General features: G+C 39.8%; 11 protein-coding genes and 1 long non-coding RNA gene across 19 annotated transcripts; 5 read left to right on the forward strand and 7 right to left on the reverse strand.

Moving 5' to 3' along the window:
• The first annotated feature begins 24,003 nt into the window (after nt 1-24,003).
• On the forward strand, nt 24,004-26,640 carry LOC120291254 (CXXC motif containing zinc binding protein-like). The gene is made up of 4 exons (XM_039308377.1): nt 24,004-24,214; nt 24,943-25,050; nt 25,295-25,462; nt 26,252-26,640. The coding sequence occupies exons 1-4, from the start codon at nt 24,113-24,115 to the stop codon at nt 26,333-26,335; spliced, it is 462 nt and encodes a 153-aa protein (XP_039164311.1). The 5' UTR covers nt 24,004-24,112; the 3' UTR covers nt 26,336-26,640.
• A 1,129-nt stretch (nt 26,641-27,769) lies between these two features.
• On the reverse strand, nt 27,770-39,846 carry LOC104436283 (peptidyl-prolyl cis-trans isomerase PASTICCINO1). The gene is given in 22 exon segments (XM_039310187.1): nt 27,770-28,301; nt 28,395-28,466; nt 28,548-28,649; nt 30,070-30,147; nt 30,368-30,436; nt 30,919-30,974; nt 32,248; nt 32,671-32,730; nt 33,461-33,532; nt 33,682-33,710; nt 33,713-33,776; nt 33,918-34,066; nt 34,364-34,421; nt 35,014-35,172; nt 35,441-35,525; nt 35,602-35,660; nt 36,478-36,510; nt 37,136-37,258; nt 37,615-37,712; nt 38,111-38,180; nt 39,220-39,304; nt 39,432-39,846. Coding segments are annotated over 22 exon segments (1,881 nt in total). The 5' UTR covers nt 39,506-39,846; the 3' UTR covers nt 27,770-28,016.
• Nucleotides 39,847-41,258: 1,412 nt separating this feature from the next.
• Nucleotides 41,259-44,349, forward strand: LOC104436285. The gene is made up of 4 exons (XM_010049012.3): nt 41,259-41,789; nt 42,147-42,252; nt 42,830-42,973; nt 43,730-44,349. The coding sequence occupies exons 1-4, from the start codon at nt 41,506-41,508 to the stop codon at nt 43,973-43,975; spliced, it is 780 nt and encodes a 259-aa protein (XP_010047314.2). The 5' UTR covers nt 41,259-41,505; the 3' UTR covers nt 43,976-44,349.
• A 380-nt stretch (nt 44,350-44,729) lies between these two features.
• On the reverse strand, nt 44,730-46,847 carry LOC104436286 (probable protein phosphatase 2C 72). Its single transcript, XM_010049013.3, is given in 6 exon segments — nt 44,730-45,219; nt 45,397-45,620; nt 45,795-45,909; nt 46,028-46,140; nt 46,143-46,335; nt 46,640-46,847. Coding segments are annotated over 6 exon segments (999 nt in total). The 5' UTR covers nt 46,808-46,847; the 3' UTR covers nt 44,730-45,033.
• Nucleotides 46,848-53,192: 6,345 nt separating this feature from the next.
• LOC104436287 lies at nt 53,193-57,745 on the forward strand. Its single transcript, XR_005549254.1, has 3 exons — nt 53,193-53,734; nt 54,393-56,154; nt 56,262-57,745. It is a non-coding gene; the product is annotated as an uncharacterized LOC104436287 (long non-coding RNA).
• A 4,304-nt stretch (nt 57,746-62,049) lies between these two features.
• Nucleotides 62,050-66,067, forward strand: LOC104436288 (ferrochelatase-2, chloroplastic). The gene is made up of 9 exons (XM_010049018.3): nt 62,050-62,403; nt 63,105-63,423; nt 63,507-63,650; nt 63,802-63,903; nt 64,131-64,234; nt 64,321-64,447; nt 64,570-64,722; nt 64,945-65,045; nt 65,417-66,067. Exons 1-9 carry the CDS (start codon nt 62,318-62,320, stop codon nt 65,730-65,732), a joined length of 1,452 nt encoding a protein of 483 aa, XP_010047320.2. The 5' UTR covers nt 62,050-62,317; the 3' UTR covers nt 65,733-66,067.
• Nucleotides 66,068-66,574: 507 nt separating this feature from the next.
• LOC104436289 (NADH-quinone oxidoreductase subunit B 1) lies at nt 66,575-70,136 on the reverse strand. Its single transcript, XM_010049019.3, has 2 exons — nt 69,645-70,136; nt 66,575-67,152 (listed from the first exon to the last, which is right to left on the reverse strand). The coding sequence occupies exons 1-2, from the start codon at nt 70,061-70,063 to the stop codon at nt 66,918-66,920; spliced, it is 654 nt and encodes a 217-aa protein (XP_010047321.2). The 5' UTR covers nt 70,064-70,136; the 3' UTR covers nt 66,575-66,917.
• A 957-nt stretch (nt 70,137-71,093) lies between these two features.
• Nucleotides 71,094-78,157, reverse strand: LOC104436290 (serine/threonine protein phosphatase 2A 55 kDa regulatory subunit B beta isoform). 2 transcript variants are annotated; one of them, XM_010049021.3, is made up of 14 exons: nt 77,565-78,157; nt 76,101-76,204; nt 75,890-75,988; nt 75,646-75,765; nt 74,850-75,056; nt 74,577-74,668; nt 74,120-74,238; nt 73,843-73,966; nt 73,511-73,634; nt 72,906-72,974; nt 72,729-72,820; nt 72,547-72,624; nt 72,272-72,336; nt 71,094-71,905 (listed from the first exon to the last, which is right to left on the reverse strand). In XM_010049021.3, the coding sequence occupies exons 1-14, from the start codon at nt 77,677-77,679 to the stop codon at nt 71,769-71,771; spliced, it is 1,545 nt and encodes a 514-aa protein (XP_010047323.2). In that variant the 5' UTR covers nt 77,680-78,157; the 3' UTR covers nt 71,094-71,768. The 2 variants fall into 2 exon arrangements, with proteins under 2 accessions (XP_010047323.2, XP_010047322.2); XM_010049020.3 differs by having other exon boundaries at nt 74,847-75,056; nt 77,565-78,156.
• A 2,920-nt stretch (nt 78,158-81,077) lies between these two features.
• Nucleotides 81,078-82,906, reverse strand: LOC104436291 (inorganic pyrophosphatase 2). Of its 2 annotated transcripts, XM_010049023.3 has the most exons (5): nt 82,784-82,906; nt 82,531-82,682; nt 82,152-82,273; nt 81,743-81,944; nt 81,078-81,617 (listed from the first exon to the last, which is right to left on the reverse strand). In XM_010049023.3, the coding sequence occupies exons 1-5, from the start codon at nt 82,863-82,865 to the stop codon at nt 81,222-81,224; spliced, it is 954 nt and encodes a 317-aa protein (XP_010047325.2). In that variant the 5' UTR covers nt 82,866-82,906; the 3' UTR covers nt 81,078-81,221. The 2 variants fall into 2 exon arrangements, with proteins under 2 accessions (XP_010047325.2, XP_039164320.1); XM_039308386.1 differs by lacking the exons at nt 82,531-82,682; nt 82,784-82,906 and adding an exon at nt 82,349-82,463.
• Nucleotides 82,907-84,696: 1,790 nt separating this feature from the next.
• Nucleotides 84,697-89,851, reverse strand: LOC104436293 (histone deacetylase 2). Of its 3 annotated transcripts, none has more exons than XM_039310117.1 (13): nt 89,516-89,851; nt 89,375-89,430; nt 88,253-88,370; nt 87,577-87,639; nt 87,257-87,325; nt 87,021-87,187; nt 86,836-86,900; nt 86,713-86,759; nt 86,570-86,614; nt 86,419-86,469; nt 85,805-85,891; nt 85,502-85,679; nt 84,697-85,314 (listed from the first exon to the last, which is right to left on the reverse strand). In XM_039310117.1, the coding sequence occupies exons 1-12, from the start codon at nt 89,642-89,644 to the stop codon at nt 85,536-85,538; spliced, it is 1,041 nt and encodes a 346-aa protein (XP_039166051.1). In that variant the 5' UTR covers nt 89,645-89,851; the 3' UTR covers nt 84,697-85,314; nt 85,502-85,535. The 3 variants fall into 3 exon arrangements, with proteins under 3 accessions (XP_039166051.1, XP_039166050.1, XP_010047327.2); XM_039310116.1 differs by having other exon boundaries at nt 85,498-85,679; XM_010049025.3 differs by having other exon boundaries at nt 85,592-85,679; nt 89,516-89,846.
• Nucleotides 89,852-105,487: 15,636 nt separating this feature from the next.
• On the forward strand, nt 105,488-110,728 carry LOC104436294 (calcineurin B-like protein 9). Of its 3 annotated transcripts, XR_005549780.1 has the most exons (10): nt 105,488-105,757; nt 106,019-106,196; nt 106,494-106,576; nt 107,084-107,143; nt 107,442-107,550; nt 107,632-107,684; nt 107,764-107,844; nt 107,947-108,059; nt 108,217-108,561; nt 109,344-110,728. XR_005549780.1 is itself a non-coding variant. In XM_010049026.3 (9 exons), exons 1-9 carry the CDS (start codon nt 105,737-105,739, stop codon nt 108,269-108,271), a joined length of 753 nt encoding a protein of 250 aa, XP_010047328.2. In that variant the 5' UTR covers nt 105,488-105,736; the 3' UTR covers nt 108,272-108,908. The 3 variants fall into 3 exon arrangements, 2 of the variants coding, with proteins under 2 accessions (XP_010047328.2, XP_010047329.2); XM_010049026.3 differs by lacking the exon at nt 109,344-110,728 and having other exon boundaries at nt 108,217-108,908; XM_010049027.3 differs by lacking the exons at nt 105,488-105,757; nt 109,344-110,728 and having other exon boundaries at nt 106,034-106,221; nt 108,217-108,908.
• A 151-nt stretch (nt 110,729-110,879) lies between these two features.
• On the reverse strand, nt 110,880-119,220 carry LOC104436295 (probable serine/threonine-protein kinase SIS8). 2 transcript variants are annotated; one of them, XM_039310060.1, is made up of 14 exons: nt 118,535-119,220; nt 117,100-117,540; nt 116,794-116,903; nt 115,309-116,126; nt 115,010-115,171; nt 113,474-113,514; nt 113,106-113,174; nt 112,923-113,023; nt 112,679-112,757; nt 112,345-112,443; nt 112,180-112,248; nt 112,008-112,057; nt 111,740-111,916; nt 110,880-111,452 (listed from the first exon to the last, which is right to left on the reverse strand). In XM_039310060.1, the coding sequence occupies exons 1-14, from the start codon at nt 118,976-118,978 to the stop codon at nt 111,359-111,361; spliced, it is 2,754 nt and encodes a 917-aa protein (XP_039165994.1). In that variant the 5' UTR covers nt 118,979-119,220; the 3' UTR covers nt 110,880-111,358. The 2 variants fall into 2 exon arrangements, with proteins under 2 accessions (XP_039165994.1, XP_010047331.1); XM_010049029.3 differs by having other exon boundaries at nt 115,010-115,234.
• Nucleotides 119,221-131,214: the final 11,994 nt, after the last annotated feature.

Below are 131,214 nucleotides of genomic sequence, written 5' to 3' on the forward strand. Positions count from 1 at the left end.
TTTGCAAAGACCTGGAATCTAAACAACCCCGAAGAACTCAATGTAATGAAGGATAAGGATTACATATCATAAGAACTAAACGCTAACCAGCACTCATTTCTAATGCAAACACTAACCAGCACTGCCCACTATCCAGGAATACTAGAAAATTAATCTCATTCTCAGCCTTCCTCACACAAGGGAGAGTCCAACTTAGCCCTTAGTCAAGCAAAATCAAAGCTAAAGCAACAACGAAGTCCCCACGCCAAAAGCAACAACCCCCTAAATTCTTACCCACCCCAGACTTTAATTTGACATCCTTGTTCTTCTTGCCGGTGTTCTTAGCAGCCTGATCATTGAGAGTCACATTAGCACCCACCACTATTACCTTATACCTCTTGGTCTTCCAAACCATGATCTTGAACCTCACCGCAAAGGGCCAAATCCACCCTAAAGACCAAAGACTCGTTCTTGGCCACATGGGATCTTCAAGTGAAAAGATAACCTTTTATGTCCAAAGCTTCCAATAATAAATTCAAGAAGGGCAGCATTGTTAGGAGCGCAAAAAGAGAAGGAGGACTTACACAAGTTGCATATTATAAAATACTAACCTTTAATACGTCAATCATCGAGAGAAGACAACATCGAGCTTGACTCCGTGGTCGTATTTGGCAATTCTACAATAAATTCACGACGAAAATGAGAACACTAACATATAGATTAAAATAAAGAAATGTATAAATATTCTACAATCATATTTTCTCACCCGACTCAAAGATTTCAAGATCTTCCAAGTCCTTCTCAATTGAACGTAAAAGTGGCGCGGAGCGTAACCAATCTTGAGCACTTATAAGAGCTTCCGCCATGGTTGGGGTTAAGGAACTACGAAACACATCGAGTACACGACCTCCCGTGCTAAATGCCGCCTCCGATGCTACAGTCGAGATGGGTATAGCCAAAATATCTCGAGCAACAGTAGAAAGTATAGGATATCTCGATGAATTTCCTTTCCACCAACTTAATATATCAAATTCAGAGTTATAACGTTCACATGCCTCCTCCAAGTACTTATCCAATTCTGATTTTTCATCCAAATATTGTTGTCCAGTTTGACTAAAATACATTTCAGTCATAATATCAGCACCAACTACTAGGGATCTTGACATGCTTACCATCCTTGTGCTCTTTAGCCTCAAGTTGCTTTGAGGGCATACACCCGTGCGATATTGTTCAAATAATAATGTCAAAGATGTCATCACTTTCTCTTGTAAAGTTTCTGCCTCCCGGCTTTCATAAACATGACCAATCATCCACTTCACATAGTCCCACTTATGTCGTGGGTCAAGTATGCAAGCAATGAATAAAGTGAGATTAATGTTGTTTACATTGCCAAAATACTTATGGAATTTCGTTTTCATTCTTTGAGCTATTTCTCGCAAGCTTTGCTCCTCATTTCCACAATATCTCTCAATCATCATATAAATCCCATACACGTCCTTCGCCATATTATTGCTAGTGACATAAGAAGAACCTGAAACTTTTATAGTTGTATCAAAAAACAACTTCAGAAAAGGAAGAAAGTGACGTGCATAATTCCAATCTTCACTAGTGGGCAACCCTTTCCCTTGGAAAGCTCTTGAGCATATTTGCTATCCCGAAATTCCATATTGCTAAAAGCTCTTTCAAACTTTAAAGCTGATTCCAACATCAAATATGTTGAGTTCCAACGAGTTTCCACATCCAAACATACAAGACTCTTCGACTCAATATTCTCTAACTCAACACAAGCCTTGAACTTTCTTAGCCACGCTGGGAAGATCTCACGTAACGTACGGCTGAACGTATCCTAGCAATTGAATCGTTTATGTCTTTTAACCCATCTCTAACAATCAAACTTAATATATGGGCATAACACCTCATATGGAGTAACTCACCTCTTAACAACATAGAGTTCCAAGAGTTAAGTATCTTTTTCAGGTATTGAACTCCCAAGTCATTTGAGCTAGCATTATCTACAATGATAGAAAAAACACTATGGATCCCCCAATCAGTCAAACATTTCTCAATTGCTTTTCCTATTATCTCAGCAGAATGGCCCGAGATCGACAAAATTTAATATCTTCTTCTGCAATTTCCAATCAGCATCAACAAAATGAGCAGTCAGACACATGTAACTTAAGTTTTGACAAGATGTCCATGTGTCAGTTGTTAGACATACTCTAGGAGATGTCTCGGAGAAATATTTCTTCAATTTACTTCTTTCCTCCATGTATAAGTCATAACAATCATGCCTCAATGTATTGAGTGACGGGATTAAGAATTTTGGCTGAATTCTATTCACAAATCGATGAAATCCCTCATGCTCTACCAACTTAAAAGGCAATTCACTAAGAATAAACATGATTGCTAGTTCTTTTCTGCTAGCATCCTAATCAAATTTCCAAGGACCCGATGAACTACTACCCCCAACAACTTGACTAGAGGCACTTCTTTGCCTTTTTCCGGCGTCTGCATATGGATATTCCTTACATCTAGCTAGATGATGATGCATTGAGCTAGTCCCTTGACCACTAGCACAACCAATAAGGGCACCACAATATAAACACTCAACCTTTTCTTGATTAGGAATCTCTTTAAAATGCTCCCACATTGTAGATCTCCTCCTTCTATTTGTGACATTAGAATCCCCTGATGAAGACATCTAGCAATCCTAGAAGATGATATTTAAGGGCTGAGAGAAAAATCACCGGCACTACCGTTGAATATCTCCGAAGTGTCGGTTTCACCTTACTTTTTCCCTGTTGAACAAGGATATGAGAGATTCCGGCTCGACTAAGACTCAAATCCAGACCGGGACTCTTAACAAACGAATCAGGGCACATAGCAACTCAAAAGGGAACCGACGGTCAGAGCTCGCGTGAGCCGGATGATCGCAAGATCCAACCCGGCGTGCTCAAAACAGGGTCCGAAAAAGGGGAATAAAGGGGCTTACCTGTTCGGCTTGAGGACGTCGACCGGAGGAGATCGTCGGACGGAGTTCACGCGCAGCCAAGGCCCCCCCCTCTCTCTCTTGAACATCTCTTTCACTTGGATCTCTCTCGGTCTCACCTTCCAGCCCCTTCTCGTCGCTCCCGAACGGCTGCGTCCTTGGGCAGCTCCCCCCGTCAGTCCAGTCCTCGTATTCAAAGGGTGCTGGCGAGAGCGTCCTCAGGATGCGGAGTTGCTGTTGTTGCCATTGCGTCCGCCGAAGGCGCCAAAGGGAGCAACAGCGCTCAGAACCTCGCGAGAGCCAAAGTGAGGCTGGGGCTGTGGATGTGGTCGGCGTAGTGTGGTGGAGTGTGGCTGAGTCATTAGATAAGGCTCTCTTATTCTCGGCCCTCTAAACTCTCTCTACTCTTCGATCTCTCCTCGTGCTAGCTCTCCATCCTCTGTTCTTCTCCCGCCTCCCCTCGCTCTTGTTTTGTTTTTCTCCTTTTCTTCTGCAGGTCCAGGCGAAGACCTCTGCCGTGCCGGCTGTCGGCCGGACTGCCCCTGACCCATGGATCACGCCGCCCGCCTGCCACACCGATCACATGTTGCTCCTGCTCTATGCTGCCCTGTTCTCTCTTTTTCTTGCAATATCTGCAGGTTGCGCGAAGACCGAAGGAGGGAGAAGGATGAGGCGTATGTTGGGTCGACGGGGGGAAGGAGACTGGGCCGCGGGGGGAAAGAGAGGTGGGCGATGAGCCGGACTAAGGTCGGATCTAGCCCGACCCGCCCCCTAGGCATATTTTCATATTTTTCTGTCTTTTGTTGTTTTTGTTTTTTTAGTGACTAATTCCTAATTTTATATGCGATTATGTCCTAAATAAATTGATAAATTTAGGTGTCAACAACACTATTCTTTAATAACTTAGATTTTTAATGTTTTTTATAGCATCGACGGCCATAATTTATAAGGAGGAAAATGTTTTTGTGAGGAATCCCCACGATGTTCAAAAGGGTATAAATAGCTTTTCATGGCATCTTTCTTTAGTACTCATTCTCTTATGTCTTAGTTGTCCTCTTAGTCTTCAATTTGCCAAAATCGAAAGAAACAATTTCTTCACTTGCCACTTGACATTCGCCTCGCTCGCTTTGGGTCACTCGTGCTGCTCGCCTGGCTTGTTGCTCTCCACTCAATGCTTGTGCTCACTTTACTTGATGCTCATATCACTTGACGCTCGCTACTCGCCTCTTTTAGCTAACCTTGCTCGTCAGCGAACCCATTAAGTCGGTCTAATCCTTGATCACATTTTCATGGAGGACAAAAAATGAAATAAAAAATTATCGATTGAATTGGACCGAACCCATTAGGTCAGTTTGGTCCTCGCTTGCCTTTTCAAGGAATACAAAAAATGAAATAAATAAAAAATTATCAATTGGTCCCTAGTTGATCTTGGAATCGGACCAAATCCACTGGGTTGGTCCAATCCTTGATCCCAAGCCTAATAGGATCAGTCATTGGTTCCAAAAATTGAGGACCAACACTGTGCAAATTACTCCTAAGGTTAAAGGGTGGACTAACCCAACTCGGACCATGCTCACCGCTAGAGACAATGGTATATATGTTTTCATAATACCATAATGGCATATGATTTTACAATGATTGATGAAGATCATTGTATATATATCAAAAGATCCAAAGATTAATTTATGATCATATCATTATATGTTGATGATATACTAATTGCCGGAAGCAAAATGAAGTTTGTTAATACTGTCAAGAGTTTGTTGTCTTCCAATTTTGAAATGAAAGACATTGGTGAGGTTACATACGTTCTTAGAGTTAAGATTTCAGGGGCTCGTTCGAAGAGATCGTTGTCTATTTTGCAATAAACATATATAAACAAGATTCTTGAACAATTTCCTATGCAAGATTGTAAACCCATACATACTCCTATTGCAAAGGGTGAAAGATTGAGTTATAAAATGTGTCCAAAGATTCCACAAGAAAAGGAAAAATGCAATGTGTTCTTTATGCTAGTATTATTATAAGCTTAATGTATGTTATGATGTGTAAAAAACCTAACATATATTTTGTAGTTGTAATTATAGGTAGATACCAATCCAATCCAGATCAAGTACGTTGGAAAATCGTCAAAAGAATACTGAGGAAACTGCTGATTGATTTTATGCTGAGTTATCAAGGAAAAGACCTGTGACTTGAAAGTTACTCAAATGTTGATTGGGGAGGAGATTTAGATGAATTGAAATCTACCTCTGAAATTGTTTTCTTACTGAATAATAGTAACATGTCTTGAAGTAATAAGAAACAAACGTGTATAACCTTGTCCACGATGGAAGCTGAGTTAATACAATAAGCTGTTTGGCTTAAGAGATTTTTAGATCATTAAGAACAAATGTTGCAAATTTATTGTCAGTTAACTGTGATAGCCAAACAATAATATTGTACACTAATGATCCAAAATATCATGTTAAGACCAAATATATAGATATCAAGTATAATTTTATCAAATATATGATTGCACGAAGAGATGTAAATTTATAGTACATATATACTCATAGAATGATAGTAAATCCTACGATGAAGTCAATATCTAGAAATGTGTTCCGTGACCATGTAAAATATCTAAAATTGCGTAGAGGCTGATATACTGAATATTGTAATTTCCCTTTAATGTTCACATTTAATTAATATGTGTTTCATTATTAATGTCTATAAGTCTTTGTTTGATGTTTATGCATCTTAATGCTTAGTGTATTATATAAAATTGAGAAAGCATATTGGACAGATAAGAGATTAGTTCACTCACATCGGTAATCATCTATATTTACTATGTGATAAATAGAAATGAAACGGTTTTTGAGTATATTATCTAGATTATAATCGAGAGCTCAAGTTTAAAATATATATCACTTTAACTGAGTGTTAAGATGATGTCATAATATTTACTTTATCTGAAAGTAGAATAACCTACATATTTTATTTTATCTGTCTTTGATACCATATGTGATTTATGATGAATTTTTTGAAAGAGTAAATAGGTGAACTCAAGTTAAACACTAGGTTTGTTTGAACTATCATCTGTATAGTATTGAAAATGAATATATATGCTCTATGGGAAATTAGTTAATACCATAATACGCATTTCATACGACGTATGCAAGAGACGATCAATAAAAATGGCAAAAATTTTGATTTCAACTTTTATGCCGTGTGAGAAACTTAATTTTGAATTCAACTTTTAGAGTTCCTCATAACTCTTACTTGTTCTTGAGATTTCTATTCAATATTTGCTATCTTATACTGTTACTAATGATCGTGAATTGATTTGATTTAATTGAACATTTTTAGAAAAGTAAGTTGAACTAAAATTGAAAGTTTAGAGAAAAAAGAAAGATCGAGTTTGGGATATCACATTCTAGCTTTGTATTAACTAGTCGACCAATTATGATTATTTTTTAAATAATCATAATTGTGAATACAATATATCATTATTAAAAAGAAATCAATAGAGATATAAATGTAATCGATCGATTTAGAGTACTGCATACTATATCTACTAAAAAATGTGATGTCCATTTTAAGCTGCTATACATTCCTAACATATGTATGACAACGAGCTCTTGAAATATGCCAGTTGCACTGATTATTACTGGGATGAATGTTGTAGAGAGGATAAAAAAGAGTTATGTTCGGCCCATTATGTACGAGTGAGAGATAATGGGTTTTTTATTTGATGGGTCAAGTCAAACCCGTCCGCCCATGTTGGGTCAAACCCAGCCCATAAGGGAAGGGTGCATATGAGGAAGAGGCCAATTATTTTTTAAATAAAAATAAATAGTGTATAAATATGAAAACGAGGAACATTGAGAGATAGAATGAAACAGTACGTTATTTTCCTTCCCTTGAGACAACGGTGTACTCCTTCTTAAAGAACGAAACTTTAGGGTTTCAATCAATTCCTCTGAGACTACAACGAGTACTTAATCTATGGCCAAAAGGTATATCTGTTTTCGTAATATACCTTTGATCGGTGTTACATGTTTTCTAGGCACATTTCCGCACTTGTTATCGGAATTCAATCTTTCGAGTATTGGTCTATTTTTCAGGAGTCTGTTTTCGACATGACTAATGAAAACTCATAAGTACAAAAGTGCATCTATAGATTACCGTCCCAAGTGCAACAAACCGCGTAGTGCTGTTGCCAAACACGGTCAGGTTCACCTGCCGACATGAAAGATTTAAGCTTTCAAATTCTTTGGATTTGCTGATAAAATGCTGTAGAATTAATGGGAGAATAAGGGAATTTCTCACCGTCCATCCTGCCCCAGCAACATTGAGGTTTTTGTCGCCGGAAAGACCAAGTTAAACCCAAATCTAAGCTCCGCTCGCCTCAGTCGGGGATCTCAACCATAGGGTTCCCCACATTCGCCCACCCTAATATGCCTGTGTAATCACCTTTCTCGCCCATTATAGTAGCATAGGCATCCTGCACACGTGCGCGCATGCATATTTATATATGAACAAAGTTATCTTAATGCAAAAAGGAAGCGCAATTAGCCGAATAAAGGAGATCCCGTTGCAATGTAATGCAAATAATATGTTAATTCGCCTCATTAAAATGCCAATTTAGAAAGTATCAACTTGTCATCTTCTGTCAAAATAATTGCTTCTCCTCTCGAATTTTCCAAATGAATACATTAGCATAGTTGCCTTCACCTCTACTAGAGAGGATCCGAATCCAAACCCATAACCCCTACAGTTAACCGTTGCGTTGCCTTTGGTCGTGATATTAGTCCTCAAGATTGGAACCGTTCCTCGTGACAATTTGCGCTTTTTAGCTCAATCTTTGCTTGTCTGCTCCAATCATCCTTGGCCTTGATCCTCTCGGGCAACGAACTGTGCTCCATCTGTATCAAAAGGGACAACATCAAGATCAACTTACATAATATCTCTTGTAACATTAGAAACTTTCAACTATTCTTCAGCATCCAATCGACTCTAATTGATACAAAGTTTTTCCGGCATCAGGTGAAAGGGCTCGATAATGCGAATCAGACTCGGTTTCTAAACTATCATGCTGATCAATGTGGATATAATATGTGCAATGTGCTGTGCATTGTTGGAAAGCAAAACCTGTCTCTTGTGACCCTTTAGAAGGGGATGATCCAAAGCAGGCTGTTTCTCTATGTCAACACAATCAATCACATCTCCATTTTCTGTCTGCCAAAACATCAAGCCAAACTCATATGGCATCCTTCATGTCACTGATATTCATAGAAAGTATATCAGCATGAGACTGGATAAACCAAGAACCGCAATTGTCTTCGCGGCATTCCTGCTTTCTCATGGGACAACTCTTCGACCATGAACAAATAGCACGACCGGCGGATGATTGACTAGGAATAACACGAGGAACAAAATGGCGAGTTTGCTCAGAGAAGCCATGGGAATTTGCTCTTGTTCCAAGCAAATCCTTGGACCAAAATGAGTAAACCCTCTTGTAACTCTAGCTTCATGGATTACCACCTATGAGAGGCCCCTCTTATAATTTGTTAGATGTATGCCCTAAAGCTATTATGTAATAGTTACATGTTAAAGATTTCAGTTGTACTATCATTTTTATTATTTAATCAATGACAATGACGTATTCATTCATTCGTCCAATTATTTTATATTTATGAATGATTTCATAAGATCAGTTGCAATTAGACCTCTTGAGACGTCAAGAATATATGTGACAGGTTCATAGTTAAGTTGAATCTTTAAATCGTTCCCGGTCGATGGATTATTGAGTGGATTTTAATAATCCTGTTAAGATCGGTGTGTTCATAACTTCATCATTAAGTATTGAATATTTAAGGGAATGATGAGTCACAAGTCATTAGGTATTGTGATGCATAAGTTAAGGGCACAAGTGTTTGTATTAGACAAGTTCACTGAAACTGACGCATATGGAACGATTAGTGACATGGAAGCTTTTAGCGTGGTTAATGTCTAATTGTCCATGCTTTGGTCTTGTGTAAATAATCCTTAGACTTGAGGCACAATGTTAACTTGTGTGTCGAACAACTATGGTTCACAAGTGCATATAATGCCGAGTCATTAATCCATCTTTATACCTGATGGTCATAATTTGTTCATATACGAAGTTGCACGTGTGCGCAATATGGAATATGTCTTCTTGTTACATGCAATGTATAATAATGATGTCCTATGTGATCTAATTATAACACTGCATTGAAATCCTTGGCCGAGGTTGTAACCGAGAATAAATTGTTTATGTCTCAAATAAAATGCATGTCAATTATATTTGTGTATATGATCGAATATGTGACTTGACAAAATTCCATGGTCTTTTGTTCAATTGGGACATAGTAAGACAAAAGGATTAAATTATACTATAGTCAAAACTGACAAGTTCATTATGTTCTTAAAACATTCACACTATCTGAGTAGCCATGACATATTGCTATATGACAATCATAGCTTGTAGGATCCAAAGATTAATCGTGACAATTAATTCCTTTGGGAGTACTAATGTGTTAGTACAAGTCTTACTACTAGCTTAGTGATGAACCTAGGGATGTCACACACCATAAACAATTAAGATAACGTGGAACAAGAGAGAAATAATGTTGCAAATGTGTTTTCAATTACTGTAATCGAATTATGTTGACTTGAAATTAAATTAAATGGGATTTAATTTAATTTATATTATAGTCACGAGCCTATCTGCATATGATGCACATACATGCCCAAAGTGAATATATGTTAATGTATTCCAAATGTACATATAAAGATTATGTTCTTTTTATTTTTAAGGGGATTGATTGATTATTTATTTATTCATTTAATTAATTAATCAATGATATGTGCGTTTCATTTTTAATAATAATAACTAATAAAAAAATAATTTGAAGCTTCGTGCACATGCACAAAATCGTGCATGAGAGTGAGGATCGGCAACGATTGCTTGATCCCACGATCAGCAACCGATCAGCAACCGTTGCTGATTTGTGAAGAAATTTTAAAAAGAAATGCCGCAAAAGGTTGCTACGAATAGAGAGAAGGTGGGCGTTTGTTTTGTGTCTTAGAGACGCAAGAAAGAAAAAGAATTCTCTCTAGTTCGGGCCGTGACTAAAACATCAAGGATACGGCCGATTGTCTCCATGAGATTGCTAGCACAATCATAGTGGTGATTATGCGAAAGTTCTCTCTTCCATTTGACGTCTATTGTTAGTGTGTTTGAACTAGAGGTCCGACGTTTGTGGGGTTCGAACTGTAAAACATCCGAACCAATTCATTTAAAGCGCACTTCGAGAGGTAATTCGTTTAACTCCCCTTTTATATTCAGATTTTTTATTAAAATGCACGAACAACGCATTCGGAGAATCATGTATAGAAATATATCATTTTTGTTTCCGCTGTGTTTTTGTTAATTTTACATATACATGATTCATGAAACCCCAAAAGTGGTATTAGAGCCAACCTTAGGCGTTTTTCGTGTGTTTCATTGATTTATAGTTCAAATATCTTTTTGCATTCTTATGACCAATTTATTTTTTGTTAAGAGAATCTCTTGCTCTTATCTGGCCTATAGAAGTTGATTAATTTATGTGATAAATTTAATCAACTATGCAAAAAATTAGAACTAAATTAATTTTTAATCAGAAATCCGTAACTTGTTATACTTTGTGTTTATATTCTGCGAATGATTCGCGATTGTGAATTTAAAGTTGACAACGCAACTTCCGTTCGAAATCACGCTCGTGAAATTTGTTTCATCGATTTGATTTCTTGATGTGGTTTGCGTTGTTCGGCTTTAAATTTAATTAAATGCATAATTTTATTTATGCCTTCCGGAGCTTTAAATTTTGAATTTATGGCTCGCAAGGAAGGGTGGTGATCATGGAAAAATCCCTAATTATTATGATTGTTGTATGGATGAATGTGTGATGATTACAAGTATTCTTTTTGGGGTTGTAATTATTAAATGGAGGCTGCGTCCTTCCTTTTATATTTATTTTTTATGAAATGTAATTTTAGCATAGTTTAGTATATTAATTGTTGATGTAAATGCTACGAGAGAGGATGAGACATTGGAGGAGCCATTAAGCCGATAAGCTCTATGGGCCCGGTCTTTGAAGAGTTCAAAGATTCAAGAAGAAATGAAGGGCGTGTCTCTATTATTAAAACATTAAAATGGCTAAATGGTTCTCTTTGGCTCGAGACCCATTGAACCATAATTCCATGATCACCACGTTAGATGTTTATGTGATATCTATTTATTTATTGTGTTTATGTTATCAAGCATGTTAAACCGATTAATGTGCAAAGTGAGACCGTTAATAACGACCAAAATCTTCTTATTAATAATATTAAGTTGAAACGGGTTTCGGACTCGTGGCCTTCCTTGTCGTGGTTTGATCTAATATTATAGTGGTTAACTGACCAGCTATAGATAAATAGGGGTTAATTACCATTCATAATATTGTACCACTCCATTATGCGTGTGATGATGTGGGGTTGGAACTAAATGATTTCTAATAACTATCAGGTGAGGGAATCGTTTGTGCTTTCAATACTTACATGAGACGATGGGCTGGACTTAACTATGATCAAGATGCCAATAACTGTTAGGTGAGGCTTTCATAGTCTAGAGGCCAAAGTTATGATTGGGACTCGCATATGATGCATTGAACAAGTTGGTTTACTCACAAAGTTCATAGAACACCAATAACTGCTAGGTGAGGTGAACTTTGGGCTAGTGGGACTTCAATCCCCACTAGTAATCTTTACCCAACAACGATTACCGCTTCCCATCTTAAAGAGTATGGGATTCGAATATAAATTTAGTGGAGGGATCTATTTCATTTAAAGGCCAAAATGAAATAGTTATTTTGAAAGATACAATGGCTAACAATTTATTTTTTGCAACAGATATATTATTACTCTAAAAATGGTGATCACAAACCCACTCACTTCTATACTTGACAAGAATTGTTTGACTGGACTCAATTTCACTGATTGGGTGAGGAATTTGAGAATTGTTCTCAATTTAGAAAAAATGAGGTATGTGCTTGATGAAAAGATGCAAACTTCCTTTCCTAAGGGTGGGACCCAATAGGAGCGTGTCACTTATGATAAGTGGCATGACGATGACTTAAAAGTTAGGTCATATATGCTTGCTTCGATGAACAATGAATTATAGAAGAAGTATGAATCTATGGAAGATGCTAGGTCAATCATTTTGCGATTAAAAGAATACTTTGATGAGAATGGTCGAACCTCTAGATATGAGATATCTAAGGTATTGTACTGTATGAGGATGGCTGAAGGATCATCAGTTAATGATCATGCTTTGAAAATGATCTGGCACATTGAAGAATTGGCTAGGCTGAATCTCGTTATGGACAACGAGTTAGCTGTGGATTTGATCCTCCAATATTTACCCGATTCCTTCTTTGGTTTTGTCCAAAACTTTCACATGCATAAGATGGAGAAAACTCTCGTTGAGTTACATAGTATGCCGATCATTTATAAGAATGAAATACACAACACGAGACCAAATGTAGTGGCTATGGCTAAGGCTTCTTCTTCAAGGGGTAAGACTGTTTTAAAGAAAAAGAAATGAAAGAGGTCTGTTAAACCTGTTGTGCAACCAAAACCCAAGATTGATAAAGGGAAATGTCATTACTGTGGTGTCAAGGGGCACTGAATGAGGAACTGTAAGAAGTACCTTGCGAGCTTGAAGGTCAAGCTCAAGGACCAACCTTATGAAGGTATGGTATCTATGCTTATTGAAACTAATCTTATGGTTAGTGTTAAATCCAGCTCATGGATTCTAGATTCTACTGCAACTTCACATATTTGTATGTCTTTACAGAATCTGGAAACAAGCAGGATTCAAGGGCGAAATGAGATTTTCTTGATATTTGCCAATGGAGTAAGAGTTGCTGCGTTAGCTATAGGGACTTTTCGTTTATGTTTGCCTTCTGGACATGTATTGGTTTTAAAGAATTGTTTGCATTATAAGAATGATGTTAGGAACATCATCTCTATACCTCGTTTGGGTAAAGAGAATTATGAATTTTCTTTTGCCGATGATGTATGTTCTATTTATCATAATAGAAGATGTGCTGGTTCTAGCTTATTAACCAATAATCTTTTCTCTTTTTTTTTTGGTAAAGTTAACCAATAATCTATACCATTACAATGTCCGGTAATGCAATTACCGATGTCAATAAGCAAAATAGAATTAATATAAATGCCATAACTAATAAACGCCTTGGAGATAGTCCAAATAAAAAGTATGTTTGGCATCTCCGATTAGGTCATATTGGAGAAGACGGAATTAACAAGTTGAATAATGATGGGTACATTGATCCATCAAATTTTGAGTCATACTTGACTTGTGAGGCATGTCTTCTAGAAAAAATGACCAAAGCGCCTTTTGTGGGACATAGTATGCGAGCTACTGACATATTATGATTAATACATACAAATGTATGTGGACCAATTAATGAAACTGCTAGAGGTGATTATAATTACTTCATTACCTTCACTGATGATCAGTCACGGAATGGTTATTTATATCTCATGAAGTATAAATCTGAATCCTTTGAAAAGTTCAAGGAATACAAGGCCGAACTTGAGAAATAAACAGGAAAATGTATTAAGCCTCTTCAATCGGATCGAGGAGGTGAATACCATAGTACTGAATTCATGGACTACTTAAAGAGAATGACATTTTATCACAATGGACAACTCCTAGAAGTCCAGAACATAATGGTGTATTTGAATGAAGAAATTGTACTTTATTAGATATGGTGCGATCTATGATGAGTTACATTGATTTGCCAATATCCCTTTGGGGATATGCCCTTGAGATAGCTGTATATATACTGAATAGAGTGCCATTCAAATATGTTCTAACTACGCCCTATGAGATATGGCATAGTAGGAAACCTAGTCTTAATCATATTAAGATTTGGGGTTATCCAGCTTTCGTAAAAAAACTGAAAATGGAAAAATTGGAGGCAAGATCTGAACAATGTTGCTTCATTGGATATCCACAGGAAACTCTTGGATATTATCTCTATTTTCATTCAAACCAATTAGTGAGAAAGCATGCTTCTTTTCTGGAGAATCAGTTCATCCAAGAAGGTGGTACTGGGCGGAAAATAGTCTTACAAGAAGAAAATAATGAAGTACCAAACAACCGAGTTCAGATACCAATCTCTGATTCAGTGGGAGCTTCTGATATACAACCTCTTAGGAGAAATGTGAGATCGTCTCGCGCACCTGCTTGTTATAGACACTCGGTTGATCATATTGAACCATTATTCATTGTGAATAATAGTGATCAATCTAGTGATCCTAAAACCTATAAGGAGGCGATGTCGGACATCGATTCTGGTAAATGGCTAGAAGCCATGAAATTAGAAATGGATTCAATGTATTCCAATGAAGTTTGGACCTTAATTGACCTGCCTGATGGTATTATACCAATTGACTGTAAATGGATCTTCAAGAGGAAGATGAATGCTAAAGGTCAAATTGGAAATTACAAAGCACGGCTGGTGGCAAAAGGATATCGTCAAAAAGAAGGAATTAATTATGACGAAACTTTCTCACTTTTGACCTTGCTAAAATCCATTCGGATTATGTTCGCTATAACTGACCTAGATTATGAGAAATTCCAGATGGATGTCAAAACGGCTTTCCTAAATGGTTTTCTCGAGAATGACATCTATATGGAACAATCACGGAGTTTTGAATCCAATAGTGAAAAACGAAAGGTGTGTAAGCTTAAGAGATCCATTTATGGACTCAAACAAGTCTCCAGAAGTTGGAATATCCGTTTTGATGAGGTAACCTTGTGTATACAAGAAGATCAGTGGGAGTGCAATTGCATCTCTAGTTTTGTATGTTGATGATATACTTTTGATTGGAAATGATGTACCGATGATATCATCAATAAAACTATTCTTATCACAGAAATTCTCCATGAAAGATTTAGGAGAGGCAACGTACATTTTAGGTATCAAGATCTATAGAGATAGATCAAGACGATTGATTGACCTCTCACAGTCTACGTACATAGATAAAGTGTTAACACGGTTTAACATGTAATGTTCCAAGAGAGGATTATTGCATTTTAGGCAAGAGATCCGTCTTTCTAAGGAGATGTGTCCCAACACTCTTGAAGAAAGAGAATGGATGGCGAAGATACCATATGCATCCGCTATTGGAAGCATAATGTATGCTATGCTATGTACTAGACCTAATATTGTACATGTTGTAAGTATTACTAGCAGATATCAGTCTGATCTAGGAGAAGAGCACTGGATAGCAATCAAGAATATTCTTAAGTATTTGCGAAGGACGAAGGATCTATTCTTGATATATGGAGAAGGAGAATTTAAAGTTGTAGCTTATACTGATTCTAATTTTCAATTGAATCCTAATGATTATAATTTACGTCTGGATTTGTTTTTACATTCAATGGTGGTGCAGTTAGTTGGAAAAGTTCCAAACAAAGCATAACTACTGATTCCACCACTGAGGCAGAGCATGTAGCCGCTTCTGAAGCAGCAAAGGAAGCCGTTTAGATGAAAAAGTTTATTTCTGAACTTGGAGTCGTTCCTTCAATTGAGCAACCGATTATATTGTTTTGTGACAACAATGGGGCGATAGCTCAAGCCAAGGAACCAAGGTCTCACCAGAAGTCCAAGCACATTGAGAGACCCTTCTATCTCATCAGAGAAATTGTTGGGAGAGGTGATATTGCCTTGCAGAAAATTGCCTCAGCAAAAAACGTGGCAGATCCCTTCATTAAGGCCTTACCTCAGTCATCTTTTAAAAGGCATATTGACAAAATTGGTTTGAGGTACTAGACAAGTTGGCTTTAGTGCAAGTGGGAGACTGTTGGATGTATGCCCTAAAGCTACTATGTAATAGGTACATATTAGGGATTTTAGTTGTACTATCATTATTATTCTTTAATTAATGGCAATGACGTATTTATTCATTTGTCCAATTATTTTATATTTATGAATGATTCCATAAGATTAGTTGCAACTAGACCTATTCTTGAGACGTCGAGAATATGTGTGACAAGTTCATAGTTAGGTTGAATCTTTAAATCGTTCCTGGTCAATGGATTATTAATAATCCTATTGAGACCGGTGTGTTCATAACTTCACCATTAAGTATTGGATACTTAAGGGAATGATGAGTCACAAGTCATTAGGTATTGTGATGTCTGAGTTAAGAACATAAGTGTTTGTATTAGATAAGTTCACTGAACATGACGCATATGGAACGATTAGCAACATGGAAGCTTTTAGCGTGGTCAATGTCTAATTGTCCATGCTTTGATCTTGTATAAATAATCCTTAGACCTGAGGCACAGTGTTAACTTGTGTGTCGAACAACTATGGTTCACAAGTGCACGTAATGCCAGGTCGTTGATCCGTCTTTATACTCGATGGTCATAGTTTGTTCATATATGAAGTTGCACGTGTGCGCAATATGAAATATGTCTCCTTGTTACATGCAATGTATAATAATGATGTCCTATACGATCTAATTATAACACTACATTGAAATCTTCGGCCAGGGTTGTAACTGAGAATAAATTATTTATGTCTCAAATAAAATGCATGTCAATTAGATTTATGCATATGATCGAATTGGTGATTTGACAAATATTCTATGGTCTTTTGTTCGATTAGGACATAGTAAGACAGAAGGATTAAATTATACTGTAGTCAAAACTAACAGGTTCATTATGTTCTTTAAACATTCACACTATCTAGGTAGCCATGACATATTGTTAGATGTCAATCATGGCTTGTAGGACCCAAAGATTAATCGTGACAATTAATTCATTTGGGAATACTAATGTGTTAGTACAAGTCTTACTACCAACTTAGTGATGAACCTAGGGATATCACACACCATAAACAATTAGGATAACGTGTAACAAGAAAGAAATAATGTTGTAAATGTGTTTTCAATTACTGTAATTGAATTGTGTCAACTTGAAATTAAATTAAATGAGATTTAATTTAATTTATATTATAGTCACGAGCCTATCTGCATATGATGCACATACATGCCCAAAGTGAATATATGTTAATGTATTCCAAATATACATATAAAGATTATGTTCTTTTTATTTTTTAAGGGGATTGATTAATTATTTATTTATTCATTTAATTAATTAATTAATCAATGATATGTGCATTTCATACTAATAAAAAAAATTGAAGCTTCGTGCACATGCACGATCGTGCATGAGAGTGAGGATCAGCAACGATTGCTGATCCCACGATCAGCAACCGTTGCTGATTCATGAAGAAATTTTAAAAAGAAATGCCGCAAAAGGTTGCTACGAATAGAGAGAAAGTGGGTGTTTGTTTTGTGTCTTAGAGACGTGAGAAAGAAAAAGAATTCTCTCTAGTTCGGGCCGTGACTAAAACATCAAGGATACGGCGGATTGTCTTCACGAGATAGATAGCACGATCATAGTGGTGATTATGCGAAAATTCTCTCTTCCATTCGACGTCCATTGTTGGTGTGTCTGAACTAGAGGTCCGACGTTTGTGGGGCTTGAACTGTAGAACATTCGAACCAATTTGTTTTAAGCGCGTTTTGAGAAGTAATTCGTTTAACTCCCATTTTATATTCAAATTTTTGATTAAAACGCACGAACAACGCCTTCGGAAAATCATGTATAGAAATATATCATCTTTGTTTCCGCTGTGTTTTTGTTAATTTTACATATACATGATTCATGAAACCCCAACGTAATATACATGGGGATTCATTCCTTTTTTGGTCCTCTCTTGGATTCTCAAATTTGGACATGATTGAGCATTGATTCTCAACTTTTGTAGAAGGGAAAGATGTGCTGCAAATGCGGTAATTTTCTAGCACTGTGCTGACAACATATTGATTGGAGGTGTACTGTGCCAGTGAGAATGCAGAATTGGTATATTGGGGGCAGGCCTTACCTTGTTCCATGGATCCTGGGTTAGCAATTTTTCCTTTGTTTTTTTTTTTTCAATGGTGAGATGTCATAATAATCTTGGTTGATGATTTTATGATTAAAAAAAAAAAACAGTTTAAGTGCCAAAACTTGACACAATGTAATATTTAAAAGGGTTAATATCTTGAAAAACCCCAAACCGGTACACTTACGACAAATTTATCCCAAACTATTTTTTGATCATGAAAAACCCCAAACTGGTACACCTGTGACATATTTACCCCGACTAACTATAAAATATCCTAAACTGGTACATTCCAAACTAATTTATTCAACCACAGAAAACCTCAAACTGGTAAATTTGTGACTAATATACCCTCCGCTAAATTAAATTAATACAAAAAAAATCACAAAAATTGTAAACTGTGACAAACAGAGTGTAAAATCCCAAATTGGTATACTGGTCAATTGTCACATGTCATTTAACTTTATAATTTAACAAGAAAATTTAACTAAAACTAACGGAGGGTAAATTTGTCACAAGTGTACTAGTTTAGGGTAAATTTGTCAAAGGTATACCAGTTTGGAGTTTTTGGTGGTCAAAAAAATAATTTGGGATAGATTTGTCACAGGTGTACCAGTTTGGGATTTTTCAGCAGTATTAACCCTATTTAAAATATTAAAAATTAAGAAAATGATACTTAATTGTCACTTTTTTTTTTTTTAATAGAATACCCGAGTAACGAGTCTCACGAACCCCACTTGAAATTTTATATGACAATTTTTTTATTAATATTGCTTGTCTACATGGGTCGCAAGCCATCGTAGCTGGTCAACTAAGGTCGGCCGGCCCCTAGCTTGGTGACAACAGGGAGGTGGCGGAGAGGGCTGAGCCCTCAGCCACTTGCAATCTTCATCTTCTTCCTTATTTTATTTTATTTTAATAATTTTATTTATATAAATAAATTTATTTATTTTAATTAATATTTATATTAATTATCTAGCCATGTTGGCAAAACGACATCATTTTTGCACAAATCTAAACACGTTGGTGTGCAAAACATTTCATTTTGCACTTACTTCATCGAAAAAATGCCACATATGTATTTTGGTTGGATTTTCTTGTCGTGGCACTTAATTAATCCATTTTATTCCAATTTTGGTATTTAAATGTTACATTTCTAGCTTTTGGCATTTAAATGTCCCCCAACTTTTGGCATTTAAGTGTCCCCATGCCAGGTTTTGACACTCTAGATATCCGGGATTCATTCAATTTGAATGAAGTCAAGAAGTTTTCCATCATATTACGATTGAACTAAATGAAGTTCCGTGCCATGCACAAACAAGTTGAATTTCTTATGTTGTTAATTTTGTGATATCTAGAATTAACCTTTCTGGAGTGGGCATATTGGACTCTAATGCGTGAACCACTATAGTTTTTCTCTTGATAAGCCCACTCCTTTTCTCTTCATTCTATCTTCCTTTTTCTCCTCTTTATTTCCTTCTCCTTTCCTTTTATTAAACCGAATTCTTACTAAATTTTTTGCAAAGTACCCGTGATAAATGTTCATTACTCACTTAATAAAGACGTCAATGTTGTAATTTTAACGTTTCATTACCCAAGCAAGACCTTATCAGATATGAGTGATCTGTCTCTAAAGAAACTCTTAGTTTGAAGTAGTCTTTTACGATTGTAATTTGAGTTTGGTTAAAAGAATGCAAATGCAGCGTGGTGCCAATTGGATAACAACCTATTTTTGACAAAAGATCGGGCAGTTTTACCTATTAGAACATCGCCAACGTCAACATGAGCGTCCCAGAAGGCTGAAGTAGCCCCATTCTTACAGAAAAGATTATACCAGGAAAGTAATTGGAAAGATGTATTGAACTCGATTAACTATGCTTGTTAATCTTAGATGAGGCCCTCCAAAATCCACGGTCAACTCCCTCCAAAGTAGAGGGTCAACACCGTAGCACCCTCGCAGGCCTCAACCTCACGTCATAGCGCTCCCTCGAGGTGGTCATGAAGGTGAGGGATTTCGGCTCTGATTTTTCAAGTGTCTGGTTCACCAAACCAAGGCTGTTGACGTAACATGTTCTCGAGAAGCCTTCCACCAGGTGCCCGCTTCCCATCTTAGGCTTCGAAGTATTCCCTTTTGTTAGCTGGGTTCACTCCTATGTGGAGGAAGCCCAATGAGTTGCAAGCTCAAAAAGAGCTTGGGCCCATATGATAAGTCATATGGAGAAATATGGTTTCTCACTATTTTTAAAAGTGTAGCCACAAAAAAGATGTAGTAACAATTAACCACCGCCTGCGGTGGCCCAGTTGGATAAGGCTCCCATGATCCTTTGCGAGGAGGAGAGGAGTTCGAATCCCACTGGCTGCACTGGATCTTAAGCGCGACGTCGGGATGGTGGGTCCTCCGCTAGCGTCGCTCTAGGGTTTGTCTGCCGGCTGTCGGCTTACGGGGTTCCCAAGGTCATAAAAAAAAAAAAAAAAAAAAAAAAGATGTAGTAACAAAAAAAAAAAAAAATCTGGAGGTTGGGGCAAAGTCGATTTACATCAAGCTGGCATCGAAGTTCGATTCCTAATCCGATTGAGCTAAAATTTGTCAGCATGTTCGTAGCGCAATCTTCTCGAATCTGAACAGTTTGATTTTCGTTTGAAACTCTCTATATCAGGTTTTTCATAAATTGATCAAAACCTGCGTTTTATATTCTTGAAGGCTTTGCTGCTATGTACCTCTAGTATTTGCTAGAGAAAACATTATTCATCCAATTTTTTTGATAATGAAGATTTTCGGGTGGACTCCAGTCCCGTGGTTTTTGATCTCCTCACATCAAGGAGGTTTTCCACGTAAAAATCGTCATGTTCGCATGTTTGTATTTATTTTATTCTACTATATCGATTTCTATTAAGTTTATACAAAATGAGAGATTTTTTTTTTTTTTTGGTACCTAGAAAATCCCGTCTGCAGCCTAGTGGTAAACCCCGGAGCGACATTAGAGGAGGACCCACCAACTCAGTGATAGGGGAGATTTTTTTATTCCATTGCGTTAATTCGATATTATTCGAATTGTTATCGTTCTCCCATCACCTTTGTGATCTTGGCTTTGACTCCTGCTGCCCAAGATTTTGCCGCCCCAGATGTCGCTCGGCCAAGTACCCGAAGGTCTCACCTTGGAACAAGTGCTTTGTCGTCCTGCCGTGCAATGAAACTGAGACGCGTTATAGTGGGACGGGGAAGGAATGGTAATACGCGTTATAGAAAGAAGGAACTTACTGAGCTCTCACTTCGCAGTGTTTGCACCCGTTAGGAGACCAACATATTAGAGATGAGATTATAGTTTCATTACTAATAGTTGAGGCGAAAACTCCCTTATTAAATAAACTTGCAGCATGCATTTCTGCACGGACATGTGCTGCTCGCGCACGCATGCATGACTATATATATGCTGATGAAGAGACCAATATCGAAGGGGATTAGAATGCGAATTTACCTGTAAAATCAGGAGTGGGGTCTGGTACTGTCGAACAGGATCGCCGTATACCGAGAGAGGGCCTATGACAACCCCTAAGTACTGGTGTCGGCTCAGTTGCACGAACCCAGGACGCTTATGATTGAAGCAGCCTGTTTTGAAGTTGTCTCTCTGGAAAAACAGACATGAAATATCTCAGTAGAGACAGGCTTCACCAGAAAAAAGATTGAAGAAACGAAGAAAAACAGCTTTTCCAAAGACTCTGTCGAAGTTTCGAGCGATGAAAATTCATGAGTACAAAGAACAAAAATCGCAATATATACTTCATTAGATAGAGCGATCGAAGCTGGATTACCATCCAGAATATTACAAAACCTGTATATTGTGACCCTTGAGTAGGGGATGATCCAAAGCAGGCTGTTTCTCTATGTCAACACAATCAATCACATCTCCATCTTCTGTCTACAAAAACACCAAGCCAAAGCTTTATATACGGCATCCTTCATATCACAGTATCTTCACAGAAAGTATATCAACATGAGAATGGATAAACCAATAACCTCAGTCATCTTTGATGTGCCATTGCTTTCTCCCGGAACAACCCTTCGTCCATGTACAAACGGCACGACCGACGCACCATCGACTAGGAATAACACAAGGAACAAGATGGCGGGTTTGCTCAAGGAAGCCATGGGAATTTGCTCTTGTTCCAAGCAAGTCCCTGGAGCAAAATGAGCAAGCCCTCTTGGAACCCTGGCTTCATTGATTACCCTCTATGAGATACCCCTCTTATAATTTACATGTGGATTCGTTCCGTCTCTGGGACCTGTCTTGGGTTCTCATATTTGGACATGATTTGCTGCGATATGGTAATTTTCTGGCAGTGCGTCGATTGCAGATTGGCGTATCAGTGAGGATGCATAATTGGTGTATTGGGTGTTAAAATGTGTAATATATTTTATTATTCTAAATATGATTCCAATATTAATTCCTAATAACTACCCAATGATTTCCCTATATAAATTCCCATTATTGCCCAATTTTATTACCCACGTGTATTAAGTGATATTTGTCCGTTATTACATTGCCATAATGGTCTTGATGGGAGATACCGTAACGTAACCAACAGAATAAAAACGTCGGGTCGTGCTGGTTCAAACCCTAACGATACGAAAAACACACCATCAAGTTTTGTGAAGGGGATTGACCAGTAGAACAGGACGTGTGTTTTCTATATTGCAGATCCCTCGTTCTGTGTGGATCCATCAAAGATTTTGAGGTTTCCCACTTTTAGATTTCATCAATGGCCGGAGATAAGTTGATATTTATGTTTCCGCTATTCGATCCCGGATTTGTATGAATTTACCTGTTATGGACAAATCGGGATCTCCAAGTTTTGTTTATATGCAATCTCTAACATTGGGGGCAGTCCTTGCCTTACCTTATCCCAAGGATCTTGGGTTGGCATTATATTTTTTGGCGAGATATCATGAGAGAATCTTCTTGAAAATTTGTTGGATCTGAATGAAGTCGAGAAAATTACTATCGCAGTCCGATTGAACCGAATAGAGTTTCTTATCGTGCATATATAAGTTAAATATCTTACGTCGTTAGTTTCGTGATCTCTAAAACTAACCTTATTAGAACAGGTGTATTGGATTCTATCGCTTAGATCATTATAGTTCTTCCTTAATAAGCCTACTTCTTCTTTTCTCTTTACACTATTTCCCCCCCTGTGTACTTCCTTCTCCTATCCTTTTATTAAATAGATTCGTAATGAATTTCCGTAAAATACCCTCGATAATTTTTTTTTATTTACTTAATAAAGAGGTCGATGTTGTAATTTAAAGATTTCTTCTAGCTTCATTTCTTTCCCCTGATCACTCTCCCACCTTCATCTCCATGATCTCTATTCTACCTCTTTTTCTTCCTTACTTCTTCCACACATCGAAGGGTGGGCATCATTTACTGTATCTATTTTTATATCCATACGATAATTAGAAAAATAACATTTACCCCCTCCCCCACAATTTAGTTATTCAGTATAATTTTTTTAAATCGAGAAGGCATGTATACACGTATGTAACAAATATCTTTTATAACTAACTATTTTATATAATAAAATAAATCCCCATACGCCTTACTCTTTTCTCTCCGTAAAGAAAAAGAACCATTCAAAGAACCTCTTCTTGTCAAAAAGCCCGCTTTATGAACACGACCTATTTTGTTTAAGCTTTATAAAAGCGAAATATACTTTTTACTATGTCCTGAAGATTTGATGCTATTTAAATTTTAAATAATTAAGAAATATTATGTGCAAATCTACATTTCATCAATTATATAGCAGCAATAATGTATTTTTGAAAAATTATAAGTTCTATTGAACAAAGTTTTGGTGACGTAAGTAAGCCTTTTTTTTTTTTTTTTTTTTTGCCTTTTCCTTTTCCTTTTTTTTTTTTTTTTTTTTGGGCTAGTGATATAAGCGAAATTTACCCACAAAGAGAGAACAATTAGAATTTGACAGAAAGCCCCAGAACAATTCGAATTCAACAGAAAGCCCCGACGCTTCGCCCGCTTCATTTCCAAGCACATATATTCATATCTCTAGAGAGAGAGAGAGCTCGGTTCTTGAAGCTCGAGAGGAAAGAGAGAAGAAGCGAGCGAAAATGGTGAACTACATGCTGAAGATCACCGCCGACCTCGAGAACCTCACCAACCTCCAGCCTCAGAACGGTTGCGACGATCCCGATTTCTCCTACTTCTTCAAGGTCAGTCTCCGTCCTCCGGTTCGATTCCGCCGCTCTTCTCGCGTGAAATTTTTCCCCCGCCGATGCGTCGCCGGAGCTCCCGATTCTCGTTCCGGTCGAGTCCTGCCGGTCATCCTCCTCCTTGCGATGATTCCGTGGCCGCTCCGAGCTGATGATTGCTCCGGTTCCGGCTGGTCATTTTCCGGATCGTTGTCGTCGAGCTTGCTTGCTTGCTCGCTCGCCTTACTCTGTGCGCATTTCGTTCTCGTCTCCGTCCGTACCTGTCTCGATGATTCTCTTGACAAGTAGTTCCTGCAGAGGTGTGCGTGTGTGCCTGAGTTAGGTTAGTCTGGCGATCACGCTTGTTGACTCTTATTAGAATCTGTGGCGAACTGAGTTATGTACCTGATTCGCCGACGTTTGGAGCTGTTGTTGTGAAATTCCGTGTCGTCTGAGGAGCTCCTGCCGTGTTTAGCTATATACGCCCTCCTAATCGAGCACCGACAATGATGATCCTTGCCATTGTAGAAATCTTTATGCCTTTCGCCGAATGAATGCGTTGGATATCTTATATTTCATTAGCGTGGAGGATAATATTTTATGGCATGAGCATGGACGAAGGGAGATGGGGTTAACTCAATCAAATCAACACATTGTCTGCATTGTAAACCGGATTTGCTCCTTCACAGCGGTTTCAATTTTAGAACTGGAATTGTGTTTGCCTTGTTTGCTAATGATCCTGTTTTCAGTTGAGATGCGGGAGGTGTGGCGAGGTAACTCAGAAGGAAACGTGTTTGACACTGGGTGAAAGCCTTCCGATTCCTAATAGCAAGGGAACCACTCATCTTGTTCAAAAGGTAATTCCCATGTCATCCCTACACCGTGCAGAGGCCATCGTTTGTTAAATAGATTAGGGTTCTTGGCGGTTGCTTGCTCAAAGCCTCAAATGTAGTAATGCATCTATCAATTAGTTCCTACTATCAATCTAGATAGTTTGACTACTTGACTGTCCTTGAATTAATTATAAGTGGATCTTTTAGCATTTGGCTGATTCATCTGATTTTGCTGATAATCCTCTGAATGTATTCCTTTCCTTCACAGTGCAAGTTCTGTGAGAGGGATGGAACAGTGACAATGATCCCTGGGCAAGGTCGGCCATTGACACAGGAAGACAGCGAATCGGGGAAATATGCACCATTAATGTTATTTGACTGCAGAGGCTATGAACCTGTTGAATATTCTTTTCTTGGTCTTTGGAAGGCTGAATCTGTAAGTTCTCTTAACCGATGATTAATTGGATATGATTTTTTCTCTGTGCATTGCGTTGCTGAAGAGGTGTTTTTTCACCGTGGTCAGAGGTTATGAATGATTTATGACATCATCTATGTGCATGTATATGTTCTTATGTTCCTATAATATGGTCTTCGAGAGCAATGTGAGAAGCACAGCTGTCTATTTCTCTTGTTCTTGGGTACATATCGTTTGCTACGACCATGTACAGTTTTGTTACAGATACCTAATTGATGTTTTTTTAATCATTTTGGAGTGTTATTCTCCATGCTTTTATCTGCAGAATTATCAGTATCGTATCGATCTCCTTATTTGTGCTAAGCCTCATGCTTTATATGCCCAATCAGTTTTTTAACTCTGAATTGAATCAACAAATCCTGTGTCTGTCAGGTTTTAGACCATGCCGAGAGTACAATAGTTTGAATTGTATTGAGGGTGTTCCACTTTGTTTGTTCTGTTATCAATTGTGCCGGTTCTTTTACCTATGAATCCAGATATGTTTTGAGTTTGCTTTATTCTGCGTGCATACTCTTAGGCCAATTAACAATCATATCCATTGAATCAACACGTGCCTCCCTGCCATCTGTTTTGATCTGTGGTCTCAGACTCAGTATGAGTAAAGAGCATTTGCTTATTTTCTCTCTTCCCCGGATGACATTTGAGTAGTTCTACGAATTGCTTTCAAAACATGTTTAGACGAGGGGAAAAAAATGCTTCCATCAACAGTCTGACTCATATTTTTCGCCTTTTAAATTTTCCTTTGTGCAGTTGGAGGGAACGTTATTTGAGAATATTGACTTATCAGGGGTGAGATTGCTGAGTACGACGAGAAAGGAGAATGTCCAGTCATGATATCCAATCTCCGTGCCACTTTTGATGTGACGAAATAGCGAGGTGCTCTCACTTTCCAATCTTGGCATCGAAGACCGCCTATTTTCTCGGAGAGGAGCAAAGAACATGCTTGTCATTAACAGGACAATGACAAAAACATCAGTGTGAATCATGTCAACTTCGCAGACACTCTGATGACAGTCTTTATGCATATAATGGTTTCCATTTGTTTGGTTTAGGATGGTGTGAATTATGAGCCCTTTGATGCTGACGTTGGATGCCATGCCTTGCATATAAAAAAAAATTACAACTTGTGCTTGCAAAAATTTGTGCCCATTATTTCCTGAAATATTGCTCGAGGATGAAAAAATTCGGTCCTGCCATCTCCCGCGCTACACTGTCAACTTTCGTCGGTTTATTGTCATCGTTTCACGTACGTCAGATTGGGGCGTTCTTTGCAAGTGGGAGATAAAACGAGGATGAAAGAGGTCTTTTAGTGATGTCTTGCCTGATGGAGTACGGGATTACTTCCCTTGGGTCCAAATGCTAAGGGAACTAGCAATATATCAAATTCCGATAAGTGAAACTTCGACTTTCACCAAACTTTGCGTCGAGCTTTGACTTGAACTGTGTTTCAAGCTTGGTTTTGGTTTTCTTTTTGTTGTAATTTTGCAAGTGATTTGCTTTTTTCAGCTACAGGTCTATCTTAGTTTTGGGTTTTAGCTTCAAGTCATTTATCATATATTTATATAATGATGCTTTTACTTCTAGTTTAGATTAGGGCTAATAATTGTGGCTAATGTTGTGATTGTGAAATCGTTTCCCATCCTCAATTAATTTTGAATTCCTTCCTGAATGATAATTCATGATCACCCTTTGTAGTTCTACTCTTTTTCTGTCATCCAACCAATGCGACGACATTTTCTACATTCTAAATTTTTAACCAAGTCAGACATGCTCAACCAAAAGCAATGGTTTCCCGTAATAACCTCGTATCAAAAATCGCATCCACAAGGCTTGCTCATCTAAAAGTTGAATGACTTTGCACTGCCGAATGCACACACTTGCATGCTAGTACTTAAAGTTGAGTGGTTGACCAATTAGGTTGGTAACCACCCGTTTTAACCTTTTTCCTGAGCATGAATTATTATGAAACTTCAGTGATGTAAATCCGCCATTAAAAAGCATTAATGTAAAAGTAAAAAAATTTCTTCCAACCACGTCTCTCCCTTCCGTTGGCTAGCCTCTGAATTCTTGAGAATATGAGGACAGCCCAAGTTTTTGTATGGACGAAACTCTACTTGGAATCCAACAAATCGCAAGTTATTAAATTTAGGGAAAAAAAAAAGGGACTGATGCGGAGCGGAGCTATACGAGTGCTCATCACGAATACAGAGCATGACCAAGACATCTAACTCCCTCCGGAAGGGAAACTAGCGGAACAAATTGTAAGGATGTGAGAAAGCTGAAATTTTCATTTTTAAAACGAATAAAACTGTAAAGGAAAATAATTTGCTCATTTTCCTGGTCGGTCACAGATTAGAGCGACAATTCAAGAAAATATGCAGTAGCGTGATTATAAGCACCGTTCACTCCGGCACTACTAATCTGACGAGAGAAATTCCCTTGAGGCTGATTCAAAATCGGAACTCGTCCCCGCATTCGTGGGGAGGGGAGTGACACACTAGGGTTCTGAAGGAACTTACAGTATGGAGCATCTTTCTAAGCCGAGAGCAGTAAATAACCTTCTACCGGTGGGCCAGAAGTGAGAAAACCAGCTCGTTCGAGGGGATGCATCTTCAGATTCATCTTCAGATTCAGGCATTTCCCGTGCATTATCTGCACCCGGTTCCACTTTGCCATCACCCGTCGGAGCTTCAACAATACCGTCGTGTTCTTCCTTACCTTCAATTGCGGCATCAGCAATCTCTCCTGGCTTCTTATCAAAGAGCCCTTTGAATTGTTTCCGGGCCTTCCTCTCCACTTCCTGCTTGTTATAGTGCAGGGTTCATTCATCACCCTCGAAAAGAATTTCACTTGATGAAAGATACAAGAACAAAGTAAAAAGAGCTACTCTGACCTGCTCCTTTTGTTTCAGCTTCAGGAGAGCTGCAGTTGCATCGGGTTCGGAGGACTTGTCGAAAGTTATCATCTGACCACATCCAAAAGAACTCATCAAAAAGAAAAAGACACACACACACACAAAAACCTGCTGATTGAAGAGATTGCTTACCGCTTTAAAATCAGCTCTAGCTTCCTCGAAATCTCCAGCTGACATATAGGCCATTCCACGGCGGTATAAAGCCTTGACATGTGCTGGACTTGCATCCAAGACCTACAGGGAGCAAGTACTAAGCTCAACTCAAACAAATAAACCTTAAAAAAATATCTATACAAATGTCTGTAAGAATTGCAGACTGAGGAGTGAGATTTTTGCCGAGCAAACACCAAAATTTTTCCGACTAATCAAACCTGATTAAGCTGGTTCATAAACTTTGTAAAATGCAAGACATGCCCTAAAAAATTATGGCACCCACAACTTTAATGAGTAGATTTGGCATGGCCACATTATCACGGAAGCGTAGAATTGTTTGTGGTATCGATTTCACTTCACAGACCAAGAGACAGATAACCTTAGAGTACTTTCAAAACTAAGTGACAACCTAATGCAATGAAGATAACAATCAGTTAGGCTAGATTAGCCATAGACATTTTGAAACATGAGCAACCAACCCTAATCCTCCCCAAACCACCCCCCCAAAAAAAAAAAAAAAGCAGCAGCGTCACCCGGTTCTGCATCTTTGATAAGCTTTATACCCTCAATCCTTCTTCACCTACAATTCCATGGTAACAGCAGCAAAGTTTTGACGATGGCATTTCATTTCCTCAGCAACAAAACTCAGGGAACTAACCCAGGCATGTAAACATACTTCCTTGAAGGGCAGGGCAAATATCCAAAGATTTCAGGATGCAAAACAGTAACCACTCAGCAAAGGTAAGCCAAAAGTCATACTATGAGATGCTCTGTATCTGACACTGATCCATTCACAGCTTCCAAGATACTGATGTAGTTTCACATATGCACTTGACCTCAATGATGTCCAAAACCATTGAATCAAGGCCAGACAAGGTGGGGAGTCCAAAGAGTGCATACAAGCCAACTTGAGCACGAAATTGAGTAAAGCTACCTTCTTAATGCTTTCTTAAGCCAACAGTGGCTTTATGTTCATACATGTGCTTCTGCACTATGGATCTTAAAGGTCAAAGCTGCCAAATATTTTTACAAAGTGGGTTCAATTACGATTATTTCAAAATCCTAAATGAAAACTGGCAAAGTAGGGACCACAAACAACTATAGCCTTATAAGTTTCTTTCTATTGACTGAATCTATAACCTTCATTAGCATATGTATTTTCTATGAATCTTCGTTGCCGAATATGGAGCAGCAGAATATACACCAGCTATGCTTAACTTGTGAAAAGAATAAAACACTCTCCTACAACAAACAATACAGTAAAAGATTCTTTATGTCAATACAGGTACTAAAAAAGATTAGAAGCAGAAAAAAAGATTTACCAGGTAAAATTTAAACGCAGTTAGCACGCAAAGCATGGAAGCTTGAGGGTTAAACTGTAGGAAATAAAGTTTTGACGAGCCCAACTATGCCAGGAAATGATCAAATAGAAAATAGAAGAACATCTCTTCATTTCCTATAGAGCACGTGAAGTGTATAGGACACATGAATTAACAGTCACCTTGTTGCACGCCTCGATAGACTTTTTGGCCTCACCCATTTTCAGATAACAAGCAGCAACATTGAGATGCAGGAGATTCTGTGTTGTCAAAAAAAAAAAAAAAAAAAAAAAAAAACATCAGTCCAGAGTTTGCTTAGCTTATGTTATCATATCTTATTCAAGAACAGGTGGTTAATAAATGTATCATAGAGAGATCTATCAACAGAGAGAGGGAGAGAGAATGTCGATGGAATGCAAACTAAGAAAGTTCCATTAAAATTCGACCATTGTCAGACAGGGAACTATTTCTAATACTCACCCTTGTGTTCAGAAACTCTTTCCCTTCCTCATCATCTTGGGGGTTGACATGATTAAATTCACGAAGCACCTGCAACAAAGTCCGTCTCAAATATAGTGAATAGTGATCAGAATCCTATTTAAAAGGTCTTTCCCTCTCCGACCTATTTTAAAGATTTCCAGAATTCTAATCTCCTAAAATTTCTCAATATGGATGGGGTCCCAATTTATTACACCAGTGCCACAATCTGATGATCAGAAGGCTTCCAAATACATGTCATATGCTTTTCACATAGGACAGTAAAATTTGCGAGGAAAGCTTTCCCATGTTTCAGGGAAACGTGATTTCTAATTACACAAAACAAGACACTGAGTCATGGGGTTGTCAGTGTGAGAGAAACTTCTGACAGTGCTATAGTGATACGTTTTTCAGCACGAGTATCTACTACAGCATTCATTTTCTTCCAAATGAAGGAGACAATCGGAAATATGCCCAAGGATTCATGCAAATTTTCCTTTCATGTTAAAGTCAAACAATCAATGCAAAAGGTAATGCAAGTAATGGACAGGCACCTTCTCATACTTGGCCTTAGCGAGCTCAAATTTTCCTTCTTTAAAGAGCCTATTCCCTGAAAAGTTTAACCAACAAAAGTAGAAGGAACATATCAGAATTGAGAAGTTTAAGCCTAAGTCCCCATCAAAGAAAAGACATGCAATAAGGAATAGTATGAAGGAAAGCAGCCGCCCATTTATGTTAAAGAGTAATATGTACTTGTTCACATACTCCCTTAAGTCCTCATCAAAGAGAAAACATGCAATAAGGAATAGCATGAAGGAAAGCAGCCACACTCTATGCATCAAAGGGCAGTTTTCCACACTCTATTCATGTACGTTCACATACTCTCTTGGACAAAAGAGCGGGCTCGAATGCATGCGGGGAGTTTTATGACTATAACAAAACGAATCCAACAGAAAGAAGTTGAAGAAAGTGCACTGGAAATCCTAAATCTAGTGTACGGAATGCAATCAAGTCCTAACCCTTTCAGTAGGACCAATTAAGTCCTAAACCTAGTTTAAAAAGTGCAATCAAGTCCTCTTGATAAACATTTCCTAAAATTGCCAACATATAACTTGAAAATTGCCCACATGACCTCCTTCATGGCACTTTCTAATACAAGTTGTAAGACAGCATTGCATTCTACGTATAAGGTTTAGGACTTGTGGCGCAATTTTTTTAAGACAAGTTTCATACCAGTTGAAATAAATACTTATGCACAAAATGTTTTGAATGAAAGAACCATCTCAAAGCCATGAACGCTAAGGGCGCGCATGATAAAATTTCTATTTCTTTGTTTCTCTATTCCCCGAAACAAGTTTGGAACATAAATCCGTTTGGTAACGCAATTTGATTTTTCTATTTCTGGAATAGATTTCTATTCCAGAAATAGATTTGAAAAAGAAATCAGAAGCTAAAATTTTTAACTTCTCAATTTCTAAAATAGAAATTGAGAAGTTTTGAGAAATCAATTTTTAGCTTTCAGAAATTTTGTCATGCACACCCTAAGGTGTCCAAACTATTCCCAAACAGTGACCCATTATGGCTCCTGTGTTGCATACTTTCCTAAATTTCAACTGCCTGTTTTAATTAAATTTCCATAGCTTTTAAATTCTATGACCACGCATCAGACTGCTGAAGACAACTGGTGGACAGTTAAGAATAAGGATTTAAAAACTCCAGTAAACGTTTTCTAGAATATCTTTTTGTTATATGTCAAAAAATAGATAGAGTGGGTTAATAATGTATGCACTCTAAATTATACAGCAGATCTAGCATAGAAAGCTGTAAAACATTCTGTAAGAAAATGCATAAGTACATGGGCAGCGACTAATTCCAACTTCTACCCTGTTAGGGACCTTACCCATCCATTCCTGATGGGCATCTTCCCGACAAGAATGCATGCACCTATGAAAGCATACTAACTTATATATAAATAAAAATACAGGACTTTCCATGTGCATAGGGATAATATATCTTTGTAGATTTACATCAACATCTAAGTGCATTTGTGTCGTCCTGTCTTTTCAATGCAGAAAGTAACAGCAGATCAGCTTATGAATAATCAAGTCAATAGTGATGTATTCTTCCTGCCCATTACAAACTTGAAAACTTAAACGTTTACTTGAGAATGCACAAAGTCTTGATGACACAATGGGATGTAAAGACTTAAAGTTCTTATGTATTCTTGCTGAACTCCATTGAGCTTCTTTGACCTCCAAACGTATGCAAAAGACGAAGCAGCACTTGTCAATAAGAAAATGCCATACCGTGCTTCTGATCTTCTCTGCTTCATCCATTATACTTCTAAAGTTCAAACCTGTCCAGTCCTGCAATAAAGTCAACAGCACAATATAAGTAAAACTGTTCATAGCAAGAAGAGGGCCTCCACTGGTACTCAGGACTCCATGTTTATATGTTTATACTGATTTGGGGTTGGTAAAGGGGTTCTCATTTAGCAACTTTTTCCACAACATCATTATCAGATGGAAATAACTCAAATGGAACTCTAATCATGTTAAAAAAACTCTGACATAACCCCTTTTCCTTTGATGAGGGATGTGAACCCCTATTGCCCATGCACATACCTTTGAAAAGTCATGTCCACAATAGCAACCTAGATGCTTCCAAGTTTGTTGACGGTAAGCATTTGCATTTTTATTTTTTTTTTCCGAATATGCTAGAAGATCACATTAATATCTCACAATAACGTTTAAGGAATTAGAAGAACATATGCAAATTCCTGATAATCATGAGATTCATGCATCACAGGCAGATATACAATTTGCTCGCATTTTTTTAACATTCAATCTTCTCTCTAACAGGAAGGTTCCCAGCACAACTAGTAGCCAGCACCCTTTTTGAGTTCTTAGTTGATCTGTTAATAGTTTTCTAACAAATCCAGTGATGACATAAACAGCTGTACAGTCCAACATTTAACAGCCAGAAAAAATAATTTTACAAAAATACTTGTATCTTTTTATAGGGAAGTTAGATTGCCGAATCTCATAACAGATCTACAATCAACCAATATGATTCCAAAGATTATATGCAAATTACCTGTGGCATTTCAAAACCGAGAAGCTCAATTTCCCATATGACATGAGCACCTTCAGGAACATTAGCTGGCCTAATCAGATGGAAAACAAAGGCCAGTTATCAGTAGCAGTCGAGGAGAATACTGAGACGAATAGAGTCAAGAAATTGCCCACTAGTAGTACCAGTCAGATATCTGACATAAAGCAAGTTGAGATTGGTTTACTTAAGTTGGAAAGTGAACCTTGGAAATTTTCATAGGCATAATCAGGGGACATGTGACCAGAGCAACTTCTCCAGGCAGCATCAAGCGGACACACATCTCAAATCCTTCAGGCACCTATCAAATATTAAAATCACTGCAATTTTAGAATAAGTAAGCCTGCCACCCACATTATGGTGACACAGTGAGATCTTATTCCAGACTTAAGCCCTATTCGTTTAACCAATAATCAATTTTTGAATACAACAAATGACTCACAAGGCCTTCTCCAGAGCCGAACTCCAAAGGCTGACCATCATTATCAACTCTAGTATCATAAAAAACTGTTTTCTCTTCATTAAGCAGCATCCCTTTGTAATGGACTTGCAGTTGGCTGTCATGGAGAGGGCAATCCATAGGAAATTCACCTAAATGTATATGCCAAATTAGATAGGAATGTTTCAGGTGGCAAATATAGGTCACGATTAGCAAGACATATGAAAGTAAGTAGAAGGGCATAAAAATAGAGGAGACAAAGTAAAACTCAAAAGAGACAAGATAGAACTAGTATTTGCCCAAGAGAACCTGATGAAACCTGAATAGCTTTCTTACTTTCATTATCTTTTTAATTATCTTTCTTGACATGTCCATCATAATTTTAAACAGTGTAGCAATTCTATCAGTCTATAAATTTAGTTGTAGAGGAAACATCTTTAAAAACAGACCTCTTCCATCACGAATCCGGCGTTTTATTAGCCGTCCATCTCCAAGCATGTCCCTTACCTGTCAATGGAGCTAGAGAATTACATATAAGCATATCCTTGCCTGTCTATTGGAAAAATCCCATAACATCAACAAATTGGCCACGATAAATCATGACACTATTGGCACAGCTTCTCTGCTGAACTATCCGTTCAATCAGACACGATAGCAGAGTTTCCAAGTTATGCTGCAAATGACATATCGATGATGCAAGATATATCGGCAGACAGGTGCCCGAGCAACCAGAGTATTAAGGAGTGACAACATGGATTAAATCTAAGAGTGAATGCTGATTTTTAGGGGGAAAAATGAGAAGTAATCTTAACAACACCAAAGGAGCAATATGGATAGCATAACTTAGATGAAAACAGAAGAAACAATGCATGCATGCAGACGGTGTGGACAGATATATTCCAAGTACCAGAATTGCTGACTAATTTAGAAACCCTCCCTTTGCATTAAGGGCAACATATGAGCAAAGCAACGCACATATACTAGTAACACTAGAGGAGAATCACCACCTAAGAATCTTCTTATCACCAGTCCAAGAGCTTATACATTTAGCAACACGGAAGCATGAACAAAATATGACTCGCACAAGAGGAAAAATTACCTGGATGAAGTGGACAAGTTCTACTTCAAAATGAACTTCTTCAGTACCTTCTTCTAGATGCAAGAGTGGAGAGTCAGACAGGTACTGAGAGGTGACATATATTACTGCCTTCTCTCCCCTTGCCATTGTTCCTATACCCATCTCAAGGCCTTTTGGTACCTGCATATATAGTAAACAGAATAGTGACTATACAAAGCATGTGAAGATGAAGCTATGAAAAACATACTTTGAAACCTAAAAGGAGCGGAAAATTAGTGCATGACTAGTGATATCTTTGCTCTATTGCATGAGGTAACCAGTCCTGTTCGAAATATATATGATGGCTAAGGTAGGAATCTTTATAACAAATCTGTAAGGAATGTATTACAACAGCAACCAACCAAAACATGCCAAAGTATAGAATTTAATTTAATTGCATAAAACCAACCTCAGACTTTCCAAAAGTGAAGAAGTATGGTTCTTTTTGCTCATGTGAAAGGATCAATTTTCCATCACCTGTTTTTGCAGATATCCTGGATTCAATTGTGTCATCAAAATACCACCCCAATCGATCTGAAATTTAGCATACTAAAAATGTAAAAATATTACCGAGCTTTTACTTCATATGGTTCTCTTGGTGATTCCCAACCTTGCCCTTCCTCAATCACCTGTGAAGACAATGAATGATCATCACTTTGTACATAGTTTCACTCATATACTTCTATAGTAAAGAAATTGATAACTGCAGTATTGATCCTGGTTGTCCATCTTTGGTGAGATGCTAATACTGCAATGCAGTCATGGATCATGTATGTCATTCCTGGCTCTGTACTACCTTCTTAAGTAAACTTTGTTAATTCCCCCACTTTAGTTAAATTTCTTGCATACACATGTCCAGAGTCTCTTAACATTTTAAGTGCGCCATTGCTTTGCAGATGAAGATGCAACATCTAGTCCATAAACTTTTAATCGACAACTAAGCCAAGTACCTGTCAATCAATCATACATCTTGACTAGATGGCATGGTATTAATAACAAAACCACATTGGTCACGTTTTGAGTCCCACTTTTACAGGAGAGTGAAAATAGGAGAAGGATCTGAAATAACTGATATGCCTATCTGCAGTTTATCCTCATACACATTTGAAAGATAAAACGAGGTTACTCGGTAGGATACCCTTCCTGAGAAACAAGGAGAGATGTTTCTACAACATGGAGAGAACAGCAAAATGCAAATGTATAGCTGGATATCAGTATGTGTTGTTTAACCTCAGTTTTATATACATTTGAAAGAGAAAACGAAATTACTCTGCATGATAGACTAAAACAATCAAAAACATCAAATTCCCCCTGGAATGCCAGTAAATTAAATGCTTGTCTTCATATAAAGCTCTACAAGACTTTTAGCATCCAAATAGTTTTTTTTTTCATCTTAACTTCGCTTATTTGAAAAAACAAAATGGACATTCTCATGGTTCTTCGTACCTTCTTCACAACCCCCAAATCATCAGTTATGACCTGAAAATAAAACAAGACAATTCTGACGATCAATAATTTAGTAGTGCCATTGAAATAGCTTAAGAAAGGCTATATTTCGCTAAGATTAATACATAAATACATGCACGTGCAAGCAAACCACCCCCAGACCCAAACACGCAAGTGTGCAAGCGCAAGTGCCCACTCAACTAATTTAAATATTTATTTATCCATCCACACAAGCATGCACAGATACTGATAGCAAAGAAAGGAGGATGGAGGTCCAGAATCAACATGAGGCAAGCAGAAAGAATATTTTTACTAAATGGCGGAGATTATTTGCACTGTCGAAAAATGAACCCAAGATAAAGGTTCTCTTGTCATATTTCTCTAATATCTATATAATCTGAGAAACCAACAAGCAATGCCAAACTTTCTTTGTTTTTCTTATCTTCCTTCATCTGAGCTCTCCCTACAATGAAGTTACCTATCACTTTAGAACACTTATTAGTAAAGCCATATATAAGTTTCCACTGAAAACTGAAAGCCTTAAGAATTGGATCTGTTTCACACTAATATTTTGAAGCTACTTCTTGTCACCATACCTATATGTAAAATAAATACTAAACATCTGAGATCCTAGCAAACATAAAGCAGATTTGCTTGCCTTGGCCTTGAAGAAATCCATCATTTCAATCTCAAAATGAAGCTCATCATCCTTTGGGAAACTGCTAGAAACTTGTATGGGACAATCGTCTTCACCATAGTGCAGCTGTGGCTTAATTTTGAACTGCCAAAAAAAAGCATAGCATCAAAACCATTCTGATAGCAATATCTCAAAGAACCACCTGCACAGCCACTTTCCTTTCAAACCATCTCCAACCTAATTAGCAAAATAGGAAAATTCCAAGCCAACAATTGTCTCAATTGCTTCTTCCCAATAGAGAAAGTATCCGAGACTTTGGCAGCCAATTAATCTATAGTCTCTATTGATTACAACACTAATAGTCCTGTTTTCAATTTCTGCCTTCTTGCATCTTTTGCCTCATAATGTTTGGGGAAGGGATAGGAAATGAAAAAAATCCAGCAAAATTCAACTTGATGTAAGATGAAAACAGAACCTTATAGAAAAAGGAAGCATTGTACCATTGCCACTTCACCCTTCAACATTGTAGGGATTCCTTCTAGCAATCCCAATATTATCTTGCTTTTTCCGAGAACCTGTCTCACCGGGATACCCTTCCCTGAAAGCAAATAAATTTTCAGCTAAATGCCCATCACATGAAACTTTAAAAGGGCAGCTTTAACTCAATGGTCAACCTAGGAGTCACTGATATAAATTGTAAGCCACGAAGATAACCTCGTTACTTTCAATCACATGAGCTATCATTGAAGGACTCGATGGAAGTAGGTATGGTCAGGTGTTTTTAGAAGCTAGAGACATTAACTGTGGATTTCCTGATAAATCCAGAGCAGCCATTTGAAACAAATCAACCTATGTGCATAGGATAAATAATGTGAAAGGCATCGTGTTAGCACCCTATCTTTTATAAGTACCAAGTTATTGCCCAATAGGAGGAGAAATCATGGGAAAAAAAAAAAAAAGATACTATTGTCCAATTGAAGTATACAATCAACAAACCTCCAAATTCTGATCTGCTAGATTGAACAACCACTCCTTCAAGTGTTCGAATGGTGCAATGATAGATGACCTGAAAAACATTTGACACCACTCAATGACTCCCACTAATAATATAATGAGAAAAGTACTACAAAGCAACAGCGATATTTGGCATGTGTTCTGAAAGCAACCATGCTAAAAGCCTCAAATACAACATAGCGTCAGCTGTCGCAAGTATCGTAGCAGGATGCTTGAATCAGATCAACATGCCTCGGTTCGTAACTCCACCATATTCCATTCAGTAATCTCTACTGCTGGAAAAGCAATGATTCCTATTGACTACTGCCTGCATCACTTGTATAGTTTCGACTTACTTTGTCAGAGATATTTTCTCTGGAAACAACACGAGGTTACGTACTTCAAACTACTGGGTGTACCTAAATTATTTTCTAAATTTTCTTTGAAAGAGAGAGTCAAGTGCAACCTTTAGTAACTTTTTTCTTTATGGATGAGCTGATCATCAACAAATATGTTAAATAGAAATTAATAGTGCCTTTGACCAACTAATGATAACAGTACATGTTAGTGGCTGCAGGTATTGTATTAATGTGCTCTAATCGACTTTCAGGAAGCAGTGCCATTTCCATAATCATCTTTGTTTTGTAATCGAGTTTTGAAAAGCAGTTATACATCCGCCTTTGTTTTGTAAAACAAGAGAATCAACAAGCGCCCCTCGCTATCTGTTCTCTCGACAAGAGGACATACTGTTTACTACAATTATTCGTACGTAAGTGTGTATCACTTGGTATCCGCAAACCTAAATCAAGTCCAAATCGTCATTTTATCATGTAAATCGAATGTAGGCTTCATCCAACCTCAGCCGACCACAAACGCACATACACCAGAATCTAACATCAGGATCAGCAGCACAGCGTCTTGCTTGGGAGTTCCATTTCTACTTTGTAATTCCTATTCTAAAGCAGCCGCGCACACCGCAATTGCCAAAGCCGTATTCATCCAGTTTCAGCTACGCTCACCACACCAACAAAGGCAATTCAATGCCAGGCCGGAAAAGGAACCAATGCAACAGAAACACATGCAATCAAACACCAGCTCGTGCGTTAGCTAACCTGATCGCCATCGGAGGGCGTGGATTCACCCCCTCCAGGTCTCACCACGGCTTTCATCAGGCCTCCAGGCACCATCTTCTTCCTCCTGGAATCCGAAAACAGAGCCCGGCTCAATCACAGTCAACGGTAACCGACTCCTCACTCCAGAAAATCCACAACAACAAAAAAAAAAGGAAAAAGGAAAAATGAAAAAACAGCACAAACAAGGCCACCTCTTGTCATCCTCGGAGGGGGCCTTCTTCTTCTCCGGCGCGTAATCCTCCGGCGCGTCTCCGTTCGCGGCCATTTCCCGGCGATCGGCTCGGGACTGCAGAAAACCTCCGGCCGGAGCTTCTAGATTCGACGAAGACGGGAGTCGCGAAGCCGGCCGACGGAACGAGAATTCTCGATCCTTCGCGAAGAGCTCTCTCGGTTAGGCAGTGCAGTTGGAGCCGGGGAAGTTCAACCACTTTTCTGGCGGTATTTATACGCGCTGCCTCGACAGCGAAGCAGGCTTCCGGACTCGGAGCGAGCGAGAGTCCAGCGGGTTGACCAACCGTCGTCGGGATCCCGAGGCCGCCTTTCCCGACGGCGGAAATCACAAGAGGCTGAGTGGTTCGGTCGCGATGGAGACGAATCGCGACCGTTGAATTCCGCAGCGATGTTCTCGAGTCCCACGTGATTCGACGGTGGCGTAGCGGGCATATGGGATTATGGCCCCCTCGTTTTCGCGCAGAATTTTAATTTTTTTCCCGGTAAAAATTGGAAAACGCAGGGTTAAGGCTAACGGCTTCACTTGGATTAGTACCATGGGATGCGAAATTATAGGATATGGATTGGACGTTTACATGTCAATCTTAAGAACACATGAAAATTCAACGTTAATATAATAAAACCGATAAATTAGTATATTATTAATTGACATGATTTCTATTGTGAGCGAAAATTTATGTCGTGTGGTATACACAAAAGTAGACATTTTAGTAATGCCCATCACGAGTCAAATAGATAACCAATGAAAGAACTATTGCCATCTTAGGTCTCAAAACAAAATCATGGCCCTTGTGAAATGGTAATTGTAAGACCTATCTAAATGGATCTAAAATGCATTTAATAATTCAAAATTATTTAAATTTATCATAAATGAGCCACACCAAATCTCATGGGCCCATTTTAATGGATGTACAGAATGAAATGGCCTAAACAAATTACTTAAATGGGTATATCATTGATCCATTTACAACTCATTATAAATGGGTTTATATCAGATCATTTTTTGACATTATCCAAACCCAACCTAACTCGAACCATTTGATGGGTTTAGTTAGATTTTTCCTGATATTAAGTCAATTTAATGGAAATTAAATGAGGTAAAATTTTCAAATGTATTAGTTTGAGATTTTTTATGGTTTAAAAATTATTTTGAAATAAAATTTATTATAAATGTACAAGTTTTATGATTTTTTATGATAAAAAATAATTTTGGGTAAATTTGTTATATATGCATTAGTTTAGGATTTTTTGTTGTACTAGCCATTCCCTTATTTTAAATAGAAGACATTTTCCCCATGCAATTAATGTCAATTTGCTAAAAACGTCATGATCTTTAAAAATTTATCATGATTATGTCCTTTTTTAAAGAATTTTAATACTATGAAAAACATAAAATTGATATATCAATCATTATTTCAAACAAAGTTAACAAAAACTCAAATTAGTACTTTCCGACTTTTTAATCTTTATTAGTTTTCATCAAACTTTACTAGTAAAATTAAATTAAATACGTAATAATAATACAATTAACATTGTTATTTTATTTGAAAATTCAAATCAATTTGGAATAAATTTATCACATATATTAAAATTTGCTATATGTATACATTGTAATTCAAATAAATTTATTTTATATCAATTTAAGGGTTTTTTGTAATATTAACCTTTAAAAGAATAAATAAACTTTTAACCTTATATATTTCTCCTTGTCCAAAAAAAAAAAAAACTTATATATTTCTCTTTTTGGGATTAGAGAACTTCTAAAAGGCGAACCTTCGTAAACAAGCCGATTTTCGAAAGACCTAGAGAGAGAGGGAGAGAGAGAGATTACAGGAATTCCCCAACAACAGCCGCTCGTCCCCCCGACCTCACTCTCGATACTGATCTCGTCGGACCTCCAGTAAAACGGCGGAGCTAAAATAGAACCGCCGCCGGCGCGCACCGAAACCGCCGCTCCTTCCGGCAGGCGCGGGCATCGGTGAGCGAGCGAGAGAGAGAGAGAGGCAGGAGCCCGTCGAGTTCCGCCTTTCGCCGATGGAGGGGGAGAGCGTGCTGGACGCCATCTACGAAGAGGACGACGACTTCGACAACGGCGGCGATGTCGAGATGGTCGACGTGGAGGAGGGCGAGCTCGTCGACGGCCAGGACGCGAGAAGCGATCCGGCGCGGCCCGGAGGGGATGGAGGCGGCGCCGCCGAGGACTCGAAGGGGGACGAGCAGAGCAGGAATCGCAGGCGCAGGGCGAACAAGAAGAAGAACAGGAAGAGGAAGAGGGGCGCTCCTGCCGGGGACGGCTCTAACTTCACCGACATCAACAGGTCGCGTTCCGATTCTCTGCCCTTGGACCTCGCGGCTTTCGCGTTCGATGAAAAAAAGATTTCATTTTTCGCTCGGATTCGTCTTCTTGGCTTGACTATTTGATTCGTAATGCAGTGAAGGGTTTTTGAGCATTTGGGTGTCCCTTTTAAGTATCTGGGTCTTAGCTTCACCGTGTTATTTACGGAGCTGTGCTTTGGTCTTCAATTACATGGATGATAAACCGTGGAGTGGTGGGAAAATATGATTTTTTTTTTCCAATTTGGTTGATGCAGACGTGCACGACAAATTTGTGCTTGAGATCTGTTGCAGCTGTCACTCATGGCAATGCCCTCATTTCTGCTCTCTAATCTTTCCAGGTTCGTGCTCGATACCTGTAGGAGACTGAGGGAGAAGAAATCATACATGGTGTATACTGCCGTCGGCTGTCTGGGAGTGGCCGCTTTGAGTGATCTCGTCAAAGAGGTTAGAAGCCTTTGTGCTGTTTTTATTCTTTGTCCACCGAAGTAGCAATGGGATTTTTAGGCACGGTAGGTAATTTTGGTTGTGTGTAAGTGAACGATTGCACACAACAGGTGTAAGGTAGCAATGTATTCTGGGGCTTTGTCAATAAAGATCCAGAATGCAATATGATTGCAGGAAAGCTGTTCTATGCATGTACATATAGCCAGAATAAAATGATTGCTATCTGCTCCCAGGAGACTGGATTTTGAGTGGTGGAAGTATCTGAAGTTTGCAGGATGGAGAGAATCACTGGAAGTAGGATAAGAAAACGGTATCATGTCAGGAAGTTGGATTGATTTTCAATGCTTTTTCATATTGGCGTCGGATCTTAGGCATTTGAGTACAGTTAAAATGGACATTTTCTTCATTAGGCTGGCATATTTTGTTTTTGGCAGTGTAGATGGCACCTTGTTTAGAAAATCTCCAACTCTTTGGCCAGTAGTTTCTCATAGCTTTCTCTTAGAACGTTCGAATTTAACATCTTGTGATTTTGTAAGTACCTTATCCTGCCTTAGCACTCATAATTTCTGTATTTCAGGTAGACGCTATTCAGGCTTGTGGAGGTCAGATGACTGCTGATGGTAAACGGCAACGAACAGGTGGGGGGGTACTATGGAGTATCATTAAAGCACGAGAACCAAATGCTTACAGAGAGATAATGAAAAGAGCAAGAGAATTTGAGGTGCGTAGTTGATTCCTCTTTAAGTCATTTAATGTTATGTGCAAGCAACTTAAATAATTTAGTCCTCTGTCAATTGGATGCAACCTCATTTGCACCACTCATATTGTTAAGCATATCTGGACAGGAATTTAGGCCTCTGATTTCCTCCCATTAAATTGGTGGCCCTGTGATATCACCTTAGTTCGTCCGTGGTTTCTTGTTGAGTGTTCAGTGGCTTGGCTAGTAATCTGAGGGTTTGTTGGTGATGTCTTATCCTGAAGGCTTGAATAACTTTAACATTGCTTTATTGCACAAAGCAGATTGATTTTTTGCAATATGATTCAATCTTCATGAACCTCTTCTTCTTTTCCTGGAGCTTCTGATGGAAAATATTGCTCGACAACTGAATGGAGCATAGGTTTTCCTATGTCAGATTTCTTCTTTTTTCTTTTTCTGTTTTCCTATTTCCTTTATAGGTTCTGACATGGAACAAATACGTGATTGGTTGGCCCCAAGCACAAACTATTTTAGGAGAATTTCTTAGAGTAAGCTGACAAGCACTGACTTTAGCAGCATTAATGATATTATGGGCCAGTTAGTGAAGGTCTTCCAGAGCTTTGGATCCGCAACATTTTGATCTATGTTGCCCGATTACCATCTATTGAGTTGCATTTTTTTCCTTATTCTGCACTGATGATCTTTAGGCTAATGTTAATTCGGGAGTCTTTTCTTTCCTAATAGGGAGTAAGTTTGGTCTATGTTATTTATTATATGCAGAAGCAATTCAAGCCACACAATATTCAACAAGGACGACAGGAAGAGGCACCTCCTGATGGACCTACAAAAGTATCCCCTGAAAGGAGTTCTGTGTCCACTCCAGATGGTTTCCCGACGATGCCTGAATTACAAAATGCTGATCAGCAATCAGCTGGTGAGGAGAAAAGACAATCCGTGAAAGAACGAATTAGAGTACCTGTTTCTTACGAAGACATTCTAGATGACCCAGATGATGGAAGTGGCTAATGTTTCCAAACAATGTTGTTATTTTCCCGTGGTTGTTTCAATTTGTGCATAGCAAACATTCTAACAAGTTTTGCAATCATGCTTCAGGCGAAAAAAAATATTACATAGGGTTGGAGAGGTTTGGAGTTATACTTATTTACTGAAGGGGAACACGGCATCCCGGCTTCAGTGGGTGGTTCTGCAGTAATTATAGCACAAGTCCGTGGTGACCCTTTTTTGGTCATAAAATGGACATATTGATTCATTTGTGAAATTCTATTATTGGCCATCTCTTTGGTTTGTGAAAATGCATAGAAAGGACAGAGAGCACATCGATCGAGTATTATTTTTTGTTCCAGATTTGCCTCATCAGCAAACCTTTGAAGCTTAACTACTGTGCAATGTGTCTCCTCACGTCTTTGATCGTGCACACTTTAGTATATCTGACGATTAGCAGCATCTTGGTTTCGGTGGCTCCCAGCATATAAAGGCCAGCGGTTTCTTTTACGTTTTAGTCCGGTGAAGATATACTGCAAGATCACTTCAATTCAAGTTCTCTTGTTTCGTTTAGTTTTGTTGATCAGTTCCTCTAGAGATACGGTTCCGAAAGTCGATTAACCTTCAGTTGCAATTTGGCTTGCTAGGTAACCGGCTATTCTCCTGGAAAATCTGTCTTTATATTCTTGGTCATCCCGATTGGTATTTGAAAGCGTCGAGAACAATTTATTCGTCAGGGACCATGTTCAAGATTAAAAGCAAAAGTTGCCGCCGCAAGAACGCTGAAGACTTTTAATGTAGCATAACTGAAACATGAGTTGTACAGGTGAGACAGTCCCCATCAATGGACTCCAATTGGCAAATCCATAACCTCAGAGCATGTTTTAAAGTTGTTCAACAAGCTAACTCTGAGCTTTCATTTTGCTTTCGAATTCTCGATACCAAATTCTCGGCACGTTGCCTTTGTAGGGGCAACGCACGTGGGGCTAGAATGGTTGAAGCAGCCGGTGCATCAATAGCATGATATGTATAGACTATAAGGATTAAGCTTAGAAAACCCAATTGGCGGCAGTGCAGAAGTGCTAATCTGTCTTTCGCCTTTTATGCAAGAAGAGGCAGGAAGCACTGCAATCATCAACTTTTGCAGAAGGGAATTTCTTCTTCCATGAAGCAATAGCTGCTTCAACCAACGCTTTGGCTGCTTCTTCCTCATCTTTCGCTGACCTGACCACCGCCGCAACCTCATCGTTATTGAGCACATCCCACACCTGCATGAGAGCGTCTGGAGATAATTAGAACATTGGCCAACAAAAGTTTCCATGAGTGAGACTATCCCGCTTCGGTAGTGCATGTGCTAATCACCAGATCTGACAGTGTCTCTGACTATTGCTTTTGGATTTTCACTGAACTTCATACATAGCTTTATCGAGACCGAATTTTCTTACCCCATCTGTTGCAAGGACGATGAATTGGTCTTTTGGAGTTATGCGGTGATAAGAGATGTCAGGAATGGCGATTACGCCGTGGTCTTTGAGCAAGTAGTCACCAAAAGCACGGGACATGGCAAGGCCAGGCATGTCCTGATGGGGTAGCCACACGCGCTGGATGTGCGGTTCTTCCTTCAGAGCTAAAACCCGGCCTTTGTACTTCCTTATTCGGTCGGCTTCACCTGCAGATACAACCCCAACCAAACATAAGTGCCCAAACCATCAAGATGCATGAATAATGTGGGGCTCAAAAATGGAAGAGCTCAATTCAAGATGTCCTCAGTAAAGAGCTTAAGAACATACCATCAAAAGATGGTTAGATCCAAATAGGAATAGGATGATTATGCAAGGCTTACTTGGAACATTAGGCTTCAAGTCAGTAGTCAATTGGACAGTTCGAAGTCCATCCTCAGTGAGAGTCCCTAACACTGCTCTCGAGTCACCGAGGTTGGCTATGACAAGATCCTCACCCTGTGATTAATTTTCCCACTATTAGCGTAACATCAACGGGCGGTCCTTTACAAGGATTTTAGCGTGGACTGATCAATATAAATTTTTGCGGTTCCTAACAATTTGAGGAGCAAAATACCTGTCTTATGACAACAACAGCTGTGCTTCCACTGGTGGAGCAGTCCAATCCCTCCTGAAGCTTGATCTCCTTGTCCATCACCTTGAAGGCACTGATAAATGCATCTCTCCATTCCAGTAAGTCCTGCTCGGCACTGATCCTTGGTCGCAGTCATCTTGCACCGCCGTGACTTTGACCTTTGCCAGAGAGTTTCTCTGGTTTAGCACGAGCAGTGGCAAATGGTTCCGCACTAGCTTGCTCACCAGGTGACCATTCTTCCCATGACCGTCAAAAACTCCGCAAAAGACTCCATCATCTTTTCCATATCCCTAAAGAGAGAACAGCGTACATCAGTCAAAGAAAAAAACATGGACTGGTTGCTTATATAATATTCACCATACTGAAAAAAGTTAACCGTGTAAGTTGGACCTGAAATTTGCATCAAAGTCATCCTTAACGAACACGAAGAAAGGATATCACACACACCACCATTTTCCGTTTCAATTCTGATGAATTAGACTAAACAAGAATGAGAAATTCATCAAAAGCAAATTGGCTAAATGCTAGTTTCATCAGACCTGCCTGACAAAAACGACCTTAAGCTGATTCAATAATGTTCAGATCTCGACAAACCTGATAGAGTATAGCAGCATCTTGGTTCAACCCTTTGCTTCCGGTTCTTGAATGAACAGATCCATTTCTCTTGGTTTTGCCATTGGTCTCGTCGATGAACACTGCATTTTCTTGGACATCTTCTGTATCATGAATTTCAGAAGGTACAGAGGACATGCAGATTCCCATCTTGAAAATGAATACTTGCTTCTTTTTCTTATGCTACCTGCCTTTTTATAGTCCAGCAACCAACTTAATCATGCATTTTTAAATACCCAACACATGTCGACACATATATTTATCTTATAAAAATGTGGCTCCAAAAGAGCTGAAAGCATGACCTATGTTCAATAATTCACTGTTTTTTTAGAGGTGCTTATTTTATGAGTACCCCAAGATTCAATTGAAGGGGCACATGAGGAGGACTTCAGCGGGATCTTGGCAAGCAAAGTCAAACAATACGGTACCCATCGTTCTTTCTGTATATTCGCCACTGAAAAGTTATTATAGATAAATTCACGGGCCGTGTCTCAAAATTACTTACATTGTAAATTCGTAGCTGACCCCTTATGAAAGGCAAGTCTACTTAAGACATACGCAACCCTTTCGTGGACAATTTATTATTCAATCAGTTCCTTTTTTTTCCCCTACAAACTCCATGAAAGTTAATTACATGATACTCCTTGTAGAAAAAGATAAGGTTATGATTGCAAGTGCATGAGTTTCAAAAGGTTAACTCGATGTAGCAACTAGGAACAATGATGTTTACACAGGCACGGTTGTGTCTTTGCTTGGCTTTTGTGAGCATGGTGTCATCTGTTGTCAGTGCGGATGCACACTTTGCTTGGTTGGTACGTTCAACGTAAAAGTTGGGTTTGTCGGTTGGTCCCTCTCCCCAGTGACATAAAGGAACAGAACATCGATTTTGTAGGGAATTAGTCAAGATCGAGGACCCAGAATCAAAATCTAATCTTTGGTTGGAGATTGACAGGGCATTTTACCAAGGAAACGATTGCATGGACAATAAAGATATTTCCAATATGGTTGGATTTTGCAGTTTTCCAGATCACATTGCGTCCGGTAGACCGGAATGACCCAAATGACGACCTTCGAAGCAATAGAGACAACCTCCTAGAGGGATGCAAAATCTGGTCAAACATGCGAATCCTTATGGAAATCTTGAGGTATTGCAGTATAGGCTCCTAGTGGCCATTGGCCAATGCACTCTAAAAACGCCAATGAGCTTATGCGCCAGCAAAGATGGGTCCTGCACTCGATGCATCACCCAATGCTTTGACCATTTTTTTCTTTTGATGTTCTAATAACCAATATATTGAGCCCTTAAAGTAATCGATCAAGTTGACTATTGCACCAATAGAAAGAAACGGTGTTGTTTAATCTAGGGTCGGTATCCAATTTCTATGGATCTTGTACTCTTGGTTCTTTTAACAAACCAATGAAATGGCTTGTACATTATTGGAGGAAGAGAATAGAAAAACAACGTCGGCCCTAAATAATTAAAAGAGAAGATCGCTTCACCACAAGACTTGCCTCAAATTCGTTGACTTTTCCCTTACAAAATATGGACCCAGAAGACCGAGGGAAGTCGACCGATTCCTTAAGCAAGGAGATCAGCTTTAGCTAGACGTGAAAGGGCAAAAAATGAGCATTATCTACGGCCTCTAATGTCCATAAATCTCGTAAGGAGAAAAGTAATGAGGCCCCTATTCAAACGGTGCTTTCGCAATTCTGAGATTATGACGCAATAAATCTGTATGATGATGCTGGGCCCTGTCTCATGGAGGGAAAGAGTTGTTGGCTTCAACTTAAGGAAAGCCCTGATTTTCCTCATTATTTCCAGTTTCCTTAATCATTCATCCCGTTTCTTATTATTCTCAATCAATAATTGACCCTTATCATACGGTTTCAAGAGGATGTAGATTGCCACATCTGCTACGCATGATGAAGGGATAAATCATTGGATATCTTAAGAGAGGGTGGACAATCTTGCAAGGAACATCCGAATCAGCCGTTGGTGAATGATAGGATGGTAGTTGTTATACTTTGGTCCCCATGGGGCATTTGGTAAGTGTTTTTGAACTTCAATGGCCAAATGCCAACATTGGAAAAATTGTGGGAAAGCTGAAAGTTTAAGACAGATAAAGATTTATTTTGGACTTTCAGTATTTTTAAAATGCTATCAGAGGATTTAATAACTTACTATTTTCAATATTACCCTCTTTAATAATTATGGGTTCCACTTTTGCCTTAAGAAAATACTATTCATCTTCTTCCTTTACTTGTTGGTTCGTCATTGAGGGTCCAGGTCGAGCTCCTCGTCATCAAGGCCGAGATCAAGGGTTGCGCATGTCATTGAGCCACTCGCCAGATTTGTTGTGAGTCAAGGTTAAGATTGAGGGTCAAGCGACCTAGATCGGCCTTTCTGCCAGAGCTGTTGTGGGTCAAGGTTAAGGTTGAGGGTCAAGCGACCTAGATCTGGCCTTTCAACTACGGTCATGCGACCTCAGGAATCGTCGACTAGGTTGCAAACAGTTAAAGATGGTCCTGTTGATGAAGTTCCAAAGTTGCAAATCTCCAAATCAAAAAACCTTATAATCAATGTTGCAAATCACCTGTTAAGTCTCTTCACCTTGCTGAGGTGGCGCAACTCTAGGATCGTCTCGCCCAAGTTCACACAACCTAGGCCGACGCTTGCCTTTGGTCACCATCTATAATCCCTGCCTCTGCACATGCTCACCCTCTCTATCATTTCTTTTCTTTTTCTTTTCACTTCGAAGTTACTTTATAAAATATTCTTTTTCTTTTCACTTCGAAGTTGCTTTATAAAATATACACCAAAATGAGCATCCAACTATTATTACTTCCACCAAATGCCCCTTCATTAAAAAATACCAAGAAAATGTCAAGCCATTAGCTATTCATCCAGTATTAGGTCACCGTGTTCAGAATCGGATGGACAATTTGTAGGGTGTCGTCCCTGCTACGTTTCATTTACAAGGCGTTAAGCCAACTTGGGTATCTGCTTTCCATTAAGCTTGAGAAGTCCCAGCCCACATCATTTTAATGGGTCTTATCTGTTGATGTTGAGTTCTTTCATGTGTTCGTGCTCTTACTATTCCCAGCTCCCATTTGATGCACGCAAGCTTGGGCGCTTCCGTGTGGCAAGAAAAGAACTTCAGAAAACGAGAAAACATCAAAGCTGTGAATTTTGGATGGTTATTCAAGAACACCAAGTACAAATCCATTCATCTTGAACAAAGATCAGATAGTGCCGAACACAATTTCAGTTCCAAAACGAAGATTATAAAATTAGGCGAAGAAAGAAGAACTTGACAAAAAGAAAGAACATCGAAGCGGTGAATTTTGAAAGGTCATTCAAGAAAACCAAGTACAAATCCATTCATCCTGAACAAAGATCAGATAGTGGGAAACACAATTTCAATTCCAAAACGAAGATGAAAAGATCAGGCGAAGAAAGAAGTGCGTTTGTGCAGAAAATGATGATCAAGAAGTGTATTCACACAGCGAATGTACTAAAAGAAAGAAGAAAAAGAGAAGTATGCACGACAATATAGCTACTTCGAATTTGGAGGAAGCCATGGCTGAGATGAGAATCATCTCGAGGCTTGCCCTCCCATCATGTCAAAGCAGCTCTTTCTCTCGGCACCACGCAAAAGGTGTGTCGTCGTTTCATCTCGGATATCGAGATTCACCACACACCCGTGTCTGAGAGTGCCCTCCATTATCCCATTTCCAGGATCAAGAAATCAAGAAGGAACGCAAAGGAACGGCGCAGAAAGTTTTCAGCGAAAATGTCGCCGGCTAATTGTGTCATGAAACGACTAGGAGATCTCGAGTTTCAGGGATCTTCGACCGGCGAGAACCGTGTCGGCTCCACGCGGCAGACCGGTCGCCATCGATCGGCGCCGACTGTTGACTCGATTCTTGGAGCCACACCACCCCCGACATCTCCGATTCAAGAACTCAATCCGCATCCACATTCAATTCAAAAAAGAACAAAAACCCAAGAAGAACAGAAGCGGAGCAAACCACAACGATCGCGCGCAGTTCGTGATCTCCGAAACCTCGAGCTCAACGCGAAGCGCCGCTGTCGTCGACGGTTCCAGCGATGAGAGGTAAGGACCAAAGCAGGAAGAAAAAGAAAACCCTATCGTCCATGTTTGTATTTATATGGGTCGAGAATCGACGATCGTTCAAAAATAAAAATAAAAAATCGACGATGCCTGAGTTTGGGGCGTGGAGAATGAGATGGGCCCGAACGAGAAGACGGGATGGGCTCGTCCTTCGTAGGCCCAAGAGGAATGAGCCTTTCTCTTATGGGCCCAAAAGTGAAATTCACGTTTTAGTGACAAAAAGGGAGAAAAGGCCCAAAAAAGCCCAAATTATATTCACGGTGACGTACCCTATATTTTTACTATGCTCATCGTGATTTATTTACCATAATTTTTTTCTTATGACATAAAAAAGAATGTAAAGCTATGCTACATTTTGTTGCTCAAGGGAAATAAAAATGATGTTGTTTTGGTGTTATGGTTAAAAAAAAAAATGGACAAATGGATCACAATGAGTTCTATTTACAATTTTTTTTTTTTTGTGGCTTTCACCATTATATATATAAACACAAAAAAAGTGAATTTTGTGAGGTGGTCATAAGAATACGATAATTTCATATTTTTTTATCAATTACATCATCGTATTAAATTTAGAAAAATACTCACTTAAGTATCATAATTTAAAAGGAAAACATTCGCTTAAAGTAAGCGTGGCCACCGTGCCAAAATCACTGCACATGGATTTACCCGACCAATGCTAGGGGCCTGTTTGGTAACCATCCTAACAAGTGCCAAATTCCGATTCTTTGTTCCCGGAATCGTTCGCCTAGAATCGCGTTTGGTAATAAATTTTCGGATTGGGAATAGAATCAAGAAAAAAAGTTGATTCTTGTTCGGGAACGAATTTGAGAATCAAAATCAATAAATTTTCTTCTTCCTTCGGCCATCTCGCGACCGCCATCCACCATCGCACGCCACCGCCCGCCACCGTCCGCCACCTCCAGGCCGCCGCCGCGGCCGCCGCCACCTCCGGCCGCCGCCATCACGGCCCGGCGGCTGAGCTCGCGGAGGCTCGCGGACCGGGCGAGGTCAGCGAGCTAGCCGGAGGCAAGCCCACCCACCGGCGAGCTCGCTCGAAGGCTTGACCACCGGCGAGGCTCGGCCTCCCAGACGGGCGAGGCCGAGCCTCGCCGGTGGCCAGCGGCCTCGCGGGCCGGGGCGAGGCCTCGCCGGGGGCCGAGCGAGGCCCGCTCGCCACCGGCGAGGCTCGGCCTCGCCAGATCTGGGCGAGGTCGAGCCTCGCCGGGATCGGGCGGCTGGGCGGGCGAGCCTCGCGACGCCTGCCCCCCACCGATGGCCGGGCGAGGCTCGCCCACCTACCGGTGGCCGGGCGAGGCTCGCCCGGCCCGCCGTGGTGGCCAGCGGGCCTCGCCCGCCCCTACAAAATCACCGCACATGGCTTACCCGACCAATGCTAGACATACTCTCAATAAGAAGATACGCCATTTGCCAGACCCAGCAAACCTATACCTTTTTCCCCTCTCCCTTTCCATGAGAAAAAGAAAAGAAAAAGAAAAGAAAAAAAAAAAATTTGAAAAGAAAAAAATGAAAAAAATGAAAAGAAAACCCCAAATTAATCCTCCGGACCGGAAATAGGCAAAATGCTTAAATGGGGGGCCCTCAGAATAAAAAAGAATGGTCGGGGTTGTGATTTTTTCTAAATAAGAAGATACGCCATTTACCAGACCCAACAAACCCAAACCTTTTTCCCCTCTCCCTTTCCTTTTTTCAATTTTTCCCCCAAAACCGGAAATAGGCAACATTTTTTTTTTTAACCAAAACTCATCAAAAGGTCCTAATACATCCACGTCGCTGACCTCCAATTTTGATAGCCGGGGTCAAACCCTCCGGATTCCGGCACTCGATTTTCCCGAGAAAATATTTGTCACAGAGCATTAGTTTTGTACACTGCTCCAAAAATGGCTGCACTGGAACAAACCTTGGAGGATTGTGAAAAAGCGCTACTTCTTTCGATGCTTTGGCTTGGGTAGGTGTTGTTTTTCCAAGTCAGAGGAAGTGCTTTCGCTTGACAAGTTCTAATATATTTGAAGACCTTTTCTCTTTGCGTGAAACAAAGACCGAATTGCTTCCGTTTTACCACAAATCATCTCAGGTACCTTCCTAGAAAACACAGCGAAAACGATGGCTTTCTATGGAAACGGAGGCAGGTTCAACACCAAATGAAGAACGTCATGGACGCGTGCGGAGTTATCATTATTTGCATCTCCTGTCGCTCTCAGCGAGCCTGTTCAACCAAAGAGGGCCGTTGGATCGAATGAGGACCCATCCAGCGGATGGGAGCTGCCTGAATCACTCAACGGTTCTTGTTTTGGGACAAAAAAGTCAGTCAGACCGTTTCTCTTATAAATTGTCAACAGGCATGAGGTAACTCGAAAGTCGCAAATTTGAACAAGCAAAAAAGTTTGATACCACTTCCATAGCCAAAGATTGCAGGAAATGGAACACTTTGGAGGAAAGTCTCTCTCCCTCGATGGTGAATCATCATCGTTGTCTAGGAGGGACTATGAAGTGTTCTTGAGTTTCAGAGGACCCGACACTCGCTTAACCATCACCGACTCTCTCTATGCAGCCATGATCCAGGCTGGGATACATGTATTTAAAGATGATGAAGAGCTCCGTGTCGGCAAAGAGATTGGAGGTGAGCTTCTAAGAGCAATCTCCCATTCGAAAATCTACATACCCATCTTCTCTAGAGACTATGCTTCGAGTAAATGGTGCCTACGCGAACTTGCCTACATGGTGGAGCGTAGGAAGAGAGACGAGAAAGCAATCCTACCCATCTTCTACGAGGTGGATGCATCCGATGTTAAGCTTAAAACTGGATCGTACAGTATGGCCTTACAAAAACATGAGAGAGAGTCTAGTGCAAATGTGGTGAAACAGTGGGAGGAGGCCCTAAGAGAGGTCGCCGGAATCAAGGATGGAACTTAAAAGATCACGGGTAATTACTTGCGACTTTTATACTTTCATTTCTAAAATTAGATCTCTATTTTCTAATCATGGAAACTCAATATAATCAAAATAGATAAATTGTGCAAATGATCATGTTCGATTTTGAAAGTACTTCATCATGACGACATATAATTTTTTAGAACTCTTAATTAATCCATTTATTGCACTTTCAAATTGACGTATGATTCTTAGAGTAATCATTTGGGGAAGAATCCTACCCTTGAATCATTCAAGTAGATCTGTCCCATTTGATCGAGGACCTGGACAGTCAAAACTCCCCATCGATAGTATCAACGTCTTGGCACAAACCATTTTCACCCTTTGCCATCGCTTAGCAAACCAAAACTATTGGGCTGGTTCGGGCTCGTAGGCTAGCACTCTAGTTTGCCTGACCGCATCACCTGTTAGAATTATGTTGATTTGACCAATTAAAAACTCTTCAAAATTGCCCGTTCCACCTCAATCTCCAATCATTATTTTAAGTAAGATTAATCATCCCGGCTTGGGATGGACCGGTATGAAATAAACCGATACGTCATGCTTGATTTTAGCAATTTAACTTTCTAGTATTATGCATTTATGCTTCTGTGCGACATACTTTGTTTGTGGTTTCTCAAATTCATACAGTTACATTATGTAAATGGCAGCCAAAGTAAACTTATAGCACTTGTTGTGGAAGAAGTTTTCAATAAGCTGACGTCTACACAGAGAAATTGGCATGATGGCTTGGTGGGAACTCACGATCAAATGGAAGTCGTCATGGACTTGTTAGGCCTAGGCACTTCCGGTGTTCGATTTGTTGTGATTCATGGTATGGGTGGCATCGGGAAAACAACTCTTGCTAAGGCAATCCTCAAGCGTATCTCTTCTCAATTTCATCATTCTAGCTTTCTTTCAGATATCCGTGCAGAAAATATTGTTGGTCTACAAAAGAAATTATTATATGACATTCTTGATATTAAACATCTTAAAGTTGATGATGCTAATGATGGGATGGCCATGATTAAAGGAAAACTCTGTGACAAGAAAGTCATCATTGTTCTTGATGATATGGACAAGAGAGATCAGCTCATGAAATTAGCTGGTAAGTCTAGTTGGTTTGGTTCAGGAAGCCGAATTATTATCACAACTAGGAACACCTATTTTTTGGCTCTCGAAACCAATCTCTTAGATGACAATACTGTCCCGATGCATCACCAAGACTTCTTTTTTTATGAGATGAAGGAAATGCAGTTTGATCATGCTCTTCAACTTTTCAGCTTGCACTCCTTTGAAAGAGACTCACCTCCCCATGATTACAGTAGTATTTCAAGTGAAATGGTCAGAATTACTGGAGGACTACCTTTGGCACTTGAGATAATAGGTTCATTACTCCATTCAAAAAGCAAGATAACATGGAAAGACACATTGAAGAAGTTGAAGAAAGTGCCCAACCAGGATGTCCAAAAAAGTTGTTGATAAGTTACGAAGAATTAGAGTACGAGCAACAACAAATTTTTCTTGATATCGCATGTCATTGCATTGGTGAAGAAAGAATCCCTGCATATTACATGTGGAAAGCTTGTGATTTTTTTCCAAAAACTGGACTTCATGTCCTTATTCATTCATCTTTGATAAAACTCATCGAGGATGATAGACTATGGATGCACGACCAACTCAGAGATCTTGGAAGAGAGATAGTCCGACAAGAATGCCTTCTAGTTTCTGGAAAGCGCAGCAGGTTGTGGTGTTCGAAGGTTGCCTTAGATGTCATTCAAAATAATCCGGTATGTCTTACTAAAAGTTATAAAAAATTGAACATGCAATTGCTAGTTTTAGAGTTCAGTTTCACCCAAAATATTTGCTTCATTTGTATACACAGGATATTAATGATTTTGCATAATTTGAGAGAAATGAATGAATTTCCAAAATAGATAATTATTGCCATTACAGCTCCCATGTAAGTTGGAGAGATAACAATTCATGGTATCCGCCCTATTTTAGATAGGCTAAGATCTATATGCCCTTTTTTTGTCAATTGACTTGTGCTTACTATTGGTGGAATCAAGACATATGCTCCCTATTTTGATATTTAATATTTACACTAAATCGTTCACTCATATTGCTATTTATTGCCTTGAGTTATCAGGGAACAAACAACATTGTAGCACTTAAGCTCACAGAACTTGCAAATGTGCACAATTTTTCAAGTGGCGAACTCTCAAGGCTGCCTAGTTTAAGGTTCCTTGAATTAGATGGAGGAAACTTTATAGGGGACTTTGAAAATCTTCTCTCAAATTTAACATGGCTCTCTTGGCATCATTGCCCTCAAACCTACAAGCCAACGGTTTATGTCTAAGGAACTTGGCCGTTCTCAAGATTTCAGAGAGCAATATTACTGAAAATTGGAATGGATGGGGACCGTGCATGGTACATTTTCATAAAATGCATTCCTTTTTTCCTTTATGAGTGTATGCATTTGTCACGTTGACCTTCACCAATGCCATTATTTTCCTCACTTATTGGTTGTTTTGCAGGTGAATGATAACCTAAAAGTCATTTATCTGACAAGCTGCAATTGCTTAAAAAGGACACCTAACTTCTCCAAGTGCATGAAATTGAAAAGATTGGTCCTCAAAGATTGTAGCATGTTGGAAGAAATCGATAGTTCTATCGATCAATCGGGGCGCCTCAAGTACATGGAAATCAGTAAAGAGGTTCGTGTGACATAGTGCGGAGTGTGGTTTTGCTGGTTTGGATGATTTTGCTGTTCCTCTAATACCAAACTCAATTGGCGGTCTGAAATCTTTGTCGATGCTTAAGTTGGTAAATCAAGATGATGTTAAAGAACTTCCACACTCAATTGGGGAGCTGCTTGATTTAAAGTATCTATCTCTACATAGTTGCACCAATCTTAGTAAGCTTCCGGATTCCATTGGAGAGTTAAGATCACTCCTTTGTTTGGACTTATCTTGCACTTGGATATGTGACTTACCAGATTCCATTGGAAGACTAGAATCACTGCTGAAAATGGATCTATCTCAAACACTTATTACAGAGTTACCTGATTCTATCGGCAATCTTAGACAATTGAAGTTCTTGTATTTGAGTGGGACTAGGATAAGAAAGCTATCAAAGAACATACGGACTTTGAAGAATCTTGAGGAGTTGATTGCTAGAGCTTGTGAGAATCTCGAGGGTGAAATTCCAAGTGAAATTGTGGAACTATCCAGATTGAAGATTCTAGACTTGTCTCGGAGCAAGGTTAGTAGAGTGCCAATAACAATCAATCAGCTCTCTAATCTCCGGAAACTTGTTTTATTGAATTGTAATGGGCTTCAATCGCTACCAAATCTCCCAACAAGTTTAACAGAGCTAGAGTTATCCTCTTCATCGTTGGAGACAATACCCAACCTTTCAAACCTTACTATTTTACATCATCTGGACATAAGTGACTACACTTTTGACTTTAAGTTCTTCAAAACTACACAAGGACGGGTTTCAAATCCAAAGCTAGGGTGGCTTGGAAGGCTCCATAAATTGCAAAAGTTGAGACTAGTTCTTTCCGATTGCAACTTGCCTCCGACTGACTTGAGTTCCCTTTCTCAACTCCGGTCACTTGAAATAACTTGTCCAAACCCATGGTCTCTGACATGACTTCCATCCAGTTTAGAAGACTTGAGTCTAGAAGATGTCAAGACACCAATAGAGTGGCCATTGTTCTCCAACTTGGGAAATTTGTCTGAATTAAAGCTCTTTGGTTGCCTATTAAGAGAGATTGAGTTTGATAATGTGCTTGGACAGCTAGAGAATCTCCAGCATTTGCAAGTGCGCAAGTGTGAGTCGCTTGTGAGGCTTAATCTATCAAGCTTGAAGGAGCTTCGTGTGCTAAGCGTGGAGTACTGCCCCCAACTAACTGAGATTGACTTCCAACCAGCTTCACTACGGTCTTTGAGAGTCTACTTTTGTAAATCAGTGCAAAAGTTGCCTGATATATCAAATAAATGTCATGTCTCTGTTATTGGGTGCCTCGGGTTACGTGGTTTTGATTATTTGACCACTCTAGACCTTAAGCTGCTCGAGTAGTCATTGTCCGGGCTAAGATACAGCCTATAGCGCAAGTCAAAGGTTGCGTAAGAGCATAATATTGCTTTCGCTCGCTGTCATTTGCTTCAGCTTTTGTTCTTCCCCTATATGCCCTAAACTTACATTTGATTTTCTGTTGCAGTACTTTGAACACCCAAAACAAAAAAATAAAAAATGTAAATTTGAAAGGCATTTTCGTTTAATGTTTTTTTTCCTTAGCTTTTGAGAATGTATATGATGTGGAATGTAACTTGAATTGTCCATCCCTTTACAAGTTAAATTGGGGCATGTTAAATTGGGGCATAACTTTCGTATAGCTGGTAGAAAGTAAAAATGTTCTATTCTTATGTATGATTCACTTCGGTATCAAAGTTGATTTGCTAAAGAGAAGGAGAAAATGAAAATGATCTTCATAGTGACTTTTGTTTTCCAAAGGAAAACTAGCCCACCTTCAAAAGCATGGTGTAGTACCAGACAATTCATTTCCAGATGCAACCCGCATTAAAATCCAATATATACATATATATTGTCACTTTATTTGTATGACCATTGTGTATTAGGTTTATATAGCTTTAATCAAATTTAGGCATCAACAGCTTTAGAGGTTTTATGTGCTTCAATAATAAGCACAGAATAGAAATTGATTGCGTGTACCTTGAACCCACTCTCTCTGCATTTCGCTTAGCTTGCCACTTCTTTTGACCCCAAATCTTTATAATGCTCGCAAAACTTCCTGTCTTGAATAGCTGATATTTAATCCTACATCTTACGTATTCATTCTAAAGGGATGGAGAAGTATTTCTAGATCTAACTTTGCTCGACAAGTATCATCCATGTCTAATCAATTCGTCCACGGCCCTAGAGCGATGTTGCGCCGCAAGGACTCTTACGTGTTTTTCTTCATTGACTTGAAGTAAGAAGTAAGATCTCTTCTTGCAATTCATCTATTTGCAATTTGGTCTTTCAATGTTCATGACAAATTGTCCAGGATTCAAATCGAGAATCTCATGCACAGTGCTTAAAGCTACTCAGTTTGCCGACGGCTGAAAGTTCCTTCAAAACTCTGTTGCACTAGGGATAGAGCGAGGATACAGACTTAGTCAGTTTCCAACGTTAAAGCAACAAGATTCGATCCAGAAAAGGCAAATGCGTGCAGCTGTTCAAATGGAAACATAGAGAGAAAAAGAGGGGTATTGTTGAAAGTGGATAAGGCAATTGGAAGGAGAGGGAGAGAGATTGGGCCGAGCTTCATGGGTTCAGGTCATATGTTGGTTTGGTTACAGAAAACCGTGATCAGTTGATATTTGAGAAGGGCAGCTATTTCTTATACGAAAAAAGTCCCTAATTTCTGAAGGCGAGAAAATACAGCAACAAATGTTTTTGACGTTATCGACAGATTTGATCCGTAATTTTCATGAAAAGCCAGCGAGACATTCAAGGCGAAAAACGAAGGTGTCAATACGAAAATGACTTTTATGTCCAGATAGACCCTGTGATGAAAAACATCCTTTAGCCAACTTGGGTATCTTCTTTCCGTTAAGCTTGTGAAAAATTCTTCCAGCCCACATCATTTTAATGGGTTCCTTGTCTGTTGATGCTAAGTTCTTTCATGTGTTCGTGCTCTTACGATTCCCAACTCACATTTGACGCACGCAAGATTGGGCGCCTACGTGAGGCAAGAAAAGAACATTGACAAAAAGAGAGTAGCATCAAAGCTGTGAATTTTGAAAGGTCAGTCGAGGAAACCAAGTACAAATCCATTCGTCTTAATCAAAAATCAGATAGTACGAAACGCAATTTCAGTTCCAAAACGAAGATGAAAAGATCAGGCGAAAAAAGAAATGGGTTTGTGCGAAATATGATCAAGAAGTGTATTCACACAGCGAATGTACCAAAAGAAAGAAGAAAAGGAGACGTATGCATGACATATAGCTACTTCGAATTTGGAGGAAGCCATGGCTGAGATGAGAATCATCTCCAGGCTTGCCCTCACATCATGTCAAAGCAGCTCTTTCTCTCGGCACCACGCAAAAGGTGTGTCGTCGTTTCATCTCGGATATCGAGATTCACCACACACCCGTGTCTGAGAGTGCCCTCCATTAAACTATTTCCAAGATCAAGAAATCAAGAAGGAACAAAAGGAACGGCGCAGAAAGTTTTCAGTGAAAATGTCGCCGGCTAATTGTGTCATGAAACGACTAGGAGTTCTCGCGTTTCAGGGATCTTCGACCGGCGAGAACCGTGTCGGCTCCACGCGGCAGACCGGTCGCCATCGATCGGCGCCGACTGTTGACTCGATTCTTGGAGCCACACCACCCCCACATCTCCGATTCAAGAACTCAATCCGCAATCAAATTCGATTCAAAATGGCCAAAAACCAAAAAAGAACAAAAACCCAAGGAAAACAAGACGCGGAGCAAACCAGAACGATCGCGCGCAGTTCATGATCTATGACACCTCGAGCTCAAACGCGAAGCGCCGCTGTCGTCGACGGTTCAGGCGATGAGAGGTAAGGACTAAAGACCACAGGAGGAAGAAAACCCTATCGTGTATGTATGTATTTATATATAGGTCGATCGAATCGACGATGCCTGAGTTTGGGGCGCGGAGAATGAGATGGGCCCGAACGAGAAGACGGGCTGGGCTCGTCCTTCGTAGGCCCAAGGCCGGCCACGTGTTCCCTAGTCCCTTGGGAGGGGAACACCCCTTCATTTCCTTGTACCACACCCGGGCAGACCCCGGGGAAGGCATCGTGAGGATTAGGGTGGGATCCGAACCCCCCTTTCGGGGGGTTTGTGGCCGGAGAGCCCTGTGGGGGTTCTTATTCCTGTATTTTACGTCCCGAGAAACCCATGAGGAACGAGCGGTTTAAAGATCTTCGTGTCCCTAATGTATGTATTTATATATAGGTCGATCAAATTGACGATGCCTAAGTTTGGGGCGCGGAGAATGAGATGGGCCCAAACGAGAAGACGGGCTGGGCTCGTCCTTCGTAGGCCTAAGAGGAAAGAGCCTTTTTCTCATGGGCCCAAGAGTGAAATTCACGTTTTAGGCTGCGTTTGTTTGTATTTCTTTTTTGTTTTTAAACACTTTTTCTGTTTTTTTGTTCTTTTGTTCCTGGAGGCAAAAAAAGAAAACGAGAAAAAAGAACACAAATTTTGTGTTTTTATTTCGAAAACACAAATCGAAACACTTTTGAAATTTTTCTTCTTTTTCTTCTTATTTTCTTTCTTTTTTTTTCTTTCGTCGATCGTAGGCCTCGGCCATGGCGCGACCGGCCAAAAAGAAGAAAAAGAAAAAAGGAAAAAGAAAAAAGAAAAAAAGGAAAAATAAGAAAAAAATAGAAAAAATAAAATAAATAAAAAAATTATACAAATTTACCAAACGTGTTTTATTTATTTTTTGTCCCTAGAACAAGTTTACCAAACGCGTTTTTGTTCATAAATTGTTCCCAGAACAGAAACATTTTCGATTTCGTTCGGAACGATTTTTAAACAAAAACAAAAACAAACGCACCCTTAGTGACAAAAAAGGGAGAAAATGCCCAAATTATATTCACGGCGACAAACCGTATGCCATCATGATTTAATTACCTTAAATTTTTCTTATGACATAAAAAAAAAGTAAAGCTATGCCCCATTTTGTTGCTTAACTAAAATAAAGACGACATTGTTTTGGTGTTATGGTAAAAAAAAAATTAGAGCAAATGGATTGTGATGAGTTTTGTTTAGGATTTTTTTGTGTTGCTTTTATAGTTATAAAAAAACACAAAAAGGTGTCGTGACTTTCCTAAGGTGGTCATAAGAATAAAATAATTCCATTTTTTAATCAATTATATCATCATAAATTTAGAAAAATATTCACTTAAGTGTCATAATTTAAAAGAAAAACATTCGCTCGAAGTAAGCGTGGCCACCATGCCAAAATTACCGCACATGGACTTACCCAACCAATGCTAGACATAATCTAATTAAGAAGATACGCCATTTACCAGACCTAGCAAACCTAAAATAAACCTTTTTTCCCTCTCCCTTTCCCTTTTTCAATATTTCCCCCTAATTCTCCCCGGACCGGAAATAGGCAAAATGGGGGCCCTCATGGTCGGGGTTGTGATTTTTTCTTCTTTTTTTCTAACCAAAACTCAACAGAAGGTCCTCATCCGTCCACGTCGCTGACCTCCAATTTTAATAGCCGGAGTCAAACCCCCACGGATTCCGGCACTCAATTTTCCCGAGAAAATATTTATGAAAGAGAAAAAAAAGAATTAGTCCCTCTCTCTCTCTCTCTCCCCGACCCAACGACCGACCCACTTTCCTGGAAAAAGTCATCTTAGAGAGGGAGAGAGAGAGAGAGAGGGAAGGTTGGTATTTTGTTGACTGGATTCCACCCAACTCGTTCGGTTTCAGCGGAAGCCCTATAAAGTTGGCGGTGCTTTGGGAACCCCTCCGTCTCCCTCACGAATTTTCCCTCTTTCCGAGAAAATATCTCCGGGAAAAAGTGGACGGCCATGGACGCCGCGGCGAGCTCGAGCGCTCTCAATTCGGTCAGGATCACTCGTGCTACGCAACGTAATGGCGGTCCCAGCTCGTCAAGGTCGGTTTTTTTTTTAAATTTTTCTGTCATTTTTTTTTTTTTCATTTTGCGTTCGTTTTACGTTGTATTTGTTGTTTGGCGAAATGTTGTGGGGGAAGACCGATCCGCCGAATGAAAGACGGAAGAGATCAAGCGTTTTCCTGGGAATTTGTGATGGTGGATGTCGTAAATGTCTGGCTGATTGTTGAGTTCGTGCGTGCGTGCGTGCGTGTTTGATTCGTTGCCCGTTGTGGATCGTGATGGGAGGATTCGGGTGAATCGTTCGTGAGGTGGAATGTCGCCGCCTGTGTCCTCGTCTTTGGTTGTGACTGGGATTGATCATATAATCGAGTTTGTGATGGGGGGTTTAGAGAGGTCAATTTGAGGAAAGCACGATGCGAGTCGGAAGAATTTGGATCTTATGCTTCAATTGGACGGTAATTGGGCTGATCAGGTCGATGGGGCAGTTGACAAAATTGGTGCTTAGTCATGGGGAATCCAATTTGCGCTCTGTTGGGGGGGTTAGAGGGCAAAAGGCATCTCGGGCTTGTCAAGACGGCGAATTATCGCTTAGCTGAGATAGACTAGCTCATTGCACAGCAGTAGACACTAGCAATAAAAGGCGATAAAAGCAATGCGTGTTTGACTTGTTGGTGATTTCTTTTGTAGACATTTGGTTCTTGAGTTGGGCTTGACATTTTGCATGATCTATACTGCGTCAGGTTTCACATGTCCATACGCTTCCAGTTTGCAAATGGGCAGAGGGAGTATGAATCATCCCAAGCCTTAAAGGTTTCTACGGGTTCGAATGACAAGAGAAGTGGAGCACTTTCGAGATCAAGTTTTGGTGGCCCCTGTGAAAAGAGAAACCAGCTTAGACAGACATTTTGCTCCGCTGGAGTGTGCACATACAATGGGACTGCTACGGAGTCCGACTCACATGCTGCAGAAGAAAAAGTTGGAGTGCTCCTTCTGAATCTCGGTGGTCCAGACACTCTTAACGACGTGCAACCCTTTCTGTTCAATTTATTTGCAGATCCCGTATGCTATCTATCCTTTTATGCGTATATGTATATTTTTCCACTGTGTGTATTTGGCTGAATGTTTATCTTCTCCATTCTCAGGATATCATACGTCTTCCCAGGCTGTTCCGCTTCTTACAGAGACCCCTTGCACAGCTAATATCTGTATTTCGGGCTCCCAAAAGTAGAGAAGGATATGCTGCCATAGGAGGCGGCTCACCTTTACGTAAAATAACTGATGAGCAGGTGGAATAGTGTGCTGCCTTTTTCAGTCTTGTTATGTGCCTAATATCTTTTTTGAAGCTTATCTCTACTTCTTCTTTCAACATATTCTGCATTAAAATGATATCTTAAGTTTACATAGCTAAGTGTGAATATTATGTTGCACTTTTTGCAGGCGGATGCACTCAAAATGGCTTTGGAAGAGAAGAATGTGTCTGCAAACATCTATATTGGCATGCGCTACTGGTATCCCTTCACTGAGGAGGCAGTTCAGCAGGTTGTTACAAATTCTTAAGAGGATATTCAAACATTTTTATTGCACTGCTTGAATTGATGTTATATATATTGTTGAATAGTTAGACAACCCAAGTCTTTCCATAATTTGTTTGTGATCTTTCAGTTGACCATTTGTATGAATTTTCTCTGCTCAAGTCATTTTACTGCTACTCCTCTTCTCAAGATAGCCAAGGCCATATGGCTGAAATCTTGTCTACTTCTGAACAGATCAAGAGGGACAAGATTACAAGGCTTGTCATACTTCCGCTCTATCCACAATATTCTATTTCTACGACTGGATCAAGCATTCGTGTCATTCAAAATATATGCAAGTACGTTCTTTGTCTTTGTTCCGTCTTTGCTTGCACAAGTTGAGTGTCTTGTTCTTCCTAACTTAGTATCAATGGATCATTTTCAGGGAAGATGCTTATCTGTCAACAATGCCCGTTTCTATAATACAATCTTGGTATCAAAGAGAGGGTTACATAAAGTCTATGGCAGACCTGATTCAGAAGGAACTGGAGAGTTTCTCCAACCCTGAAGAAGTGAGTTGGTATTTGTCAAAGCTTACATCAGATGCAAGGCCTGAAAAATTGGAAAAATTAATCAAGCTGGCCTTTTCCATGGGAAATAGTTGATTTAATTATATGTTTTTATTCAATTTTAGGTCGTAATATTCTTCAGTGCTCATGGAGTACCAGTTAGTTACATTGTGGATGCTGGAGATCCATACAAGGACCAGATGGAAGAGTGCATTTACTTGATTATGCAGGAACTGAAGTCTAGAGGAGTTACCAATCAGCACCAACTTGCTTACCAGGTTGGTTGTTATATATTGGTTGTTGACCTTCTTACGGACCACATCTTTTGGTTGTTAATTGTGTTCAGAGACTGGTGTATGCAACTTCCCCTAGCCTCTTTGCTCACTAACCAATAGCTGAGCTATATCAATGCTCTCTCTCTCCCCCCCCCCCTCTCTCCCCCTCTCCCTCCCCCTCTCTCCCTCCCCCTCTCTCTCATTTTCATTTCACTTTCTTCATAGAGCCGAGTTGGACCTGTGGAATGGCTGAGGCCCTACACTGATGATGTACTCGTTGAGCTCGGCCAGAAAGGGGTGAAGAGTCTCCTAGCAGTTCCAGTGAGGTGAGGTATCTTTAAATGAAGTTGAGTCTGTTGTATCTTTGCCCAGCGTTGAGTGGTAAAGGAGAGCATATTGACATGACCCTTTTTTGGCTTTAACTTGCCAGCTCCCGAGTCTTTTGTATCTAGTATTTTGTATACTTTGTAGGTATATCAGGTCATCGATTGCCTGGATATTACATTTCACGTAGGCATGTTGAATGCAAATATAGACATTGCTTGCTGTGATCTGGACATCTTTTGTTGTTTCTTCAAACTCTTCTCTTTACTTGACTGATTTTTTATTTTTTGGTGTCATTCACGGTGAAAGTCATTTATATCAAAAGTTTTATTTAGTTTATGTTGAACTGATTTTGCCTAGTTTCTACTTCCAGCTTTGTGAGTGAGCATATTGAAACTCTTGAAGAAATTGACATGGAGTACAGAGAGCTGGCACTTGAATCTGGTGTTGAGAATTGGGGCCGTGTTCCTGCTCTGGGTTGCACCTCTTCGTTCATCACGGATCTGGCTGATGCAGTGATTGAAGCCCTCCCTTCAGCAACAGCCATGTCGAGTCCCACAACTTCTTCTAAAGCTCTTGATCTAGATCCGGTTAGCTATGCAATCAAGATGTTTTTTGGTTCAATTTTGGCATTTCTCTTGCTTTTATTCCCAAAATTGGTAACAGCTTTCAAGAATCATCTCCCCTGAGGAAGATATATTGCACTTGCTGTTGAACGTCAATAAGATTGACAGAGACCAAGAGTAGAGACCAGGACTCCATATGCACTTACAGAATTGCTCCTTTTTTCTACCTTGAAATGTCGATATTTGCTCACACGGGAGTGCTGAATTAGATTTTATTTTTTCGGGCCTGTTCAGATATCTTGCGAGTCTGTAACCTCAGTCCTTATACAGTGTAACTATGCCATTTGGGACCTTCTCATATATACATTTTTGAATAGTGAGCATTATGCGACCTTGCTGTCCTTACAGTGTAACTATGCCATTTGGTTACTTCTTATATATACAGTTTTGAATAGTGAGCATTATGCATCCACCTTAAACCCTGCTATGTGCCAAATCATTGTAGCATCAAGTGTTGCATATGTCATGTCTATCAAGGATTTGTTGATCACAGAGACTTGCAGAGTCGGAATTCCTTTCGCGGTTAGTACGATACAGGAGAGCTACCTTTTCAACCAACCACAGCCCGCTCGCGGTAAACCAGAAGCTGGGAAGAAAGCCATTTGACCAGAAATAAGACCAAAAGACATATATATGATAGATATTTGACCAACAATGACTCAAGGGTAATCTTCCAAAATAAGTTATGAAAATCAGATTTAAGCGTTGGTCAGAAGCTGAAATTCTCCATGCCTCAAATCCCACGACGGAAAATTTTTCGCAAGCAATGACTTCCGATTTGATTAGCAATAAGCTTTATCAAGGCAGACAAGGCACCTATCTGGATCCTTGACTTGTGGTATAGATTCCAAAACTCGAGACGATTGCAAGAACGAACCCAAACATGATGTTCAGACAAGCATTCATGAACCAAATAACAAAGGACTTTATTTAGTTCAAAATCTCAACATACATATGCGTTAAACACATACATCAAATGAAAGTTTGCCCACATCAAAGCTAAATGAAGGAAAGACAAGTAAAGTTGCAGGATCTGCCTTCACTGTAGAAGCTTCAGAAAAGTGGAGATTCTATTTGTAATGCATCGGTAATTTGCCATAAAGACCCCAAAACCATAGTCACGGTGAATCCCAAGTCTTTCGCTTTTACATACCATTTACCAGGGTAGGAAAAGCCACCATGAGTCTTATTTGATATCCAATAAGGACACAACCAAAGCTTCCAGGAACAAAAACAACTACAAAAGCCTCATTTGCTCCACCAGACAAGGAAATCCTTGCGTCTATTGATCTTCTTCTGCAGCTGGAGTAGACCATAAAGCAAGGCCTCAGCAGTTGGAGGGCAACCAGGAACATATATGTCGACCGGAACAATCCTGTCACAACCACGAACAACGGAGTAGGAATAGTGGTAGTAACCACCACCATTAGCACAGCTTCCCATAGAGATGACCCACCTCGGTTCAGGCATTTGATCATAAACCCTGCAACAATTTTAGAAGGGTGTAATTTCACAACCACTCTTTGATCATCAATCATCACTAAAAAGCAAAGAACGATGCGTAAAAGAGGTGTTTAATCTGAAACGAGTTCCATGCAACAGAACAGCCGAAAATGGATAAGACACCCATTTCTTGATCCACCACAGAACCATACTGTGCGTCAGGAATGCACTGACAACGGTATGCTCAGGACGGAACAGAGAGGCAATGTGCAGAACATTAGTTGCAGTAATCACAAGTTCAGCAACCAGGGTGAAGAAGAAGTCACCAAAACCATATACATAACCAAGCAGTACATACAGAAGCTATTGAATGCCAGTTGCAAAAATTTCTTATCCCTCCAGTAAGTGACATAGGGAGACTTCTTCCTGAAAATACACTAAACACACTTTCGAAACCGAGCCAAAGATGGCAGAGAATCACATAGATTGCTTTCCACATGACTTGGCTCTGGTGCCATTAAATTGCAAAGGTTCATCAAACCTTGGTGAAATGCATATAAGTCAAAATACATTATAAATGTTCAGACATACACACTATCCACTGCAAAAGCAGAAGATAATTAAGCAAGGTTGCTTTAGAAACCAGAAAGATAATAGAAATGACAAAACTAAGACTAGTCATTATTTTGCCTTAAAGTTTTAGATCAATTTGACAAGACAAGTAGCAGCCAATAAAGCCAGATCATCAGACCTAAGATATATATATATATATATATAATTTTTTTTTTTGGGGGGGGTGTTAAAGGGGGAGTACAACACAAGGCACTGCTAATCATCTTCCTACTCTGAACCCAGTAACTAAAATCGCCCTTTTTTAATGGTTAAAACTGCACTATTTCTCCAAATAGGGTCTCCTCATTTTGCAAATATTTCACTGTTGGCCTAGCCGTCATTCAAAAATAAAACAACCTGGGAGTGGGTTTGCACAGACAGAATGGCACAATGTTGCATAAAACCAACTTTGCAGGCCAACCACCCAAGAATTCTAAGTCCACAATGCCCTACATTATTCTGTTTTTATTTGCTCTGAAGGCCTGACCTCAGACTGCAAAATCCCTTCGGCTGCCTGCTGCCTAGGCACTAGCTTCTCCTTGCTTCTCATTCTCATGCTTGAATTGCTCGCCATTATCTTCGACATCAGAGTGCAGGCAGCCAGCCAAGCCCATTCAAAAACAGGTCAAGCACCATCCACCCAGACCCTTCCCTTTACTAGTGGATGAGTAGCTGTTCAGACTTAACAAGACTCCCAGGCTCAATGCGAAAGCTAAATTTGCTGATCAAATTGGATCTATTGTTCACATCAATTAAACCACTACCTTATTCTGTTGGCTATCTTGTAAATCTCAAGTCATTATCTCTTAACAGATGCAGAGAAATAAGGGAGCTTCAGAATTTGATTGGAACCCCAAAGTCTCTAATTAAATAAGATCTGTCGCTCACACGCATCAAAGTGTTTCCTTCAGCCATTGGATTGGCAAGAGCTATTACCAACAGATGATTAGCTTCAGATGGCACAATTTGACAGCATTCACCGTAAGAGTTTCCATAGTTGCCATACGAGTTAATGCTTAGGTTTTCACTGATATTCTACTTGCGAACTTACTATTTCATTCTCTTCTATTTCCTGATTGTGGCAATGAAGCTTTGTTCCTAACAAAATGATCTCTTAATTGACACGTCCAATTTCTCTACCAATCTCTTGTCAAGTTCCAGGATTTTGTATATTAAGTGATTTGCTATTGGTGGCTTGCTGCTCTTTATCTTCTCAGACATGATTTAGGGCTACTGCTCCTGTTCTATCTCTCTCCTTTTTTCACCTAACTTGAACAGCTGTTATGTCTGGCCATGTAAAAAGTATGAAGAACCCGTTCCTTGCAGTGCATTTACAAACCCCATTTTAAGGTCATCTAAGAACCAGTGCACTCAATTTTCAACCATTTTCACCCAATCTCCATTCTGATGAATATCAACTTCCGACTGTAACAAACCCATGAATTCCTCCAGATTAGGCGACATATTTCATCGCCACTGTCATTCCTGATTTTCTCGCAAATGCTGCGGCTACAAAAATCATGTAAGTACCAAGGCGAAAAACACGATGCAGCTGGTGGGGCATCAACATAAAACAACGAGCTAAGTCAAACATCCGTCACCACACCAAATATTCAAAACCTCAACGAAGAACGGAAACTCCTACTGCCCAATAGAAACCCAGATCCCTCGCAAACCAAATGTAAAAACAACATCGTGCGAGACTCCCGACTGCTCCAATACGATTTCTCTCCACGCAATTCTCAGAAACTAAGCGGCAATCGAAAAAATCCTCCCAAAATCACAACAAATCGCAATGCCAAACGTAATTACCCTCACTCATCCCTCGCCAAACCATACCGCGATCGACCGAATAAAATTTCGGGAAGGAAGAAAAAAAAAGAGAGAGAGAGAGAGAGAGGAAAGCAGAGGGAAACCTACTTGCGAAGAGCAGGAGCCATCTTGTTGGTGAGCGTGCCGGCGACGATCATGCAATCGGACTGGCGAGGGCTGGGCCTGAAGATGATGCCGAAGCGATCGAGATCGTAGCGGGCGGCGCCGGTGTGCATCATCTCGACGGCGCAGCAGGCGAGGCCGAAGGTCATGGGCCAGATGGAGCCGCGGCGGGCCCAGTTCATGAGGTCATCGACCTTGGAGATCACGTACTCCGCCGTCTTCGAGAGCCCCGGGGGCGAGATGGTGGAGGGAGGGCCCGCGCGGCCGTACGGGGCCGGGGCGGACGCCGGCGCCCCTCCTCCGGCGGCGGCGGCGGAGAGGGAGGGGGCGGTGGTGTGGAGGGAGAGGAGGCGGAGGTGCGGCGAGAGGCGCGACGCGGCGGTGGTCTTCGCGAGGAGAGCCATGGTCGCACGCAGAGGAGGAGAGAGAGAGAGAGAGAGAAGGTGCGATTTAAGGCCGCTGCTTAGGAAGGCGAAAGAGGTTCCGAGGTGAGGTGGCTTCTTGTGGTTCTTTTGTTTTTGGTTCTTTTCCAAAAATTTGGGGCGGTTTGATGCAAAGGCCTTTTTCCATTTTTTTCCCTACCCTCCATTTTAATCTAGGGTGATTTCGAGTTAGCATAGGGAAAATTTTCAAATTGATATATCCACGTCATATTACATTTATTTCGCGAAATATAAATCATTTCAAATATGCATTCCTAAAAGTTATAATTTGAGCCAACGAAAATGTTAAAGTGTATATTAGTTATTGATAATGAAAATATTCTACATTAACTTATTATTTCAATTGATACAAACAATTATTATTAAGAAAATATTTTTCAAATTATTTATTTTTTTGCGAAATAAATAAACAACTAATTTCAGCACTACCAAAATTATGCATCCTTGTTATATTCAATACACTCACACCACATTATTAAACTAATTTTTTTTTGGTTAAGCTAATTTTCATCTTGAAAGAAATCCAAAATCACTAAAACCTTGGATTGAGAAATCTTCTGAATCTCAACCACACACGTGTGTCATTAAATGGTTATATGAGACATAAGCTATGGATTTTTTTTGTGACAAGACAATTAATTTAAATGTAACATAAACGCAACGGTTGGGATTTTTTTTATTGTATCGACCTGATAATCTTCAATTTGATTGTTTACAAAACATGGAATTACCAAGAAGCATAATAAGCAATGCGATTCACCACAGGTATGGCACGGGACTACTTCATGTACACCCTCTTCCATAGGAGTTCTAGTTTCCAATGGCAAGTTTATGCATTTCGATTTCGAAGGAACAAATCTTACTAATGCACCAACTTATCAATTCTGCATCTAAGTATCCGATCTGCTCGCGATGCTTGCGGTTGTGCATCGTCCTGGAACAGCAAGTTCTCGTCAAGGATAATAGTAAAACAAATTCAGCTAATCTATTCTGTATCCCAATCAGTCATCCATAACAGTAACATGAAACAAATTCAGCAAAATACAATAGGCAAAGCTAAACTCAGCTTCAAGGGACGCAAATACAGAGATAGTCTACTGTGCGGGTGCTGGACAAAAAGGACCTGCGTGGGGTTTTTCTACTTCAAAAAGCCCACATCGTCCCTTTTATTCAAGAGGGAAGATCACAAAAGGCAAGCTTCTTTTTAAATAAAGAAGGAATTGTTAGAGTGGGAGGAGAAAACTATAATTTAACATTACATAGCATTTGCCAAATCTTTGGACTTCTTCTAACTACAAATTATACAGAGTTTTTGCCCTGCGTATCGATTAGAACCGATGCACCAGAAAACAGCTTCCTCAGATGTGGGTGAGAAAGTAACACACCATTTCACTTCCATGTTTCGCTTCTCTGTTCTTGGTGTCGGGAGAAACATATCTCCGATCTGATGAATGCCACCAATTTGTCTCTTTTTTACCTTACAAAAGAATTATAATGGGAAAGCAAAACAGAAAGTCTGTTCCTTTGAGAAGTAACCGTCGGACCGTAGGACCGTATTGTTGGATCGCTGTTAGTTGTCGATGTCCGGAGGGAACTTACAGAACGATCGGCAAAGATCTGCTGTATCCTTCATGCTAAGGTTTCCTATCATCATCTCGTACCGCCACTACGCATAGTACATGTAGAGGCTGTTTGAAGCCGCAATTGCTAGCGAATTTTCGGTTGGATGCCACGCCAGGTGCAGCAGTTTCATTGTGAAATCATATGGGTTTCCATTGGCATCAACTCCAGAGTTTTCTGGTCCTTTTGAAGTCAAATGCAAGATATTAGCAGGAACTCAGTTTGTAAAAGAGACATAAACATACTAAGTAACGCCAACAAAGCAACCGCTAGCCAGCCAAGCACTTTCGAAAATGACCTTCATTAGTAGAGTTCACATAATTCATTTTCCAAAAGGAACAAACTTTCAACATGTTGCCATTGTGATGGTGAAAACTGATAAAATAGCGAACTTAACACTAGCTGGGACTTCAACTACCAAGTGACAAGGCAATATGTTACAACCTAGGCTATAGAATTTTTGCCATCAACTACAAATGGACATGCTCCAACAATCAGAACAAAATGGACAAATAAAACATAAGATTGATAGCACTAGCAAGACAATACCTCTTCTGACAACGCGAGTTAGACCAAGAGATCTAGAGGGCTTAGATGGCGCTGGGGCTTGTTTCCTGGGGGCATATGAAATTGGAGATTAAAAATGGCAATTCATATAGAGCATCTACATCTGGCTAAGAATATATATGGCATATCAGCATCCTCTATAATAATGAGATATTCCAGTTAACTCATGTGAAGGCAATTAATACACTTTAAGATTCCTCATTCAACTTTTATATCTTTAACCGCTTCTCAACATTCACTAGCTCTCTCTGACTTACTTCATTGGGTTTTTGGTAGCTTCCAGCATTGTTGCTTCACCACTGTCTTGAGAACAACCAAATACACGAAACACATTGCTGAAAAGACAGTAAACATGGTGTCAAGCAGCAATAATATACTATGGGCAACAAACTTCAGCTTCAAAATCATCATTATCATAAGTAGAATATGCAAAGTGAACCTGTATGAACCGGTCGCCACTCGGAGCCCATCTCCACTTAAACAGCACTCGAATTTGTCAAAGATGGAATCATTCTCGTACAAATCACATAGCTGACCAATGGGCAAAGAAAGAGAATAAGTTCCACCAACCTCTTATGTAAGAGCAAAAGAGGATGTTTTTAGGGAAATATATCACCTTTGGCCTCAAATGTTCATGCACCTGGAAAGTTGCAACTGGTCCAGAATCCATATTTATGTCCCAGAGCTGAGGAAGTAAAGGAAAAAAGTGACATTGAGAAGAACGGAAGGAAAAAAAAAAAAACGCACACTAGGAAGAAACCACATTTCAAAATGAAGACACTACCAGAGTGATTGTCCAAAATAAAAAATTTCAGTTCTTTTTCTAAATATGGTGAGAGAACATGACAAGGAATGGGAATGAACTTAGGGTAGCAACATTCTAAAATAATTGATATTTTCATTACTTCTGAGAAGATGGGAAAAGCATGATAGAATCCAAACACATATACCCTCAAGCTATACACCCTTCAATTCACAATAATCTATATCAAGATTATATTGGGAAAAGAGTAAAGTTCCACAATATGACTTTGATGCTTTGCACATGCAAAGTGGATGGTAGGAAGCTCTTGAATTGTGTAATGTTTATCCTTTATTTCTCAAAATGTACAGCACTCTAAAGCTAGAAAATGACATCAGAATTTTTTTTTTTGGTCAAAGACATCACAAATTTTTTTACTTGCCACAGGATGCCAAAAAGGTCATTGCAAGAGCATAAACCTTGAGAGTCATGTAATCACGGCTGAGTATGTGTCTTCCATCTTTAGCAAATTTAATATCTGATACTGAGGCAATTATTTCAGTGAAGAAGGACTTTGACCCAGATGCTTCCTGTACCTCGAATCTGTCCAAGAAGGCACAGAAAGATAGCTCGAATTAAGTTTAATTCGGAGTCAAGTCTGTCAAGGCCAACAGTCTTGATTCATTGTCACACCGAACACATTTCTTATAAAGATAAAGCATCATAAGTGACCTAGAATCTTCTTTAAGAATAGTTTTGACAATAAATTTTCCAAGAAATGGTCAATGTAAGAATATAACAGTTTGCTTACAATTTGCTATGCCTATCACATAAAGCTGACTGCCGCATATCAATAAGACGGATTGAGCCCCTTGAGCTACTATATGCCAACGTGTTACAGTGGGTTGGATGAAATTCTGCTGAAGTTATCACCTCTGCAAGAGTAGTTAAAAGAAGTAAATGAGAAGGTGAACATTCAGCCATCTTGTCTGATGTCTTAATCAACATGTGACCATGTGAACATCAGTGCAGTGTATATAGCAGTAAATGAGAAAAACAATACTCAGATCCAGACTGTTAAGTTTTACCAGTTAGATCCTCCATGTTTGCTGGCTTCACATCGACAATGTTAAAACTTTGATTGCTGATCTCCAAATTCCAGAGATTGATTCTCAGATCATCAGCTGATATGAAAGTTTCACCATCACTGCAAAACAAAAACAAAAAAAATGGAAATTTCATGAAGCCACACAGAAACTGCATTTCAAGGTTGGACAGCTGGGGCTTCACATTATTAACATAATTTTCTCTCCGTTGAAAGATGCCCCATAACCTATTAATTATTTAACATCACATTTCTGTTTAGGAAATGGGATCAATATAAAGGCAGTATTAGTGAAAACATCGATCAGTCAAGCAATCCCCTATTCTACAATATCCAATCTGAAGCAGGAAACAGAGCAAACAATATGCAAGCATATGAAAGAGAAATCTGGATTAAAGGGGAAAAAAGAATATCAATGCGATCACATGCAGTTAATGCACCTGTTGTTGGATATCGAGTTAATATGGTAGTCGTGGGCATGAGCATAGATTCTTCGACATCTAGCCATAAGGCTTGTCTCGTGACTGGTTACCTGGACATCACACAAACATCAGGTGTTACTACTGCAGATCTAAAATGAACTCACCAAACTACAGTAATTGCTAAAACTATCCAGCAAGTAAAATATACATTAAAACTTCACTGTCTCCAGGTTTTTTCTTAAACTCCAAAAAAGAAAGGTTACTGCAAGTAAATTAAACAAGTACAACTACCACGGGCAAATGTAGGGATGGAACTCCATCAGACGGGATTGAAAAGTCATTGCTTGAACACCCAAAGGACTTTTCGCCACATCGTCCATTAGCCATATGAGATTTGGGGGAGATCGACATGCTTGGAGAAACAACTGGACCATTTCCCATGGCTTTTGAAGGGTCTAAATTCATGCTGCACACTTTTTTCACCTTTTTCTCTTGGACCTGTAATTTTTTAGAAAATAACAACAATATCAATATCCTTTGTCCTGAAAGTTGTGGCACTGTCAAGCTTTTAAAGAAGATTATGCTTATGAAAAGAAGAACATCTGAGTTGGCAAGCATTGAGGGCCTATTTTCCACAAATTCAGACAACCAGAAACAAACAGGATGGAATGGGCTTTGGAGATTCACGTTAGATCTAGTTCAGCTTTTCATCATAGAATTACATTCATATTCTTTAGATTGGTCACTTAAATTGCTTATTTTAGACTTGAGATGATTTCGTCTGAGGAAAATTTAATAAATTACTTAATAAAAAATCCAGAAAGAAGTCCTTTAACGATGTTATAGGACAATTTACGGCACATGTTAAACATGAGCATACAAGAAAAGAACTATACCACTTAAAGTAATAGATGCATAATTATGAGGAATGGCAGAGAAAACAATACATGGCTGCACATGACGAAGCCCAACACAATCATACCTCTGCCTTATCACAATAATTTTTCTGAAGAATCTGTCATGTCCTAATAAGGCCACGAACATGCATGCATAACACACATCCATACAGGCATAACGATCAAAATACCTTCCAATATTTAATTGTCTTGTCATTTGTAGAGAGAAGAAACAAGGCGCCATTTGCCGTCTGGCACCATCTAATCTTGTTAATTTTCTCCTCAATTTCCAAGCTTTTGAGGTAATCAAACTGCAACAGCACATGTAATCATGTCAGGTTCATTTAAGTCCACAATCATGAATGCTGAACTGCAAAATTATCCAGAAAGAAGGAAAAGAAAGTGTCAATTTGCATAACAGCCATGGACAATTACCTCAGGTTCATGGCTTTGAAACTCTGTTTTATAGCGGAACTCGGGATGCTTACTCAGTTGATAATCAGTCCTTTCAAGATCTCTTCTGTGCCCTCCATGCTACGTGTTATACATTTTTGTTATGATACTAGAGATTCTACAAGCAAATAGAACAGGAAATAACTTGCACATGAGGAAATTTAGCTAATGCAAAGGGTAAACAGTCACTCACATCCCTATTGTCAGTTCTTTCAAATAAAACAACTCGACCCCCACGATCTCCAGTAGCAAGGTAGTCCCCAGTTCTATCGAACTCAATAGCAGAAATTATGTCAACTGCACAAAGAAAGAAAAAGAGAAACTTAGAATTCATTCGCATTTAGTAATGTCCTGAGTACATATACTTCCATTGCAAGAAAAATAGAAGCCAATGACAACTCATTCAGTAGCATAATGCTTCTCACATAAGTAGAAATCAAGCAAGGCTTTTGATGAGCAGTGTTTGAGTACTTCCATATTCTCTAAAAGTTAGCTCCATTTCAAGCAAATGATAAATTAGCACTATGCCCTGAGAAGAAAATCATGTGGCATTTCATAGTTTCATCCATCCATCAAAGATCACCGACTCCACCAGGCTAGCAACGCAACCTTCAAATAAGTTACTACTTTGTAACTTCATTCATCAACATGGCTGGTAATCAAATCGAACTTCATTCATCAACATGGCTGGTAATCAAATCGACAATCAGTTGTTTGGGCACATGACAGGCTTTTAGATCAAATCGACAATCAGACATGTAGTGATAATCACCGTCCTAGTGAGATATATGTCCATTTTCCCTCTTCGATAGTTTCCAGGTGCGACAAAGACACCTTGTTCAACCTGTAGCGGCAAGTCTTATCAATGCTAATAGGCAGATTATGCAGATGGAGACATAGTACTTCTGCATACACCATCGTCAATGACATAGCTGGCCATGCGTGCCTCAACCTAGGATGGAAGCAATAACTCTGAAAGTAACCAAGTCTCATTTGCAGCTAACCATGCCAACACTCTTAGTGTGGAGATTTTCCTGGTAGTGAATTCTAATCATCTAGAATCATAAACTTTGCAAACTTCTCTAGGCAAAACCAAGTGTCGCTTTAATCATCAACCAACAACTTGCCCCATCATCAACCAACAACTTGCCCATCAATGAATTGTTCATGCACTAGAAACAGAAACTATAACAGTCAACTCGGGTCTTATTTGATTGAAGCCTACATTCCTAAGCTGCCAATATGTTATAAATGAGGTTCAGCACAAGTGTAAGAGGAACTTCGAACTATTAGTCGCTGTCAATACACGAAGTCAAGAACTCGACCCAAGCAACCTAAATCGATATTCACACTAACCAATCAAGCGCAAAACCAAAATCTAACCAAATCCCCCCTGCATTCATCTTTCCAAAATTAACAACTACCGTACTGCGCACACTCCAACAAATGAGACTGAGACCAACTTCCCAAACCCAGCCAGAAGCCGACACAGCTCGATATTCTACCCACACTCATACAATCGCAGGCAATGGCAAAATACCCAACATCCCAATTGGCACCGATAATCACACGGAACCGATTGCAAGTCCAAAATCCCTATCGACGTAAAAATCGAAAAGCGGGCAGGAAAAAATACAGAAAAAGAAAAAGCTTTCACCTTCCTGAACCTCCTCGCCGGCTGTGCGCTCCCCGAAGACCTGCGCGAATTTCCAGTCGAGGGCATGCGGCGACTCCGCCGACGGAGCGACCTCATCCTCGCCACCCCCGTTCATCTATCTCCGCCGAGCAGAAAACCCGAACTCCGAACCCGAACCCCACTCAATTCACAATCCAATCGGAGCAACGGACAAAAGGGGGGAAAAGGCCAACCACCAAGGTCGCGACGCCGGCGAGCGTGGGAATGAATGCGCGGGGCGAATCGATCCGGGAACTATCCGAGCTTTTCCGCATCAATCGCGCGGGGATTCCTCGTCCATTGCTCGATCGCAACGGCGGAGTAGGAGGCGGAGCTGCTGCTGCTGCTGCTGCTACGGCGGCGGCGCGGATGCGGATGCCGACGGCGGATGGCGGACGGCGGACGGCGGCGGCGGCGCGCGGTGGCGATTTCACTCCCGCCGCTCACTCTCTAGCGATGCGGTGGTGGGGAGGAGGAGGAGGAGGAGAATAGGCATGTCAATCAGATCTCTCCTTCGGTGCTGAGGGGGAGGGGAAATCAACGAGCACAGGGAAAAAAAAAAAAAAATTCCGCTCTCTTCTTTCTCTCTCCTCTTTCTCTCTCTTCTTTGCCTCTCTCTCTCTCTCTCTCTCTGAGTTTCTCTCTCTATCTTTTTTGCATTTTTCTCCCTTTTTTTTTTTCCTTGTCTATTTTCTTGCTTTTATCTTATTGCTTTCTGTACGTTCCTTCCGAGGTGAGAGATTAGTACAGTCGAAATTTTATCGCAAGGTGGTTTTTTTTTTCTCCAACCATCCGTAATGGAATTTTGGGTATCACATGGATCGAGAAAAAAAAATTAGATTTTTCGTATGTTCTGTTAAATGAGTACGATCTTTATAGGTGGTATCCATGAAAAAATTCTCCTTTCTACCCCAGATCGGAACATCCTTGATTATTTATCAAATACCAATGATTTTAAATATATCATATTACCTCACGAGATGTTACTTTCGTTCACTTACACAGTAATTTTCGACATTTTATATATCAAGAAAAAAATTAGAAATTCCGTTTATTTCTCAAAAATAGTCATAATTTGTTGTTAGGTATGCATGGAAATTCATTTTCCTTAATTTCCCTATGCAGAGTGGGGGGAATCAAAGGCTTCTGCAGTATTATATCCAATAAAGTTCCAATTTTTCCTTCAATTCCATCTCCCATATTTACTTAATTGATAATTGGGGGAAAAGGGAGAGGGCCCTGTCAAGTGGGAGAGGAAAATGGGAGCAAGAGAGATGATGGGCAAAGGCCCCTGATTGTCTTTTTCCCCTTCTTAAGCTTTCTTTTTCTTTTTAGATGAAAAGTAGAGAGAGGGGGGGATGTGATGTTAATTTTAGTGATAATGACAGGAAACATTATTCAATCGAAATCCCCAGAATTAAAATAATAGCTGAGGCGTAGATATCAAGGATGCTGTCTAAAGAGCAGTTAAAAAGTAAACATGGGGGAGGGGTTTTTGCATCAAAACCAGAGCAGTTGGATTGTCCTGGCATGGGGCATCAATCTGAGTTTGAAGATTTGCAGATGTCCCCCATCATCTTTTTTTCCCCTTTATTTTCCTGCCTCCCATCTCTCTCCCTTTCTCTCTCTCTCCTCTTCTCCAATTAATATGAGGAAAAATCTTGAATTGATATCGATGTGTCATATCTATTTCGAACGAATTTTTATGTCAAACGAGAAAAAAATCTCAAATCAATACCTGTGATATATTTATCCTAAAACTAATTTCATGTCTAAAAAAAAAATCAAATTGGTCTTTCTCTCCTTCTTCTTACCAAATTAATATTATAAAGAATCTCAAACCGACATTATTATGCCACATTTACTTGGAATAGATTTTCTTGTCACAAAAAAAAAAAAAAATCTAAACCAATACATGCACGATGCATTTGCCTCAAATTAATTTTCGTGTTGTAAAAAAAATTAAAATCGGTATAGTTGTGATAAATTTGGAGTACATCCTTGGTTCATCATCTCTAAGTGATAATGAATATGTTCTTGATTGTGATAATGAGAAGCTTTTTCATGCTATTGGGAATGAGAAGCCAATTAGGGATTTTTGGTGACATGAAAATTAAATTTTGACACCCGTGGACAACGTAGTTGGTTAAGATCTCTCCTCCAACGAAAGAGATGTTGTTTTGAAATAAGATATAATCATTGTTGGGCCTCCACCGCAAAAGCTCGTGAGACTTCAAATTGGCTTAAGCCGACGCCGACAAGAGCAGGCTCTAGTGAGTCAAAAAAAAAAAAAAAAAAAAAGATTTTGGAATAAATATATCCTGGGAAACCAATCTGATTTTTTTTTTTTTTGACTTGTATATGACTCCAAGTTAATGTAGTATGAATACCTATTCAAGATTTTTTGCGAAATTAACGCTTTTTTTCCCAATTCCGGGAAAAATAAGAACACCAAAAGTGGAAAGCCGCCGTTTAATTCTGCAGATTAGCTCTGTGTCTTCTGGAGCGAGATTTCTTTTAGACGCCACACGAAATGGGTTCGAATCTGCCTTTCTCTTTTTGGTTCTTCTTGAAGGGAAAAATTCGCGCTATAGATTTTAGTAGTGTCCAAGCTATATAAGTCATGCTATATTATAGATGGGCCTTTGGACTATAGATTAGGAGGGGAGAAAAATGCGTGTAAAAGTTGCTTTCAGCGTTGACATTTTTAGCAAATGGACTGCCCCAATATCGAAGAAGCCCCCCTTCAATTGTGTCCCGGTCCGCACTAATTCCGGGCCCTTTTGGTCTATGTTTTGTGACGTCATAAACAGGACACATTTTGATTTATTTAAGAGCCCATTCGTTTAGCAAAAATTGGTCATTTCCAAAAATATTTTTCCAGAAGTCATTTTTTCAAAAAAACGATAATATTTTCTAGTGTTCGACTAAAACCTAAAAATGTTTCGGAAGATATTTTTTTGTTTCGGAAGATATTTTTTTGGTGTTCAATAAGGAAAATATTTTCCGCGCACCATATTGGTGAGCACAAGCGTCAAGCTCAAGGCTCGCCAGATTGACGAATGTGAGCTTGAGATCAACGAGCTTAAAGTTCACCTGGTGACGGTTGATGACAAGTCAAAAAAAGAAAAATATGGGAAATAAAAAAAGTAAAAAAATTAAAAAGAAAATTAAAAATAATTCAAATAGAAAAAGAAAAAAAAAGAAGAAAGGAAAGGAGGAACTAAGGATTTGTAGAGCTATGAGATAAGAGAGATCAAGTGAAGAAAATGTTTTCCACTTTTCAAAAGTAGAAAACATTTTCCCCCAATTTAGAAAAAAAAAATTATTTCATGAAAAACATTTTGCCCAATGAATTTATTTTTCATTAAACGAATGTAGGAAAATCCAAAAAACATTTTTTCGGAAATTATTTTCCGCGAAACGAACAAAACATAAGTCAATATTTGAAAAATATATCAATTTTCCTGACTTGGGTAATTCGATTTATCTGGATTAGTCCCAAATTAAATGACACAAGCCATCGACTTTGGCTAGCTGATTATTGCTATGAACGAAACTCAAACGTGCATTAGGACTTTACATCGTGTTTGCCATTAGGCAACACTTATTATCTTATACTCTAGGCAATCTTTTCAATCAACCGACGGAAGAGCAGCAAGGCTCGAGGTCCCGACGCGCCGCCGGAGATTCGGGGGCCGCGTCGAGGAGGCTCGTCTGGAACTTGCAGGCGGCAGGGACCACGCGAGCGGCCTTCACGTTGCTGCCATTCCCCGTGTGGCCCAATGTGTCGACCGAGCTCAGCAGGACGGTCTCGAGCTCGGCCGCGTCGGTCCATTCCAGGACCCTCGCCTTTATAAGGGTCGGGCTGCGGCAGATCAGATCCCACACGGGGAAGTCCTTCCTGGGGAGCAGGACGTCTTCTTCCTCGAGCTTCATGCCCGCGCAGAAGTCGGCGGCCCCATCTCCGACGTAGACGAAACGTCTTTTTCCCTTGGCGAAGGCCGGCGATCTGATCTTGTCCATCACTATGCCCTATCAAGAGAGCAAGAAGAGATGCATCAGAACATGTTACAGGCCAAGAACAGGAGCTTGAGACAAACTTCATCACCATCATCACCAAGAAAATCAATGAATCCCCAAGAGAAATTGGAGCTTGCCTTGCACATGTTTGGGGGGCAGATCTTGCAGCCATGAAGCAGACGGGAGAAATCATGGTAAGGCGAGATGTTGAGCCTGCCTTCTGCATCGACTGAGCCGGGGTTCGTGTTGATCTGGGAGAAACACTCCATGAGTCCGTGATGTCGCAGGATCGTCTCGATGAAGAACACATTCGAGTCGCTCAGGATCCTCAGATCGCACCTGGGTTCATCAGTTAGCATTTCAACAAATAGACCGACCGGTCGATATCGGAGTGACGGAGTTGCAGAGAACATGTTTAGACATAGCAGTTCTACCCTGCATATAACTATAACCAGTTCCACATCCATCTGGTCATCTTCCAATCCAATTTACTTTTCGAAAATATCCATACAAATTGATCACTATGGAAAAGACAGAAGGAAGTACCCAGAAGCGTTGGCCGATTTAATCGCGGAGACGATCTTTGGATGCAGCGGAGCTTCTTTCAGACAATCAGCAATCTCCTCCATGGTTTTCCCTCTAGAATGAAGCTCCATCATCATCCGATCCTGCCACCGAGGACGAAAAAAAACGCTATAAGGGAAGTCACAAGCACCATCGCCAGAACAAGAAAATTACTGAACTTGCAAGCCAATGACGATCGCCATCCAAAGCGACAACCAACCCAGGCGGGCCGGCGGCGCCTCCGTGGCCGTCAGTTCGCACCGCAATTTCGAGAGAATTTTATATGTACATACACAGCATAACAAGTCCCATCTAATATGCCTTCATGTGGCGTCCTGAACAGCACGTAATGGCAACTAACCATGAGAGAGTTGTACGGCAAGGTGGGTCGGAGCCGGTCGAACGCCTCGCTCAGGCCTAGCTTGTCGACCACCCAGTCGTCGCTATCGCAGTCGAGGATCGTCTTGTCGAAGTCGAAAACCAGCACGATCTCCGCCATCCTTTCGCCGAGCCCTTCAAGGTGAGGAATACCAGTTAGACAGAGCTCCCTCCGGCGACTCGGTACATACATATATAATCGAATCCTGGGGATCGTCAAGCGATCCTTCTTTTACTATGCGGTAGTGAAAGATGAGGCGAGCAAGCACTGGACATGGAGGTGCGTGAGTTGGCTAGTGGGAAGTGCGCATTGTCCATGGAAAAAGGCTTTCTTCTTCAGTTCCCTACCAGGCGGGAGTTACGTGAATGTTGTGCTTTTAGGCTTCTCTCCCGCGAAACTCAACTTTTCTTTATGAAAAAAGGCAAAAGTGGTGGCCGAGACAAGTCGTTGAACAATAAAATAAATGGTGGTCCGACGTGAGATTTCACTATAAATCGAGTAATAAAATAAAGTTTGCAACCACATTCGAATCGCTCAAGCACTCGACTCAAGCATTCTCAAATTCAAAATCAATGAATTTTCAATAAATCCACAAATTTACAAAACTTACCGGTGACTCTTTGAAGGCGTAATTCACGAAGAAATTGTTGTTGGATGCTCTTCATAAAGGAAACCCACATTTTATATATAAAAGATTCGGATCCAAAACCTACTCAAATTAGGAAAAACTTCAGAAACTAGGTGTCTTAGATCAAGTCTTACTTGCCTGCTCAAATTCGAGATATATCTTCAACCAATTTAATTTTTTTTTGAAAGAGATAATAATGCTTAAGCTTTCTCTTTTATCGGATTGTGACCCCGACTTTCGTCTGCACCGAGTGCGTATTATAGTATAGTTCCCGCACGACATGAACTCGAAGAATGATAAACGTGACCCTTTTGGGTTGTCCATGTCCTGTCCGCTAGTTCTAGCTAATAATCATTCAAAGTCCGCTTCATCGTCCATTATGTTCAAAAAACACCCCAGAATGTCTACATACGAAGTTTCAACGGCCCTTGCAGCCGCACATTCTTGGGGATAATTTTAAAAGTCTCAAATTTATTACACTTTGTGTCAACTTAATCATAAGCTTTTTTTTTTTATTTGGCTAATTTAATCATAAATCTTTTGATAATTTATCAATATAATCCATCTAGTCAATTTTGATCGAAAATAATTGATGTAGATGTTGATTATCATATGCAACACGGCCGATGTTACCGTAAATAATTTTTAATTTTTTTTTTCTCTTTTCATTTGTCTTTTTTTTTTTTCCACTTTGGCTAACAAGTGTTGCTAGAGCTCACCAACCATCACGGACCACTAGGCGAGGGCCAAGACCCTCACTCGATGGCGGTGAGTTTTGTCGATCTTCACTCATAGTAAAATAAAAAAAAAGAAAAAGAAGGAAAAAGAAATAAATGAGCAAGAAAAGAAATAAATAAATAAATCGAAAAAGTTAAATATTTAAAAAGAATTGTCACATTAGTAATCGGCGGTACCATATAAAATAACTAATGTCCATCTCGCATCGACGATTTCTAACTAAAATTGACCAAACGGACGATATTATCTAAATATTTAGGACTAAATTGATTAAATTAAAAAATTTATAACTGAATAGGCACAAATACAATAGATTTCAAATTTTTTTGGTAATTTTTCCCACAATTTCTTTCCACCGGTAAATTTAAAGTTCTCATATTGGACTTTCTAAAAAGATACACAGTTGGGCGCCACCCCAAATTCGCATCGCACCCGAGGCTCTCCGTTTTTTTAATTCTAGAGGTGTTAACATGTATATCATATCGCTTTTTCACAGGATTTCAGCGGGGTTTAAACTCGTGATTTTAAGTTCTTTAAGTGGACTCTCCACCGAACTGCCAGCGTAATCAACAAGGTGAAGGAGTAAAACAAAAGAAAAATAGTCGAATATGAACTCTTAAGTAGCGAAAATTTGGCGAAATGTCTAGTGACACGAATACTCACCAAGAATAGTTCTTTTGATTATATCTAGTATCTACAGTGAAGAAGAGATACCGCCTTTATTTTCATTCTCGTGTCTTGCAGCAACTATTCTGGCATTTCACATTTTGATTCTCTGCTCGAAACCAACTACAATATTAAGCTTTATACATAAACATCAGGAATTTACAAAACATGTATAGTTCGTATACATATATATGTATCTTTACTCAAAATGTTCCGAGTAAGCACTTCTTTTTGTCGCTGCAAACCACATAATCATGAATCCAGCCATGTTCTTAATGGCAAGTCAACAGCGACATCTTAACTCAATTCCAGAATTCCAGGCACAACAAACACTGGATACCCGATATCAGAGATACAGAACCAGTAAATGTACGTTTAATTTAGAGATTCCGGTGAAGGGGTTATTCTTCTACATACACATATACATAGTTACAAAGTCGTCAACATGGATCGAGCTCACTTTTCATGCAGCAGACTTGAAAGTAGCAATGGCTTCCTTAGAATAAGCACCGGTAGTGAAAGAAACAGGACCTGGTATTCGTATGCCTCTCTTGTGTCGGGGGCCGACTAAACTTAGCTTACCTTCTTCTCAAGTAACTTCTGAGTGGCAGCAACTGAACTTGCATCTCAAGATCATGCTCTTGCTGAGGGAGTCTCCATATCTATTAAGCATTTCTTTGACAGATTAACTATGGAATCTGCAACAACTCTAGCGCTGGACTTCATATAGCCACCTGAAACAGAAAAACAGAAATTGACTTAAATTGATTTGCACTAGTCAAAGCTCCAGAAGGAATTCCACAAGTTTAACCACTCCTCGAGTCATCAAGATCATCCCCTGTCCAAGACAAAAACTGGCCTAGGTTGGGCTTACGGAGATATTATGTATATGATAGAAATAGTTTAAGATGCACGACCCACTATTACAAGCATCTTTCTCAAAATTCTCCACCAGCTACCAGATGGTGGCACTCGGAAAAGTCGATGCAGAAGCATAGAGGGGGAGCACACCTGATGTAACCATCACAATGGGAATGCTTCTCTCACGAGCAAACTGAAAAACTTTCTCATCTCTGCTGGTTATTCCGTCTGGAGTGATCTGGACAGCCCATCAAGCATGAATAGATAGGTTAAGAAAGTGACATCAGATCCAACACCAAGACCAGAAAGAGAAAATCGCTAAGTTCAAGAATTTTATATGAAAAACAAATGCAAGATAAATACCTTTAACCTGCCCAATGGATCACCTTCAAGAATATCGGTTCCAGCATTGTAAACCACCAGTTCAGGATCAAATGCACGTGCAGCAACCTAAAATGATGTGATACACATCAGAATCATATTGAATGAAGTTACCATCATGTAGACTTTCAGTTTTAATTGTGAAGATGGCAACCTGAAATATTTCCTCAGATGATAAGCTCTTTATAAAAGAAAGTAAATGTGAAACGAACAAGAATTAGGTCTTTGGTACTAATAGCGTTGCTCTAGGCAATTTACAGAATCATTAACTAAAGCTGCAGTACATTCAAAGCAACTTGTGCAGGAGGACTTTGACATAATGTAGTCAAATCAAAATCAGGGAGATGATGTTAATTAACTAGACAAGAAAGAAAACGGAATAATGAACAAACAAGCTTGACCTTGTTTCATTTAAGTTCAAGATAAGGCACTGAGATTGACATTTAAATAAAAACAGAAATTTGTACTTTCAAATAGAGAGTTCGCAATTACTGAGTTAAGTGCAAGTAAGTGGGTAGCATGACCAAAAGAAAATCTTGCAAAAGTCAATGAAGGAATGAGAAGAAAGCGTAAGGTAAACGTACAAATACACTTACCTCAAGCGCTTCATCTAATTTCTTTAAGTATGCAGTTGTAGAGGTCCCAGACTGTATAAATTTATCCCACAGGGAAGGAAAACTATCACAACCACAAAAATAATTAAGTAGTAGGAACTAAAACTGAAGATGAACTTGCACTTCCCCTCACCATCACTTCGACTTTCTGATCAATGTATTTCCTGGCCTCATAATCCTGGTCACGTGGAGGGGAAAATCAATGAATGTGATATATATGTATGTATCACATCTAAACCTAAGAAAATGATTTCAAGCTGATAGCTTTGGACTTACAAATGGATAAATCTGAGGATTAAACATATCCAGTATATAAACTCGTCCTGTTTGTAGAAAAACAATGAAGGTACTCTGACAAAGTTGAATAAAACAAGAACTGCAACGAAAATATAAGCATACTATCATGAGAAAAATCTATTTCATGTCCATTTCCTTGATGCGCGTCGAGATCAATTATCATCACCCTGCACACAATGCCAATACTGAGATCAAAAACCACTCTGGAACTTGGGAGACATGTAACCAAGACTAAAGACGCTTGTGGAAGATAGTCTGTCATCCATCTCAAATGCATCCACATGTACCTTGATATATTTAGGCGAGCAAACGCAAAGTGTATGCAAAGAGATATGTCAGCATAAGCGCAAAATCCACCTCCTTGATCCGCAGAACAATGGTGGAACCCTCCTCCCACATTGATGGCCCATCCTCGCTCCTTCGCGAGCTTTGCTGCCAAAATAGTTCCCCCCACCTGGAAAGAAACCAGACAATGAAGAAAATAGGAGAATAGACCCAAAATTAAGATTAATCACAGACAAACCTGCTTGAGGAATGGTCGAAGAACTTTCTGATCAACAAGGCAATTGGGCAATAATGCAACAGGAGGTACCTGGCAAACACGATGCTCCAAATTCACAAAGTATTGACAAGTAGTAGAAGCACATGAATGTCCTACAAAGCTCATATGCTTTCACTTATGTGTTCCAGTTATTTCTCTAACTATATGTGAATCCTCTCAATATAATGTCCTTCAGATCATGTTGGAATGTGGAGAAGCCATCATGAGCAAAAGTAGATGACACCTCAAAAGTCAAAATGAATAGAAGCAGTTAGTGCACATACGGAAGACATTCAACTTACCTCAACTATCATGGCAACTCTAGCACTGCTCTTCAAACTATTCAAGTATGACTCAGAATGAACCTGCATTAGTATATTGAGCTTTCATCAGTCCATTTATTTGATAAAGGGATAAGTCAACCTCAACACACAATTCAAACTTTGATGAAGCTACATCATATCTGCGTACCATATCAGAGCAGAATGAAATAGTTTTTTTTTTTTTTTTTTGGAGGGGGGGTGTTGGGTTTGTGTGTGTGTGGCAGAGAACTAATAAATATTGACAGTGGCATCTTCCCATCAGGCTTGATAAGAAAGTTCATCTCTGTGGCACCTCAACATTGTAATCAAGGATGATGTTAAGAATTGGATACTCGATGATGTAGATTTAACAAGCAAATTGAAGACAACCTCTTTCGAACTTGTTCTCTGCTCAAGCCTCCCATGCCATATGGCCTTCTAAAGAACTAGCAAACACATTGCCTTCTAACTAACGTCTATAGACATAACTCGTCAGGCTTAAACTGGGCTGGTCTTAAGATGCACTAATAACTGCATTTATCAGAGAAAATATTTTCCACTGATTACACTGTAAAAGTAATAGCAAAAGTAGGCCAGAACACAATGAGTAAATGACCATAAAAATAAACGGAGAGGAGAATTACAAGGTTGCTTAATTATGTAATACAGAGCATACCACAAGGAGATCCTCCTTTGAAGCTTCCAAAGGCTCGACGATGCGGCTTTTTACTAAAGCACCTTCTGAAATAAGGAACTGGCATATCCTTCCCCATTTGGAAGAGTCAAATGGGTGCCTACAAGGATTACAGATAAACCTTTGTAGCGGGTAATCATGAAGAGCTTCTTCTGACTCTTGTTTAGAGATGCATGCGATAATGGGACAAGATCAAATCCTCATTGGTGGGATGCTAAGTTAGATCAATCCCCCAGCTTCATGTACAAAATCATTCCAACATTCCGATATTCGTGTAAGATGTAAAGCAAATTCATCATCTTTTTCCTTGGCACGGCATCTAGAAAAAGGTCTAATCTTATTGCTAATGGTTTAAAGAGAACCTTTTGGAGAGATTTACATGTTTACCGAGGGGGTAAGGATGGGAACAGCAAACTGTGGGAGTCAAAATCGACAAGATGATGATGAAGCCAACAAGTCAAAATGCAATCCCCGCTTTCATAGTTGATTTTTTTTTTTAATATCAAGTCGATAGAAGTGACATGTGAAGGAAAGACTTTCTTAAATCCTCTAACAGTGCATGATCTTGTGCCGAGCATGCAATAGTTCTATATCATGAAAAAGTAAGGCCCCAGAATACTTAACCACCTGACAAAACTCGTAGTTCTTGATGTTCACATCAGAAGGTGAAGGAGGAACACATATCAAAGCTCCCAACTCTCTCAAAAGGATAAATCTACCGAGAAATTTACCAGCACGGGTAGAAACAAAGCATCCCTATGCGAGATTGTGCAGCCAACCTTCTTCCCATTGGTGACTCGAACTTGGTTTTTCATGGTACAACAGGACGCCTCAAACCAAACCGAAAATCTTTCTTACTTTCTACGCGCTTTTCTAAGTGAAATTTCCAGCTTCAAAGACCTCTCTATTACGAATTCGAAGATCACGGACAGCGGAAAGACGCTCGGAGAGAGCTCATACGCAAACTAATCCATATCAAAATACCGGCGAAACAGATTAAACCGTCGCTACGCACGAAGCTCGATTTCCCTCGTCATCGACGAGTCTCGTCCTGGAAGCAGCACGAACTAAATGAAGCATGAACATCCGATTCCAATCACTTACAGCTTCTCGATCCCGAGGAAAGCGATGTCGTAGGAAGGGGAGTAAACCAGCGGCACCTGCGCGATTCCGAGGACTCGCTCAGCCTTCGGTCGGGAGCAACGGCGAGCACGCGCGACGCGCGAGAGGATTAGGCGATTTTACCTTGGATGGAGGGACGTCGGAGTAGAGCTTGCTGGAGAGGATCCGCCGCGCCCGGGCACCGTCGGCGCCTGTCGCCGGCGGCGAGGAGGAGGAGGAGGCCTTGGGATTCGCCGGCGGCAGCGTCGACATCTCTGCGCGCGCGCGCGCGCGAGCGAGGGAGATGAAGGAGAGTGCCTGACCGGTGAAAGAATCGAAGGGAAGGCGAGTCGACCGATCGAACGGAATCTGAGTCGGCGCGGGAATTTCACCGAGTCGGGGCCGAGTCCACCCGGAAGCTGGAAGAGCTCGCTTGGTTGGGAAGCAGAAGGACCACGAAGAAAGCGGCGCGAACGATGTTACACGTGGCAGTACGACGATGCCGTTGGTTTTATCGCTAAGATAAAAGGAAAATTACTCCAAACTAGTAATTTACGAATCAAAGTTTTATTCGCCGTTCGTTTTATCGCTAAAATAAAAGGAAAATTCCTCCGAACTAATAATTTACGAATCGAAGTTTTATTTTATTCATAGTTCATCGCGGAAAGAGAATAAAGTTCACGTTATCCCAAAGTTTTATTTTATTCATAGTTCATCATGGAAATAGAATAAAGTTCACGTTATCCTCTCTTCCCCCTACAGTCCCAAGTGGTTTGCCACCTAGAGGGCTGATGCAATAGTCCACTAGTGAGAAGTTTATTTAGATTGCGTTCTTTATTTTAATATATCGATACTCATATCCCATACACTCCTTATTGATAGGTGTGCATTTTTCTTCCCCACTAAACAAGGAATACAAGAGGGCAAGTGGGGTCTCTCAACCCAAGGCGAATCTTCCATCATTTTCTCACCTAGGCTTTTTAAAAACCCACTCAAATACAATTGTCTTACGAGTGTTAACCCCACCACTATATTTTTCTAGACGTGAGAGCTACGTCTATCCCCTCAATTCTATGCTAGACGACACCCTAAATAGGGTCATCGCCTATCAACTACGCATCCCACCATTAGAATGCAACTGCATCCCTTAGGAACAAAAGCACGAGGAGTCACCTTCTCCGGGAGGGTTCTCCCCTTTGTTTTCCTATAGGTCTTTTAAGGACCTGCCAAGGTTCGATCTTACGAATATTAACCCTACTATTATATTTATCAAGCATAGAAGCTACCTATATCCCTTGAATTTTACACTAGGGGACCCAAATAAGGGCTCGTGCCTATTAGCTGACTACATCCCACCATAGGATGCAATCCCATCCCTTAGGAACGGAAGCATAAGGGGTCGCCCTCCCCAGGAGGGTTTTGCCCTTTGTTCTATTGTAGGCCCTTTAAGGACTTGTTTAGGTTCAGAAAGTGAGAAGTTAAAAAATTTAATTTATGGAATATAAAATTACATAAATTGAAAAACTAATAATTTGTCAATGGAAGTTTTATTTTAAAGGAAAATTATCCAAACTAATAAAAAATGAAGTTTTATTTTATTTACCGTAAAAAAATGCGTTCATTCAAATTATATTATGACCACACAAGAAAGATAGATGAACAAATTTTCAATGAATCTATTGCTTTCTAAAGTGGAATTAATTATCAAGTATTCAATGCATGATTCATCTTTTTGTTTATCATAATTTTTATTATACCTAAAAAAAAGGGTTTAAAATCTTCACATTTTATTTTATTCTTTGCTAAATCTAGTTTTTGTTGTGTTATTTTGTAGCTCATGTGTCAATCATTAAAGTCATCGAGATTCGTCTAGAGTCGACAATGATTAAATGTGAATCATAGAAAGAAAACTTGAACATAACTCGATATGACATGACATGACAACTTTATATGTTGACACGCATACATTCCCATCTCAATTAGATAATTTGGCGTGCGGAATCAAAATCAAGATATTTCGGACCAACAAGAATCGACATGGATTGCACATGATTGTGACACGTCAACATGAATTACTAGCCCTAGGCTGGTCACTCTGATTCCATGGGCTTTGGAGATTGGTAGAATCATTGTGATCCAACCCACCATCCACGTGGTCTTTTGTACTACGCCATGCTAAAGCCAATTTTACGTGAGGATGGACTAATGAAACAGTGGATTTGGGACCAAATGGCTCTCGAATTTGGACCATTGGCTCTACAGAGAATATGGGCCTTGGGTCCGAATTGCTCCATCAAGGGTTTTTTCGAGACCCCCTGGCCCAATTTTGAAAAAGCAAAAAAACCCAAAAGAGAGAGGGTGAACTCTTCCAAAATATACCAACATTTCATTTAATTATTAACTGCGTGAAAAAAAACAAAAAGGTTTGAAATTGAAGCTGAGCAACAATTTAAGGTTTCACCTTCTAATTACTATGACTAGCACGTCGGAGCGCGTTGTCAGCCTCCCCATCCATCCTAGGCACGCGGGCTTACCAAATGGGCCTGCACTCATCACAAGGAACCAAAAATTCTTTTGCCAAATTAGTCGTTCATCGCGCACAATTGTCATACATTTCGGCCTTCAACCGCGATAATGCCATTCAGCACCAGGCAACACGCATTTTCCTCAAAACCCTGAAGTATGAAATATGCACGTGCTCGCCGGTCCTCTCTCTCTCCAGCAAGAACGCGTCCAAATAGCATCGACCCCCCTATCCTTTTCCCGCCATGACTAAAATCAATCGGTGCACGTGAAAAGGGAATATAGGACCCAACATTGCAGCTTGGATTCTGTTCCGTTGCAAAAGAGAAATCCGATGGAATGGAAGGACCGGGCATCACGCCATGTGACGGGAGACGGAACGGCAAAAGGACAAACGAAGGGAAGGAGGGAACGGGAACATCATCATTGCTACGCTTTTTACCAGTGGCCGAACGTGCAATCTCGTGTTTGGACGAGCGGCTCGTTGTTGCGTCTTTGGCTTTGTCCCGGTCGGGTAATCCTCGGAGGCGACACGTCATACTACGACGAGCATGCTAATCCGAAAGGGCTCGTATAATGCATCCGAAAGCTGATGACGCATGATCGGATAGGAGCTTATCCCTGCATGATTGGGGACGACATTATCCTAATCGATAACGAAGATCGCTTGCAAAAGTGACGTGGATGGATGCAGGGGACGGACGCGATCCTCATCCAATGTCCCGTCCCTAATATTCCTAGTACTCGAAGTTTGGCAGGGCAAAAGTTTAAGAGTAGGTGTTAGAATAGAATTAGAGTAGGACCGAAAAAAAAAAAAAAAAAAAAAAATCTGGCGCGTTCTGGCGGTCAAATTACCAAGCTTTGATTTCAGTATCCTAATGCCCCTGAATTTTCCAGTTTTTTTTTTTTTTTTGACTGCCCTGAATTTTCCAGTTGCTTGTGGTTAATACATCTCAAGTGGATCTCCCGATCAATTCTTGGTCAATCGAGCATAGGGAAGACGTCACTGGTTAATTTTATGGGACGGCACATCGTTAGCACGTAAATATTAACGTCTTGTTGACTGATTGTTCAGATTTTCACTCAAAGTGCATCATCGACCGAGGAAAATAAAGAGAAAAGAACATACAGCGCATTGGCTTGTTGAAGTAAAAGCTTTTGACATCGACCTGTTGGAGTTCTCGAATAATTTAGTCTGTCTTTAGAATGTTTAGTTACCAGCAAATCTCTTTTGGACCCAGCACTTCATGAGATTCGAGTTCTTCCGGCATCGTTTCAAACTTGATGTAGAAGTTTGAGCCCCAAAAAAATAAAAGAAAAGGTGTAGAAGGGATCTTCTCGCCCTTGTTTCGTCCTGATTTTCACTTATTTATTTTATATCATATTTTTGGCGCAAGTGTCCTATTGGTCGATTAGAAGTCTCTCGTTAGCGTGTAATGCTCAAACTCCTTGACTCTCTCGACTTGGGCTTACCTGAAATTCGGAGGACTTGTCCAATCAAATCCTAAATGGACTGTACGAATATCAATTCGGTATCATACTTTCCAACTTAATTGATCTACTCCTAACTATTCATGCGAAATGCCAATATAGTCATTGTCATCAAATTTTCGTCAGATATCGCTGATATAAGAGTTCAGTTGTCCTTGCCGCTGATTGTCTTATATGATACTCGGTCACGTCAATGATTTTCAAGTAAAAACTGGCTCGTCAGAAGATTTATATTGGAATTTTGTGCAAAAAATTATAAATAACTTGACAAAATTAAAATATTTACAATTGAATTGACATCAACACAATAAATTTAGAACTAATTGAGTAATTTTTTATAAAAATTAAGAGGGAAAGTACCAAAAAAAGTTCTGAATCTAACAAATTCAATAATAAACATTTTAATTATGTCGATTAAGTTTACTTGCCAATTGGGTCCTTCCAATTTGACGCAATCAAAAAGTTTATGATTAAACCTGACCCAATTACAATATATTTGAGATTTTTTTGTTACTTTTCTTAGAAGTTATACCTCACCAACCCAATTGAAGTCCCAAAAATAAAAATAAAAAGACCTGCAACTGCTGATCAACGCACAATTATCGTCACGTGCGTGAAATGGTTCCTCGGATGCCTCAAGCTGAATCATTTGACCTTTGACCTTGGAGGCCAAGAAAGCCCGTTCGAGGTTTGCGTTTGGTGATAAAACAAATGACCCACGAAATCCTCGTTGCTTATATCATTTCTAATCGTGCCCATAACAACACCATTTCATAAATTCCTTCTTTTTTTTTATCGGCGTCCTCATTGTCGAGACGTGGACATTAACCGTTCACAAACCATCCATCCATCGCGGAAAGACAGCGACGTTTCGAAGGGACAGATCGCCTCGTGAGTACTTCCGCAACGCGTGTTCGTTAAAAAGCACCATGAAAGATTGATATCACGGACGTGAATTATTTAAGCAAAAAACGAATAATTCAAAAAGTAAGTTTCAGGAAATAAATGAATTAAAAGTTTTGAAATATATTCACGGAAGAGCAATCGAATCATAAAATTTTCGAAAAGCACAAACAGAACTTTCAAAAAATGTAACCAAATGAAATGATTTGATTTCACATTTTAAGGATTTTATGACTTAATTGCACTTTCATAACAAATTTTATTTTGAAATTTTTAATATTCGATTGCATTTCTTGATAAATTTTAGAATTTAATCACACATTTTGAAAATTTTAAGATTCGATTACATTTATAACAAATTTTAGAACTTGAAAACACTTTTTGAACATTTAGGATTTAATTATACTTTCGTGATAAATTTTAAATCTTTTAATGCAGTCATCATTTTTCTTAAAAATTGATTGCTTGCACTACCTATAAAGACGAACAAGCGAACAATATTCTTCTCGTCTCCGAAAATATTTTGATGGAAATTGTTGTTGATGATTAAAACATTTTTCATCAAATAATTATTTTAAACGGTGCAAACGATCATATTTAAGAAAATATTTTTGGAATCATTCATTCTTTGCGAAAATGAACGGAGCCTGATTTGTGTTTTTTTTTTTTTTTTCAGTGTGAAACTTATTAACAAAGCGATCAACTTGTAGGTGTCCCGCTTATGAGCAGTTACATCATGTAGGCTCTAAAATTCAATGTGTGCAAACTTATGTACCTTTCCTCGGTGTCAATTTGTCAATTTTCCAGTACACGCAGTTCCTTTCCCTTTAAATGCAGTTGTTCTCAATCATCGTCATGCAATTCAATTTCCCTGTCCAAATCGGCACCGAACCCAATTCACCGGAAAAAAATAAATTAAAGATCAACCTTTGGTGAAAGATACTTTCCTAACTTATAATGAAAAACAATGCGTCATTTAATTTTCCATTGATCCGGCATGGAACGGTCAAACTTCACGACTCTCTCGCAAAAAGAAATTCGAAGTCCCGAAACCGAAAGCAAAAAGGGAAAGGAACTGCGATAGCTAACCGACACCCGACCGACGTCACGCGCAGATACCGATCCTCGTAATCGTATGCTGAACGATCGTCCTAGGAAAGGGTAGCTCGTCGTAGGAAGTATCCCGGTCTCTCTGCTCCACCGGTGCAGTACTAGATTGCCTTTAGTGCTCCAGAAAACGACCCACGAATCCCTCGTTGCTCACCTCGTTTTCAATCGTGCCCGTGACGGTCCGTAAAAACCACCATTTTTTTGCGCGCGACGCGTCCTTGTCGCTGGAGACGGGCCAATTTGACCATCCATAATCAATTCTCCCCGAAGGACACCACATTTTGAAAGGATGGACCACCTGGCAAGTCACTCCCCACCACGCGCATGTCATGGGTCCCGGACTAATTGTCGAATGACGGAAAGTCTCTGATTGAGACACTCGCAGCACATTTACCCTTCATTATTATTGATCAAATTTTGTTGTGAATTATTGAAATAACTTAATTGACGCGACAAGTTCACTTGAAATTTCTTATTGATTTGTGGTGAATTTATTACAAGTGTGCCAATTTAAGAGCTTTGATGATCCAAAAATAAATTTGGGACATCAATGTGCATGTAATGCAACTTAACACTGCATGTTGAAAATCATAGAGTTTCTTTGATTGGATATTGTTGAATCTCTTTGTACCATTATGTGAAAGGGAGACCTAGTAAAATATGGTTAATATCACGAAAAATTCCAAATTAGTACACTTGTGACAAATTTACTAAAAACTAATTTTTTGAGTACGAAAAACTCAAAACTAATATACTTGTGGTAAATTTACCTTAAATAAGTATACTTGTAACAAATTTATTTCATATTAATTTCCGTTAAATTGTACTGTTATATTGTTGAGTTGGATGACACGTGATAGTTGACTTATGTGTCAATGTGAGATTTTACTCTCCATTTGTCAAATTTGTACCGATTTTGTTATTTTTGTGATATTACTTTAATTTAATGGAATATGCATATTTGTCATAAATGTACCAATATGAGGTTTTGACAATCAAAAAATTAGTTTAGGATAAATTTATGATAAGTGTACCAGTTTATGGTTTTTTGTGATCATTACCAATTTTAGGTTTTTTGTTATATTAACCCAATAAAATATTCTTCACTCCGCCCACCCATAATAGACTCAACATCCATGTATATATTTTGATAATCATAAAGTTTCTTTGATTGAAACATTGAGAATTTTGGAAACGTAAAAAGTGGAGAGGTCGAGTCGAGAGTGGACACGTTTCACTTCTTCCTTCATGAGCTCTTTCCACCAGCATGTTAGATCACTAACAACGTGTAACACGACTACAGACAGTCCATATTAAAAAAAAGCCTAATCCCTCAATAAAGTTCAAGCCACTAGACAAATAGAGACCATACAGAAAGAAAGATCATCATTTCCTTCGTCCACGACTGGAAGAAGCCATGTCTAACACGCATAATGAGATTATATAGAAAGAAAGATCATCATCTCATTCGTCTGGTGCGTTCTGCCAATTTGACCATCAATACATCTTGAGTGAATTTCCCGATCAATTCTTTGATCGATCAACGTAGGAGAGATGTCGCTGGCTGATTAGCATGCGAACATCAACGCCTTGCTGGCTGATTGTCCGGATTTTCACTCAAATTGCATTGACCCTAGAAAAATAGGACAAGAAGAAAAGAAAATACAGTGCACTGGCTTGTCGAAATTAAAGTCCCGTGACCTGAAAGAAAAGACCAACGAAGTTCAGTGGTAGCCCATAAAATTCATTCCGTTAACGTGTGCAAAAGAGTTTGACATCGACCAACGAACCAATAGAAGTTCCTGAAATAATTTAGTTTAGCTTTAGCATGTCTAGTTACCATCAAATATCTTTTGGCCCCAGCACTTACGTGAGACTTGAGTTCATCCGGCATCGTTCAAACTTGGTGTAGAAAGGAGCTTCTCACCCTCATTTCGTCCTGATTTTTTTTTATTTTTATTTCTTCTTCTTCTTGTTAATGTTATATTTATTTTTATACTATAACTTCGGTGAAAGTTTCCTGTTGGTCGATAGGAAGTTTGTCGTTAACGTGTAATACTCAAACTCCACGGCCTTCTCGACTTAGGCTTAGCAGAAATTTGGAAAAACTATCAACATCAATCTTCAATATGCTGAGTACTATATTTTTCAATTTAACTGATTTAGTCCTAACTCTTTATGTGAAATTTCAATATAGTCATTTCGACCAATTTTCGTCAGAAATTGCTAACGTAACAGGCCAGTGGTCACCACCGTCATCGACTGGCCTACATGGTACTCCACCGAGTCAGCAATTTTTGGCAAAAACCGGCTTGCTAGAAGGATTATATTTGAATTTCATACAAAAGTTTAGGAATAAATTAGTAAAACTAAAAAAAAAAATTGACTAAATTGACATCTACACAATAAGTTTATGATTGATCAGGTAATTTTCAATTTAGTTGCTATTAAAAAATAAAGGGGAAAACCACCGCCCGCAGCGATGTAGCTAGCAATGGGCTCTCTCCCTCACGAATGGGAAAAGTTCAAATCCTGAGCGTCGTTAGGATTCTTATCTGGAGTATTGTGTTAGGGTTTGCTCGCAGGCCGTCGAACACACGGGGTTTCTTGGGTTACCAAAAGAAAAAAAAAAAAAAAGGGGAAAAGTACAAAAAAGTACTAAATCTATTCTAGTTTAGTTATAAAACTTTTTAATCATGCCCAATTTAGCTCTTAACTCTTTCACAATTGTCAATTAAATCATTTCGACCAATTTTGATAGGGAATTGCTAACATAAACACTAGATGTTTTTACATGATATGATCAGTGTTACCGCGGATTATTTTTTTTATAGATTTTTATTATTTTTCTTTATTTTTCCTTTTATCTTGGCATGTGAAAGTCGTTATCATTGGGCAAGGGTTGCCTTGACCATGGCCAATGGAGTCACAAGGACCTTCGTGTCCTCACTTGCAGCCGACAAGGCAACATTGGCCCTAGGCAAGTAGTCGGCAACAATGGCCCTAGGCAAGTAGTTTCACATCCCCATCGACTTTGACCAAAGCGATCCTCACAAGCCAAAATAAGAGGAAAAAATTATAATCATTAAAAAATATTCACATTAACATCGGTTATGCCACGTAAGATGACCATCATTGACATCGGCGATTTTCAACTCAAAGAAGTTTCTGGATATATTCAATTGACAAAATGTGAAAATATTTACGATTAAATTATCATAATTAAAAAAATTATAATTAAATCGATATAATTGAAACGGGATCTAGGCTTTTACCTAAAGATACATCTCACCAGCCCAATCGACCCAAGAATAAGAAATAGAAAAAACCTGCAACTGCTGGTCAACGTATAATTGTCGTTCGTCGCGTGCTAAACATGGATCCTTGGAAGCCTCAGGCAGAGCCGTTTGACCTTGAAACTTAGAGGCTAAGAAAGCTCGTTCGAGGTTTGCTTTTTTTTTCTTTTGTTTTTTTTTTGGGTCGGATCGAGGTTTGCTTTCGGTGATAAAATAAATTGACCCATGAATTCCTCGTTGCTTATATCATTTCGATCGTGCCCATAACAAACACCATTTCATAACAAATCCCCTTTTTTATTTATCGCCGCGACGCCGTCCTCCTTTTCGAGACGTCGACTTTCGACCATTCACGACCGTTGAGGAAAGACAGCGACGTTTCCAAGGGACCATCGCCCCGCGAGTCGTTCCGCAACGCGTGCTCGTTGAAAAGCGCCACGGAAAATTTACGTTCACGACCTGATTAGGTTGATATTTAGGCGCGTTTGTTTGCGCGAAAAACGGGTGACACGAAAAATTCTAAATTAGACGTATAAAATTTATTATGAAAGTATAATTAAATTTCAAATTTTTAAAAATTATTTCGAAATCTTAAAAAAATAGTTCGAGTCCTAAATTTTTTAAAGTATAATAAAATTCTAAAACTTATTAAATTAATTCAATTAAGTCTTTTTATGATTGCACATTTCTAAAGTTGCAGAACTTAATCGCACTTTTGTGATAAATTTTAGAACTTAACTACACATTTTAAAAAGTTTTAGCACTCAATAGTACTTTTATAATAAGATTGATGACTTAATTGCAATTTTAAAATTTTTTATGATAACTTTCAGTGCATTTATTCTTTTTTTAAAAGTGATCGCTTATCTTTCCTATGAAGATGAACAAACGAATTGCATTTTACTCCTTCAAGAAAATGTTCCAACATAAATTATTATTGATGACAAAGGCATATTTCGTCAAGTAATTATTTTAAGCGATGTAGGCCATCATTTCTATAAAAAGTGTTTTTCGAATTATCCATTCTTTATAAAATAAAATAAAAAACGGAGCCTAATTTGTGTTTTTTTATTTATTATTATTCTTGAGAAACTTATTAACAAAGCGATCAGCCTATAGGTGTACTGTTTATAATAGCATAAAGAATATTCACTGCTTATGAGCAGTTACATCATATAGACTATAAAAGTCAGTGTGTGCGTATTGTAAAGAATTCATGATCATCAACACAAACTAACTTAATTTTTTCTCGTCTTCAATTTATCAGTTTATCATAACTGCTTATGAGCAGTTACATCATATAGACTATAAAAGTCAGTGTGTGCGTATTGTAAAGAATTCATGATCATCAACACAAACTAACTTAATTTTTTCTCGTCTTCAATTTATCAGTTTATCAGTTTTCAGTACTTGCATTTCCTTTCCCTTAAATTTCGGTTGTTCTTGATCCTCCTGACGCAATTCAATTCCCTGTCCAAATTGCCACTAAATCCGAAAAAATCAACCTTTGGCGAAAGGTACTTCGCTAATTCCCGAAAAGAATCAATTATTGTGTCATTTTATTTTGTATCAGTTTCGGTGCTTAGTAAAACATTCCTCTCCCTCCCCTGTTTCGTGATGAACGTGTGAACTAGGACCACCCGCTGCGGTGGCTTAGCTAGGTAGGCACTCCTTCTCCCGGTGAGAGGTCGAGCGTTCGAAGCTCTTGCACGGAGGGGAGGCTTTGGAGGACACTCAGGTGACTTATTTAGGCACTTACGTTGGCACGTATGTGGTGGTAGAGGTGTTAAATGGGTTGCACAACCCATTTATAACCCATTTATGGTTAAATGTCATTAATGGGTCAAGCTTTTTTTCATAAAGACCCATAATGAGTTTTAATGGGTTAAGACTAAGATATATGGGTTTTAAATGGGTTAAAGAGTTAACCCATTTATCAACCCATTAAAAATAAACCTATTTATTTTCCCTCAAAATCCCACCATCTCTCTCCTCTCTTTGATTTTACAATTTTTTTCTATAAAAACCGAAATTATAATTATAATTATTTTTATTATTTTTATTATTTATTTTTTCTTTCTTATTATTTATTTTTTCTTTCTTCTTCCTCCGGTCACCGGCACGGCGATGGCCGGCGACCGGCCGGGCGAGCCTCGAGCTCGCCGGCGGCGAGCGGCGTCGGGCGAGCTCGAGCTCGCCGGATCTCGCGAGGCGGAGGCTCGAGCCTCGCCGATCTGGCGAGACTCGAACTCGCCGGCGTCGGGCGAGGGGCGAGCTCGAGCTCGCCTGACGCCGGCGAGCCTCGAGCTTGCCAGATCTGGCAAGGCGGAGGCCTCGTCGACGTCTGGCGAGGCTCTAGCCTCGCTAGATCTGGCGAGGGACAAGCTTGAGCTCGCCCGACGCTGGCGAGGCTCGAGCTCGCCGGATCTGGAGCCTCGCCGATCTGGCGAGACTCGAGCTCGCCGGCGTCGGGAGAGCTCGAGCTCGCCGGATCTGGCGAGACTCGAGCTCGCCGGCGTCGGGAGAGCTCGAGCTCGCCGGATCTGGCGAGACTCGAGCTCGCCGGCGTCGGGAGAGCTCGAGCTCGCCGGATCTGGCGAGCCTCGAGCTCACCGGCGTCGGCGAGCCGAGCGAGCTCGAGGCTCGCCCAGGCCGGCCGCCGGCAGTCGTCATGGCCGGCGGCTGACCGAAGAAGAAGAAGAAGAAGAAAAAGAAAAAGGAAAAAAGAAAAGAAAAATTATATTATATTCTTAAAAATAAAAATAAAAATAATTAAAAAATTATTTTTTAAAAATAAAAAAATAAAAAATTATTTTAAAAAAAAAAAAACAAAAAATAATTAAAATTCGATTTTTTAAAATAATTATTTTAAAAATTATAAAAATTATCTATTAAATTTATGTTGTATAAAACCATTTTAGAATATCATTTTAAATATATATATAAACTTTTTGTTTCGTTAAATGGGTCGGATATGGATCGTACGGCTCGGGTCGGGTATGGGTCAAATTTTTGCAGACATAAAACGGCCATAAACGGGTTAAATGGGTCGATTTGGGTCGGATTTGGCGACCGACCCAAACCCGACCCGACCCACCGCGTTTAACGGGCTTCAGTGGCACTGAAGACGCGTGTCGCCTAAAGGATTTACGGCGCGCTGTCGGCGCAAGCCGATTCCTCCTGTCCACAAAAAAAAAAAACAAAAAAAAACAACAACAACGTGTGAACCAGGCAAAAAAGTCGAGATGCCAACTCAAGCGTTGACACGTATCATTCCAGCCTTCATGAGTTCTTTCCAGCCGCATGTTAGACCACCACCAACGTTTAACATGACTATGAATGGTCCACATTAGAAAAGTCTAACCATCAACAAGTTCACGCCAAGAAATATCATTATTTTCTCCGTCCATGACTGGAAGAAACCATACCTAACACGTTCACATCCCTAATCCGCTAATCAGGACGCCAATTTAGATCGGAATCAGAAAAACGGAGCAAATTACATCTCTCCAAAAAAAACAATGCGCCCGAAAATACGTCTTCCATACGAGATATGCTCCTCCATAAAAAAGAAAAGAAAAAAAGAGAGGAAAACCATGAATGAATCTTCAAGACACGAATAAGCACTGAGGAAGCCATTCCGTACCAATGCTGTTACAGAAGGACACTTGTAAAAGGGTCAATTGTCGGCAAGTCATTTCATACTAGTACTCGTTGTGAGTCCTAAATTAAAAACTCTCAATTGATACATTTATAATAAATCCATCAAAAATTAATTTTTGAATTACCTAAAATCTCAAACTCAAGCATTCGTGATATATTTACACTCTGAGCTCATGTGAAATTTTATATTAATTTGGGGTCAATTAATCACAAGTATACCGGCTTAAGGATTTTTGGTGACCCAAAATTTAATTTAGGATAAATTTGTCTCAAATTTACTTATTTTGCATTATCATGACATTAACCCTTAAAAGTATTATGAAAGAGTGATGGATTTATAGATTTACTTTCGGAGGATAATCTTTTCATTTGTTTGTATAAATAGTTAGGTTAAATGTTATGTCCAAAGAATTTGTATAGAGTACTTGATATAAAATAATTCAATTCCCAAGATATTGACGTACGCATGATGCGCGTGCGAACCGTTGAGAATTTTCGAAAGGCAAAAAGGTCGAGATGCTAACTCGAGCGTCGACACGTTTCATTCCCGCCTTCATGAATTCTTTCCAGCTGCACGTTGTATCACTACCCACGTTTAACATGACTATGAAATGGTCCACGTTAAAAAAGTCTAAACCCTCAACAAAATTGAAGCTACTGGACAACAGAGACTATATAAAAAGGCCAATATTTCCTTCGTCCATGATTGGAAGAAACCATACCCAACACGCTCCTCAAAAATACGTATCTCCACAAAAGCAATACGTCGAATGTACGTCCTCGATATGAGATACGCTCCTCTAGAAAAAAAGAAAAAAAAAAGAAAAAGGCATGAACGAATCTTTAAGACACGGATAAGCACCGAGGAAGCTGGCTCATCACTCGCGCGATCTAACGTGGCACGTGTAGCGCATCCAATCATGCGACGATGTCCTGTCGAGATTCCCATGGGCCGCTTATCCGGTTCGTCTTTTTTCACGTATTTGGGCGGCGCCATCGAGTCCATAGATTGGCCCGGAATTCGTTTTTTTTCTTTCATTTGGAAACCGGGCGGGGCCCACGTGGAAAGTTAGTTCGGAGCCACGAATTTCGGGGCACGATAGGGAGCTGGTGCCCGACTTAATCCCACGTCATCATAAAAATTGTTTTTTTCCTTTTTGCGATTATTTTATGCTCATTATCTTAGATTCTTAATCCCACGTCCCCATTACAATTATAATTTTTTTTTCCGGGGCCAATCATTGCCAATTTCATGATGTCGCGCCCCCCGTCATAAGAGAAAGAATTCGGTCGTCGTCCTTGCTGGACGTAATTTTTAAACGTCGACCCGTACACGAATTCCCATACGCCAATGTTATTGAAATTTAGAACTTATTGATTACGGAAAGAGGAATTTTTTTTTGGGTTCAGAGCTTTCGCTCAATTATTTCGCCCACCATCCTTTCCTCTTACGACAGCAGGGGATCTCAGAGAATAATGCTGAGCCGAGATTATTCTCCCGACGACCTTCGGATGGCCTGGAAGAAGAAATCAATTTCCCGTCCCCCGGCACGTGACGGGCTTTCTTGTCTTTGACGGGACGAGTTCGTACGAAAAAGTCTAATGGAATTAAATGGATTCATTTTTATCTTTTTCTTTCTTCTTCTTTTTTTTTTTGGGCGGTCCAGGTTTGGGATTTTCTATAAATATCAATGCACGTGGTGGGGTGTGCGGGTCGATTTTGTGATTTTATTATTATTATTTATGAAAGGTGGTTGACTGGTTGGGTGTAGACAGATATAAATCATGGGTAGCCGAAAAGGAAAGGAAAGGAAAGGAAGATGCTTGTAAGCCCGAATTTTTCCCTGTCCTTGCCTCGAGTGGTCCCCTCTCGTCCGATGGCCAAATCGAAGCTTTGTCTCCACTTCTAATTTTCAATCGCGATGGATATTTTCTTTCCCTTTTGCATTTTTTATTTTTCAATCTTTTGGTTTGGCAAAACAGCCAAAATGAGCCATCTGCATTGATATTATTAGGGGTGTGCATCAAAAACTATTCTTGCTCTGATTGAATTGATTGATTTTAGGCAGCTTCTATAGGAATTGGTCTAGTTTCTAGACTCTGAACAAATTGGACTGACTTGGTAGAACTAGTAAAGAGTATAATTTTAGGTTATTATTTTTATTCAGTGAGGGTGAAAAGTACAAATTATTAGTGGGAGTAATATCTTCTTTTATTAGTAATTACTTCATATTTTCATCGCACGCTAGAAGTAACTTTCGATGTATTTATGATTTTTTGAAAAAAAAATAAAAAAAATAACAATCACTTTCCTAGCACGCTAGAACTAACTTTCAATGTATTTATGATTTTTTGAAATTTTTTAATTTTTTTTTTTGAATAACAATCACTTTCCTAAAGTAGATTCTCAGTTCCATTGATTAAAAACTAATATTGTTTAGCTTAATCCCGATTTAGAGTGAGAATCGACTCATCTTGAAATTGACCTTTCTTATCAACCATTTTAGATGTCACCACAAGAGTTTTATATCCAAGATGAAAAAAGTGCTTATTATAAGCAAGCATGGTAATGGCGAGGGTAGAACTGGATAATTGAGATTCGTGTTACGAAGTGGACAATTATCGCGAAAATGCAAATTGTATCCCTTTCCCTTTTGGTCTTCTCAAATCGAGTTTTAATCAATCAATTAAACACGCCACACGCCAACGCTCGATTGGTTTTTCTAGACAATCCAACTCGGGCAAGTCGTCTCCTTCCATAAGTTGCATATGGCCTTCCTCAGGCGGACCATCAAAACACGACGTGGACATCAACTGAAGAAAGGGGGGGGCGCCGCATGATCCCTTTCGCTTTCCCGACCGCCACGTGGGCGCTCCTGAGTGGACGTTCATTAACGTCACCAACCACCCGGGCTGACAAACGGACGGATTCCGGAAACGGAATCGGCTGTGGTGCCGAGGCTCCGCCGCGAGGCCCACGTGGCGACCCACTCCCTCGAGCGATGCCAATCCGAAAGGCAGAACGAGACGAAACGCAGGTCGTTTTGGGGGTGGGGGGGGGGGGCGATTGAGCACACGCAACACGTGACGAGGCGCGCGCGCGTACCGTCTCCGCATAAATAAAGCGCGAGGGACGGGTCGGCCCAAACGAGTCGCCGTCTCTGACTCGCCCGAACCGTCGTCATCGGCCGGCGAATGCGAGCCGGGAGACCCCGCTTCTTCTCCTCCGGCGGCGGCTGCGGCGGCGGAAGAAGAAGCATAAGAAGAAGAAGAAGAAGATCCTCCGAGACCTCCGCCTCTTCCGCTCTCTCCGCGCGAGATGAGATAGCTCGCAGAAACGGGACGCGCCTCCGGCTTCCGCGAGCTCCGCCAGGCGCCGATGAGGAGCAACATTTCCTCGGTAAGCCGACGAGCTCGAGATTCATTCGCGATTTTCCCGCCCGCCGGAGCTCGTCCGGCGACGCTGTTATCCTCGGAAACGCGTTTTTCCGACGCGTTTTTTTCGCGTGCGCCGGCTCTGAGATTTTTCTCTAGTTTTAGGCCTCCGATCGTCGGACCGATTTCGCACGCGCCGTCGCTGCCGCTCGCGAGATCGGTCGCGGACGTCGTTGACTCGTCGCTCGCTCGCTCATCATTTGCTTTTTTTTTTTTTTGGTTGCAGAGATGCAGCTCCCTGACAATAGGCGAGCGGATCTGCGCGGCCTTCATACCGTTCGTGGCGATTTTCGAGATTTTTATATTCACATTGGTCGATTGCTTCGAGTGCCGACCCCGGCCGCGCGACAGGAGGCTTCCCTACGGTTTCAGAGAACTGGTTCGCCTCGCAGATGAGACAAAATGTCTGTTCCGTCTTCCTGTTTCTTTGTATGTCTGTCTGCTTCTGGCGATTTTTTTTTCTTTTTTTGGAGTGCTCCTTTAATTATGCCCTGTGCAACGTGTTTGGAAAGAATTTTCTTATCCATGGACCTGGGGAAAAGTGTGGGTTTGCAAGAGTGCTCAGTTAATTTGAAATGTTTGTGCGTGCGAGTTCTCGCCTCTGCGTGCGCATCCAATTCTTGAAAATCTGGTACCCATCGTTTGCAGTTGCTCTACCCAGAAAAACGGAAATTTGATGGTTATGTTTTCTTACTTTGCAGTCACCGTGAACGAAGTGGAAGCGTTACACGAGCTGTACAAGAAACTGAGCAATTCGATCATTGATGATGGTCTAATCCACAAGGTAAATCGCAGCGCGTCATTCGATACTTACCATACGTGTCCAGTCGTTAATTTCATCGGCTTTTTTCTCCCGTTCTATTTACTGAGCCCTTTGGAGGGAAGTTTTGGATTTCCTTTAGCTAGATTGACCAATCCATACATATGGCATGAATTGCCTGGGGACTAAAGATTATGATCATTTACTCATATTCTGAAGTTAAAGGCTTATAATTCCTGTTCTGTTCGTGTAGTTTGCTCACAATCAGATCTCTTTGTTGTAAGTTTGTAACATTCGGCACAGTTACTGTGGTCTACCTAAAAAGAGCGTCAAAGAATATGACGCCATATGCTTGTTTTATACTAATTAGCTGCAAGGGGCTCAGTATTCCTGCTCATATCTCTGCATGGTTGTGACCTTTTCCAATTCCGCATGCAATGATTTGTACCAACCAATTGCGCGCATTTCTTCTTGTTGTAAGAACGATATCCAGTTACCAACCCTTAATTGTTAAACGTCTGTTGGGCACAGGAGGAGCTTCAGTTGGCACTGTTCCAGACTCCGTCAGGGGAGAACCTTTTCCTCGACCGGGTGAATAATCTCAACAACTCTTAGCCATCTTTTCTCTCATGTTTTACGATAACTGCTCCGAGCTGATTGGTCTTTGATATACATCAATGGGGTTAGTTCCTGGATGGTTGAACATTACTCCTTGACACTATGAAGATTTAATTTAGGTTTTCTTGTGCATTGATACTTTCAGTGATTTGTCAAGTGTCAGTGTAAAGCTTTCCTGGACCAAAAGTGATATGGGTGGCAGTGCTAATCCTTTCTCGGCCGTCCTCTGTCTCTTTGTTGATGAGTGTTTTGTGTTTTATTTCTTTTCTAGGTCTTTGATGTTTTTGATGAAAAGAAAAATGGAGTCATTGAATTTGAAGAGTTTGTCCATGCACTCAATGTCTTTCATCCCTATGCTCCAGTGGAAGACAAAATAGACTGTAAGGATTCATTATGTGGTTTACTAGTATTGTTGCAGCAGAGTTACTTTGTGTTGATGGTAATATATCTATTCTTTGCAGTTGCATTTAGGTTGTATGATCTCAGACAAACAGGGTACATTGAGCGAGAAGAGGTGACTATTTTATTCATCCTGGTTGCTGATTTACCAGACATTATAGGCAATAGGCTCATTAACCTTCCATTGGTTTCAGGTTAAGCAAATGGTTATTGCAATTTTGATGGAATCAGACACGAGTCTGTCCGAGGATCTCCTTGAGGCTATTATCGACAAAGTAATACAGACCCCACCAAAAGAAATGCATTGTATTCCTTCTCATTTTCTTCTCACCTTTGATAACAACCTCATCCTCACAGAAGGCACATTACTTTTGCAGACATTTGCTGATGCAGATGCTGACAGGGATGGGAGGATCAGCAAAGATGAATGGAAGGCTTTCGTGCTACGAAATCCGACTCTTCTGAAGAATATGACTCTTCCATACTTAAAGTACGTCTTTATTCTTTCTGTCCTTGTTTTGCATGTCTCTGTTTCCACACTCTTCATTGTCGTTCCTTCTTTTTTGGCAACCTTTTCAAAATTTCTAATCGACCATCAGAGTTTGGGAGTATGGACCTAACTGCTTATTCAAAATTTCATTTTCCAGGGATGTCACCACTGTGTTTCCGAGTTTTGTTTTCAATACTGAAGTCGAAGACTGAAAGTTCTAGTGATTTATCATATTGCACTACTGGATAGTGCCATCAAAAGATAGTCTCGCATGAACAGCCTCATTTCAGCAGATACATATAGGTCAAGTTTTCTGTGGGTTGGAGACAGTTTTTAAGTTTAGGAGCAGATTCCACTTTGTCATTTGATTATGGGAACTACAGTGCTACTCAGTGATCTGAGCAAATGAGGAAAAGAAAGGAACTTATTAGAAGGAAAAATGCTTTTGTTGCTCTGGGCGTCAAATTGCAGCATGGTGGAAGAATCTCACAGATAAAAGAAGGTAAAAACAAAAAGACAAAGCTGGATTCTAGTAATTAAACCCGTTATAGAGAATTTCATAGCTCGAGCACCCTGGTGGGGTGCAATTGTCAATTTTGTAATGGCGTAGTTATTCGCCAACAATTTGCCTTAGGTTAGTTGTGTACATAGTTTTCCTTGATGACTAGGCACTAGCAACTTGAATGATATGGTGTGGACCTTCGAGAGAAAGATCATTGCACGCTAGGTCAACCCTTTCAGCTCTCGAGTCCACCATTGAAGGCCTTGTACATAGTTTCCTATGTGAAAGGGACAATTGTTTATGCTCAGTGAACAAAGAGACAATTCATCTTCTCTTTTGACTTGTTACTCGACTCTGTTTCTCCATGTTTTCTTGTTTTGGTACATACACAGGGCAAAAGCCTTCACAAAAAGAGAAAAAGCTATCAAGTACTACAATCTTTGATTCCTAATTTTTCTCCTAAAAGAGAAAAGCCAACTCCGAAGGTGGAATGGTCTAGGTGATTTGCTGGTCATGGCATGTAGGTACCGCTAAAGATTGGAAGCTGTGATGAATGGAGGGAGTAATGTGATTTCAAACGTGATAAGATGGACTGTTGTATCAATTCAAGAAGAGCTTTAATTGGACAAGAGTTCCATGTGCATTTAGATTTGTATACTTTTACGAATTTGTTGAATTTTCTTTTCCTATCATAAGTAGGATGTTGAGTTTCGTATGTTTCTTAGTTAAAAGGCTTGCCATTCCAATTTGAAGCAGGATTTCAATTATGTATACTTCCACAGGTTACTCTTTCTGTTCTTTCATTGAGGCCAGCCTCTACTCTGGAACACGACGCAAACCTAAAATTATTTACTCATCCACTGAGACTCTTCAGATTCTGAATCGAATTGACTCTCCCCACTCTGGGACTGGTCGTACTGTACGGACCCTACCTGCTCCCAGTTGGCTACTACTGAAGCCTCTGGTGAATCTAGGCTGCCGCCAGTGGAGCAGACTCTTGCTGTTGAGATGGACAGTGCTGAAAACTCGAGTCATTCCTAACAGATGTTAATAGAATCCTAGAGAGATCTGGGACATCAGTCAATCTTGGTCCCAAAGCGATTGCTCTCCGTGCCACTGGCACTCCTGGTCCTAGCGTGCAAAGCACAGAAAACCAGAGTCTTGGAGCTGGAGAGGCACAGGAAAACAGGATGGTGATCACAGAAATAGGAGAGTTCGAGGACTCAGGATTGATGAAGAAACTTGTGAGCCAGATCGTGAAGACTCTCCAGGAATGAGGATGAAGCAGCGGGAGCGACATCTGATGGTGAAGGAAAAGATGAGGCCAGAGGCTGGATATAAAGTTGGGGGAAATTAGTTTTGATGATGAAGGTCCTGTTGACGAAAAAAGGGAGGAAATCGTCGTGGTCCCCGATGAGATGATTCGTGAAGCCGTGTTGGGTAACGGGGGACAAGCTCAAAGAAACCATCGATTTGGGGTGGTCCAAACGTGGATGAGAAGAAGGGCAAGCTAATAGGCATGGCGGATGATGTAGGGGAGAATGATCCACATTGAAAGGAAGCTTTCTGGTCGTTTTCCCATAACTTTAATAGAAAAGTTCCCGGCAAAAGAAAATGCGAGAAAGTGCGCTAAGCAGTACCAGCAAGAGTTGAATTAGATGAACGATTCTGACAATCCGTCTTTACTAAGCCTGGTTCGGAGTAGCGATCCTTAAAGCGGCATTTGCCAGAAACGAGAAACATAATGACTCTTCATGCCCCGCTTGATGACTGGAAGGTCGAGCATTCCTCGGGTCAGAAGCGAAAGCCTGAGCCTACTAAACTCGGGTGCGCCAAGAAGGCCGAAACCTTGAGGTATTATACTTCACTGGCATGACTATGAATTTGGGCAGCAATTGGCAAATTCTAGTCTCTCCAGCCTCATAACGAGTTCTCTCCAATTCGAGTGAGAATGACGCGTGCATCATTCGAGTATTGACGCATTGTTGCATCAGTAAAGTTAGATTGGACGAGATTCTGTCAATTAGGAGTCGAGTTCTATTAGGGATTTTATAAGTTCTTTCTTCCTATTATAAGGAAGGTTTTCTTATCTTACATGTTTCCTCCTTTATATTTTCCTTTACTAGAAATTCAGATTTCAAAGAACCATTACGGTTCTTCCTATCAATAGAGCAAATGAACGATTATCAATGTTTATCTCAAGTGTCATGCTGAAGCAACTGTACTTTTTATCTTGCGACGTCAAAATGACTTCGAATTATCGTTCATTCAAGATCCCAATCAGACCAGACTTCCTTAAATGTAAAGACAAGAGCATCTAAACAAACATCCCTTTTTTCTTTCCCATTCAATTTTCACAATACCCTGCAGAGATCGACTGTTTACACTTCACAAGTAAGATCTCTGCGAGTTACATGACTTTAATTACCTTTTATTTTTTGTTTTTCGGTTTCTTTTTTCTTTTTTCTTTTTGCATTGTTCTTGATTCTTACACTTTTCTTACATGAGAATTGACAGTTGCATGTTGTAGTAATAAAACAAAAGCACATTCCAAATGGGAATCCTCCACTGCACTTTTGCAGCCTGCTTCATTGAAGAGGATGTCCACCTTGTGCTGCTGAATGAAGAGTGCTCGTGCCCCCACTTTGACTGAGCCAGCACCCCTCACAAATAAAAAGTATTTTCTCTCTCTACAGTTTCTTTTGCCGAACGAAAATTGCAACCTCCAGCTCTTCGAGCCGAGGATCAAGCATCTGTCTGACTAGGAGAATTACAGGAACAGCAACCCCCAGCAATGCTAACTGGTAGAATTCTTTCTGTCAGCAAGCAACCGTTGGAGACGTCTTAGACGAAGTATAAGCTGAGTAAAAGAAGGCCGCAAATGTGGCTCCCTGCAAGAGACAACTTCTAGTCAATTGTTGAGTAAAAGCAGCAAAGATCGATTAGGAGTCACAGCACAAAGACTTCCAGTTACCGGATAAACGACTTTCTCATTCAAAAGATTGGTAAAAGTAAGAACAACACAACTAAAAAGCAGATATGCATACTCATATCAGATCTTGTGTGGGAAATGTAAAGAACCATTCTCAATCAAGTAATCCCCATCTTCATATTGCGTAAGGCTCAAGACATTATAGTCGACCTGATACAATGCAGAAATTTTAGGCTTAAGACTTACGTTAGCCAACATTCTTGTATTATCTGTGCAACAGTGGGGTCAACCTCCTCTGGGATTTCAAGACGCCTGTTCTGGAAACCAACAGCTCCAACAACTTGCATTGAATTCAACCCCTTCCATGGTATAGACAAGGTTGCCAACTCCCATAGTATCACACCAAAACTATAAACATCACATCTGCAAAAAATATGAATATGTTCACGCAACAAATCCAGGAGTGAATTAAAAAAATTATAAAAATGGAATACGATACATTTTTTACACTTACTTCTCGTTGGCTGGTTCATTCCTTAGAACTTCCGGTGCCATCCACTCCGGCTGTAACAAAAGAAGGCTCCATCATTGGGATAGCACAAATGGTTCTCATGATTTCATTTCATCACTAGGGGGCATTCAAAAATACAGCAATACGCCTAAATAAATATCAGCGTTGAAATTACCGTTCCAGCAGTAGACTTTGAGGACAAAAACGTGTGATGCTTCATCCGTGACAAGCCAAAATCACAAACCTGGAAAGGCAAAATGATGAATCTTAAAGATTGCTTCTAAATTTAAGATAGAGTGCCAAAGCGGGAAAGAAGTGTCCAATCATTGTTAATGTAAACCTTAACAGCCCAGTTCTTATCAACAAGGAGATTTGGAGATTTTAGATCTCGATGCACAATAGTCGGGTGGCTTGTGTGCAAGTAATTCATCCCTTTTGCCTGCCAGAAATGAGAAAACAAGGCCCAGAAAGGTAGGTGAGGAGGAGCTCATGGATGTAGCAAATATCTCACATAACAATGTATCTCTGCAGAAACTTGTGGCAGATAATCGGAAACATGCACAATGCCATGCACATGTAACTGGAACGAGCTCACACTCCCACGCACTGAGAGATCATAAGTAGATGGGGGAGAGGGAGAGGCTAGGAGGGAGGTTAGTAGTACAATCCCATACCACATCAAGAGCCATTCGCATTCGCCTCCTTTCATCAAGTTGAGGATTGGGACGATGCAATAACCGGTATAAACTTCCCCTAAGCAAAAGAATTGTAATGTAAGCACGCAACATCAACGTAGAGATTTTAAGATCATACTATCACCTGAAGAAATCAGTCATTGAAGGTCTAAGCATTGGAAGGAAGACTAAAACTCGTAGTATAAAGCTATCACTAATTGAACAAAGTTGTGAAGTGGAGAACCTAGGGAGAAATTCTGTCAATATAGAAAAATGAGGAGGTCGTGTAACTGCTCCCATGAAAAGGACGACATTGGGATGCCGCAACCTTAACATGATTTCAACCTTGAAAGAAAGCATAAAAGTCAATTAGTTTCATCCCATGAAGGAATTAATAAGGTAATGAAATTCAAGGAATTGAACTTACTTCACATTTAAATTGTGCCAATGCTTCCCCCGAAAAATCTTGGTCCAAAAACTTCTTTACCGCAACTTCCTGTCATCGGATACAACGCTGAGAACATCATATTACAGAACATGCCACCAAACTGACATGCAGACCACAAAAACAAGCAATCATGGCTCTAAAACTAAGTCATACTTAGAAAAAGAAGTTCATTAGCAAGAGGCCAAGAATTTCATAAGGGATTGGGAAGCATTTGGTGAGGATTTTTGCTTCACACGACTGAAAAGATTTTAATTTATAAATGACATAAGTCACCAAAAATCTCACTAAACATGAGGCTCGTATCAACTAATGATGAACAATCATGACTGAGAAAAACTGAAACTTACGGTCCCATTCCACTCCGCTCGATAGACCTCCCCATATGATCCTGCAAGATAAAACATGAACAGAACCCATTACTAGTATTGAATGACAGATAGGCAATTACAAGTCTAGTTATTTACTACAAGCACATGACTGTTCTTTAAGAAAATTCTATGTTCAAGTTCAACAATTGTTAGTATGGGAAGAATATGCACCCCAAATAAACACATTCAACAAAACCAAATAGAAAGCCCTTGTGCTCACTATATCATACAATTTCATGAGAAAATTCCAGGCAACCAAAATTCAAAACCAACAGAGAATGCCGAGACAATGATCAACAGACACTAGCTCAATGCATCTCTTGTTAGTTTGCATTAGAAGAAGGTTTTACTCAGTTATTTCAACTCCCCAAAGCATTTCATCTCTCAATATGCTCTTCCTTGTCTCTAGGAGCCTAGGTATCTACTGTAAACCTTTCCTAATTTGGACCTCACCCTTCACTTTACGGATATGCCACCAAAGGCACAGGCTAAGTGCTCTCAAAGAACTTTAGAGTCTAAGGACAAGTAGTTGGCAAAGAGCAAAAGGGTAGATAAAGACTGCAGCCAAAGCCAAGGGATTCCCAAAGGGCTGAGCACAAGCAGAGATGACACATCATAGGCACCAGCCTAAGAGGCAGTCAAGCAACTCAAGCGAACTGCCCTAACTTTCTAAAACATAAGAGACAGAAACGATAAGTTTTTAAAGGTGGCCTGAATACCAAATCTTCCACTACAGCTCATAATTAATTAATCTATCTGCACACCAAGGTATAATTAAGCTTACGAAAAGATAGAAATCTCCCGTAAGCTTTAATGCGATGTTTGGCAATTTGAAGTGTGTAAAACTACAAGTGGCATTATACTCAAAGATGTCTGTTTCATCATATCAATGCAAAATGGAGGACAGTATACGCATACAATCAAATGCAAAATGGATACATGCCTTTCATCCAATCAGCTTGAATAAACCTTTGTAATATTCTCCTTAATTTCAGTTTGGACAAGATGCCATTACATACTCTAGCCAAGAAGATATATTACACTAACATAGATATGAAAATCGTCAAATGGACCAACTTTTGAAGGTTTTTCACACAGATAACAAAATGCATCACATAGTCTATCAATTATAGAGGCCAATACATGGAAACAGAACAAATAAGGATCACGAAAAGAGCATTACGATAAAATAGAAGCGCTCAATACTCAAGCAAAGAGAGAGAAGATATGGCCACGAAGTGAAAAACCACAAGTGCGCAAGAAAGTCCAATTCCACACCAATGGAAATATAGAGAGCAGAGAAACAGTCTGATGAATATACCAAATAAGGACTCTTAATAGCTGATAAATGCTGAGCTTGGAATGAATGTGATTGGTCAAGATGTAATAGATAGACAATCTATTGTAACGCAATTATCTTCAAAGTACAGTAAAGGCATACAGCATTCAAAAACAATCTCCAAGAATTTTCAATCCTCCCAGGAGGACTGACATAGAGAGTCTAAAAGTTCTTACCAATGCCAATTCGTTCCCCTATCTGAAGATCCTCCCATCTAATGTCACATTCTGCATCCCCACCAAGCATTGGGTTAATTGTCTCACTGTGACCATTACAGTATATTACATGTGCACCGCTGGCTCTGGTTCTTTCTTCCAATTTTAAAGAGGATGCAGCACCTGCATTGTCATAGTTATTACCACTGGTTGTGCACTGGCCAACTTGGCTTTGAAAAAAATCACCTGAAACAGAAAGGTCTCCTAGATCAATTCCTTATGGAAGGTGATTCCCAATTACAAAGACAGGAGAGCCATACCTGATATCGCAGGGCTAGTCTGAATCTTATTACTAATTCCACTATTAACAAGCACAAATCCTTCACTTGTAGCATCAGAAGATTCAGAACACAAAGGGTAGCCAGAAGTCGCAGCATGCTTATCCAACTTTACAACCTTTTCAGACAATTCCATGGCATTCAGGTTTGATTCACCAGCACAGCTAGAGCTTTCCAATGGTCTAACAACAGTTGAGGGTGACCAGTGACCATGACCGGCCAAGAACTTTTCCAGATAAAGCTCAGACAAAGAACTTTCTTCATTTCTTTCAGCCAGGTAGCATCTTTCATGAGCTTTTTGTTTGTCAACTTCACGACCATCAACATCTGAAAATAAATCGGGTGGAGGGGAGGCTCCACTCTCAACCAAAACGGCATGGAGCTTCTGAGCAAATTCTGGATTTTTTGAAGCACTGATGACTAACTTTGACACATTTTTCACTTTGACCTTCTGAGATTGTCTTGCTTCTCCACTTATACTTGATGGATGTTCCTGTGATTTACGTAGGGAGGGAAGAAGCTTCCCAAAGTCATTTTCAAATATTTCAGTTTGATTTCTTTCAGAAAGGATCCTTTCATCCTCTTCTGCGCTATTGCCAGTGCGAGAGGTGTCTCCTGTATTCGAGTGGCCAATATGGCAAGGTCCCTCAAAGTTCAGGCCCACTGCCAGTGTTTGAATTGTAGCATCAAGCAAATTAGGTGATATATCAATGTCGGAACTCTGTAGACAACTCGCAGGTACCTCAGCAGGAATTAGAGTGCCTGGAGCACCCATCAAGTCAATTATGTATTCACCGCACCTATTCAACACATTAATCAAATTAGGGTCAATCACTTCAATAGAGTGGTAGAAGAGAACAATTCAGAAATTGAGACAAGAAAGAGTGTAGGACAGTGTGCATTACAAGAAAACTTGTCCCAGCCACTAAAAGATTTCAAACCAGAAACATCACTATGACCCGAGAAACAGTCACTTCTCAGTACACACCATTCTACTACAGTTGATATTTTATACACCAATTGAGAGCTTACAGAGAATTGGATTAAAGATTAGTTCCTGTCATTGAATTCATACAGCAGACTGTACTTAGCAGATAAGGCTTGATTTGTTGTTGTTCTTCTTGTTGCTTTTGTACACACAAGTATGGGTATAATTGAAAGTAACCAAGTCTAGGAAATAAGCACCATCACTGTGCTTCAAGTGCCCAGAAAATTAATTATCGACAGAAGTGGATAACTCTACTCCCAAAACGATGGAAGCCTGCCCCTGAAGCATGCAGACATACAAAACTTACCAAGAAATATCAACAGGACTCACCATATCAGCAGCAAGAATAAAAATTAAGGAGGCCAAAAAACAGTTTCAAGGTTACTATAGAAGAGTGACTAAAACTTGTAAAGTAATTTCAGCTTTATCAACAAGTTTGGTTTAAGATAATCAGAGATGTTACAAAAGCAGATCATCACCTTCCAATTCCAGTATCAATCTTAATCAGGTTCACAGCCCCTTCATCAGTGCCAGTGTAGTAGCTTCCTTTTACCAGCTTACAGGGAATATCAAGCCTATCTGCTAGAACCTAGCATCCAAAATATAAAATGCATCACGTAAAATTTGGCAGTGGACTTAATACAGACAGGTAGGCTAACTTGTAAACTTCACAATCTAGCGAGAGTCCACTTGAAAAGAGGGTAGTGAAAATAACAAAAAGTGACAAACAAAGCCTTCTATCTATCAATCAGTTTACGCCATGAATAGTTGAAAAACTGTAGAACCTTAAAAAGCAAGGCCCTGTGCCGTGAAAGTCCAACATTGAGTAGTCCAAGTGGCAAAATAGCAGTTTTGATTGAACTGCGGAGCTCATAACTTCTTGCGCTCCACCTCTTCACCATTTCATCGGCATCACCAACTGGACCGCCCATTCTATCAGCAACCATATCGGCAACTTTCTGAATCAAGCCACTCATAAAAGGACCACATTGAGAAGCTTGACATTCCATAGATAGAGCAACTGCCGATTTCTCAAGCTCTTGCAGCTCAAAATCAACCATGCGGTTCACCACTATCACTTCGTAGTCAACATCATCATTAACAGATATAGCTTGAAGATCCACAAACAATGGCATCTTTCCTCGTGCAGCTACATCTGATTTGATGCCATACACGTCATAAAATCCATCCATCACACTTTCATCGTAATTGACCACATTATGAGTCTGCATTCGATGAAAATTCACGAGAGTTAAAATTGATTACCAAAAAACCTAGGTGTTCAAAGTTTCACAACAATGCGGCAAAAGTCGCAGACAGATTTCACCCTTTTCAGCTGACACTTACGTAGTAAAATTTTCTAGGAGGTTTGCCGAATTTACTAAACGATGCCGAAGAATGAGGGACAGCAACTAGGTTATTATTAAAGTTCACAAAATCAGGATTTGCCATTTTACGAAGTTTACAATGTGGAAAATGAATGAAGCATGTGAGACAAAACGTAACCAGCACTCAAATTAGATTGCAATACTAAAGGGAAAATTTGATTCTGTAAATGCAAATAACAAACAGTCAAAAACTAACTGCGAGATCAAAAAATATAATCATTGATATCTACAATCATGTTCCTATACCGAGACATGAGGCTAGTGAAAGACAAATAAGACAGAAAGTCAAATGCTCTTATTTTTGTGATGCATTTTTAGGCTGAATGGCATAAGCAACACTTAGCCAAGGTACAGCAGGGACGGGGCTCATAGGTAAAGCTTCACGACACAAGATCCATTAAGAAACATCATAGAGGAATTACAAGACCAAGCACACGAGGACCCTTTTGCTCCATCTAATCACACGAACTTTCCATTCCACACATGGATGGCCTACTTTCTATTTAATGGTGATTGGCAGTCAATGAAGACAAAAATTGTTCGACCGGAGGGTTCTAAAAGGCAATCCCCATGGAAGCCGACCGATGGCAAGCGGCGTTGCCTGTCAATCACGCTTAGTGACCTAAAGGATGATGACCAACGTTCGAACCTCAGAAGCATAATTCCAAATGACCATTTTGACGGATCAGTAACCAGCCTATGCATATTACAAAGTGCATAACGCAATCGCAAACCGATCCAATCTCAATTCAACGCGATTCAAAAGCCACAGAAGATTCGGAAAAAAAAAAAAAAAAAAAAAACCGACAAGACTAGGGATCAGAAGAATTACCCAATACCGAAGCGAGAGGAACTCCACTTGGGCGTTGGGCTCCGCCGCGTCGGCCGCGGGGCAGCCGAGGCTAATCCGCTTGGCGGCGTCGATCTGCGCCGACTCCTCGGGGTCCTCGCGCACCCCCACGTGATCGGCCGACGACGCGCTGATCGCCAGCGCCAGCTGCACCTGGAACTCCTCCTCCAGGAAATTGAAGTCGCCGCTCCCCCCGTCGTCGTCGCCCGATTCGACCTCGATCCCCGCCACCGCCCGCGCCCCCGGCGACGGCGACGGCGACGGATCGGGCCCCACGGCCAGGCTAGGGCTCATCCCGCCGCCGGGGGCCCGCGCCTCGCCCAGCCCTTGGTGCTCCGGCAGCAGCCCGCCGCCAGCGCCGCCGCCGCCGCCGATGTGTAGCTTCCGCAGCAAATGCTTCACCTTCGACATGGACGGATCGATCATCGAGCTCTCACCGATCCATGGAAATCCCAACCGCGCAATCGAAGCAGGAAGTCGTCGGCGTTTCGATGAACTCGGGCCTTAACCTGCGCACGCCACCGAAGGGAGGAGGGAGGAAGAGATTCGCTTAACCTGCGCACCCTTCTTCGTCAAGCTACCACCACTTGTAGAGAGAGAGAGAGAGAAAGAAAGAGAGAAAGAGAGAGAGAGAGAGAGAGAGTTAAATTAACCGCTCAACCATTCCCTCCAGTTCAGTGAATGGCCTTATGAACTACAAAATGGAGAGAAAAAAAAAATTATATAAATTAATTAATTAAAATAATTATTACAAAATTTGAATTATCCTGTATGGTTTTTTTTTGAAGAAAAATGAAAATTGGGAATTTGGTGACGGTGGCGGTGATGGTGGGGCGGGACTTTTCCTTTGTCCCCACCTCCACTCCGGACGCCACGTGGCGGTCTCCGTCTTGGCGGGATGATGATTGGTGCTCCCCTGGCCTTTTCTTGCAATTCCTCCATGCTGCTTTGGGGAGAAAGGGTAAGGTCGAATTACGTAAGTTGTACAACATGGCATTTTTCTTTATCGGGGGGCGGATGATTGTAAATTGGCCCCCCCTCGGCGTCATCCCAAGTTGTCTTGAGAATTGGATTAGATTAGGAAGGAGGGAGGTGGATATTCCCCCCGAGATTCCGCTCTCTTTTTCCCTTTTTAAATTAGAAGATAATTTCAAAAGTTTTTCAAGTTGGAGGAAGCAATAAGCCCTTGCACTTTGGGAAGCATCTCGTGCGCAACTCCTATCCAACACGAGCCGTCGGAGACGTATCGCGAGGATTCTCGGGTGGATCTTCCAAGTTCGACACGTTTCGGGAAGTGGATCTTCAACACGAGTTCGGAGACGACACCGGTGGATCTTCTTCCCGTTTCTTCATCTATGGTCGAATTGAAGAGGACCGGCTTAGTTTGATGCGTAGAAATTTGATCATAAAATATTCGATAATTCGTGGGATGGGATGGGATGGCGTCTTTTCATTTGGAGGGCCATTTTAAAGGATGGTATGATTAGACCAAAGTGGAATGCGGACATTCATTCTCATGGGCACCCTGCCTAATTCCAAGGGCACAACATGGGGTTGAATTGGTAGAGCTATTTTAGTAAGGGAAGCAAACCCTCGTGCCAAATAAAGTCAAATTGGCCCCATCCTCTTTATTCCTCGCATGTGAGGTTCTCCTCATTTTTCCGGGGAAAATCACATGACGACCCTTTAATTTTCTTCCTAGAAAAGGACCCTAGAGATTGGAAAAATTAACCTACTAAATCGGACATAAGAAAGGGGACAAAGAACATGATTCCGGTAGTCGAAGTTACGTAGAGGATCTGTTTTTCAGTAAAAAACTTATTATAAACAAATAAAGTTTCTTGATCGGATGAGGTTACCATTGCTTTATGTCTAATGATGGAAACATGCCTATTGCGACAATAGGCAAAAGCGGTTTGCTAATGACGAGTTCAATTTATTAATGTAATGAGACTCCAATTTTGGGAGTTGTAAGCGTACATGTCACGTTCAAGAGGATGGATCCTTTCTTTAGCATAGTTGGCCTCAGGGTGTCCTGTCTCTTATTGCTCAATAGCTGCGAAAGCGATATTTCAAAATGCACAATTGTAAAAAACAAAGAAAAAAAAAGAAACATTGTGTATAGGGTTGTATTTATCTCGCAGAAATTTAGGGTGCGCATGGTTTCATTTTGTTCCCAGGGAACAAAAACAAAAAAGTGTTTTGTTAAGAACGGTTTAAACAAAAAGAACGCGTTTGGTAAGTGTAAAAAAACTGTTCTTGGAATAAAAAAGAACGAAACATGTTTGGTAACTTGCAATCAATTTCTATTCTTAGAATAGAAAAAGAAGCAAACACGTTTGGTAAACGACAAAACAATTTGTCTACATTTCGTTTGATTTGTTCATAAGTTGCATTTTTGCTACAACAAGTACATAATAATGCTACATATAGAATGCACCATGAAATTCAGCCAACACAAGGCAGCATTACCCTTGGTTATACCTTCTTACGATGCCGCACAACCACGCCGCACCCGACTTGCCTAAATCTCCCCCTTGGTGGTGAAATCGTCCTTCAACGCCCTCGCCACTAGCTTCACCAGCCTGTCCATTCCACATCACCATGAGCAACAAAATAACAATCGAAAGAAACCACATCACCGACCTATTCATTCAAAATCACCAGCCCCTGTCCACCTCGCTAGAGGCTGCGGCGAAGAACCGCCGCACAAGTAGCTTGAGCGAGCTGCTGTAGGCTTCTTTGCTGCACTGCCGGGTCGGCTGCGGCTCGCTCGGGCTCGCTCGAGCCTTGGTCCAAAGCAGTGCACTCGAGCTCGCAGCGGCGGCTCGAGCGAGCTCGCAGTGGCTCGAGCTCGAGCTCGCGCGGCTCGAGGCGGCAACTCGAGCTCGCGGCGGCTCGAGCGAGCGAAGGGGAGGCAATGACGAGCTGCGGCTCGAGCGAGCATGCTCCCCTTCGGCGCGGCAGATCTGGCCGAGCAACGCCGCTCAAGGGACGGCTCGCCGCACCGAAGGGGAGTGCCGGCCCAGGAGAAGGAGCGCCGAAGGGGAGCGACACCGAGGAGGAGGGCCGAACGGAGAGCAACGCCGACCAGGAACGCGTGGAGTCGCCGGAGTGAGGAGTCGCCGGAGAGTTAGCCGAGTGGGAGCCGCCGGAGAGATGGAAGACACGCGAAAACGGAAGAACGAAGCTTCGGCGAGAGAGGAGCGGACGACGAGCACGCACGAAGAGTTCTTCTTCGCTTTGTTCCGAATTTGTTCTTTTGTTTCTTTCGTTTTTGTTCTTTTGTTCCGTCGAAGAAGTGTTTCTTTTCAAAAAAAAAAAAACAACTTTTTTTGTTTCTTTTGTTTCTATTTTGTTTTGAAATAAAAAACAAAAAAGGAACAAAAATGCAACCAAACGCGTTTACATTCCTTTTTGTTCAGGAACACTTTCCGTACAGAAGTGTTAGGAAACACTTTTTGGAGTGTTCCATGCACGCCCTTAATGATTTGAATAATAATTTCTTTTGAAAAAATAATCGTAAAGAATGGACAAAACATAATTTCATTATCTACAAATTAAATATAAATTGTGATTGATAGCAAATACATTTTGCATTGACTAATTATTTCAAGTGATACAAGTAATCATTTTTATAAGAGTTAAAACTTAAAAAATCATAAACTGGTACACTTGTGACAAATTTACCTCAAATTATTTTTTTGACCACAAAAAATCCCAAACTGATATACTTTTGACAAATTTACCCCAAATTGGTACACTTATGACAAATTTACTCTCTGTTAGTTTTCGTTAAACATGTAATAATTGACTGGTATACTAATTTGAGATTTTATACTTTGTTTGTCATAGTTTACAATTTTTATGATTTTTTTGTGGTATTAATCAAATTTAGCGGAGGGTATAATTGTCACAAATTTACCAGTTTTTGGTTTTTTTATGATCGAATAAATTAGTTTGGGATAAATTTGTCATAAATGTACAAGTTTAGGGTTTTTTATGGTCAGTCGGGGTAAATTTGTCACAGATATACCGGTTTGAGGTTTTTTATGGTAAAAAAATAGTTTTGGGTAAATTTGTGACAGGTGTACCAGTTTAGGGTTTTTCAGGGTATTAACCCTTTTTATAATAATACTTCAAATGATTCATTTTCCATAAAATAAACATAACATAAATTGCAAGCTAGACCAATTATAGCTCACAAACCTATTTCAGCCGAGGTTTCTCATGTAAGATCCTTTAAGCACTATATTTATTTGTCCAAATAGCACCGATACGACGGTTACACTTAATCCTAATGTCTCACTAACTAAAAACCGCGGTTCTTGATTACCGATTTCACTCTCGTTCGCCTTCTCTAGATCGTTTGCCTAAGTAAAAGAAGTGTAAAAAGAATGACTCAAAAGATCCATGACATATGCGGATTGGCTGTGAGATTAATCTATTCATACGACATGATGCTCTAAGAAATAAGCCAAGATGGTCTTAAGCAAGACCTTAAAAAAAGGCTTTGACATCCTAGAAGCAGATAGGATAGAGGATGGGGTTCTTCCTCGATAAAAATAGAACCCCCACGGGGCCCGGCCACACGGGAAATCCCAAAAAAAAAGGGATTTTCCAGGGTAACCCCGCTTGGATTCCTGCGTTAATCTATTCATACGACAGGATGCTCTTTACTCCAAGAAATAAGCCAAGATTACTGTTAGGGCTTCGAACAAATTTGGGTTCTCAATTCAATCATGCCATGTCGGACGAACCTTCAAAATTTTGTGACGGGGGAATTTGATCAAAGACGAATTCATAATCGTTTTTCTGTTGTTAGTTCTATATTAGTCATTTTGTATTCGTCGAAGTGTTCCGTAAGAGATGAGAAAAACCCTTTGTTTCTTTGGACCTGTCTGAAATATAAAAGATATAAGCAAGCAAGGTGGAATCGATAAAATTATATAGACTATAGTTCAAAGTATCATCACAGCTTGCTTATTATCTCAATGCGACTGTTCACATACGTATGTATATATTCGAGCATCGATGACTCGTGGTACGCCTTACAGAAAATGGTTCGGTTAGGAATTTTATTAAATAATGCTTTGTGATACTTACCAATCAATCAAATGAAAAAAAAAATTGAATTTTTTAGTACACTGACCTTTTTTTGTGATGTTGATGATCGAATATTAATATTTGAGTTGATAATTCTCGACACGACCCGTTAACATAACATTACACACAATTAAAATGGGTTTCGATTTGGTATAATCGAGTTTGTGTCATGAATGACCGCGTGTATGATACAACAAAAATCACGTATTATATGATTTGACCCGCTTAATCAGTTCAAGCACAAATTAACACGTTGGTGAAAAATGACTCAAGGACTTACGGCACGAGCGGATGGTTTGTAAGATTAATCCATTGACGTGACATGATGCTCCTAGCTCCAAGAAATAAGTCGGGAGTACTTCTGAACTTCAACAACTCGGGTTCTTAATTTAATCATTCCATGTTGCATGAATATTTGTGATTTTGTGACGTGGGGTTTCTCCTTGAAAAAAATTGTTAAAAAAGTCATAAAACTTATTATATAAATAATGATTTAATAATAAACTTTTCAATTATGCGAATTTAGTCCAAAATCTTACAATTGTACCAATTGAATTATAAACCTTTTGATAATATATCAATTTCGTCATTTCGGCTAAATATCCAAATAATAGATTAAAGATTAAATAGGCGAATCTTCAAAAGATAAAGGATTAAATTAGCACGACTGAAAGGTTTATGACTGTAATGATCGCCGTACGATAAGTTTAAGATTTTTTGTACAATTATTCCTTATGTACGTAATGTAAATGATTTGACTTTGACTGTTTCGAGGGGGAGACGTAGAGTTAGCTAATTGATGGGTGGCGATCACATAATTTTACGAATTAAAAAGTTCGCCACACCCATAATTTTCGTCTCAAATGCCATAAGAAATATACAAGGATGGTCGGAGGATGTGACGAGAAGCTGCTAGATGGTTTGAGATGATCAAAGACAGATGAAATAATCCTTTTGTTTGGTTCTTTGGACCCGACCGAAATATATAATTCAGATAAGCAATCAACGTGGATTCGACATTATTATATAGGCTGTAGTTCAAAATATCCTTGCAACTTTCGTCATGGACGATTTGTCGAACACCATACGAAAAATGATTAATGAGTTTATTAAAGGGTGAATTGTAATACTTGCTACCCAACCCATGAAAAAAAAATATTTAAATTTCAATACGCCGGCCTTTCTTGCAACGTGGGTAATCAATATCTGAATTCAATCTAACAATTCTCAATACGATCTATTAACACGGCACCATGTGCGATTAGATATATTTAGGTTTGGCATAAACGTATGCATGTTATGACCATGTTGGCCCGTTTATGACGCAATAGGAACCGTGTCTTGTATGGATCAACTTGCTTGATTCGTTGGGAGATGAATCGATACGTTTAAATTAACATGTTAACGTGTCACTCATTTAAACATGATACAGTTCGATAACATACGGTTAATTTACCAGCTCTTTTTCTCCCCATAAGTTTAGATTATTCCTCATTTACCCTGCCCACCTTCCATTTATCTCTTCTCTCCTTACTTCCCAAACAAAGCCCAAAAGATTATTAAAATAACTACCATGCTAAAAAGAATTAACGATTATATAGAACATTCCTTAGAATACAAAAAATAAACTCCCCAGTGTAAATATAATGTGAAACCATAAAATAAAAAAATATTTAGAATAAAAAAGTCATTAAACATGACAAATTAACTCAATAATGCATTTAAAATATAATGTGAAGTGAAATTACTCATTTTGTATGAAATTCTATCAAAAGTTTTAATACAAGTTGTTGGGTATAAACATGTTTTATGTGTTCATATTTTATATAGAATAACATATATTAACAAGTAAGTTAATGTACCGTGTGGTGTCGATATCTGACAAGGCAACATGTTTTATAGTTATGTTAGATGTGTTGTATGACCCGTTTTTATGAAGTGTGTCATATTCACGTCAAACATGTTTATAAAATATGTCGTATTTAGGTTAATCATATGCATCTTATACCTCGACATTGTAACACAATTAACATGATAAGATACTAATTACCTGCTCTAATCAGTATATTGATATTTTCTTATTAAAATGCTTAATAGTATATCCGCGACATTGATTAGCAAAAAGTGAGAAAAACTTGTTAGTGCCTTTTCTTTTTCAAGAACTTGGAAGTGCTATCCCTAATTCAAGATTATCTATCAACATCCATATATCCAACGATGTATTTGCACAAGCGCACAAAGCATGCCCAATATAAATTTATTTAATTGAAAAAATCTAACTGTTTCTGTGCATATAAATTATACCTACATCTATATTTAATAACCACAATACTATGGTATCAATATTAAAGTCCATGTTCTGGACAAAGAATACTTCAAGTGGATGTCTGCCAACTAATTCTGTTTTATACGACTTCAATAAATATTCTCATCTTATATGCTTCAACAATTTCACTAATGCAGGAACAACCACATGGAATAAGAATTCAAATCAATTTATGCTACACAAGAAAAAGAAAATGAATAATGCAAAAAGTAGAATTGGAGAATATCAGTATAATTTGATATATATTAATAAAAAAATACTTCAATCTATTTATAAGCTTTATTAGATAACTATTTTAAGATTAAATCTTAATGAAGATATGCACAACAAAAAAGAGATATACATGCAATATACTTACAATTTTGAGAGATACAAATAATCAACATAAATATCATAATTTTTGACAAAAAAAAACATAAATATCATAATTATTTCTAAAATAGAAATTTATCCTAAAGAAATCTCTAATTATCTTTGATATTAGTAAAAATTATCCTAGATATATGCAACATCTGCTCGCTCTTATGATTCCCTCGATGTCATCCCATGTTGTCTTAAGAGTGCATTAGATAGAAAGAGGAAGAGGGATACTCCCCCAATATTCCTCTCTTTTTCATTTTTGTTTTCTTTTTTTGAATTAGAAGATAATCTCAAAAGTATATTGAATTTAGGAAGCAATAAGCCTTGTGCTTTGAGAAATGCCGAGGCATATACTTAACTCCTATCTAACACGATCACCGGCAGTCGAATCACAAGGATTTTTTCTTGATCGGAGTTCAAGAGTGTGGTCTGCCCATGTCTCGTCTCATGTTAGGTCCAATTGAAAAGAATGAACTTAATTTGTTGCGTAGAAATGAATTTGGAAAGATTAGACAAGTCATGGGAGGGGGGGATTGGTCTTGAAGCATTGGTGGCATCTTTCCATGTGGGGGTCATTCTCAAGAAAGATATGATAGGCCAAAGTGGAGTGGGACATTCCTTCTTATGGGCCCCGTGCCCCCAATTCAAGGCACAATTTGGGGTGGAATTGACAGCCTGCTCTCTTTGGTATAGCTATTTTAGTGAGAAAAGCAACCCTCATGCCAAATAAGTCAATGGCTTTGTCCTCTTTATTCCTCCCATGACAGGATCTTCTCCCCCTTAAGAAGGGAAATCACATCCCTAGCCCTTCAATTTTCGTTACTAAATCGGACATAGATTAGACTTTACATAAGGTGAAACCAATCAAAAATCTCATTTAGGCTGTTCCCTTCCATGGAAGAACCTCCTGGAGGAGCCCTTAGGGGATACTCACAACACATTGTCGCCGAATTTAGCGGGGCATGTATGTTACATCTTGAGTTGAATGCTACATTTTTCTAACGAGATGTAGTGCGAGTCTCCTAGACTGGAAAAATGTAATCTCGCAAGATGACAAATTTGATAAGCAAGCAAACTTCGCTTAATGGCGCATAAATTCATGAAATTAACAAAAGATTGTTTTATACGAATTTAGAGACCCAAGTGCCAATAGGCGATTCATATAAGACCAGTCGCAGGCAAGCAACTCCTTCAGGAGAATGAACATTTGGGATTTACAGCTTCAAATATAAATATCATTTGATTATATGTGCTTACGATATTGTGTTTGAGACGAAAAAAGTAGCGAATCTTTTCATGCACTCTCGAAGAAGTTACATATGAGATGACTTCACAAGCAAAAAGCATCTATTCACACAAATAATATGAAAATTAAATTGCAATCGCTTCAAAAGAAAGTAAAAAATAATGCATGAAAATAATAGAAAATTAGATTCCAATCACCTCAAGGAAACGAGGATACAATGAATGATGAAGAGGTGCCATATTCATCGTTGAATTTTTGGGAGGATGGACCTGTGATGAAAACTTGCTATGATGCTATATTGAAGGGAAATATTATTTAAATTTGAATTTCGCAAAAGTCAAAGTGCTGAAAAGAAAGAAAAAATAAAAATTTCAAAAATATTAAAATTTATTAAAATTTATCAACATTAGCGTCGGTCGTACCACATAAAGTAGTTGACGTTCACGTTAGTGATTTCTAATTAAAATTGATTGGATGAACTAAATTAAGCAAATGTGAAAAAATGTATAAGATTCAATTAGCAAAATTAAAAACTTTAGAATTAAATAGACAAAAGCACAATAACTTTGGGACTTTTTGGACAATTTTCCCCAAAGAGAGATATATGCGTAACATTTGTACAATATACATGTAATACAAGTACAACATATGTGCAATATTAAGAGACATGAATAAGTAACAAAATCATAAAAAATTCTAATCCAAATGCCACGTGCATCGCGGTTGGACCTGTATTATTGGAAGCCTGAAAACATAGCAAAATCCAGCGTTCCCTCCTGCACCGACCGCCACCCCTGGACAAGTATTCGGGGTTCGCCGTAATGCCCGACGAAGATAAGCAAAGACAATTTTTACAATCGTGACATTTCGGGTAGCGTGTGTGAGGCATTACGAAAGAGTACCGTGAAGAATTGGTTGGCCACCATTGAGGAGGATTAAAGCCGCGAGATGATAACCGAGCTTCGACGTTTGTGTGACTTCTTTTTGGTCGGTAAATATCTTGGGGGCTCACTTCTTGTTGCAGCTACCATTGCTGTGAAGAGAATTCCTATCGCCGCCAATGTCCAAAGCCGCCAATCACGGGCGAGACCTTTGCTGCTCCGGCATTTCTGGCGCCGAGTTCATTATAATCCTTTGCCCTGTTAACAAGTACGGTTTTCCGTGATTAGTTTCGCCCTCGGTTTTGGTAATGGCACGAGATATGCGGATCGATCGTGCGAATAATCTATTCATACGACACGATACTCTTTAACCCCAAGAAATAAATCAGGATGATCACTAAAGACTTCGAGAACGTCGAGGTTTTCAATTCAATTGGACCAAGGCCACATGAATACGTTTGATGTCACGTGATGTTTTTGGAAATTTGTAGGATTGCAAGAAATCAGCCATGGCTGGTTTGGTAACGATTTTATTTTCAAGAACAAATTCTGATCGAAATGATTTATTTATTTATTTTATTTTCGGGAACAATTTCTAAGCATTTTAAGTTATTTGGTAAGGCCATGTTTGGTAACCATTCAAACATAGCCAAATTTTAATTCTTTGTTCTCGGGAGTAGTTTAGGAATAGAATCGCGTTTGGTAAAATTTTTGTTCCAAAGAACAAATTTGTTCCCGGGAACAGATTTGGAGTAAAATAAAAAATAAAAATAAAAAATTGATTCTTGTTTCGAGAACAAAGAAAAAGAATAAAAAAAGTGGAACCCTACCATTGCCTTCAGTGGCACAGCTGGCTTGGGCTCATTTACCCCTCACGAATGGGAGGAGTTCAAATTCCAGAGACGTCGTTAGGGATTCTTATCTGGAGTACTGTGGTGGTAGTGGGTCATGTAGTCGCTCCCTAGGGTTTGCTCGTCGACTGTCGGCTTACGGGGTTCCCTGGATTACAAAAAAAAAAAAAAAAAAAAAAAGTGGAACCTTTCTCTCCCCTCCTCTGTCGCCGTTCGCCACTACCCATCGTCGCTGTCTGCCGATCGCCGACAATTAGTTCGGCGAACTTGCCGGAGGCTCGCCAGGCTTGGGTGAGGGCTAGTGAGCTCACCGAAGGCAAGCCCAGCCATCGGCCAGGCTCGCCTGGCCACGGGCGAGGCTCAGTGGGGCTGGGCGAGCCTCGCCGGTGGCCAGGTAGGCCTCGCCCAGCCCTAGTGGCCAAGTTGGCCTCGCCCAACCCTGACGAGGCTCACCCAACCCCGCTAGTGGCGAGGTCTCGAGGCTCGGCCTCGTCAGATTTGGTGACAAGGCTCGGCTGACGAGGGCCAACAATGCTCCAGTGAGGTCGCCGCCCTCGTCTTGTCGATTGCCAATCCAACAACCGGCTGAAGAAGAAGAAGAATGAAGAAATGGAGAAAAAAAAATGAAAAAAGTATACAATTATTTAAAAATTAAAAGAAATTGATTTAGAACATAATCAATATACCAAATGCAATTCTATTCAGAATAAAAAATTTTCGAGCGGTTACTAAGGGCACGTTTGGTAACGATTTTGTTCCCGGGAATAGATTCTGACAAAAAATGATTATTTTTTATTATGTTTTCGAGAACTGATTATGAGTAAAAGAATGGTTTTTGTAACTGTCCAAAATTTCTGATTCTGTAATAGAATTGCGTGTGTACCGTGCTTATTGATTATGTTCCAAATCAATTTTTAATTTTTAAAAATTTTTTTCTTTTTTTCATTTTTTTTTTTTTTTTTCTTTTTATTCTTATTCTTCTTCTTCTTGTGGCCGACGACCTCATCGAGCGTTGCCGGCCCTCGTCGGCCCGAGCCTTGCCGGTGGCTAGGCCCGGCCTCGCCCGGGGCTAGGCGAGGCTCGCTTGGCCACTCGGGCCGGTGGCTCGCGACCGGACCGGTGGCGGCGGACGGCGACTGGCGGCGACGGTGGTGGGCGGCGGCAGTGGACGACGGCCACGAGATGGTCAAAGGGAAGAAGAAGAAGAGTTGGTTTTTGATTCTCAAATTTGTTCCTAGAATAAGAGTCAACTTTTTTTTTTATTTTGATTCCACTCCCAATTTGTTCCCTGAACAAAAATTTTACTAAACGCGATTCTCGGCCCAAATTAATTTTGGGAACAAAAAATCAGAATTTGGCAATGTTTGGATGGTTACCAAACATGGCCTAAACGACTTAAAATGCTTAAAATCTGTTCCCGGGAACATAATAAAAAAAATCATTTTTGATTAGAATCTACTTAGGAAACGAGAATCATTACTAAACACGCCCTAAGCTTGTCCAAAATTTCTAATTCTTGAATAGAATTGTGTTTGGTACCGTGCTCATTAATTATGTTCAAAATCAATTTATTTTTAATTTTAAATAATGTTTTTTTTTCTTTCTTTTTTTTTTCTTTTTCTCCTATTCTTCTTCTTCTTGTGGTGCGACCTCATTGAAGTGTTGCCGACCCTAGCGAGGCCGGCCCTCGTTGGCCGAGCCTCGGCGAGGCAAGGCCGGCCCTCATCGGCCGAGTCTCGCCGGTAGCTAGGCAAGGCCCGCCTAGCCACCGGTGAGCTTGCCGAACTAGTTGCCGATGACCGGTGGCGGATAGCGGCAGACAATAACCACGGAATGGCGGTCGATGAAAAAAAGAAAAGAGAAGAAGAAGAAGAGAAAAGGGAAGAAGAAGA

This window comes from Eucalyptus grandis, chromosome 3 (assembly GCF_016545825.1).
Source record: "Eucalyptus grandis isolate ANBG69807.140 chromosome 3, ASM1654582v1, whole genome shotgun sequence".
NCBI lineage: Eukaryota > Viridiplantae > Streptophyta > Magnoliopsida > Myrtales > Myrtaceae > Eucalyptus > Eucalyptus grandis.

Bases quoted from the DNA above. Each gene is read 5' to 3' on its own strand.
- LOC104436288 (XM_010049018.3), top strand. From the start codon at position 62,318: ATGGACGCCGCGGCGAGCTCGAGCGCTCTCAATTCGGTCAGGATCACT. The intron at 63,424-63,506 runs GTATGCTATCTA...CTCCATTCTCAG, and splicing joins TCAATTTATTTGCAGATCCC to GATATCATACGTCTTCCCAG. The intron at 64,723-64,944 runs GTTGGTTGTTAT...CTTTCTTCATAG, and splicing joins AGCACCAACTTGCTTACCAG to AGCCGAGTTGGACCTGTGGA.
- LOC120291254 (XM_039308377.1), top strand. From the start codon at position 24,113: ATGGTGAACTACATGCTGAAGATCACCGCCGACCTCGAGAACCTCACC. The intron at 25,051-25,294 runs GTAATTCCCATG...TTTCCTTCACAG, and splicing joins CCACTCATCTTGTTCAAAAG to TGCAAGTTCTGTGAGAGGGA. The intron at 25,463-26,251 runs GTAAGTTCTCTT...TCCTTTGTGCAG, and splicing joins GTCTTTGGAAGGCTGAATCT to TTGGAGGGAACGTTATTTGA.
- LOC104436285 (XM_010049012.3), top strand. From the start codon at position 41,506: ATGGAGGGGGAGAGCGTGCTGGACGCCATCTACGAAGAGGACGACGAC. The intron at 41,790-42,146 runs GTCGCGTTCCGA...TAATCTTTCCAG, and splicing joins AACTTCACCGACATCAACAG to GTTCGTGCTCGATACCTGTA. The intron at 42,253-42,829 runs GTTAGAAGCCTT...TCTGTATTTCAG, and splicing joins TGAGTGATCTCGTCAAAGAG to GTAGACGCTATTCAGGCTTG.
- LOC104436290 (XM_010049020.3), bottom strand. From the start codon at position 77,679: ATGAACGGGGGTGGCGAGGATGAGGTCGCTCCGTCGGCGGAGTCGCCG. The intron at 75,766-75,889 runs GTAATTGTCCAT...GTGCTGTTGCAG, and splicing joins TTCAAAGCCATGAACCTGAG to TTTGATTACCTCAAAAGCTT. The intron at 72,821-72,905 runs GTGATATATTTC...CCCATTGGTCAG, and splicing joins ATGAACATTTGAGGCCAAAG to CTATGTGATTTGTACGAGAA.
- LOC104436293 (XM_010049025.3), bottom strand. From the start codon at position 89,644: ATGTCGACGCTGCCGCCGGCGAATCCCAAGGCCTCCTCCTCCTCCTCG. The intron at 88,371-89,374 runs GTAAGTGATTGG...TAATCCTTGTAG, and splicing joins TTCCTCGGGATCGAGAAGCT to GCACCCATTTGACTCTTCCA. The intron at 86,901-87,020 runs GTACATGTGGAT...CATTGTGTGCAG, and splicing joins GCTCGCCTAAATATATCAAG to GGTGATGATAATTGATCTCG.
- LOC104436289 (XM_010049019.3), bottom strand. From the start codon at position 70,063: ATGGCTCTCCTCGCGAAGACCACCGCCGCGTCGCGCCTCTCGCCGCAC. The intron at 67,153-69,644 runs GTAGGTTTCCCT...AAATTGTTGCAG, and splicing joins ATGGCTCCTGCTCTTCGCAA to GGTTTATGATCAAATGCCTG.
- LOC104436294 (XM_010049026.3), top strand. From the start codon at position 105,737: ATGAGGAGCAACATTTCCTCG. The intron at 107,144-107,441 runs GTGAATAATCTC...TTTCTTTTCTAG, and splicing joins AGAACCTTTTCCTCGACCGG to GTCTTTGATGTTTTTGATGA. The intron at 107,685-107,763 runs GTGACTATTTTA...CATTGGTTTCAG, and splicing joins GGTACATTGAGCGAGAAGAG to GTTAAGCAAATGGTTATTGC.
- LOC104436295 (XM_010049029.3), bottom strand. From the start codon at position 118,978: ATGATCGATCCGTCCATGTCGAAGGTGAAGCATTTGCTGCGGAAGCTA. The intron at 116,904-117,099 runs GTTCTACAGTTT...TTTGGATGCTAG, and splicing joins ACAGGGCCTTGCTTTTTAAG to GTTCTAGCAGATAGGCTTGA. The intron at 112,058-112,179 runs GTAATTTCAACG...CTTTTGTTACAG, and splicing joins CAAAGTCTACTGCTGGAACG to CCGGAGTGGATGGCACCGGA.
- LOC104436291 (XM_010049023.3), bottom strand. From the start codon at position 82,865: ATGGACAATGCGCACTTCCCACTAGCCAACTCACGCACCTCCATGTCC. The intron at 82,683-82,783 runs GTAAAAGAAGGA...CTCACCTTGAAG, and splicing joins TCATCTTTCACTACCGCATA to GGCTCGGCGAAAGGATGGCG. The intron at 81,618-81,742 runs GCAAGCTCCAAT...CTCTCTTGATAG, and splicing joins GCCCCCCAAACATGTGCAAG to GGCATAGTGATGGACAAGAT.